This window comes from Euphorbia lathyris, chromosome 3, assembly GCF_963576675.1.
Source record: "Euphorbia lathyris chromosome 3, ddEupLath1.1, whole genome shotgun sequence".
In the NCBI taxonomy this organism is placed as follows: Eukaryota; Viridiplantae; Streptophyta; class Magnoliopsida; order Malpighiales; family Euphorbiaceae; genus Euphorbia; species Euphorbia lathyris.
In genome coordinates, this window is record NC_088912.1 from 98,931,688 (window position 1) to 99,075,866 (window position 144,179).

Consider the following 144,179-nt stretch of genomic DNA (forward strand, 5'->3'; position numbering starts at 1 on the left):
AACTGTCTATCGATCCAGGAGGTAAAGATTGGAACCAGTCATAAGCGGGACCTCCTAACGTGGTGATAAACATCTTGCATAGCACCGGTTCCGTTGCACGGTTAAGACGAAGCAGTATTCGATATTTTCTGGCATGGGCCTCTAGGTTGTCAGCACCTGTGTATATTGGGAGATTAGGTATTTTAAAATGCATATCCGTTTCCTCTGCTTCAAACCAAACCGTAAAGGGCGAATCACGATTGGCGAATGGATTATGCCTGACATTCTCCTCATTCATGCAGAGCACCGCAGCTCGAACTCTATCATCAAAATTCTCCGGACCCGCCCTTTGGCGTCCTCTTCGTGGAGATCTACTTGGAGAAGATGAAGAGCTGGATCCAGAAGATGGATCCGATGGTGAACGTTCGCCTCCGCTTCCACGTCCGCCTCCTCCTCCAACTCCACCTCCTCCTCCCTGTCCGCCCAGGGGAGCTTGATTGTTACCCCCTCCATGGCCTCTTGAAGGAAGGTGCCTATCATCTCCTTAGTGTGGTGGTGGTGGTGGCCTATTCAAACGTGGTGTCTCGACTGGCCTTTTGCTCTGTCTACGTCCAGTAGATGGGGGTGATCTACCCTTGCGGGAGGATCTCGGTTTTCGAGGCGAAGGTGATTCGGACCGCCTACCTCTTTTCTACGCTTTTTGTGCCTTCGCCCTTCTGATCCACCCAAGGAGAGAGTCGACCATGGCCGCCTTGGGATACTTGGTCCGCCAGGTTTATCCCCTGGCTTGCAGACCCGCCAGGAAGAGTTTGATCGTTCCTTTGACTTCCTCTTGTGCCAGCAGGGAATAATTCCCGATTGAGCGGTCGGTCCCCAAGCGCTGCCGTGGAAGTGACCAGGGATTCTGTATTATGTGCTTGGAGAAATGAAGAATTGAGGGCGTTTGATCCTATAGTCGCCTGGGGCCATGAAGATACTGTAGACGTGGGCATCATGCTCCAGAACGGAGGAATGATCATGAATGACCGTAGGCGATTACCCATCTCAGGGCCAAACTCCCTTTCTATTGCTTCTGCACACATGTTGATGAATGCGTCTGGTGGCACACTACCTTCAGCTTGTGTTGTGGGAGCACTTGAATCAGTGCGACCAGCACTAGTTATAGATTGGCTTGATGGTGTTACTAATGGCGTTTCTTCCCCCGATGTGGGGTTCGGTTCCCCATTTGCCATGTCCTTTTAAAGTGAACGAAAAACCCTTTATTTGATTAAGGATCTCCACGATCACCGCACTAATTGATGACTTGTGGAGAAATTCCGATCAGCTTCCGTCCTTGTGGGGGCGTTGTTGGGTTCGACGGGGGGAAGCTCTGATGCCAAAGTCAGTAAGGAAGAACAAGAGAGCAAACTGAATTGACAAAGGGTAAGTGAATGTGTACCTTGATAGCCTGAGACGTAGGCTATATATAGTCATGAAGTTGTAACCTTAAGTAACTAGAAAGTCTCCATTAATGTCCCATGAATGGCGGTTACAAGTTACCCTTAAGTTGGCGGTTAGCTAATTGATAGCTCATTAATGGTCTTTATTGCCTGATCGGCCCAGCCGTCCTAATGGCAGATTGAGAGCTTATGGAGATTCGCCTCACAGGTTCGCCCGCAGGTCTCTCTTGGCGAGTCCTAAGTGATCCGCCCGTCGGATCTCTTTACTTCGATACGCCGCGGAATTTCCGTATCAGGTGACCAACACGTGGCGTTCTTTAGGCGAATATCCCTTTTGATCCTTGAGATAATATCACAATGTTATCACCATATATTTAGAAAAGGAATAAAGTACAAAAATACCCCCTAATTTTTACAGTTAGGAGCAATTTTACCCGTAGTGTCTAAAATTGTGCAATTTTACTCCTAACGTTGGCAACCAAGAGCAATTTTACCCCTAACGTTGACAACTTGGGTCAATTTCAGACATTATTATAAAAAACAGATATTTTATTCATTATTCTGCACCAATTGCATATCAGTTCGTTTAAAAAAAATTCATATTTTTATATGATTTAATAATAGAATTGGAGATTAATATTTATAAATTCAGTGAAATTTTTTGAATTTTTTTTATCCAAATCGTACAGTAGACAGTATACTTTTTAATGTTTTTTTAATTTTTGTTCCACGTCTAATCATATGTTTATGATCTATTATTAATATTATTAATAAGTGATCAAATGACTCATACGTGTGAAGTGTAGATAACAAGATTCATTACCGAGAAGACAATTTGATGAATTATTTCTCAAATTAACAATGTTATAGGGGTAAAATTGCTCTTGACTGCCAATGTTAGGGACAAAATTGCATCATTGTAGACGTTAGAGGTAAAATTGATCCTGGCTGTAAACGTTAGGGGTAATTTTTGCACCTTATCCTTTTAGAAAAAGATCAAGGTATGGAAATACCCCTGCGAAACAGTAAAATTGGAATTCTAATATTAGCAAGCTAGACAAATTTCAGATGTCCTTAACAAAACTCTATCCTCGGTCATGAATCATGTTATTCCACTTCACTCGTATGTCGTGTTATCTCTTATCAATAACACATTAAAAATATATGTACATATGTAGCACCATGTGGGGTCATCTTATCGAGATTCTTATCACATTAGACTAAATTTCTATCGCACAAGCAAAATTGTGTTATTTTGTATGTTCGATTTTAAAATTCAATGGCAAAATCAGTCGCGGTTAATCGTATCCCTAAATTATGAATCTATTTAACCGTAAACAAATGTCGCAAATGTTATGTCTAAAATCTTTATAATATAGTTTTTGATTCTCCAGGATAATTAGAGCTATAATGATAATTCTTGGGTTGTATGCAATTTTATGGGCAAAGGAATACGAAAAAACTAAAAGGATTCAGAACCTCCAAAATGTGATCAAGCCATTGAGATTAATAATTACGCGCTAGTCAGGTGGACAAGGTCTTTGGAGACTGGGACAGATTCGGGGACAAATTACACGCTAGTTGATTTGTATGATTGGCCTCGTCAACTTTGAAATACCTTGATTTGCATAGATCCCCGTGGATTGCAATACTTTGTTTCTTTAATTACATATTTCCAACTTTGAAGGCTTTATACGTAAGAAGAAGAAAGATGAAGAGGTTTTATAGGTTTCGTTTATCCGGTTATGTTATACGGAGTTTGATGTTTATTCAACCGAGTTGGCCGACAGTAGTTCCGAAGCTACATCAACCGTCTGATGGCGATAATTTATCTAAACATACAGTCAAATTAAAAGTTTGTATAATACTATTTAAGTTTAGTTATTTTAATTGAGAGAAAGATATTTGATATGTAATGTTCGGCCAATTCAGACCGAAAAAGTCACCCAAAATATTGACATGAGAGCCACGTGCCAGTAAAAAAAATAAAAATTATATTTGTTATTTATTTTATGTAACAGTTTGAAACTGCCATATGACTATATAAAAAAATAAAATTATATGTGTTATTATAAAAATTAAATTTTTATTGCTATATTACTATTTAAGTGTGAATTTGTTGAATAAAAGGAAAATTAAAAAACGAAATGAAGTTCAGTGACCTTTGTAAACTAGATCTCAAATTGCAATGTCTATTAATTTGCGAGAGAACAAAGTAGCTCGGAAAATGGTAACTAGCCTGATCATGTTTCTCCCAACTATATTATCTTATATTTTTAAGTTAAAAACAACAACAACAACAACAAAGTTTTAGTCCCGAAATGATTCGGGGTCAGCTAACATGAACCATCATATAAAACCGTGAAATCAAGTCGTGTCAGCGACACAAATTCGCTCCCTCCACTCCGTCCTATCCATTATCATATTTTCCTCAATTCCCAGTAAACTCATATCACTCTCGATCACCCTCCTCCAAGTTTGCTTAGGTCTTCCCCTACTCCTCACCACTACATCCATTTGCCACTCTTCGGTTCTCCTAACCGGCGCATCAAGCGCTCTACGTCTCACATGGCCAAACCACCTTAATCGGTTTTCTCTCATTTTATTCTCAATAGATGTGACCCCTACTTTTGTCCTAATTATTTCATTACTCACCCGATCCTTTCTCGTATGACCACACATCCATCTCAACATACGCATCTCCGCCACCAACATCTTATGGATGTGGCAGTGTTTCACTGCCCAACACTCCGTACCATATAACAATGCTGGTCTAATTGCCGTCCGGTAGAATTTTCCCTTCAATATATTAGGCATGCCAGGGTCACAAAGGAAACCCGTAACACTCTTCCACTTCGACCAACCAGCTTTAATCCTATGAGCAACATCTCCATCTACTTCTCCATCCGTTTGGATAATAGATCCTAAATACCGGAAGCAATCCGAGGCCTGAACAACTCTCCCATCTAGGGTGATTGTCCCTGCCTCCCTACTCCTATGGCCGCTAAACTTACACTCCAAATATTCTGTCTTACTTCGGCTCAACTTAAAGCCTCTAGATTCTAGAGTTTGTCTCCATAGTTCCAACTTCCTCTCCACTCCTTCTTTCGTCTCATCAACCAACACAATATCATATGCAAACAGCATGCACCATGGTATACCATCTTGAAGTGAACTTGTTAGTTCATCCATAACGATGGCAAAAAGAAATGGGCTTAGTGCGAAACCTTGATGCACTCCAATCGTAATAGGGAACTCTTCAGTCTTCCCAACACTAGTACGTACACTCGTGCATGCTCCCTCATACATGTCCTTTATGATGTCAATTACATGAGCCAAAGAACTTTGCCGATGCTGAGCATGATGAATATTGGATCAATGCCATGCAAAAAGAGCTTGATCAATTAACAAGAAATGAGGTATGGGATTTAGTACCAAAACCTAGGAATCAAAAGACAATAGGAACTAAGTGGGTCTTTAGAAATAAACTAGATGAGCAAGTCAACGTAATTAGAAATAAAGCCCGACTTGTAGCCCAAGGCTATAGTCAGCAAGAGGGCATAGACTACGGAGAAACTTTTGCACCCGTCCCTATGTTAGAAGCTATACGTATACTGTGTGCATATGAATTTTAAGTTATATCAAATGGATGTTAAAAGTGCCTTTCTTAATGGCTTTATAAACGAAGAGGTATATGTTAGTCAGCCTCCAGGGTTTGAAGATCCAAAATTTCCAAACCACGTTTATAAACTCAAGAAGGGTTTATATGGTCTGAAGAAAGCTCCACGAGCTTGGTATGAGAGGTTGACCAACTTCCTGCTGACCAGGAATTATGTTAGAGGCAAAGTTGACACAACCTTGTTCATTAAGAAAAAGGGTAAACATACACTGCTCGCACAGATTTACGTAGACGATATAATCTTTGGTGCTACTGACGAATCTTTGTGCAAAGAGTTTAGTAAACAGATGCAAACTGAGTTCGAGATGTCCATGATGGGTGAACTCAACTTCTTCCTTGGACTTCAAATCAAGCAAGGTAAGAACGACATCTTCATTAGTCAGTCCAAATATGCCAAAGAAATGCTAAAGAAGTTTGATATGGAGGATTGTAAACCCATATCAACCCCAATGGGTACTGACACTGTCCTATGCAAAGATGAGAAAGGTAAATCTGTAGATAGCAAGCTATATCGAGGTATGATTGGCTCTCTACTTTACCTTACCGTTAGTAGACCTGATATTCAGTACTCAGTATGTTATTGTGCGAGATATCAAGCTGACCCCAGGGAATCTCACCTCATAGCTGTAAAAAGAATCTTTAGATATTTGCAGAGCTAAGTTAATGCAGGTTTATGGTATCCAACCTCAAATGACTTCACACTCATTGGATACGCTGATGCTGACTATGGACGAGATAAGCTTGAACGTAAAAGTACTTCGGGACGATGTCACTTCCTTAGAAGCTGTGTGGTATCTTGGTTCAGCAAAAAGCAGTCATCAGTTGCCCTGTCTACAACTGAAGCTGAGTACGTAGCTGCTGGAAGCTGTGTTGCACAAGTCCTATGGATTAAGCAACAGCTTGAGGATTATGGAGTTAAAACAGAAACAATTGAAGTCAAATGCGATAACAAAAGCGCCATTGACCTATCTAAAAATCCATTCCAACACAGCAGAATGAAGCATGTCAGCATAAGGCATCACTTCATTAGAGATCACGTACTTAAGGGTGAGATCAAGCTGACCTACGTTCCAACAGATGAACAGCTTGCAGATATCTTCATCAAGCCTTTGGCTCGTGAGCAATTCAACATACTAAGGGAAGCTATCGGTATGTCTAATCCTCTTCAATAGAACTATGTGCTTAATTTAATGTTGAGTGATTACCATGCTGAGTGATATGTGCTAAATTAGTAACTACTACATGCTGAGCTTGGTTCATCTTCGGCAGACTGAGTTGTCTTTCCTGCAGGGTCAGTTTCATCGAACTCTATATGGACAGACTCTTCAACAATTTGAATTCGTTTATTATATACTCTATATGCTTTGCTGTTAGTTGAGTACCCTGAAAAGATCGCTTTGTCAGCTTTGGCATCAAATTTTGCAAGGTTATCTTTTGTATTGAGTATAAAACATTTACACCCAAAGGCACGAAAGTAGCCAATGTTGGGCTTTCGTCCTTTCCAAAGTTCGTATGGGGTTTTCTTAAGAATAGGTCTAACTAAAGCCCTATTAAGTATGTAGCATGCTGTGTGGACAGCTTCACCCCAGAAATACTTTGGAAGCCTATTTTCACTCAGCATAGTCCTAGCAATTTCGACAATTGTTCTGTTCTTCCTTTCAACGACCCCATTTTGTTGAGGCGTTCTAGGAGCAGAGAAATTATGGTCAATACCACCAGTTTCACAAAATTCATCAAACTGTTGGTTTTTGAATTCTCCACCATTGTCGCTTCTAATATGAGCTACTTTTAGGTCTTTGTCATTTTCAAGCTTTTTAATCAATGTGGTGAACATCTCAAATGTTTCATCCTCGCTACTCAGCAAGATGATCCAAGTATACCGAGAGAAATCATCTACAATGACTAAGGAGAATTTCTTACCGCCCAAGCTGGGTGGCTGGACAGGTCCGAAAAGGTCCAAATGTAGTAATTCCAGTGGTCTCTTGGTTGAGACAATGTTTTTACTTTGAAAAGACTTTTTCGTTTGTTTACCTTGCTGACAAGCATTACACAATTGATCTTTTTCAAATCTTAATTTGGGCAATCCCTCAACTAATTACTTTTTAGCTAATTTGGCAAGGAGGTCCATGCTTACATGACCAAGTCTCCTATGTCATAGCCAGGAGTTATCCTCTTTAGACACTAAGCATATATTTTTGGAAAGTTGTTTTTCTAAACTCAACATATATACATTGTCAACACGAGGGGCAGTTAAAATCAATTTGTTTGTTTTACCCTCGAGTATCCGACACTGAGTAGCATCAAATATAACCTGTCTACCACTATCACAAAGCTGAGCTACGCTCAATATGTTATATTTGAGACCCTTAACTAAGGAGACTGACTCAATGGTGGGGTTACCTCCGATAGTACCTGATCCTACTATCTTACCTTTCTTATTGTCTCCAAAGCTTACATTTCCACCTCGTTTAAGTTCAAGTGTGATGAAATGAGTTTCATCACCAGTCATATGCCTCGAGCATGTGCTGTCAATATACCACAGTTTTGACTTCTCCACGCACCTTAGGCTCACCTGCATTTTTAATCATTCATATTTAGGTACCCAATTCTTTTTGGGTCCTCGTTTGTTAGCATAAACAGGTGCAAATTCATATTTTAACTTGTGACGACATACTTTTATTGTGTGTCCAGCTTTACCACAAAAGTCACAGAATGTTACCCTCTTGGGGTGACTTTGTTTTTTGTCAGCACCATTGTGCTGAGCATGCCAACATACCTTAGTGGTATGTCCTTTCTTTCCGCAGAAGTCACATTGGACAATCCGCTTGTTATACCAACACACATCTCTTGTGTGTCCCCTTTTCCCACAACAGTCACATTGAGTGAGCTGTCTATGCTGACTAGTACCTGAGTACTCAACATGGGATTTGTTTGAACCTTTCATTTGGTTCTGAAGGTTTGTGACATCCTTTCTCAGTTTCTTTGAATCTGATTAGACCTCCGAGACAAACTTATGCATAATTTCCATATTGCTATGCAAAGTTGAGTTGTCTTAGAGAAGATATCGGAGGTCACTTAGTTTGACCTCTTCAATCTCGTCACACCGCCTGCTGAGTGCCTTTATTTTCTTATTACACTTTTTAGTTAGTGTATATAAATCACTCAGTGCGTTAATCATTTCTTTTCTAAGCAAGTGTAAGGATGTTACCTCATTTGAATATTCCTCCTGTTCAGATTCTTCAGAGAGGTCAGCATGCTCAGATTGAGTGTGGTCAGCAGCGTCATCGGCCATGAAGCATATGTTTGCCGATTCAGTGGCTTCAACTTCTGACGATGTTGAGTCATCACTGTCACTCCATGTGGCCACCATCGCCTTTTTGCTTCCCTTCTTGTCTTTCTTTAGATTAGGGCAGCTTGACTTAATGTGCCCAGTTTGATGGCACTCAAAGCACGTGATAGGCTTGGAGCTGTCCTTTTTGTATTTGTCACTGGACTCAGCTTTGTACCTATCACCTCTTCTGAATGGCCTCTTGCTGTTCTTTTCATTCTTTCTAAACAACTTCTTCATCTTTCTCGTGAACATGGTCATTTCCTCATCATCTGATGAGTCAGCTTCAGTTGAGTCAGCTTTCATGACAAGTGATTTTTGTTTCTTGTCTTCTGACTTTTCTTTGGCTTCAAAATTTTTCATAAAGATCTCATGAGTCAGCAGAGATCCGATCAGCTCGTCATATTTATATGTGGTTAAGTCTTGAGCTTCCTCCACGGCAGTTTTCTTAGCTTGCCAACTCTTTGGTAAGCTTCTTAGGATTTTCTTCACCTGCTCTTCTTCGGTGAAGTTCTTGCCGAGCCTCTTTAGTTCATTTATGATGTTGGTGAATCTGGCATTCATTCCTGAGATGTCCTCATCGTCGTTCATCTCGAACAGCTCGTATAATCTCATATGTTGATTCACCTTTAACTCCTTGACCTTGCTTGTACCTTCGTAGGTTACTTCAAGCTTTTTCCAAATCTCCTGTGCTGACTCGCAACCTGAAATCTTATTGTATTCTGCAGCATCTAACGCACAGTGAAGCATATTGATAGCCGAAGCATTGTTTTGTAATTTTTTAAGGTCATCTTCTGACCACTCAGTTTCACTCTTAACAACTTTCTCATTGTTAATAGTTTTATATGGCACATATAGGCCTTGAACTATTGCAAGCCATGCACTCATGTTTGTGGCTTGAATAAAGTTCTTCATCCTATTCTTCCAGAATGTATAATTGGATCCAAAGAATAGGGGAGGCCGACTAATTGATAATCCCTCTAGGAGTATCTGTGTTGTTTGGTTCCCGAGAAGGAAACGAGTGCTGTTCTCAGCCATTTATCGGGATCAGCTCAAGATTGTTAAATCTTTGAATAGTGAGGTATTTAGCTCTGATACCACTTGTTGGTCCCGTGTGATTAGTTCCAAGGGGGGGGGGGGTTAGGAACTAATATAACTTTTTCGATTTTAATTAAGCTGACTTAATATATTTTCTTTGAGTTGAATAACTCAGCTTTGGTCAGCACGACCGATTGTAGCGTAAGATAGCTTTAGCCAGATATTGACTAGAGCTATTTAGCATATGAGTTGGGAATTGACACTTTTGTGGTCAGCTTCCAACTCAGCACTCTTATTTACTCAATATCAGTTTAGACAATTTGTATGCTGAGTAAATATAACAAGCAACACATACAGATATATATATATTGAGAGAGTTTGAGATTACTCAGTACGACTTATCCTGGTTCGGCCTCTCCGCCTACGTCTAGTCCCTAGAGTCCCTCCGGGCTTTTGAAATCCAATACTGAGCTCTTTAAAGGTAGAGCACAAACCGTTTACAAGGCAGTTGAATATGCAAGAGTACCTTCCTCTATTCGTCTACTCAACTCCTACTAAGTGCTATAACCGAACACTTAGGTTTCTCTACCACTGAGTATTTACAACCAAACACTCAGCACAACACTCTCAATTTACAATTGATACAAATTGTTCTTTTCGAATGAAGAACACTTTAGATGATTACAAGATCACTCTAGCTTTTACACAGAATAGAAAAGTTGGTGTAAGATCTCTTTTGTTTTGATGTGCTTTTTGCTTGTATTTTTCTCACTTGTATTTTCTGTAAATCGCCAATGATCCAAGAGGTTTACTTGTCTCTTTATATTTGTAATCTGAAGATCAAATCATTTGAATTTGTTTTGCCCGTTGAATCCAAAATGGCTCTTTTGGGAGACAAGACTCTGATCACCTTCAGGCTCGTAGGCCAATCCTATCATCTGATTTTCTCAGGTGCCAGGCTTGTCCTTTTCTTGCAGTTTTGTCTTCTTGTTCAGGTTTCGTCTTTTAGCTATCGGACGTTTGACCCATGCATCTCGAAATCATTTCTGTGCGTAATTCCGAGGTTCCTATTATTGGTTCAGACAGTTGTCAGGCTTGTCTTTTAGCTAACGGATCATTGGTACTGTCATGAAGATCACTCGGCATGACTTTGTTATTCGTTGTCTTTTGATTGTTGCTAATCCAGATACTGAGTTCTCTTTTACTCAGCTTCCATGGTCAGCTTCGTTCTGCAAGACTTAGTTCGAAGACTCTTCTATTCTTGATACTGAGTTTCGCTCCACTCAGCTTTTTGATCTCTAAGCTTATGTTCCGAAGATGACTTATCTTCAGTTATGCGGAGTTCCACTCTACTCAGCTTGTGCTGTGATCTTATGCTAGCTTTGTCCTGTCTTACTTTTTATTTCTATTTATATTTATATTTATACTCAATATTGAACAAACATATTAGTACAATTAAATCAAAGCACTTAAATTTAATTGTCCATTAATCATGGATTAACTTAAATGATTTTGTCAAATCAAAATCGCGTGGAAAGGTGTTTCAACACTTATATTAAGCAAAGGGTTTTCCATGTTACTCGGAAGACCTCCAATTTATATTTGGATATGTGTATTCTAACCCCACGTAATAATTAAAATAGTGCGACCTCTTATAAATATGTAGGTCCATATTACACGTGTCCAAATATGTATGGAAGGTTCTCCATTTGATATGGAGAACCAGGTCCTTCTAATAATTTGCCCAACTTTAGAGCCTATTTAAATTTTTAATTGAATTTTTTTTTGGGGTAGAAACAGGAAAGGGAAAAAAAACAACCAAACAAAAAAGAAAACCTATCCTGGGATCAGCCTAGGAAAGCTAACCCCAATCCTATCTTCTAAAAGAAGAGAATAGAGAAAAATAGGAGGATCAGAAAGGGTAGTGACGCCCAACGTCCCCTCATGACCAGCCGCCGCCAAGCGATCAGCAATCCGGTTCTGCTCTCTGAAAATGTGGCTGAACTTTATGAACTCAAAGGAAGAGCAGAGCCTTTTAATAGCTTTGATAAGGTTTCGGCTATTAAGACAAATAGCATGATTCTCAGAAATCATTTTAATGGCCTCCATGTTATCAGACTCAACAGATAACATCTTTAAACCCAGACTCTTGGCAAGCTTGATACCAGAGAGAATTCCCCAAAGCTCCGCTGAAAAGGAAGAGCCCAACCCCAGATTCTGGTTATTTGAAGAGGGCTTATATTACCAAAGGGTTAAATATATTGTTGGTAACTGAATTTACATGGTTATCTCAAAATGATCACTCAATTTTAATTTGTTTTAATAAATTCACTCAATTTTGAGTTTTGTTTCAATTAAGTCACTCCGACGATTTCAGAATGATGATATGGATGACACGTCAGCATTAATCAACTCCATTTCTGACCGAAACAACATATGACATCCATGTATATGCCACCTCACTGCCATGTTTCATTTATTTTTATGGAAAGAAAAACAAAATTTAGTTTTTTTTTTTATGAAAATAACCTACACGTGGGTGCCACATATCATTTCGGTCAAAGATCTGAATTGATTAATGCTGACGAGTCAGCCATAACATCATTACGATGCTTTTACCTAATTAAAACAAAACTCAATTAAATTTCTAATGATTTATTACCGTAATCCTCAATATTTTTCTAATGTCAACAAACATTTTTTTTTTTTAACCTTAGATGGGGTTTTACTTTAGTTTGAAGTTTAATTGAGTTAAGAAAATCATATTAATTAGGCTTAATACATAAAAAAACCCTCTAAATTTGTTAAAAAAAACTTGATTGGCTCTATGAACTTATATAATGTCTCGTTAGCCCCTTGAACTTGTTTAAAATAATTTATTGACCACCTGAATTTGTTTAAAGTGATCTATTAGCCTCCTGAACTTGCCTCCTAAATTTGTTCAAAGTGATGTAAATTGCAATTTATCTAAATTTGTAAAAAAATTCAAAACTTAAAAAATAAAGATTTAATTCGTGATTCTAAGTATTTAAAATAAATTAACTTTCTGTTTTGTGCATCTTAATGACGTTTTTATAAATTTAGGAACTTAATCATGATATTTTAATTTAAGCAAGTTTAGGTGGCTAGTGAGACACCATGTGAGATCAGAAGGCCAATCAACCATTTTGAATAAGTTCAGAGAACAACTAAGTATTAAGCCTATTAATTAATATAAGTATATAGAGCAAACATGAATTTAGTAGCTAAAATTAAGGGGTAAGGTGCAAAAATACTCCCAACGCTTACAGACAGAAGTAATTTTACCTCTAATGTTGGTAGCCAAGAGCAATTTTACCCCTAAGGTTACTAGTTCGATCAATTTCAGACATTATTGTAAAACATAGATGTTTTCTTCCTTATTCTGCACCAATTGTATATGAGTTCGTTTAAAAAAAAAATTCATATTTTCGGTGGTTTAATAATGAAATTGGATGTTAATATTTATTAATTCGATTAATATTTTGAATTTTTTTGTGCAACTCATAAAATAGTCAGTATAATTTTTATTTAAAAAAAAAAAAATTCACGTCTAATTGTATGTTTATGATCCGTCGCTAATGAGTAATAAAATGACTCACATGTGAAAGGTAAATGACAAGATTCATGAACGAGAAGACAATTTGACGACTTATTTCTAAAATTGACCCAGTTTGAGAACGTTAGAGGTAAAATTGCTATTGGCTGCTAACATTAGGGATAAAATTGCATCATTTTAAACGTTAAAGATAAAATTGCTTCTGGCTATAAACGTTAGGGATATTTTTACATCATATCCCTAAAATTAAACATGAATTCAGCATATTAATATGTTATTAAAAAAAAGGCAAAAAGCATATTTAAGCCCCTGAACTTTATCTGTTTTAAGGATCAAGCCCCTGATCAATTATTTTTCCACATTGAGCCCCTGAACATTGATTTTGTTATGGTCCAATAGTTACATTGAAAATTTTCAGTTTTCCTCCGATTTTATTCCTATCGAAATTGTTATTGCTTCGAGTAATGGTCTGTTACTATGCAGAAACGCATGCTTTTACTATGTTTGTAATCAGGTGACGAAGCAACGGGTTACCCTTCCTTTCCCACCAACTTGCAGCAAATTTGTTTTATCCGGAATTGTATCTGAATCTACAGATGGTTCGACTCAGGCTCAGTTTAAGGTGGTGAAGATTGTTAGCAATTCTCGAATTATAAATTCAAACGTTTTGAATATGGAGATATTTGATTCTGCAACTAACAAATGGAAGGTATTAACGACAACAATTGATGCTGAAGTTATATTTGACACAACTGTTGTTAAAACCGTTGAACATAGAGGAATTTTGTATTGGGCTAGTGATATAAGCCAATTGATCATCGCATTCGATCAAACTCGTGATCTCTGTCTTCAGATTCCATTACCCGGAAGCTTGGACAGTTTTCATACTGTTTTTGGAGCAAGCGGAGGTCATCTCTACAATGTACAGATAGAGTTTCTTCCATCGAATATTATATGTACCGTTTGGAGATGTGACGAGTTTGAAGGAGAATATTATTGGAAAGTTCATCTCTCGATTGATTTGGATTGGATAGATCAACACATGAATTGGCAACATTGTCTGAAATTTGATCTATTAGACATAGATCCTATGGATTGCAATGTCTTGTATCTTTCAACGGTTGATGGAATATCACAGATCAATCGCATTTACTCATTGAATATAGAAAGTAAAGAGACGAGGGGGATCTCTATTTTTCCACTGCATTTAGGTATCGTCAATGAGACTATTACATTTATTGAACCGATCTGGCCGGCATCAGGCCCTAGGTTGCCAAACTCCGTTTCAATAGTAAATCGGGTGCAATAGTGTTATTTGTTAACATAGTAGTCAATTCAACTAAATATGTACGTGTTCATAACCGCTTTCATCAATTCTATTAACTTATTTTGCTGATTTAAGAACAATGTTTTGTAGATTTTAATTTGTTGACTGTATGTTTATGTTAATTTGATATGGGAATTGTTTATTTGATAATATAATAAGTAAATTCCAATTTTTTTTAAAGCACATTGTAGCATTTAAGTCTGTTAAAGTCAAAACAAAAATTGAAAGCAATACATGAGAATTAATGAAAAGGAGCAAAATAATCCTCTTAAACTATGTTGATTACAAACTGCTTTCTGAATTTTGGAGCAGCTACAATTAATATGCTTTGATGAATCAACAAGAACTGAGTTCCTAAACCCCGGTGCTCAATGGTGGAACCGGTGGCTGGGGGCTCCTAGACCCCAGCTTTCTTGTAAGATATTGTTATATAGCTCTGCCTCGCTATGTGGCATGTAGAATAGCGTTGCCTTTGTCACACATCTGCGGCAATGCTCCTTTATGGGGCAGAACAACCTAGTATTTCTAGGACTTGAGATTCTATTGAAGAATGAACTGGATCAAAAACTTTGATGTCGCCTATCCAACTTAACTCTTTTTTCGTTAAGACCGCGACGCTCAGCTGAACTCTAGGAGTTTCCTACGATTCAATGCTGCCAATACCATATATTACTATCTGCATTTTCAACTCTGAGCCCAGAACCTTTTCAGCTGTCGATCCGATCAATCATTTTCCGTGTTGATTACATTTATCGTTCTTCTTTCCATTTTACCATCGTAATATGATCGCTTCAGTTTCTCTGTTGTCGGATCTACTAGATGATCAGAACCTGAAAAAATGTTGGTGCTCGGAGATGATGCTCCGTAAGTATGGTTCAACTTAGACGCGAATTTGAATGTCAGAAGCAACGAATTAGTCATAACTCCAACAGAACTGTGGAATAGAACAGTAAGTTTTTAGTTTCTTTTACATCAATTTTACACTAAAATGAGGACCAAAATCTATGACAAATCAGCTATATTGCATGGAAATTGATACGGAAATAGAAACAGATATCGGAAAATCATATTCGTTAAAAATATAGGGGTATAGACAAAGCAACTAGGTTACATGGAAGCCGATATGGATGGAAACAGACGCGGAAAACCATATTTGTTAAAAATGTAGGAGTATAGACAAAGCAGCTATGTTGCATGGAAGCTTATATGGAAATGGAAACGGAAACGGACACCGAAGAACCATATTTGTTAAAAATATAGAGGTACATATTTACAAATAAAAAGTACATGCAAGTTTATATAAAAATGGCCTAAACCATACGCAGTCCCCTGAACTTGTCACTTTTAGTCATTTTGCCCATGAACTTAAAGGACGACCTATTTGCCCCTTTAACTATTTAAAAGTGGTATTAGCAACCCCCTGTTTTCATTATAACGGAAATAATTATGACATTTCTCATTGTAATCACGAAGGTCATAATAATAAGGGTTGTTCACTACTAAAATAAGCTGCAAATGAGGTTAATATAGACAGTACACACGTTCTCTTGTAAAAATTGTATATATGGTTATGCACTATTAAAACAAGCTGCAAATGAGATTACATATATGCAGGTTGGTTCCAATACTTCCATTAACACTTATACTAATGTTGGAATTTCATTTTGTTTCCGTCATAATGAAAATAGGGGGTTGCTAATACCACTTTTAAATAGTTGATGGGGCAAATAGGTCGTCCCGTAAGTTCAGGGGGTTGCTTATGGTTTAAGCCTATAAAAATCTATGAACTTATAATGCATGTGATTGTTTGTTAGCCCATGGCTGCTGCTGCTGCTGCTGCTTTTCTGATGTCGCAGTTTTAGGAAAGTTTCTCCTCCGTTTTCCACGACGAGGTAAGACAACTGTCCATTCTCCATTACCTTCATGTTTGTCAATGGTGAGTATTTTAGCAGAAATAGCCATGACGGTATAATGTCCAGAATGATTTTATAACACAAAGATTCAAGCCGCGGTATATAAGAGTTGTTCGACACATTGTTCGCAGGTATTTGTTCATGCAATGAATGTTCAAATACCAGGCGCTCCAACCTATTTGAAACCACAATAGTTCTATCAGAAGGGATAAACATCACATGAGTATGTTTACTACTAAATAGAGAAGAAAAAGTATTGAATAAAAGGTGCACCATGAGATTTAATAGACCTAGATCCTACAGTAAAGTACTATATTCAATTGGTCATCAAAGTCAATGTCAACACTGATGTACTAATAAAATACAGTAGACGATATCATCACGAGTCATCATGAGTATGTTTCAAAAGCAGCAGACAATATCATCAGGAGTCATCTAAAAGAAAAATATATGATTGTTCAAATTCAGTTCTTATCAATTATAGAAACCACACTCATTCTCGCTATCGCGAGCGTCATGGATCCAGGATCCCTAGTGCCTTAGTGCGCCATGAGCCTTTAATAACTACAGTCCCAGCTTGAACAGAATCTATAACATGAGTTTAAATCTGCTTCTGGGAAAATAGAAAAGTAACAGAAACAATAACCAAAGCCCGATGTAGTATTACAAGCCAATTTTTCTACCTTGAACCGGATCAGAAATCCTGGGTGCTCTGAGTAAATTAACCCCCTAATTATCTAATTATCACAAATAAACGCGAATGAATTAGCGGTTTATTTGTGATAATTAGATGATTAGGGGTTTTTTGGATGACTCTGGATCTGGTATGTATTTCTGAACCTATGGTTGCTTTGGATAGGATTCACTCTTCTTTCTGGAATTCTATTGGCTTGCAGTTTGTCGCTGGGAATCCTTGTAATTCTATTTGGCTTTTTTGTAAAATTGGTACTCTTCAACTTTGCTCTCTGATTCTTTGCCATGATCAGCACCTCTCGATCAACTATGGTAGTGCCACGGATTATTCTCAGCTCTCTTTCATATATGGCAGTAATTTTTTTGGTAGAAGACGTATATTCTGGGATTCACTCAATGGTGTTGTGGACAATCGGAAAAAACTGGTTATCGGTGATTTCAATGCAGTCATCGGTGCTCACGAAAACAAGGGTCGTAGTCCTTCTGCCATTAGTTGTAGGGACTTTCGTGGCTTTATTAATAATAACAGTCTTGCGGAAATTATTAGTTCTGGTATGCAATTTACTTGGTCTAATGGTCGTATTGGTCCGGAACATGTTGAATGTAAGCTTGACAGCGCTCTTGTGTCTGATGATTTTGTGGATTACTGGGATTCAATCAGTTGTTCTGTCCTCCCTCATCATCAGTCTGATCACAGTCCGTTGCTTTTGGTATGCAAGAATGGCTTAGCTCGGCAGACCCGCTTCTGTTTCCTCTCTATGTGGACTACACATGAATCTCTAAGGGGTTTGATCACCGATCATTGGAGTAACATCCATGTTTCTCTTCCTCCGGCGCAGCTACTTTGTCATAAACTTAAATCTTTGAAGCCTAAATTGCGTTTATGGAATAGAGAAGTGTTTGGTAGGGTGGAAGTAAATATTGTTGCTGCTCAGTCCAGGTTAGCTGAAATTCAAAGAGACATCTCAGTGCAGGGTTTGAATGAGAACTGGCGTCTGATTGAGGCAAAAGATCAGAGCGAGCTTGATCTTCAGCTTCATCGGTAAGAATTGCTTCTCCGAGATAAAAGCAGAGAAAAATGGCTTGAGGCGGGGGATCGGAACTCCAATTTTTTTCACCGTTCGGCAAAAGGTCGAAAAATTCAATCATCAATGGATTCTCTTCTCATTAACGGAATTTTGGTTTGATGATGAGAATATCATTTCTCAGCATGTTGTAGAATACTTGACCACGCTATTTACTAGCAGCAGACTAACTATTGATCATGATTCTGTTTCTGCGGTTATACTGGATTTGGTCAATTTGGTGGAAAATGATATTCTCACACGGCGGCCATCGCCTGATGAGATCCGTGCTGCGGTTTTCAGTCTTAGCCATGATAGCTCCCCGGGTCCTGATGGATAGGGGGGTTTCTACCAGCACTTTTGGGATGTAATTGGTTCTGATGTCTGTAAGATGGTGCAAAGTTTCTTTGATACCGGTTGTATGCTTCCTGGTATGAATTCTAGTAGTATGACTCTTCTTCCCAAAGTTGATGAAGCCAATGAAATTCATCATTTTCGACCTATCGCCATAAGCAATTTTAACTATAAGATCATTTCAAAGATCCTTGCTGACAGGTTGGCGCCTATCGCCACGTGCATTGTTTCGGATAATCAATTCAGATTCATTGCTGGCAGAAGCATTCATCATTGCATTGCTGCAGCCTCGGAAGGGGTAAATATGTTAAACAAGAATTGCTTTGGCGGAAATATGGCTTTGAAGATTGATATCAGGAAAGCTTTTGACACCATTGACTGGAATTTTCTTCTAGCAGTTCTTGAATCTTTTGGTTTTTCTTTGCAATTTAAAAGTTGGATTTTGGAAATTCTTCGGTCTACTCGTATGTCAATTGGTTTTAGAGGAGGTAGTAAGGGCTACTTTAGCTGCTCATGTGGGGTTCGGCAAGGGGATCCGCTTTCTCAAATTCTATTTGGTATTGCAGAAGACTTCTTTAGTCGTTGGCTGGCCAAGTTGGTGGGTGAAGGCAAATTTCAACCCATGGTTTATCACAACACTACTCCTTTTCCTTCTCACCTCTTATATGCAGATGATATGTTAATTTTTGGCAGGGCTACTCTCAAAAATATGAAATATGTCAAGGATCTTTTCAACTTTTATGCAGCCACATCGAGTCAGATAGTTAACTGGGATAAATCTGCAATTTATTTTGGGAACAGTATCAGCAATCAGCGCAGGAATCGGCTCATTAATATTCTAAGTATTCGTGTTGCTCGGCTGCCGTTTAATTATCTTGGGGTACCAATTTTTCAGGGGGCGCCAAGGGCTCGTTATCTACGGCCGCTTATGGATCGTTTCCTTGCTAAATTTAGTTTCTGAAAGGGGCGGTCGCTCTCTTTAGCGGGAAGGCTAACTCTGATAAAATCTGCACTAACGGGTGCTCTTATTCACTCACTTATGATTTACAAATGGCCTTCCTCTCTCACCATAAAGATTGCTAAAGCGCTCAGAAACTTCCTTTAGACTGGGGACAAGGATCAGAGAAAGCTTCTTACTGTTAAATGGAAAAAGTGTTGTGAATTGTATGAATTCGGGGGGGGGGGGGGGGGGGGGGGGGGCTTAGTATCAAGGATATCAAATTATTCAACAACTCTCTTCTTGGCAAGTTCAGCTGGGATTTGATTAAAACGAATGGTTATATCCCTTCTTTGTTGCGAAATCGTTTCCTTTATCAATCTGGTATGCCTAAGCGCTATATTTCAAACTCATCGGTTTGGGCCTCTATTCGACCAATTTATGAGCAGATTAGTTTGGAAGTAATATGGTGGTTTGGAGGCAATTCTGATTTGAATTTCTGGACGGACTCTTGGATTGCACTGACGGTTGCAAATCAGCTCGGCATCCCGGCAAATATACAGCGCAAGCTTTATGATCCGCTTCACTCCTTTCGTGATGATGAATCCTGGACTAATTTGCATCGTCTACCTGATCTTGTCCAATTGAACATTCAGAGGGTTTCTGGCAGTCGGGACGGAACCGATACTTGTGTGTGGAAGTCGGCTATGTCAGGTATGTGTACTGCCAAAGGGTTTTATAGCTCATTCTGCAACAACACTCCAGTTGTGGAACAAATTCCTCTAGAATGCCTCCGTGCCGCCTAGGCGGTCTGTCACCTGCTGGTTAGTGATTCATAGGAAAATTGCGGTGCAAACCAATTTACAGTTATGTGGATTTTCTCTTGCTTCGAGATGTGAGCTGTGTAAATGTCATATTGAATCAATTGATCATCTTTTCGTCACGTGCCCAGTGTCGAATAGTCTTTGGAATGTTGTTTTCTCTATTTTCGGCATCCACCGTAGTAGTATGCTGACCTTTGGGAGTCTTTTCCGTGAGATTATAGCTGTTCGTTTACATATTTCTATGAGAAAATGGTGGAATTTTGCTGCTATAACTGTTGTTTGGTACATTTGGTACATCAAAAATATGGCTATTTTTGAAAATGAACTCCCTTCAATCCAATTCCTGCAGAATCGGCTTTACTTTTACATTCAGGAACCAAAATGGATTGTTAATTTGCCGAGCCGTGCTAGACCGCCGCCGGACCCTATCATTGTTCGTTGGTGCCCACCGCCGTCGAACTGCATAAAAGTTAAACCGACGGCGCGGCGGACGGTGCGCCGGGTCTCGCCGGAGCTGGTGGGATTTTCAGAAATTCTCGTGGGTTTGTTATTGGCTGCTATGCTATTAACCTCTCTAATTCCTATGCGCATATTGCCGAGCTGTCTGCCATTATTTTCACAGTAGAATCTGCCTGGGAATGGAGGTGGCACAATCTTTGGATTGAATCGGACTCTGCATATGCGGTGGATATGCTAAACGGAAAGGTTTCTATGGCCCCCCTGGAAAATTAGACAGGACTGATTTCAGTGTTTATCTAGAGTCTCGAATATGAATTGTAGAATCACTCATATTTATCGAGAGGGCAATCAGGCGGCGGATCAACTTGCTCGTTTTGGCAAAACAGCTTCGGTTATTACATGGTGGCATTCAGCTCCTCATTTTTGTCAATCATCTGTTTTTGACGACCTTTGCAATGTTGCTCATGTTCGATTTCCTTAATTTCTCTGTTTTGAACATTTTTTTTCTCTTTCTTTTTCTCCCTTTGTATTTTTCCTTTTTTTTATTAATAATATTTCGGGTTGATGTGGTGTGTTAGGGGTGCCAACCTAGTTGGGATGTTTAACCACTTAATCGCGTCCCAATCTTTCATGAAAAAAAAGTAAAAATGTACACAAAGCAAAAAAAAAAAATTGAAAGATAAGACAACTAAAAAAATACTTTTTACATTTTTTATTGTATTTTGTCATTTTTTCTATTATCATGTTTTTTCATATTTCACTATTTTTACGTTTTTCACATTTATGAATTTTTCATATTTTATTTCCGTTTTACGTTTTCTTTTTCTGTTTTTACTATCTTTTATATTTCCGGTTGTCACGCTTTCACTTTTTCTTTTTATGTTTTTTCACGTTTTCTGTTTTTCTTTTATTATAATATAAACTTTAGATGAAAATAAAAATTAAAAACTGTAAAATAATTTTTGATGTCGCAACTAAATACCGGAAAATATTTTATTTTTCAACAAAAAAAAAAAATTACCCTTACTTAATATTTTTATACAAATATATGAAACCTTAATTTAATTGAAATTAAACAAAAACTGAATATTATTCTTCCTAAATTAAGGTGAAGGGGGATTATAACATTTTGGGGCATAATAAACAAAATACTAACTAATAGATGCGAATGCAATCAAGTAATAATAACCATCATACCATTAAAAAAAAAGTTATCATCATCGTAATTGTTTAGTGATGAGAAAATATTTTCGTATGAGTTACCATAAGGTGTATATTTTTTGTATGTCGTATAGTTTTGGTGCAACGGTAAACGTTATTGTCGTGTAATTCAGAGGCAGGGGCGGATTGGGGGAGGGGTCAAAGGGGGCATTTGCCCCCCTTCATCCCCAAAAAAAAAAAATTAGTCCAAAAATAAGGGTTAATGTGCAAAAATACCCTAATGTTTTGGATCAGGAACAATTTTATCCCTAACATCTAAAATTGTGCAAGTTTATCCCTAATGTTGGAAGCCAATAGCGGTTTTACCTCTAACGTTGATGAATTGAGTCAATTTGACAAATAATTCATTAAACTGTCTTCTCGGTTATGAATCTTGTCATCTACAACATATGCGTTATTTTATCAGTAACAAATCACAAACATATGTTGGGATGTGAAAAAAATATTAAAAATATACTGTCTTTTGTACGAATTAGAAAAAAAAATTCCAAAAATTTTACCGAATTTATAAATATTAATCTCCAATTTTATTATTAAATTACAAAAAACATTATATCCTTTTTTAGAACAAATTGATATGCAATTGGTGCAAAATAAAGAAAAAACTGACTGTATTTTATAATAGTGTCTGAAATTGATCCAATTTATCAACGTTAGGGGTAAAATTGCTCTTGGCTACAAACATTAGGGGTAAAATTGCACCATTTTAGACGTTAGAGGTAAAATTGCTCCTGACCCAAAACGTTAGGAGTATTTTTGCACCTTAACCCTAAAAAGAAGCAGTATAGGTACAAGGAGCAGATCGTTTTCAAGCTATGACAGATCGTAGATATCAATTGTCACCTCGTAATCGTCGATTTACTTAGCATTAGAAGTTTTTTTTTAAGACATTTTGTATCGAATAGCAATTATGTATTAAAGTATATTTTTTTCAATTAATGCTATTTTGTCTAAAAAAATTTATATAGAGTTTTTCCCCCCTCCCTCAAATCCTGGATCCGCCACTGTTCAGAGGTCACGGGTTCGAATCATAGGAGCGGCTTCTTACCAAAAAAATTGGTGAAGAAGACGTGCCTCCAGTAGACTCTTATGGTAGGACATTTTCCCGAACCCTCACTTAAATAGGGACGCATAATGCACCAGGCCGCTCTTAAATTGAAATTATAATAAAACCCAAAATAATAAAAAAGGAATACTATGCTTGCGAAATTAAGGTGGAGGAGGAGTTACGAGCATTTGCTGCGTAACAAAACAAAATGTTTAATATATTTTTAGCCCCTTTGAATTTGTCTATAAAAGTCAATTGTCTCATTGTACTTTGAAAATGTTCAATTAACCAACTGAATTTGCTTAAATTGACCAATTAACTCTTTAAAATGTACATATTAGCCCCCTGAACTATCTTATAGTGAACCTCGATGTTTGTATGGCAGTGTTAGCCGAACTCTGGGGGCTTTATTTCGGACTTACATTGGCTTGGGATATAGGTTACAGAAAGGTCCAAGTGGAGCTTGACTCAGAGACTGTCCTCGTAATGATGAATGGGAAGACTGGTAGGCACCACCCACTGGTATGGCTGTTACTGAGATGTCAGGAGTACATGAGTCAAGATTAGGAGCTAAGCCTGGTTCATACATTTCGAGAAGGGAATCAGGCTACTGACTAGATGTCGAACTTCGCAGGGTCGTTTACTTTGGGTCATCACGAGTGCGATGTGCCCCTGTGGGACTCCAAGCTATTCTTCGTGAGGATCGGCTTGGCCGACACTCAAATAGAATAGGTCGTTAATTTGTTTTTCTTGTTTTGTTTGGGTTTCCACCCTCTTCCGATTACCAAAAAAAAATAATTGATTTAGTATGTGTTGAATCCGAAAATCGAATCGAACCAAACCAAACCAAACTAAATTAAATTATTTGGTTAAGTTTGTTAATATTATTCCATTAGGTTTGGTTCTCATTTTTGTGTTATTCAGTTTTTGGTTTTTTACTTTTCAGTTAGACGCGTTGAACACCCATACTTGAGAGATTAAAGACTTCAAGTACATTAAGATAAAGTTGTCGAATTATGCAGAAAACTTTAATTAAGAAATGATTCACATAACTTCCAACCGAGTTAATTAGATATAGGGGGCGTTTGATTACCTAATTTTCACCTCCTGTTTGCCTTTTCACTTTAAAAGGCAGAGTTTTAAAGAATTTGGGAATCCATACTTTTTGGAAAAATAGTTTTTCCAACAGCAAACAACAAACCGTAACAACAAATAGTAACAACAAACAGCAGGTAACCAAACGGGCCTACAATATAAAAAAAATCTTAAGCTAATACTTAACTTTGCCTTAAATTTTAAAGGCATAATACACATTTGGGTCTCCAAACTAAGGTTTCAAGGTCAATTAAATTCTTACACTATCAAAATCATGGGAAAATTACAAAACTGGGTCAAATGGGAGACCCATTTACTCATCCTACTACATATCTAGACTGATTTTGTGTGACTTTCCCATAATACCCTCAATATTTACGCACGTCTGTCTCCATCCCGTCTGACTTCGCATATTCGACCATATGCGAAGCTTGCGAAGCTAATGTTCGGATTTACTTAATGAATTTAGTTCGCATATGCGAAGCCTGCGAAGCTGAAGTTTATTTTGCTTGATGAATTTAGTTCGCATATGCGAATGCTGGATATGTTTTGAAGCTAATTCGCGAAGTGGTATATAACAAAAAATGGCAAACAACAACGGATTCTAACATTAAAATCATAACATTATCAAAATTTACAAGAAGATTGCCACAATAACAACATTCAAATCATAACATTATCAAAATTTACAACAAGATTGCCACAATAAACTCTACTAACGAATCATTTCAAAGTGAACCTAACTAATCCGGTACCAATCTTGAAACAGATGAGTAATCTTGGTGTGCACCATGTGACACATCCATCCCAAAAGGTCTGGACTTCCATTTCTCATCCCAGAAGGCCTGGACTTCCAGACCTTTTGGGATGGACGTGTCCCACGGTGCACACCAAGATTACTCATCCGATTTAAAATATGTACCGGATTAGTTAGGTTCACTTTGAAGATTGGCACCATGGGATGGACGTGTCCCATGGTGCACCCCAAGATTGACACAACCTCTCCTAACCAACCACTTTAGAAGTGAATGTGTCAATCTTGGGGAAGTTCATCCCGATACAGGAAGGAAAATCATCTCTCCTGCAGCCCAGTACGCCGCCTTCCAGAAAGGGATGTTACATATTCAACCATCTATAGAAAAAATTAATCGTGTTAGGCAGTGAAAAAGATGATTTTGGCTTCGCGAAATGAAGATTAGCGAAGCATGCGAATGTAAATGTGCAGGGAAAGAGATGATTTTGCGAAGTCTGCGAGGTTTGAAACGTGACTATCTATGTCGCATATCGATGCTTTCGCGAAGTCTGCGAGGTCTGAAACGTGAGGATCTATTCACAGACTTCGCGAACTAATCGATTCGCGAGGTAGATCCATACGTTTCAGACTCTTTCTCTTCGCAGATCTTCGCGAAATCATCGATTCACGAAGTAGATCATCACTTTTCCAGGCTCGTTCTCTTCACAAAGCTTCGCGAAACCATAGATTGCGAAGTGAATTCATGAAAAAACGCAGAAAAAAACAGATACTTACATTTTTCGCCCCTTTCACCCCCAAAAGCGACAATAACAATATGATAAATGGGAAGAACGAAGGAAATAACGTAGAAAAACCATTTCTTTGATGGTAACAAGAAGAAAGAAACCAAACAACAAACAGGAAGATGAAAAACCATGGCTTCGTTTTCTAGGGTTGGGAAGTTGCAGAATCAAGAGATGAAGAGAGGAAAAAGATAAATTCATTGTGATTTTGACTAAATGGTGCAGATTTCGTGTAATTTAAAGGAAGAAAGGAAGATCAAAAGTCTTGAAATCATTAATGTAGGAGCAACTTTTCGCATAACCAAGGAGATAGGGGGAGCGGCGGTTCGCGAGTGGTGGAAGTGGGAAGGTTAGGGGTATTATGGAAAAGTCACACAAAATCAGTCTAGATATGTAGTAGGATGAGTAAATGGGTTAAATATGTAAATGGCCTCCCATTTGACCCAGTTTTGTAATTTTCCCCAAAATCATTAATCATGTTCCTAAACTTACACTATCAAAATCATCAATCATGTTCCTAAACTAAGTAAAAATCATCAATTGAGTCCTAATTATCAACAAAAATCATTAATTGAGGCCTCATCGAAAATGATTCGGTTGAATAGTTTCAAACCCTCTACCTCAAACTCATTTTGAACCAACACAAAGATTATTACAGTTATATCCAATAATCACAGTTTCTGATTTTAGGATAAGATAAAAACTTAATAAATGATTTTTGCTTAGTTCCCCAACATGATTAATGATTTTGATATTTGAGGGTCCTAGTTGACTTTAAAACGTTAGTTTGGGGGAGCCAAATAGATCTAATGCCAATTTTAAACTTTACTGGATAAGAACACCCAAACAGAAATTTGAAAATTAGGTTGGAAATAGACGAAACTTAATTAGCAAATTTAAAAAAGAAATTGAAACGAAGATAAGAATTAAATTAGAAAAAGACTTTTTTTACTTTGCTCCTAAATCAGAGCTGCTGGGTTGAGAAAATTATCTTAAACTTACCCTTATATACCTGCGTCCATACCCCGTATTAGGGTTCTTTCGTATCTAACCTAACTTGGGTGCTACGTTTTTTTTTTCTGTCGAAAATTTGTTCTAAATCTACTACAGTTTCTACATCGATCTCTCGTTTGTAGACATCTCGATTACCTCTGTAATCAGAGTTTTCTTATCCCTCGATTTTACTATCCGAACTACCTCAGGGTTATGGAAAACCTAACGCAAGATTGCCTCCAACTATCTTTAGCAGATGAAGACGCCGCACCTGTTATAATTCCAGAGGAAGGGTCATTACCTGCGTTTGATCTCAGATGGAGTGGTATAGGAAGATTTATATCTGATAAATCTATCAATACAGAAGGCATGAAAGTTACACTATCACGACTTGGGAAACCAGCAGGAGGCATGGCAATAGTCGAACTAGAAGGTAGCCGTTATCTCTTCCAATTTAATCATGAGTTTGACATCAATGCAGTCTTGAATGGAGGCCCATGGTCGTTCGAAAACAAACTACTCATTATACGAAGAGTAAATAAACCAGAGGATGTACATGGTCTTGAACTCAACGAAGCAGCTTTTTGGATCCAACTACACGGTCTTCCTGTAGGCTACCGCACAGAAAAAATCGCCACGGCATGTGGTAAATTTGTAGGTACAGTTCTTCGTACAGTTTTGCACCTTAACCCAAATTAATACTATTATGAGATAATAATTTTCTTATTTTCAAGATAATGTAAATAAAACATTTTCTGTTAATAGATAACAGAAACAATTTGTCAGATAGATTTTAATTAGAATGTGATATATATAGATAGATTTTATTTAGAATTTGACTCAATAATCTAATTCCAATTAAAACTCCGATCAAAATAACAGAAACAATTTGTTTGTTTTTTTTTTTTATTCTTCAACATAATAATAATAATAATAATGTAAATAAAATATTTTCCGTGGTTTAATAATGGAATTGGATGTTAATATTTATTAATTCGATGAAATATTTTGAATTTTTTTTGTCCAACTCATAAAATAGTTAGTATAATTTTTATTTTAAAAAAAAAATTCCACGTGTAATTGTATGTTTATGATCCGTCACTAATGAGTAATAAAATGACTCACATGTGAAATGTAAATGACAAGATTCATGAACGATAAGCCAATTTGATGAATTATTTCTAAAATTGACCCAGCTTGAGAACGTTAGAGGTAAAATTGCTCTTGGCCGCTAGTGTTAAGGGTAAAATTGCACCATTTTGAACCTTATGGGTAAAATTGCTCCTGGTTACAAATGTTAGAAATATTTTTACACCTTATCCCTAAAATTAAACCCGAATTCAGCGTATTATATGTTATTAAATTTTTTTTGAAATGAAATTAATATGATATTAATTAATTAATTATTTTTGTCTCAATAAAATATTAAGTAGTTAAGCTGTAAAAGACTTCTTAATTAATTAGGAATTTCATTCTTTAAACACGATAAATAAATAAAATATTCCTAATCCTAATCTAATTAGGATTAGAAGAATTAATTCCTACATATAGAGTAAAGCTAATCAGCATTTGAATTACAATTTCTGAGCCTTCAGCTATCTACCTTTCTTCTTCTTTCTGTTCAACTTCTTCTTTCAAAAGTATCCGATGGCTTCCTTTTGTTTGACCAGAAACAGTGAAAACAAACCGTCGTCTACCATCAATGATCTTCCATCAGAAATACTGTTAGAAATACTTTACAAACTTACCGTTAAACAACTCCATAGGAATAAGATTGTTTCCAAGCTCTGGTTGTCACTCATCTCTCATCCTTCCTTTCCTTCCCAATTCGAGATTCGTAAAACTTCTTCTTCTTCTCCTCCAACCAGACAAACCCTAACTTTATATATAAAGTTCTATGATCTTATGTTTGATTCTTACAAGGGTGAATACCTAAGAAACGAGGGGGACTCATTGTTATGGTCCAATAGTTACATTGAAAATTTTCAGTTTTCCTCCGATTTTATTCCTATCGAAATTGTTCTTGCTTCGAGTAATGGTCTGTTACTATGCAGAAACGCATGCTTTTACTATGTTTGTAATCCGGTGATAAAGCAACGGGTTACCCTTCCTTTCCCACCAACTTGCAGCAAATTTGTTTTATCCGGAATTGTATCTGAATCTACAGATGGTTCGACTCAGGCTCAGATTAAGGTGGTGAAGATTGTTAGCAATTCTCGAATTATAAATTCAAACGTTTTGAATATGGAGATATTTGATTCTGCAACTAACAAATGGAAGGTATTAACGACAACAATTGATGCTGAAGTTATATTTGACACAACTGTTGTTAAAACCGTTGAACATAGAGGAATTTTGTATTGGGCTAGTGATATAAGCCAATTGATCATCGCATTCGATCAAACTCGTGATCTCTGTCTTCAGATTCCATTACCCGGAAGCTTGGACAGTTTTCATACTGTTTTTGGAGCAAGCGGAGGTCATCTCTACAATGTACAGATAGAGTTTCTTCCATCGAATATTATATGTACTGTTTGGAGATGTGACGAGTTTGAAGGAGAATATTATTGGAAAGTTCATCGCTCGATTGATTTGGCTCGATTGATTTGGATTGGATAGATCAACACATGAATTGGCAACATTGTCTGAAATTTGATCTATTAGACATAGATCCTATGGATTGCAATGTCTTGTATCTTTCAACGGTTGATGGAATATCACAGATCAATCGCATTTACTCATTGAATATAGAAAGTAAAGAGACGAGGGGGATCTCCATTTTTCCACTGCAATCGTCAATCAGACTATTACATTTATTGAACCGATCTGGCCGGCATCAGGCCCTAGGTTGCCAAACTCCGTTTCAATAGTAAATCGGGTGCAATAGTGTTATTTGTTAACATAGTAGTCAATTCAACTAAATATGTTCGTGTTTATAGCCGCTTTCATCAATTCTATTAACTTATTTTGCTGATTTAAGAACAATGTTTTGTAGATTTTAATTTGTTGACCGTATGTTTATGTTAATTTGATATAGGAATTGTTTATTTGATAATATAATAAGTAAATTCCAATTTTTTTTTAAAGCACATTGTAGCATTTAAGTCTGTTAAAGTCAAAACATAAATTGAAAGCAATATAATCCTCTGAAACTATGTTGATTACAAACTCCTTTGTGAATTTTGGAGCAGCTACAATTAATATGCTAATCAACAAGAACTGAGTTCCTAAACTCCGGTACTCAAGGGTGGAACCGGTGGCCAGGGCTCTAGACCCCTGCCGATACAATTTGGAAAGCAATACATGAGAATTAATGAAAAGGAGCAAAATAATCCTCTGAAACTATGTTGATTACAAACTCCTTTGTGAATTTTGGAGCAGCTACAATTAATATGCTAATCAACAAGAACTGAGTTCCTAAACTCCGGTACTCAAGGGTGGAACCGGTGGCCAGGGCTCTAGACCCCTGCCGATACAATTTGGTTCAACTGCTCTAGACCCCAACTTTCTTGTAAGATGTTGTTATATAGCTCTGCCTCGCAATGTGGCATGTAGAATAGTGTTGGCTTTGTCACACATCCGCGCCCATGCTCGTTTATGGGGCAGAACAGAACAACCTAGTATTTCCAGGACTTGAGATTCTATTGAAGAATGAACTGGATCAAAAACTTCGATGTCCCCTATCAAACTTAACACTTTTTTCGTTAAGACCGCGATGCTCAGCTGAACTCTAGGAGTTTCCTACGATTCAATGCTGCCAATACCATATATTACCATCAGCATTTTCAACTCTGAGCCCAGAACATTTTCAGCTGTCGATCCGATCAATCATTTTCGATGTTGAATACATTTATTGTGCTTCTTTCCATTTTACCATCGTAATATGATCGCTTCAGTTTCTCTGTTGTCGGATCTACTAGATGATCAGAACCTGAAAAGATGTTGGTGCTCGGAGATGATGCTCCGTAAGTATGGTTCAACTTAGACGTGAATTTGAATCTCAGAAGCAATGAATTAGTCATAACTCCAACAGAACTTAAACCCATGAGAGCTCCCGAGATTGAATCTCAGAAGCAATGAATTAGCAGTAACATGCCAGCTGCAATTGGAAATTCAAAGCTGGGTTAAGATCAAATGATAATGTGGAATAGAACAGTAAGTTTTTGGTTTCTTTTACATCAATTTTATACTAAAATGAGGACCAAAATCTATGACAAAGCAGCTATATTGCATGGAAATTGACACGGAAATAGAAACAGATATCGGAAAATCATATTTGTTAAAAATATAGGGGTATAGACAAAGCAACTAGGTTACATGGAAGCCGATATGGATGGAAACAGACACCGGAAAAACCATATTTGTTAAAAATGTAGGAGTATAGACAAAGCAGCTATGTTGCATGGAAGCTTATATGGAAATGGTAACCAACACCGGAGAACCATATTTGTTAAACATATACAGGTATATATTTACAAATAAAAAATACATGCAAGTTTATATAAAAATCTATGAACTTATAATGCATGTGATTGTTTGTTAGCCCATGGCTGCTGCTGCTGCTTTTCCGTTTTCCACGACGAGGTAAGACAACTGTCCATTCTCCCTTACCCTTATGTTTAGGGTGGGTATTTTAGCAGAAGCAGCCATGTTGGTGTAAGGTCCAGAATGATATTATAATGCAAAGATTCAAGCCGCGGTATACAAGAGTTATTCGACACATTGTTCGCAGGTATTTGTTGATGCAATGAATGTTCAAATACCGGGCGCTCCAACCTATTTGAAAACCACAATAGTTCTATCAGAAGGGATAAACATCACATGAGTATGTTTACTACTAAATAGAGAAGAAAAAGTATTGAATAAAAGGTGCACCATGAGATTTAATCAACCTAGATCTTACGGTACAACAACAAAACCTAGATCTCACTGTAAATGAATAAATTCATTTGGTCACTAAGGTCAATGTGAACACTGCTGTACTAATAAAATGCAGCGGACGACATCATCACGAGTCATCGTGAGTATGTTTCAAAAGCAGCAGACAATATCATCACGAGTCATCTAAAGAAAAATATATGAAACCACACTCATTCTCGCTATCACGAGCGCCATGGATCTAGGATCCCTAGCGCCTTAGTGCGCCATAAGCCTTTAATAACTAGGGTCCCAGCTTGAACAGAATCTATAACATGAGTTTAAATCTGCTTCTGGAAAAATAGAAAAGTAACCGAAACAAAAGCTGAATGTAGTATTATAAGCCAATTTCTCTAGACCAAAGAGAAGGAGCTTGAACCTGATGAGAAATCCTGGCTGCTCTGAGTTAATCTATGACAATTCAAAACAAAATTCAGTTTTACTCCATGGCCTTTTTTAAGAAATGTTTTAAGATTCCAGTTTTCTGGCACTTCACATGGCTCTTCTTTATAACCTTCAAAGCATACAAGCTTATTTCAGTCAAACTACCATGTAATTTGCACTTACTACTCACCCATGATTCCAGTTTTCTGGCAGTTCACATGCCTCTTCATTATAACCTTCAAAGCATACAAGCTTATTTCAGTCAAAACACCATGAAACTTACTACTCACCCATGATGCATGGAAACCGATACCGTAAAACATTATTTGTAAGAAAAATTAGCTAGGAAACGGTAATAGAAACCTAAAAGAAACCGAAAAGGATGTGAAACGCCAAAACGCTAATGAAAAAGAGTTTCTATGCAACATAGCTACTCACAGCTCCTAACTACTCACACGCATTATATACTGTATTGAAATCAGCTGAAGAAACAGCTAGACTAGTGTTGCTGCAGATATCATTAGCCAGCAGCAAAACAGTGAAGCTTCTCCATATGTTGAAAGCTTCAAACTACACAGAAAATAGAAATTTGGCATAGACAAACAGAAATCCAATGAACAATTTAATAGAGCCATTAGAGAAACTCTAGTGGTGGTATTAAAGGACCAATCTGAAATTTTACCGAGACTCCTAGCCACTAGAACTACCAAAAAATCAAGTCGCCAGAATCAAGCGAGTCGCTCGATCCAGCGACTTGCTTGCTCTAGATCCATGAGGAGCATACTATACGCGTCCCATGGAGGAAGAGATACACGCGCAGTGCAAGGAGACAGATGTGAGGCAGATGAGGCAGATGTAATCTTCAATCGCGCGTTGAACGATATTATTTTGAAAGTCTTGTAATTAAACATGGCCCACCACTAACCTTTGTCTTTGCGTAATTTATTTTTTAATCAATAATAAAACTAAATGTATCTTTAGTTCTTATTTATTGCTGTTTTTCTTAAATATTATTGGTGTGTGTTCAGGGTTTAAAAATAAAAAATAAATTTTGCTTAAAAAAATAAAAATAAAACATAAATTTCAATACATAAGTTTCTGGCCTTCTCCTTCAAAAAAAGTTTATGACCTTCTTCCTAATTTTTTTACCATTGTTCAAAAAAAGTTTCTGACCTTCCCCAAATTTAGACCTAATATTACAATTTAACTCTTAAACTTGTCCAATTGTAAAACATAACCTCTCAAACTTGTCCAATTATAAAACATAACCCAAAATTGCTGACATGGACTCCAATTGAAAAAACACGTGAAATACAAAAGTTGCAACACTCATGGAGTGTGATAATCAGATTTTTGGTGTGATATGAATCCAAGGAAACGTTTTTACGGCTTCTTCAAGTACAGGTTAAAAAAATTCTCAATTTAGGGTTATGTTTTACAATTGGACAAGTTCAATGGGTAAGTTGTTACAATTGAAAGTTGGAGGGGGTAGTTGTAGCATTAGGACAAGTTCATGGGGTTATTTGTGTATTAGGCCTTTTATTTATCATCGTTTCTATTTGGATTTTTTTTGTCAATCTCATAATTTTGATCAAAAACTGAAAATTCGCTCTCTAAAATCACAGATCCAAACAACAATAATTGAAATTATGAAAATAATTGCTGCGTGTCAACCTGAGAATCCCAGAAATGGATGATTACGAGTCGAAAACATTAAAATTTATATTTTTTTATCAAAGAAATCATGAAAATAATACATATTATTTATGACGACTTTATATTTTTCATCACAAAAAAATTGGACAATTTTATATTTTTCGTCACAAAAAATTTGTCGATTTTTCATAAAGTTTTTGTATGCTTATGCGGATGAATCTCCTGCCTGGTCTATGGGCAGGCGGGAGATTCATCCCACCTGACCATAGGCGAGACGGGAGATTGATCCGTCTAGGTATAAAACATGCTGATTCTCTAAAAAAAATAGTTTTGAATTTTTTTTATGAAAATGATAAAATTATCCAAATAAAAACATTAATAAATAATTTAGAGGCGGTAAATAATAACACTCAAAAAGTAAGGAATAAGCCTATATACATGATTTATATAGACAAGTAAAAATCTACAAAGTGCAGAAAAAACTTGAAAGATAAGAAAACGAAAAAAAAATATACTTTTTACGTTTTTTATTGTATTTTGTCCTTTCTTACCATTTTCATGTTTTTTCTATTATCATGTTTTTTCTGTTTCACTGTATTTTTATGTTTTTCATATTTTATTTCCGTTTTTACGTTTTCTTTTTCTGTTTTTACTGTATCTTTTATGTTTCCGGTTGTCACGTTTTCACTTTTCCTTTTTATGTTTTTTCACGTTTTCTGATTTTCTTTTTCTCTTTTATTATAATATAAACTTTAGATGAAAATAAAAATTAAAAACTATAAAATATTTTTTGATATCACAACCAAATAAAGGAAAATATTTTATTTTTCAACAAAAAAAAAATTACCCTTAATATTTTTCTACAAATATATATGAAACCTTAATTAAATTGAAATTAAACAAAAAATGAATATTATTCTTCCTAAATTAAGGTGAAGGGGCATTATAACATTTTGGGGCATAATAAACAAAATACCAACAAATAGAGTGCAATCAAGTAATAATAACCATCATACCATTAAAAAAAAAAGTTATCATCATTGTAATGGTTTAGTGATAGGAAAATATTTTCATATGAATTACCATAGGATATATTTTTTTTATGTCTTAGAGCCTTGACGCAATGGTAAACGTTGTTGTCGTGTGACTCAGAGGTCACGAGTTCGAGTCATAAGAGCGGCCTCTTACCAAAAAAATTGATAGGGAAGGCGTGCCCCCAGTACACCCTTATGGTGGGACCCCTCTTCGGACCATCGCTTAAGCGGGAACGTGTAGTGTACCGGGCCGCTCTTAAATTGAAATTATAACACAACTAGACCTGTTCATGGGCTGGCTTGGCCCGGGCCTAACCGGGCTTGTCACATACTTATTTTTTGCAAGCCCAACTAAGCCCGCACTATATTTACATCGGGCTCGGATCGGACTGGGCCAAGCTAAAAGAACTAATTCCCAAGCCCAACTCGGCCCGGCCCAACTAATATCTTTGTATTTTTTAAAAATTAAAATTAAACTAAAAAATTAGACTATAAATAAAAATAATAAAATACAATAAACTAAATTTTAGAGTATTATTTCAATAAAAATCAATTAACGCAATCCTAAATAAAAAAAATACTTTTTTGATAGTAATAAATAAAATAGTAACAAAAATATGTACATGTTTACCAATTCGAAAAAATATATGGTTTGGAAATTTTTATGTTGAAGAAATTTAAATTTTTTATTTTTGGAATATAAAGTTTATTAAACTATAAAAGTTATTAAATTAAAATTATTATCAAAATTTCGGGCTGGACTGGGTTGGGCCTGGATTTTGAGACAAATCCCAAGCCGAACGTACTTTATATGCAGGCCTAAGCGGGTTTGAACCGGGCCGGACCTATTACGAAATATATACGTCCAAGCCCAGTCTTTGAAGAACCGGTTTGGACGGACTGGACAGGCCAGTGGGCTTTTGAACACGTCTAAACACAACCCAAAATAAAAAAGGAATACTATGCTTGCGAAATTAAGGTGGAGGAGGAATTACGGGCATTTGCTCGTAACAAAACAAAATGTTTAATATATTTTTAGCCCCTTGAATTTGTCTATGAAAGTCAATTGCCTCACTGTTGTAGACACCGAGTCGGAGGACCTGTGACGAAAACCTGAAAACAAGACGGTTGAAGCGATTGATTCCGGAAGTTTTGAAAAATATATAAAGAATAATAAGCGAAGGAAAATTAGCGGCACGGCGCGGGTGCTTAGCGGCATCCGGCACGCGGACGACAATGGTCGAACGCCCGCTCGGCGGCGCGGGACGTGCGCTCGGCGTCCGTCGGACGCACCGCAAGTGGCACGCTCTCGACGTCCGAGCAATGCCCGGGTCCGGTGGCACGGGGCGCGCTCTCGTGGGCCGCTGAGCGCACGTGCCCGGTAGCGCGAAGCGCGCGTTCGGCGGCCGCGACGTGTGAGCGTCCGGCGGTGCGGGACGCGCGCTCGGCGGCCGCGGGGTGCGCACGCCCGATGGCTCGAGGCACGCCCCGAGGGTCGTCGGGCGGGCGCCCAACCACGTCGGGCGAACGCCCGACGGAGGTTGGGCGCGGGCGCCCAACCTAGCGTTGGGCGCTCGCCCAACGCCGTTGGGCGATCGCCCAACGATTGTTGGGCGGCCGCCCAACAAGGTTGGGCGGTAGCCCAACACTAGGTTGGGCGGCCGCCCAACCCCAATGGGCGACGCCCAATTTCTTTTGGGCGTCGCCCATTGGTCCGGGGACCCGTTTGCCTATAAAAGGCACGGATCCCCATGCAAAAAAAAGAGGAAAAAGGAGAGGGAGGAGGAATCCTTAGAGAGCTTCTCACACTAGATATTTTTCTAGAGAGAGGAAGTTGATTTTTTTAGGAAAAAACATTTTTTTCCCTAAAAATTGAAAATCTCTAAATTTCCTAAGTTCAATTTTTACTAAATTTTTTATAAAAAATGGGAGCTCGTGGTTCGTGGAATCAATCGGCTTCAACTATCAGATACCGAATTCAAGGTATTATCTGAGGACTAGACTCTTTATTTTATTTAATTTATTCTCTTCTTCTATTTTTATGCTATAGTTTTTATTCATTTAGTCATTTATTTATTTTGTCACATTTTATTTAATTAACGTATTTATTTAATTTTCGTTTCGTGTTAAATAAAATTCGGTTTTGTTTTAAAATAAAAAAACCTCGTTTTTGATGTCCCAATACGAACCGTGATCCGATAAAAGGTAGTTCGGGTATCGAAAACGTTGTAATTACAAGTTTTTAATTTAAAAGGAATTTCCCAAATAATGTTTTGAAATAAAAAACGTCGTTTAGGAATTTCCGTTTTCGACTATGATCCATCTTTGGTAGTTCGGAAACCCAAAACGATTGAATTAGATTTAATTTAAAGCTTTTGAATAAATCTGGAAACATTTAGGAGTGCTGCTGTAATTTACCTATTCTGTCACTAAATGCTGTTTACCGACGGATTTTCCGTCGGTAAATCTGTCAAAATGTAAAAAATGCCATTTCAGTCCCTTTTTCTTAACTTTTAAACTTTTAATCCTTAGTACATATATATAAATATGTAATATATGTTTTTCAAATTATTTTAGAACTTTAGCATATATAATCATTCTAGAATATTTGTATATTATTATTTATTCCATTTTACAATATAAGTATAAGTATATATATGTATTCCTTTTTATTAATTTGGATTATGTTTTAAATGTTAGTTATTTGGTATTTTGAGAAATAATTAATATATATTAGCATATGGTATTTTTGGTATTTAAAACTATAGTAGTTATGTATATGTATAGTTTTTGGAACATTTGGGTTATTTTAGTGATTATTGAATAAAATTATTTTGGGATAAGAATTATTTTCTTAGTTATAGGATCTACTTATTATTTTCACATTTTCAAAGTATGGATATATTGTACCTATTATTTTTATATATACATATAGCTTCTTTTGTATTAACTCTTATTTTATATTCTATTTTTGATTTAAATGTATATACGTATGTACAAATTATTTTCTTTACCCTTTGAGCCCATTCATGGGTCCATATTTCAAATGGGCTTTATTTAAGTGTAAATATTAGTTAAAATAAGTTTATTGTTGTAATTATAACAATTAGAGAGTCCATTAAATAAGTGGGGAAAATAAATCACAAAAAGAGAGTTTTCAATTGAATTATTTAAACTAATGAGTTTTTTTTTCTAATGTAAATAAATAGAGTCATTCTTGTTAATATTCCAAATCGTCTTCAAAACACCACGTTTTAAAACCTTAATCCGTTCCAAAGGCGGATTAAAGGATCATTGTAATTAAAATCGTTTTCTTTGCAAATAATAGATTTTTGAATCATTTTCTTAAAGGATTTGTACAAAATGAAATTGACTTGTATGTTTAACCACGTTTTCTTATTAAAAGGTTCTTTATCTCAAACGTTTTCAAATACTCGAGTCGTTCCAACGGCGATTCGTGTAAGCTTCATCAAACGAGGTTTTAAAACGCTCCTAAATCGTTCCAACGGCGATTAAGGTGCGAACCATGTAAATAAAACTCGTTTTGGGGAAATAAGTTAGTGTAGAATAAACACACAACATAACATTTAAATACGGTTGTAAATAAATCATTTCTTTCTTCCCTCTCTGTGTATGTATAAACATAAATGGGTGATTCTTTACCGAGGTGGCTTTTCAATATCATATGCTCAAAATGGTTTCTAAAAAGAGAAAGAAAAGGGTTTCAAATGAATTTTAAACTTAAAGAAGTATACGATTAGTCCGTTATCGCCTAACATGCTGAGTAGGAGGCCGGTGGTTCATAACCGAGCGATGTCGGGGTGCCTAGTAGCCTTTCTCTAGAAAGGAGCTAGCCTTCTCGGCTCGTACCTAAGTTTCCCGAACCCACACCGGTCTCCCACAAGGGATCGGTGTTCATTTTCCCATTCGTGGGTGACGACTCTTCCATATCTCCGAGCTCCGGTCCTGCCGAGCAGCTTGATTCCACGATTGGTTGCTTTCGGCGCCAATCACCGCTTACGTCGCCATGAGGTTGTCCACCCCCCGGTCTGCCCGGGAGATTAGGCCGCGGCACCTCGTCTAACAAGTGGCGACTCTGCTGGGGAAGCGAGAAATTTGATTCCGGAAGGCGTGTATTAAGCCCTTAATGGGGACGGATCGTTTTACTTCTTTTCGTATGCATTCATATGCATTATTGCAAACCCTTTGGGTAATTTCCGCGAAACCTCTAGCGAGAGTCCATTCGTCGCTCGAAAGAGGCTAGCGTAAGTTCCCCCTTACAGTAAGGCGCCAGAGGGTCCCCATCCATTCGTTAGGGGCGAATCTGTGCGGTCCTGTGAGGTCCCGCGGTCAGCCGTGTCAGCATATAGTAGCCTTAGAAGTTTCCATAGGATTATCCGTTACTATTTTTGATGTGATAAATGAATCAGTTCGTGTTTTCAAACCGCCATGATACGTGTCTAATCCTAAATTATGTAAAGAAAATGAGACGATGCGTTAATATATACTCATGAATCGACATACTAATTACCCTAAAACATCGAAACGATTTGAACTAAAGACGACTTAGTCATCTCATATGAATGAACATGTGCGACCCGTCTTGTCCTTTTCGGTGTCCCGATGAAGGCACATGTTCAGGAAATGTGTTATGACGTAAGCACGTATTAGTATGAATCGGTTCGCTGTTAAGGATAGTTACATCTCGATACAAAAGACTATATTAACAATAGCCGTTATTCACATTCTTTAAATAAGTTAGGATAAAACGAGATCATGACGAAACGAAAACGAAGAACATTTCTGTTTCGAACGACCCTATCGTAACGTGAAAAGTTTTGCACGAGTAGCTCGTCCCTTCCGAATGAAAGACGAGCTTTTACGTTATGCCTCGTGTCATTCTTAAGAGAAATGGATGTGTCCGCAAAGGTGACTAAGAAAATAAAAGAAAAGAAAAATGAACTAAACGACCAAAATCATTCCGAGTCTATGATATATGTCAATCTCAAGAGTAGTTAAAGAAAATAAACCAATGCCGTTGAATACGTGACTCGAACGAGTGTATACCCTGTTTAAAACTTTGAAACCGAATTAAGCCAAACCATATAATTGCGCCATATGGACGAGACTGCGGGTTTTGACTAACGACTCGATCATTTCGACCGTTACCAAAACTGTAAGAAATATGGCCCGATATACGTGTTTGCTTAAATTTGCGCCTAAAGGAAAGAAAACGGTGATATCCTCGCTTCGAACAAACACACGATTTAACGAAAGGTTGGTTTTCTATAACCACACTAAGATGATATATCCCGTAGGATTGGGAAGAACAACGAACTGTTGCTAGCCGAAAGGTTACCGTGCGCTCAAAATAAGACTCGCCGTCTTTTTCACGTAGCTAAAATGAGCAAACGGATCCTCGACGCTAAGAACAAACGCGTTACGCGATGAGTCCGTTCCCTAAAATAAAATCCAAAAGTGATTCCATCACTAAATAAACATGTGGTTACGTCTCTCGATAGATCCAAAAGATCCCGTTGTAATCCAAAATCGAGACACGAACCCACGCGAACAAAAGGGAACGAGTCATCGACAATAACGAATGATTGAACTAGAAGAATAACTCGAACCACGTCTAAAAACTGAGATGCGCTCAAAGGGAGTCAAAACCCGAATTAATGCGTCTCGCAAAAGGACAAAAGACGAGTTATTCTGAAAGGACAATCCAACTTGGTCAATTTCTTAGTCACCAAACGTAGATACGTCAAAACGAACTGTGTTGTCTGATGAATGATTTAATTTCCCGCAATAATCGGCGACATCACGCGTCCCCTGGACCGCAATATGAGCCAAAAACCAAAATCCTAGAAAAGAGACCTGGACCGACGAGTGTGTGGAGGAATAAGGGTGGAAGAGAGATGTTGTGATACATGTAAATAGAACTAACGTTTGTTCTTCTTATCTTATAATCGTAAATAAATAAACGCACACACCACGAATCATGCATATAAAAATCATGCATACATACTAATGGATACCGTTCGCGCAGATGTCATCATTAGGCGGTTGTGGTATCGCGAGAGTAATCGGCTTGTCAGACAGTTTGATCAGCTACGAGTAGACAGTTCGGAATCAGTAGTTGTGGCTTCTGAATCATCTTCGTCTGGGTATACTCAGTCTTCCTTCAGTATGTCTGCGACCGATGAGAAAGTGGCTGAATTGGAGAATTCTGTGAACAATATCAATGATCAGCTGGCCGCGATCTTGGCCCAGCTAGCTGAGTTAGCACTGAAGGACAACAAGAGTGGTAGTAAGCGTGCTGAGAATGAGGTGAACGATGGCCCTCGCTTTGGGAATAAGGAGGATTATCAGGATTATATCCGAAAACAGTTAGAGAAAGAGAAAGCTAAGGAAGAGGAGTGGAAGCAACACATCACACAGGAAGTGCAGGACTTGCGCGGAGGAAGTTCCGGGAGTCAGGACTTTTATAACTTGAAGAATTGTTTATCGGCAACAGCTTCGCCTTTGAAATTTCGGCTCCCCGACATGAAAAAGTTCGATGGAACTGGAGATCCCACCGCTCACATGAATCAGTATGTTGCTGTGATGAAGCACACGATCCTAACTAAGGATCAAGTCCTGGGGCTGTTTAACACCTATCTAGAGGGGGCTGCCCTCACATGGTTTCATGCATTGCTGATGGTAACAAAGAGGGATTGGAAGGAATTAGCGAAGTCATTCATCGCTCAGTATAGCTTCAATACCATGCTTGAGGTCACTTTCAAAGAGTTAGAGAGCACTAAGCAACAGGCTGGGGAATCCTTTTCCGATTTTGTGAAAAGATGGAGGGCTAAGGCCGCAGTGATGAAACAAAAGCTGCTCGAGCAGGATCATATCCGAATGGTGGTTGGCAACACGTTGCCGTATATCAAGAATGAGTTGCGGTATATGCCGTTTACGGATTTCAATCAGATGTATAGTTGTGCCTTGACTGTCGAAGGTGATGGGGAGCCGAAGAAAGCTTATACCAAGTGGACGAAGTCTGGATATAGTGCCGGAGGGCCTAGCGCGAGTACGGAATCTGCAGCAGTGAAAGTGGTTGATCTTAATGCTATTGAAAAGAGGCGGTTCGCCAAGTTCGATCAGACCTATGCTAAAGTTTTCAAGCGTCTGCAGAAAAAGGGATTGTTGAAAGCCCTTACCCCGTATAACAAAGCTCAACCTACTCCGCAGATTCAGGCTAGAGGGTACTGTGAGTTCCACAGCAGTTATGGACATACGATTGAGAATTGCGAGAGGCTGAAACACGAAATCCAAGATTTGATTGAGGAGAAGAAGATAGCTGATCCTTCGTCAGCAAACCCTTCCGTTAGGCGCAATCCATTGCCTAATCATAGGGTGAGCGTGATCGGAGCTGGTTTGATAGAAACTGTAGTGATGGAATCCTTTGAGGAAGATGTAGAGGAGTTGTTGGACTCCGTCGAAAAAAGCAATGTGGGAAAAGGTCTGTATGTGTCCTTCTTGGGTGAGGAACGAGAGGATGAACCGATGGAAGAAGGGTCAGATGGTGGAGCACCGTATGATGAGGATAGTGCTGAAGAGACCGGAGAAGGGTCGTCTCGGACTATTGTGCCAGATTTGAGTTTGTTTAGTGGAGGAAGAGATCCCGAGGTGCACTTGCGTGAATATATGCACAACATGTTTATTGAATCCTTCGGAGTAGATGAGATTGCTCAGTGGTTTCATCATTCGCTGGTAGGCGAGCCTTTGGAGTGGTTCCACTCATTACCCGACTCTTGCAAGCATGATTGGGATCAATTATCAGATTTATTCTTAGAAAAGTACCAAAGAGCCGAGGACAGGGCCGCAGAGCGCTTCGCAATGCGGATTGGACCTATCAAGCGTCCGCTACCGAGGGTTAGCAAGTATAATGGCAATAAGGATCCTATGGAACACCTTCATTTTTACTTGTTGGCTATGGCACCCTTGGGTTTTAAAGAAGAAGAGATCACTAGCTTGTTTTGTAATTCGTTGATGGGTGAACCGTTAATGTGGTACATGTCGCTGTCGATGTATGTTAAGACCGATTGGGCAGCAATGACGAAAAGATTTATCAAGGAGTATACAGTATGGATGCTGGCAGAGCAAACCCCTGACTCCCCGTCTTACCAAACACCTGATGCGGTGTTAGCAATGCCTAGGTATGGTGGATACCAGGATCCTGTGGAGCATGCGAGGATATTTCGCAATCATATGTATGACGCCGGATTTCCGCAGTGTGAGTTGCATGAACATTTTCCGGAAACCTTGATGGGTGAAGCCTTATTGTGGCATCAGGGTCTATCAAAGGAGGAGATGGGTCATTGGATACCGCTCCGAAGTGCCTTTATGGCAAGATATGAAATGTACATTCCATGGACGGGATCCCTGGATGATCTGGACAGGATTAGGCAATTCCCCGAGGAACATTTTGTGGATTATGCTAGAAGGTGGAGGCACCGTTATGAGCAGTGTAATGAGACAATGAGCGATAAGGTGCAGCTTATGTGCATACAACGAGGTGCTATTCCGTTGGCCGCAAGGAGGATGAGCCGGGTGTCCCTCCGTGACTATGATGAGTTGATAGGTTGGGCTTTGTACGGATCGGCGGATCCCTTTTTCCTGAATCCAAGTGTTCCTCACGTCATGGATTTAATGGTCGTGGACATTTGGGAGAGTTCCTCGGACGAGGAGGATGCCGATCGAAGGGTTCCTATTAACATTTGGGACGAATCGGATGATGAGCCGGAAATTGCGGTAATGACGAGATCAGGTCGTGTGGCCGAGGGAAAGGCACCAATGGTAGAGACTGAGATTGGAAAAGGGTCGGCTCCTAAGCCCGATGACCAAGTTCTTGAGCAGTTGAAGAAGACGCAAGCTAAGTCTACGGTCTGGGAAGTTTTATGCCATTCTAAGTACCATCGTGAGAACCTGATGAAGGAGTTGCAGAATTTGGTTATTTCCACCGATACTGAGCCGGCAGCGCTAGTAGGGGCAATTATGGCTCGAAAGAAGACTGAGATCACATTTACCGACGAGGATCTCCCAGAAGAGGGGAAGGCTCATAATAAGCCATTGTATATCTGAGCGGAAATTAACGGGAAGAAGACTAGCTGTGTGATGGTCGATGATGGATCGGCCATTAATGTTTGTCCGTTGAAACTCTTGTCGAAGTTGGGAGTGGAAAGAGGAGACTTGACGGCCTCTGAAACAGTGATTAGAGCATATGACGACAGCCGTAGGCACATTGAAGGAGTCTTCAAGGCCAAGTTGAAAGTGGGGCCGCACGAGGAAGAAACTGAGTTCACGGTGTTGGATATCCCGGTAACTTTTGCTGTGCTGTTGGGACGCCCTTGGTTCCATAAGTTAGGAGGTGTGCCCTCCACGCTCCACCAAATGATTAAGTTCCCCTTCGGGGAGGAGATAGTAACAATTAGAGCTAAGAAATTAAGCTCGGTGGCAGCATTGGGAATTGAGCCTCAACTTTTCTCCGGATTCCAAGTCTCCGGGATTTACGAGTCGAGCATGACCACCAATGTGGTGAAAATGATGAAGGGAGGTTTCATCCCGGGAATGGGTTTAGGAGCATACCATCAGGGGCTGCCAGAGTTTCCGGACTTTAAGAGTCAGAAAACCCGGAGAGGTTTGGGATATGAGTAGGGGAGTCCGTCCAATGCGAGTGCTGAAGGAAAAGTAGGCTTGAGGAAGTATTTTGTGAGCGAGGGGCATGGGAAGGCATATTCAGGAACCCCCGAGGCATGGACTAGCACGGAAGGGAAGATTCTTCCAGGGTTCGAAATCTTCAATGATGTTGCCGACTGGGGCAAAGGAAAGGCGAGCTGCTTTGTCGAGGAGATCATGATGCTGGATTTAAATGCCGAGGAGCAGGTCATCACCATCGAAGCGACTGCGGGAGCGGGAGATGAGCCTAGTACCTCCAAAATTCATGAGAAGTCCGAAGGCCCTAATGATGAAAATTATATTACTGCTTTGTTTGAGTCAGATGATGTAATCACCCATGCTATCAATGAAATGAATTCTGATTTTGCTTACTTGCTTGATGTCGATCATGATCATTCCATGCATTCTCATTCATATAACATGCCTGCATTTGAAATCAATACAATAGAAATGTCAACTTATACAAATTGCTCAAGCATTAACTATTGAAGAGAGAAAAGAATTTGAGAGAATAATTAAAAAATACGAAATTGTATTCGCTTGGACATACGAAGACATGCCTGGAATTGATCAATCAATCGTAACCCACCGCATTCCAACTTACCCCGAAGCGAAGCCCGTAAAGCAGAAGCTCCGACGTATGAGACCAGAATGGGCAGATAAGATCAGAGAGGAGGTGAAGAAACAGTTAGAAGCAGGATTCATCGAAGTAATCGACTATCCCCCTTGGGTCGCAAATGTGGTGCCCATCGCAAAGAAGGACGGCAAAGTGAGAATGTGCGTTGATTACAGAGATCTTAACAAGGCATGCCCCAAGGATGAGTTTGCATTACCTCATATCGACGTATTGATCGACAGCGCAGCGTCAAGTGTATTACACACGAATGCGGACGGTTTCATGGGCTACATGCAAGTTCAGATGGCCGAAAAGCACAAAGCGAAAACCTCGTTCACAACTGAGTGGGGGACATACTGTTACAGGGTAATGCCGTTTGGTTTGAAAAACGCCGGGGCAACTTACCAGAGAATGGCCACAGCACTGTTCCATGATATGATACACAAGGAGGTAGAAGTCTACGTGGATGATATGATGGTCAAATCAGAGATAAGAGAAGGGCATTTTGCCGCGCTCGAGAAGTTTTTGGCCCGAATCGCAGAATTCAAGCTAAGGTTAAACCCGAAGAAGTGCTTTTTCGGCGTTTCGTCGGGGAAAATCTTAGGCTATGTAATCGGAAATAAGGGAATCGAGGTGGATCCTGATAAAGTGAAGGCCATACAGGAGATGTCGGCGCCGAGAAATGAGAAGGAAGTGAGAGGGTTTCTGGGGCAGGTTCAGTATATCAGTCGGTTCATAGCAAGACTCACCGCAATCTGCGAGCCAATCTTTAAGTTGTTAAGGAAAGACCAACCCGCTGTTTGGAATGATAAGTGTCAGCAAGCTTTGGAGAGCGTCCGGAGCTATTTGTCTAATCCGCCAGTGCTGAGACCGCCTAAACTAGGAAAGCCGCTTCTCCTCTATGTAGCGATTGAGGAGCGATCTATTGGGGAAATGTTGGCTCAAGAGGGAGACACCGGTGTGGAGCACGCGGTGTATTATTTGAGTAAGAAGTTCCTGGAGTACGAGCTCAAGTACAACATGATCGAAAAGACATGTGTGTCAGTAGTATGGTTGACAAAGAAACTGCGACACTATTTCCAATCGTATAAAGTGATCATTATTTCTCGGATGGACCCCGTGAAGTATCTATACCGAACTCCATCCTTGACAGGGAAGTTAGCCAGATGGTTGTTACTTTTGTCCGAGTTTGACATTGAATATGTGACGAAGAAGGTTATCAAAGGGAGGGCCGTGGCAGAATTTCTGGCCAACCAGCCCCTGAATGCAGAGGAAGAAGTGATAAGCTATGATTTCCCCGATGAGCACTTGAACGCAATCGAAGTTATACCGTGGAAAATGTTCTTCGACGGAGCAGTTAATTCGAATGGAGCCGGAGTAGGAGTACTACTTACCTCACCGGAAGGAGAAAGGATCCCGATGGCCAAGAAGTTATCCTTCCCTCTCACCAATAATATGGCTGAGTATGAAGCGTGCATTTATGGCTTAGAGTCATTAGCGGCACTGGGAGCGTCATATGTCGAAATCTGGGGGGACTCAAAGTTGATCATTGAACAGGCACAAGGAAACTGGGAGGTAAGAGAAGAAAGACTACGTCCATATCTAGATCAGCTAGAAGGGTTGGCACAAAGATTCAAGGAATGTCGTTTCTATCATATTCCTCGAGCACAGAACCAGGCGGCGGATGCCTTGGCTACTTTGGTGTCAGTTTGGGACAACCCCCGGAACCTTGCTTCGAAGCCGTTGGTATTGAGAAGATCTTACAAACCATGTTACGAGGACGTAATGCTGTTAGGGACAGATGAAAAACTATGGTATTTCGATATCGTGAACTTCATGAAAGATGGGACATATCCGGCAGAGTCAGAACCTAGGGATCAAGCTGTGATTAGAAGGCTAGCTCGTCAGTTCGTCATCCACAACGACTTGTTTTACAAAAGGCACGTTGATGGATTACAACTCAGATGCTTGGATGCGGGAGAAGCCCGCGAGGCAATGGAATCAGTACATTCGGGAATTTGTGGAGCCCATATGGGAGGAGCAGTACTAGCTAAGAAAATTATCAGACAAGGCTTCTATTGGCTCACCATGGAAAGAGATTGTAACGAGTATGCAAAGAAATGTCACGATTGTCAAATCCATGGCGATTGCAGTCATCTTCCGGCCATGGAACTACATGTGCTAGCACCTATTTGGCCATTCGCTGCCTGGGGCATTGACATCATCGGCGAAGTAAGGCCTAATGCTTCAAATGGACATAAGTTTATTGCAGTCGCCATCGATTATTTCACCAAATGGGTAGAAGCAGAGTCGTTTAGCAAACTGGGATCCAAGCAGATGAGAAAGTTCATTGAAAAACACTTGATCACCAGGTTCGGAGTGCCTCATCACATGATCACGGATAACGGAGTCCAGTTTCAGGGGGAAGTAAGGAATCTTTTCCGAGAATATGGCATTGAACATCACAGGTCTTCTCCGTACCGTCCACAGGCTAATGGGGCAGTAGAAGCAGCTAATAAGAACCTTAAAAGGATTCTCGTAAAGACGGTGGAATCACATCGGAACTGGCATGAGCACCTCCCACTCGCGTTGTGGGCTTATCGCACGACAATCAGAACCTCGACTGGGGCAACGCCATTCTCCTTGGTATACGGAACAGAAGCAGTCCTGCCGATTAAGATCGGAAAGCGATCGTTGAGAATCGCAGTGGAAGCAGAAATTCCCGAAACGGAATGGGTGAAGAGGCGATATGAGCAGTTGGCTTTAGTTGATGAGAAAAGGATGGAAGCCCTTTACCATGTACAGTTATATCAAAGAAGGATGGCTCAGGCTTTCAATAAAAAATTCAAGACCAGCCCTATCAAAGAAGGAGATTTGGTGTTGAAACAGATCCGTGTGACGCACACCGACCCGAGGGGGAAGTACAGGCCTAACTGGGAAGGACCATTCGTCGTAAAGAAGATACTAAGCAAAGGAGCGGTGAAGTTAACCACAATGGACGGCATGGAATTCTCTGAACCTACCAACCTGGATAGGCTTAAGAAATACTTTTCATAAAAAAAAAAAGAAAAATAAAGAAAAATTCCCGATGGGTTGAAAACCCGCAAAGGGCGACCTATGCAACAATAAGGGAAATCCCAATGGGTGAAAACCCGAAAGGGCACTCATTTAAAAATTCCGGGATAGTAAAAGGGGAGGAGAAAAATCGCCGGGATCCGAAAACCGAAAGGCGGGTCCTGGTAACAATAGTTATAACTTGAGCAATTACAAAAACAATGTATAAGAGACTAAGTATTTCTGTTGTTTGTAAATAAATATAGGCATGAATATATTTGACGAGAATGATTGGAATCATTATAATCTACCGAATGCATGGTAATATGAATCACGGGTTATACATTTCTTGTCCTACTTTTCACAAAAAGCCTACCTACTATCCACCCCACTCCCTATACATCAGCTATACATCGGAGAAACCCTAATAAAAGCTGCAAAGCAACAATGAAAGCTACAAAGCAATAATGAAAGCTACAAAGCAATACATAACGAGCCTAATACGGAGGAAAGTCCCAATAGTTCTCAAAATCTCTCAGGTGTGATGCCCGCTCCGCAGATAGTGCCTCCTCGGCAGCACGCGCTCTCTCATCAGAAACTCGCGCTCTCTCATCAGAAACTCGTGCTCTCTCATCAGCAGCTCGTGCTCTCTCCTCTGCAGCAAGGCGTTTGATCGACTCATCACACGCCCTCTCCTCGACGGCAAGGCGACCCTCAGTCTCCCGTCGCATCATCCCCGACCAGTGGTCGTTCCTCTCTTGATACACATGACCAACTCGGGCATCAGCTTCCCGTACTAGCTCACTCTGTCTCCGCTCGTGGGCATGCAGATCACTCTACAGAAAAAGAAAAAAAAAGAACAGATAAAAGGCAGCATAGGCAAAAACATAAATCATACATACATGCATACATTTCACTACACTAAAGTACAGTAATGATACATACCAGGTGATCGGTGCAGCGCAAGCTGAGGCGGTCTCGGAGATAACCAGACAGCCCCACGTAATCCGTACAAGTCTCTCTCGTGGTCAGAGAAGTGTCCGAGGGATCAAACGGGACCCTCGAGGAGAAGATAGGAGGGGCCGCCTCAAATCCCGCGTAAGGTGCCCCGGACTCGTCATAGCAGATCGTAGCATAATCTCTCCCATAGTCTGGTATAGGCACGCCTAGGGAAGACCTCTCTGGTCGGGGAGCGCTGGAGGACTCGCCAATATAGTAGGGCTGCTCGCACACTGGCGTCTGAGCCCGAGTGCCGTCGAAGAAATCAGATAAGTGGGCACTCCTCCAGGATCCCTCCTGTAAACAAAACACACCATAAAACCTCTGAACATCTCATGAATAAAAGGGGTAAAATAAAAAGGGAATGGAATCACTTACCGGGACCTCCTCCTGACCAAAGACTGCCGCGACAGCCTCCCTCGAAAATACATCCGCCACCGGATCCACCTCCATCGCCGCCGCCGGGGCATCCCTCGCGCTCAGCAAAGTAGACAAGTAAGGCTCACGGCCCCCGGCGTGAATCCACACCGCTCTACCAACATACCGACGGGTCAGGTCCCGACGAATGACCGATAGTGGCAGGGTCCGCACCACGAACATAGAGACGGGGATCTCGCCCGGCGTCCAGTGAGCGTCCCTAACTCCGGTGATGCCTCGATCCCCTAAATACCACGCCCGCACGCAGGGGCCGGTGAGCACACACTGCTGCTCCTGGATCATCGATACATATGTATAACCAGGGCCGAAGTCGAGGTCGTCCCATCGGAACTTAATCTAAAAAAATGCACAAAGAGAAAGTCAGAAAGACTCAAACAAAAAACCAAGCATGATTAGGCAAAATCTACCTGTGTGAGGGTCAGCGAGTCGATCCGATCCAGAAGCCGCGACACTGTCCGACTCCTCTCGGTGCTCAAGTCAAAATCCATCCACTGAGTCATGAAAGGCGGCCTCAGTACTCTCGGTCGAGATCGAGACCGGCTGGGAAGAATGTGTCTCTCATACGCCCACACCTGCGGTAAAAACGAGGACTAGGAGTGTGAAAAGTGCGAAGAAGATAAGATGGATAAGTCAAGAAGGCGTCACGTACCAGCAGAGCAAAGGTATAACCACCGAAGTCCTTGCGCTTCCGGCAAGTCAGATCTAAAAACTTGTAAAGAAAGGCTAAGCCTGCCCCCGCCCAATCGTAGGAAGCCGCTGCAACCAAATCGCTGAGCGCCTGAATGAGGCCTGCATGTACCTTTCCGCCCTTCGTGCGGAAAATCATCTCACTCAGAGCATATACCAAGAAGCTACGAACCGCCAAGTCGGTATCGTCAGTCTCACAAAAATCTCGTCTACTCAAGAGGCTCGCGGTGGAAACAAGCTTCGCCAGAGTAGACTTGGCGCATAGACGAACTCCCGGTCCAATCAAGGCAGCAAGCCTAGCAAGGTCGACCCGCGGTCGCATCATACCAAAATGGAAAGGGACGGGAGTGTTGCTCCCTCGCAATCTGGTCAATAGCGAAAAATCTCGTGGCGAGATAGTCATCTCCCCAAAGGAAAGGTGGAAGGTGTGGGTCGAATCAACCCATCGCTCACACAAGGCCCGTAGGCCAAAAGGATCGCATACCCCGTTGGTGCGGGGCAGCGCTGCAATAAAGGGCTCGAAGCCCAACTCACGCACGCGGGCTCTCGCCGCGGCACCTAGTCTATCATACCACGAGTGAACCTCGGCGGTGGTCCCCGAAATCTCAATGAACTAAAAAGGAACAAGATAAGAAAATTTAAATACAGCTCCTAAAGCATGCAATTGATGAGAACGCGTTAAGACTATGTATTCTTTCATTTTCTAACCTAGAGACATCCGGTCAGTTAGGACCAATTTTCTGTAAAAATCTCTCCTGTAGGGTCATTCACGTAAGGTTTAGTCAATTCTTTAATCCACCCTCCTCTGCGGTGACGAGGAGCATAGATTAGGCTTTACTATTCACGTTCATTAGTTAAGTTTTTACTATTCATGTTTCACTATTCACGTTTTTACTATTCACGTGCACTATTCACGTTTTACTATTCACGTGCATTAGCTAAGTTTTTGCTATTCACGTGCACTATTCACGTTTTACTATTCACATGCACTATTCATGTTTTACTATTCATGTGTATTAGCTAAGTTTTTACTATTCACATTTTTACTATTCGCGTGGCACTATTCACGTTTTTACTATTCACGTTTTCACTATTCACGTGCACTATTCACGTTTTTTACTATTCACGTGCATTAGCTAAGTCTTTATTATTCACGTTTTTGCTATTCATTTGCACTATTCACATCTTCACTATTCACGTCGTTTTTACTGTTAGCATGCATAAATTCGTAGTGTCACTATTCACATGCATATAGCGCGCATTCTTACAAAAATAAACAGGTGTTACTTGTAAATAAAGGAATTCACGTTTTCTAGCTAAAGTCCTCTAAGGCAGTCTAAGGGTTAGCATGCAAATCATGTTCGTATAGGAATGCTAAAGCCTAGAGTTCAAATCGAATAAAAGTGAGAAATTACTTACCTCGTTGCAGCGTGTCCTGCTCAAATGCGTCGTAGGGTCGTGAAAGGTATCCACTCTATCCAGGTTTACGTAAACCTCGTCCATGCCTCTAGTGTCATCCCATTCATCTAAATCCATTCCGAGAATAATCCAAATTGAAGTCTAGTGAGAGAAAGAGGAGAGAGAAGGTGTGGGGTTGAAATGAAACCCCACCACCTTATATAGGAAAAGGGAATGGCATTCTCGTAAATAGTGAAAAAAAGTACGATTTGACATAAAGGTAAAAAGTAAATAATTAATTACTAGGTGCACAGACCTCCGATTTGCAGTCCGTTTCAGCCTGCATTTCTTCCAGACAGCGAACAACATTGTCAAGATATGAACTCCAGACCACAGTCATTTTTTTACAGAACAGCGACACCAGTCAAAATACAGACGACAGTCAACAGAAGAACAATCATTAGTCTATATCATTTCAGACTAAAACACGTTCCCATTGAACCTCCGAGATGAAAGCTCCAGTGAGAAAATACAGACAACAGTGTTGTAAGAAAATCCAGAAACAATCCCTGCTTTTGAGCCATCTGACTCACGGTCACAGACCGGAGTTGCTTTTGAGCCATCTGACTCGCGGTCGCAGACCGGAGTTGCTTTTGAGCCATCTGACTCGCGGTCGCAGACCGGAGTTGTTTTTGAGCCATCTGACTCCCGGTCGCAGACTGGAGTTGCTTTTGAGCCATCTGACTCACGGCCGCAGACCGGAGTTGCTTTTGAGCCATCTGACTCGCGGTCGCAGACTGGAGTTGCTTTTAAGCCATCTGACTCGTGGTCGCAGACCGGAGTTGCTTTTGAGCTATCTGACTCGCGGTCGCAGACCGGAGTTGCTTTTGAGCCATCTGACTCGCGGTCGCAGACCGGAGTTGCTTTTGAGCCATCTGACTCGCGGTCGCAGACCGGAGTTGCTTTTGAGCCATCTGACTCGCGGTCGCAGACCGGAGTTGCTTTTGAGCCATCTGACTCGCGGTCACAGACCGGAGTTTCTTTTGAGCCATCTGACTCGCGGTCGCAGACCGGAGTTGCTTTTGAGCCATATTTATCTAAGATCGTAGACTAGGGTAGCTATTGAGCCATCATCCTCGCAGTCGCAGACTAGGGTAGCTTTTGAGCCGTTTTTACCGAAGATTGTAGACTAAGGTAGCTATTGAGCCATCATCCTCGCAGTCGCAGACTAGGGTAGCTTTTGAGCCGTTGTTACCGAAGATTGTAGACTAGGGTAGCTATTGAGCCATCATCCCCACCGCCATAGACCAAATCGCTTTATAGCCGTTCTCATCGTAGTCAGCCAACGTAGGCCGGAGTCGAAAAGGGGGACATTCGCCAGCAGCCGATTCAGAGGCAGCACGGTGCAACCCAAAGCAGAGTCTGAAGAAATCAGAGAACAACGCCGGAGCGCGCAGCGCAAAGGTCAGGTATGCTCCCTCATACTCTTTACGTGTCTTTTACTTTTATATGTTTTACATTGCATGTGTTGCGTTAGCAAAAAAAACGTTTTCGAAACACACACATCACTGTCAAAATAGAAAAGTAGGGGCAACTGTAGACACCGAGTCGGAGGACCTGTGACGAAAACCTGAAAACAAGACGGTTGAAGCGATTGATTCCGGAAGTTTTGAAAAATATATAAAGAATAATAAGCGAAGGAAAATTAGCGGCACGGCGCGGGTGCTTAGCGGCATCCGACACGCGGACGACAATGGTCGAACGCCCGCTCGGCGGCACGGGACGTGCGCTCGGCGTCCATCGGACGCACCGCAAGTGGTACGCTCTCGACGTCCGAGCAATGCTCGGGTCCGGTGGCACGGGACGCGCTCTCGTGGGCCGCTGAGCGCACGTGCCCGGTAGCGCGAAGCGAGCGTTCGGCAGCCGCGACGTGTGAGCGTCCGGCGGCGCGAGACACGCGCTCGGCGGCCGCGGGGTGCGCACGCCCGATGGCTCGAGGCACGCCCCGAGGGTCGTCGGGCGAACGCCCGATGGAGGTTGGGCGCTCGCCCAACCCCAATGGGCGACGCCCAATTTCTTTTGGGTGTCGCCCATTGGTCCGGGGACCCGTTTGCCTATAAAAGGCACGGATCCCCATGCAAAAAAAGAGGAAAAGGAGAGGGAGGAGGAATCCTTAGAGAGCTTCTCACACTAGATATTTTTCTAGAGAGAGGAAGTTGATTTTTTTAGGAAAAAACATTTTTTTTCCTAAAAATTGAAAATCTCTAAATTTCCTAAGTTCAATTTTTACTAAATTTTTTATAAAAAACGGGAGCTCGTAGTTCGTGGAATCAATCGGCTTCAACTATCAGATACCGAATTCAAGGTATTATCCGAGGACTAGACTCTTTATTTTATTTAATTTATTCTCTTCTTCTATTTTTATGCTATAGTTTTTATTCATTTAGTCATTTATTTATTTTGTCACATTTTATTTAATTAACGTATTTATTTAATTTTCGTTTCGTGTTAAATAAAATTCGGTTTTGTTTTAAAATAAAAAACCTCGTTTTTGATGTCCCAATACGAACCGTGATCCGATAAAAGGTAGTTCGAGTATCGAAAACGTTGTAATTACAAGTTTTTAATTTAAAAGGAATTTCCCAAATAATGTTTTGAAATAAAAAACGTCGTTTAGGAATTTCCGTTTTCGACTATGATCCATCTTTGGTAGTTCGGAAACCCAAAACGATTGAATTAGATTTAATTTAAAGCTTTTGAATAAATCTGGAAACATTTAGGAGTGCTGCTGTAATTTACCTATTCTGTCACTAAATGCTGTTTACCGACGGATTTTCCGTCGGTAAATCTGCCAAAATGTAAAAAATGCCATTTCAGTCCCTTTTTCTTAACTTTTAAACTTTTAATCCTTAGTACATATATATAAATATTTAATATATGTTTTTCAAATTATTTTAGAACTTTAGCATATATAATCATTCTAGAATATTTGTATATTATTATTTATTCCATTTTACAATATAAGTATAAGTATATATAGGTATTCCTTTTTATTAATTTGGATTATGTTTTAAATGTTAGTTATTTGGTATTTTGAGAAATAATTAATATATATTAGCATATGGTATTTTTGGTATTTAAAACTATAGTAGTTATGTATATGTATAGTTTTTGGAACATTTGGGTTATTTTAGTGATTATTGAATAAAATTATTTTGGGATAAGAATTATTTTCTTAGTTATAGGATCTACTTATTATTTTCACATTTTCAAAGTATAGATATATTGTACCTATTATTTTTATATATACATATAGCTTCTTTTGTATTAACTCTTATTTTATATTCTATTTTTGATTTAAATGTATATACGTATGTACAAATTATTTTCTTTACCCTTTGAGCTCATTCATGGGTCCATATTTCAAATGAGCTTTATTTAAGTGTAAATATTAGTTAAAATAAGTTTATTGTTGTAATTATAACAATTAGAGAGTCCATTAAATAAGTGGGGAAAATAAATCACAAAAAGAGAGTTTTCAATTGAATTATTTAAACTAATGAGTTTTTTTTTTCTAATGTAAATAAATAGAGTCATTCTTGTTAATATTCCAAATCGTCTTCAAAACACCACGTTTTAAAACCTTAATCCGTTCCAAAGGCGGATTAAATGGTCATTGTAATTAAAATCGTTTTCCTTGCAAATAATAGATTTTTGAATCATTTTCTTAAAGGATTTGTACAAAATGAAATTGACTTGTATGTTTAACCACGTTTTCTTATTAAAAGGTTCTTTATCTCAAACGTTTTCAAATACTCGAGTCGTTCTAACGGCGATTCGGGTAAGCTTCATCAAACGAGGTTTTAAAACGCTCCTAAATCGTTCCAACGACGATTAAGGTGCGAACCATGTAAATAAAACTCGTTTTGGGGAAATAAGTTAGTGTAGAATAAACACACAACATAACATTTAAATATGGTTGTAAATAAATCATTTCTTTCTTCCCTCTCTGTGTATGTATAAACATAAATGGGTGATTCTTTACCGAGGTGGCTTTTCAATATCATATGCTCAAAATGGTTTCTAAAAAGAGAAAGAAAAGGGTTTCAAATGAATTTTAAACTTAAAGAAGTATACGATTAGTCCGTTATCGCCTAACATGCTGAGTAGGAGGCCGGTGGTTCATAACCGGGCGATGTCGGGTTGCCTAGTAGCCTTTCTCCGGAAAGGAGCTAGCCTTCTCGGCTCGTACCTAAGTTTCCCGAACCCACACCGGTCTCCCGCAAGGGATCGGTGTTCATTTTCCCATTCGTGGGTGGCGACTCTTCCATATCTCCGAGCTCCGGTCCTGCCGAGCAGCTTGATTCCACGATTGGTTGCTTTCGGCGCCAATCACCGCTTACGTCGCCATGAGGTTGTCCACCCCCCGGTCCGCCCGAGAGATTAGGCCGCGGCACCTCGTCTAACAACTGTACTTTGAAAAGATTCAATTAACCAACTGAATTTATTTAAATTGACCAATTAACTCTTTAAAAGGTACATATTAGCCTCCTGAACTATCTTAAAGTGAACCTCGGTATTTGTACGGCAGTGTTAGCTGAACTCTGAGGGCTTTATTTCGGGCTTACATTGGCTTGGGATATAGGTTACACACGGGTCCAAGTGGAGCTTGACTCCGAGACTGTCCTCGCAATGACGAATGGGAAGACCGGTAGGCACCACCCACTGGTATGGCTGTTACTAAGATGTCAGGAGTACATAAGTCGAGATTGGGAGCTAAGCCTGGTTTATACGTTTCGAGAAGGGAATCGGACTACTGACTGGATGACGAACTTCGTAGGATCGTTTTCTTTGGGTCATCATGAGTGCGATGTGCCCCTGTAGGACTCCAAGCTATTCTTCGTGAGGATCGGCTTGGTTGACACTCAAATAGAATAGGTCGTTAATTTGTTTTTCTTGTTTTGTTTGGGTTTCCACCCTCCTCCGATTACCAAAAAAAAATAAAAAAAAATATAATTGATTTAGTATGTGTTGAAACCGAAATCGAATCGAACCAAACCAAACCAAACTAAATTATTTGGTTAAGTTTGTTAATATTATTCTATTAGGTTCGGTTCTCATTTTAGGTGTTATTCGGTTTTTGGTTTTGTACTTTTCTGTTAGACGTGTTGAACACTCATACTTAAGAGGTTAAAGACTTCGAGTACATTAAGATAAAGTTATCGAATTCGATTCTTAGTGCATGCAGAAAACTTTAATCAAGAAATGATTCACATAAAAATAGTTGTCGAGCTTCCAACCGAGTTAATTAGATATAGTGGGCGTTTGATTACCTACTTTTCACCTCATATTTGCCTTTTCACTTTAAAAGGTGGAGTTTTAAAAAATCAGGAATCCCTGCTTTTTGAAAAAATAGTTTTTTCTAACAGGAAACGACAAACCGTAACAATAAATAGTAAGAACAAACAGAAGGTAACCAAACGGGCCCACAAAAAAAAGCTAATACTTAACTTTGCCTTAAATTTTAAAGGCATAATACACATTTGGGTCCCCAAACTAAGGCTTCAAAGTCAATTAAGTCCTTACACTATCAAAATCATTAATCATGTTTCTAAACTTACACTATCAAAATCATGAATCATGTTCCTAAACTAAGTAAAAATTATCAAGGGAAAATTATAAATCTGGGTCAAATGGGAAGCCCATTTACATATTAAACCCATTTACTAATTCTACTACATATCTAGACTGATTTTGTGTGACTTTCCAAAAATACCCTCAATATTTACGCGGAGCTCGCCCCATCCCGTCTGACTTCGCATATTCACCCATATGCGAAGCCTGCGAAGTTAATGTTTTGATTTACTTAATGAATTTAGTTCGCATATGCGAAGCCTGCGAAGCTGAAGTTTGTTTTGTTTGATGAATTTAGTTCGCATATGCGAATGCTGGATATGATTTGAAGCTAATACGCGAAGTGGTATATAACAAAAATTGGCAAACAACAACGGATTCGAATATTAAAATCATAACATTATCAAAATTTACAACAAGATTGCCACAATAACAACATTCAAATCATAACATTATCAAAATTTACAACAAGATTGCCACAATGAACTCTACTAACCAATCATTTTAAAGTGAAACTAACTAATCCGGTACCAAGATTACGCATCCGCTTCAAAATTGGCACCGGATTAAGTTAGGTCCACTTTGAAGATTGGCACTATGGGATGGACGTGTCCCATGGTGCACCCCGAGATTGACACAACCTCTCCTAACGAATCATTTCAGGAGTGAATGTGTCAATTTTGGGGAAGTTCATCCCTATACAAGAAGGAAAATCATCTTCCCTGCAGCCCAGTACGCCGCCTTTCAGAAAGGGATGTTATGTATTCAACCATCTACAGAAAAAATTAACCGTGTTAGTTATGAAAAAGGACGATTTTGGCTTCGCGAAATGAAAATTAGCGAAGCATGCGAATGTAAATGTGCAGGGGAAGAGGTGATTTTACTTCGCATATCTATTTTTTTGCGAAGTCTGCGAGGTCTGAAATGTGACTATCTACGTCGCATATCGATGCTTTCGAAAAGTCAGCGAGGTCTGAAACGTGAGGATCTATTCGCAGACTTCACGAACTAATCGATTCGCGAGGTAGATCCATAAGTTTCACTCTTTCTCTTCGCAGAACTTCGCGAAATCATCAATTCACGAAGTAGATCATCACTTTCCAGACTCGTTCTCTTCGCAAAGCTTAGCGAAACCATCGATTGCGAAGTGAATTCATGAAAAAACGCAGAAAAAAACAGATACTTATATTTTTCGCCCCTTTCAGCCCCAAAAGCGACAATAACAATATGATAACATGGGAAGAACGAAGGAAATAACGTAGAAAAACCATTTCTTTGATGGTAACAAGAAGAAAGAAACCAAGCAACGAATAGGAAGATGAAAAACCATTTACTCGTTTTCTAGGGTTGGGAAGTTGCAGAATCAAGAGATGAAGAGATGAAAAAGAGAAATTCATTATGATTTTGACTAAATGGTGCAGATTTCGTGCAATTTAAAGGAAGAAAGGAAGATCAAAAGTCTTGAAATCATTAATGCAGGAGCAACTTTTCGCATAACCACGGAGATAGGGGGGAGCGGTGATTCGCGAGTGGTGGAAGTGGGAAGTGTAGATACCGAGTCGGAGGACCTGTGACGAAAACCTGTAAACAAGACGGTTGAAACGGTTGATTCCGGAAGTTTTAAAAACAAAAAATATAATAAGGAAGGAGAAGTTACAGTGGGTCGCGGTCGTCGATTGGACGGCTCGCGAGTGCTCAGCGGCGCGGTGCGAGCGCCTAGCGGCAGTCGACACGCGTCCAACGACAGTCGGACGCCTGTCCGGCAGTACGAGGCGCGCGCTCGACGTCCGTTGGACGCACGCGTCTGACTGCGAGTGGCGCGCGCTCGACGTCCGTTGGACGCACGAGCCCGACGGCACGGAACGCGCGCTCGACGGCCCCGGGGCGTGTGCGCCCGACAGCGCGAGACGCGCCCCGGTTGGGCTATCGCCCAACAAATGTTGGGCGATCGCCCAACAATGTTGGGCGGCCGCCCAACTATTGTTGGGCGATCGCCCAACAATGTTGGGCGATAGCCCAACAGAGGTTGGGCGGCCGCCCAACGCTTTTGGGCGACGCCCGATCTTGCTCGGGCGTCGCCCATTTCTTCCGGGGATCCAGTGCCTATAAAAGGCACGGATCCCCATGCATGGGAGGGGATTCTTTGGAGCTTTCTCACTCTAAACATTTTTAGAGAGAGAAAGTCAATTTTTTGGAGAAAATATTTTTTTCCCAAAAAAATCCAAATTTTCCCAAAGTTAAATTTTTACTAAAAAACCGGAAAATCACGACTCGTGGAATCAATCGGCTTCGACTATCAGATACCGAACTTAAGGTATTATCCGAGGACTAGACTCGTTTTATTTTATTTAATTTATTTCTTTTCCTCTATTTATTTTTATGTTATAATTTTATTTATTTAGCTATTTATTTATTTACCACGTGTTATTTAATTTTGCGTATTTATTTAATTTTCGTCTCGTGTTGAATAAAATTTGGTTTTGTTTTAAAATAAAAACCTCGTTTTGATATCCCAATACGAACCGTGATCCGATAAAAAGGTAGTTCGGGTATTAAAAGACGTTGTAATTATAAGTTTCTTAAAAAAGAAATTTCCAAATAACGTTTTAAAATAAAAACGTCGTTTTAGGAACTTCCGTTATTGACTATGATCCATTTTTGGTAGTTCGGAAATCCAAAACGATTGAATTAGGCTTAATTTAAAGCTTTTGAATAAATCTGGAAATAATTGGAGTGCTGCTGTAATTTACCATTTCTGTCACTAATTGCTGTTTACCGACGGATTTTCCGTCGGTAAATCTGCTAGAATGTAAAAAATGCTGTTTTGGTCCCTCTTTCTCAACTTTTAAGCTTTTGGTCCTTGGTATATATATGTGTATTTATGTAATATATATTTTCAAACTATTTTTAGACATTTGATACATATAGTTATTTAGAATGTTTATATATCATTTTTTTATTTTATTTTAAATATAAGTATATATATCTTTTCTTTTCTTTTTTCTTTACTTAAATGGTAATGAATTTTATTTTAAAATGATATTTACTTGGGTGTTTTGGGAGTGATTAGTTAGTAGACATTTTGTGGATAAATGGATATTATTTTGACATTTAAATTACATTAGGTATGTATATATATATAGTTTTGGGCTATTTGGGCTATATTAGTTATTATTAGATAAAACTATTTAGGAGACAAATGATATTTTCTTATTTAGGGGTTTTATTTATTATTTTCACGTATTTAAAGTAAAAATGTATTATATTTAGTATTTTCATATATGTATTATATAGTATCTTTTCGTTAACCTTTATTTCATGTTTCTTTTTGGCTAAAATGTATATATATATATATGCCTATATTATTTTCTTTATTCTTTTGGTCATTCATGGGTCCATGTTTCAAATGGGCTTTATTTGGGAGTGAGTTTGGATTTAATATGTTTATTGTTGTAATTATGACAAGTAAAGAATCCATTAAGTAAAAAGGGGAAAATAAATCACAAAAAGCTTGAGTCGTTCCAATGGCGATTCGGGTGAACTTCATCAAACGGGGTTTTGAAACGTACCTAAATCGTTCCAACGGCGATTAAGGTACGAACCATGTAAATAAACTCGTTTTGGGGAAGTGAATTAGTATAGAATTAGTATGTAACACGAAGCATAAATCACGTTACAAATAAATCAATTCTTCCTTCTCCCCCTCTCTTTCCTATGTATATTGAACTGATGTAAATGGGTGATTCTTTACTAAAGTGGCTTTTCAATAATGTATGCTCAAAACGGTTTTCAAAACGAGAAAGAAAAGGTTTCAAATGAACTTTAAACTTAAAGAAATATACGATTAGTCCGTTATCGCCTAACATGCTGAGTAGGAGGCCGGTGGTTCATAACCGGGCGATGTCGGGGTGCTTAGTAGCCTTTCTCCGGAAAGGAGCTAGCCTTCTCGGCTCGTACCTAAGTTTTCCGACCCACACCGGTCTCCCGCAAGGGATCGGTGTTCATTTTCCCATTCGTGGGTGGCGACTCTTCCATATCTCCGAGCTCCGGTCCTGCCGAGCAGCTTGATTCCACGATTGGTTGCTTTCGGCGCTAATCACCGCTTATGTCGCCATGAGGTGTCCACCTCCCGGTCCGCACGGGAGATTAGGCCGCGGCACCTCGTCTAACAGGAAGGTCAGGGGTATTTTTGGAAAGTCACACAAAATCAATCTAGATATGTAGTAGAATTAGTAAATGGGTTTAATATGTAAATGGGCTTCCCATTTGACCCAGATTTGTAATTTTCCCAATTATCAATTGAGTACTAATTCTAAAAAAATTCATTAATTGAGGCATCATCGAAAATGATTCGGTTGAACAGTTTCAAACCCTCTACCCCAAACTCATTTTGAACCAACACAAAGATTATTACAGTTATATCCAATAATCACAGTTTCTGATTTTAGGATAGAATGGAAACTTAATAAATGATTTTTGCTTAGTTCCCGGACCTGATTGATGATTTTGATATTTGAGGGTCCTAATTGACTTTAAAATGTTAGTTTGGGAAGCCAAATGGATCTAATGCCAATTTTAAACTTTCCTGGATAAGAACACCCAGACAGAAATTTAAAAATTAGGTTGGAAATAGACGAAACTTAATTCGCAAACTTAAAAAAGAAATTGAAGCGAAGATAAGATAAGATAAGAATTAAATTAGAAAAAGACTTCTTAATTACCTAGTTAGATAAGAATTAATTACGATTTCATATAATCCATTAATTAGGGTAAACAAAACTTGTAATCCAATTAGGATTCAAATTCCTAATCCTGGCAGATTTTGTTTCATAAATATTATATTTATGGCTTCGTGTTTCACATATTTTCATATTTCTAATGGCTGGGTTTTGCTTGGGTAGACTCAGAAAAACAAATTCTTCGTGCTCTATATTTCCGATCAATGATCTTCCATTAGAAATACTGTTAGAAATTTTTTACAAACTTGCTGTTAAACAACTCCACAGGAACAAGATCGTCTGCAAGCTTTGCTCATCACTCATCTCTCACCATTCCTTTCGGTCCCAGTTTTTTTATCCAGAGAAACCCTTTTTCGTCTCCGAACACACCAGTTTTTACCTTATACCTAACATCTCATAATTGGCTTAGTTCGTTTCACACTCAACACCTAACCAACAATGGGAATTCATGGTTTACGGAACGAAAAAATTCCTTCAAGTTTCTTCCTCCAAATTCGCCAGGCCAGAGAGATAAAGTTCACTGTTTAGGTTCGAGTAATGGGTTGTTGTTATCAGGGACGAATCTAGGATTTTTAGACAGTGGGGGCAAACTATATTTACGGTGTAAAATTACTAAATAACTTAAGTTTACAGATTGAAGTTAGTTAACCTTAACTTAAGCATATCAAATATCAATTTAATGTTAAATTGGTTCAAATCAAAACCCTTTCTTAAATTGCTCAATTGGTTCAAACTCTTGCTAATTGGTTCAAACCCTTGGTAAATTCCTAATTGAGTCTACAATAAGGTAGATTTGTTAATTTATATCAAATGTTAATTTAATGTACATTTTTAAATGCTCCATGATCACTGGGCACATTACACCTGGAAACAGTTTTAATGTACAATTTAATTATCAAATGTTAATTTAATGTCAAACACTCCTCGTCAAAAGTGAAAGCCAATTCAAAAGTAAAAGCCAGCAATAGCAGGGTAGGATTAAGCAAACAAACAGGTTTTATACCCATTCAATAAATAAACATTTGACATTAAAACAACCTAACCCAATGGACAGTAAAAGAACTCAATATAGAACTCAGGTTTTATACACATTCAATAAAGCTGCTACATAAAATTTATTAAATCAATTTCAGTAAAAAAAAAACCCCAGTGGACATTAATCAAAGATAATAACTTAACGATTGCATTAATTGAAGATAACTTAACAATTGAATCAATCAGCAGCAGCAGAGATGGGAAAGAGAAAAGGGGACGAGACGATGACAGCGGCCGGACGGGAAAGAGAAGAACTGTAACAACAGAGAATTAGGGATTAGGAATTCAGTTTGAGGAAGGAGACATCGAGAGAGTTAGGGATTCTTTTTTGGGGAAGAAGCCAACTCATTTCGTTTGGGATTTTCATTTGACTCGACAGAATGAGAGGGTAAGTTTGAGGGATATAAAGGTAATTTTCTTGTTTTTCTTTTTTGACAGAAAACGATGTCGTTCCACTACATCGTTTTGTCTTACGGAAAGACAAAAGGAAAATAGGTTTTGAACCCTTCTCCTTCGTCCCCAAGTTCAGCAGCTTCTCAACCTCAAACATTCATCAATGGCGGCTTAGAGGGGCAAATTTGCAAAAATCACAAAAGATTAGCTGTGATTTTATTGCTTCTTAGATCTCAGTGGGGGCAAGTGCCCCCATTGCCCCCACTGTAGATTCGTCCCTGGTTGTTATGCAGCAGAACAAGCGATCTCTGCATCTGCCTTTACTATGTTTGCAATCCGGTGACTAAGCAATGGATTACTCTCCCTTCTCCATCTATTTGCATGAAATTTGTTTTATCAGGATTCGTTTGCAACCCGGATTCTAAAATCACCCAGTTCAAGGTGGTTAGGATGACCTTCAGTACTCTGAAACAAATTCTAACGACTTGGATTTGGAGATATTCGATTCTGCAACTAACCAATGGAATGTATATAAATATAAATCCAATTCGGCTATTATCTTCGACCTGAATAAAATTGCTATTGAACATAGAGGAATTTTACATTGGGAATGTAGAAGAAGCAACATGGTTGTTGCATTCGATCCAAAAGTGTATCGATTCCACACGATTAAATTACCCGGATTATGTAGTGTCCAGGTTCATCAAATGCTTGGAGTAAGCCAAAATCATCTCTATTGTGCAGAGATTGATTTTCGAAATAGATACATAAATCATATTTGTACCATTTGGAGATGCGTCGAGTTTGAAGGAGAACGCACTTGGAGTGTTCATCTCCGAGTTGATTTGTATGACTGGCCTCGTCAACAATTTAATATCGATCTATGGAAATATAGTGTGTATTGGCAAGTACTAGGCATAGATCCCCTGGATTGCAATACCTTGTTTCTTTACTTACATATTTCAAACTTTGAAGTCTGTATGCGTTCGATTTACTCGGTCGACATAAGAAGAAGAAAGATGAAGAGGCTCTATTGGTTTCGTTTATCCGGTTATGTTATACAGAGTTTGATTTTTGATCAACCGAGTTGGCCAACAGTAGTTCCTAAGCTACCAGCATTGTGTGACAGTGTTAACTTAGGTAAACATACTCACCCTTCTTTCTTCTCCGAATAATGTAATATTCACCACCAAAATTTAATTTTTGTGTATTAATATTGAAGTTTAGCTATTTTAATTGATTATAATATTCATAATTGTATTATTCTAATCACCGTAATTAGTTAGTATGATGACTTGATATTTAATTAGGACTCAATCATATGTATTATTCTAATCAATTAGCAATTTAGCATTAAATGATTCCTAATCCAATTCCAATTAAAATTCCGATTCCTAAGTCCAATCAAAATAACAGAAACAATTTGTTTGTTTTTTTTTATTTTCAACATAATCTAAATAAAATATTTTACTGTTAATAGATAATAATAATAATTCCGAATTGAGTCCATCATAGATATCAAGATGGTGTTTGTTTCAGCTTTTCAGATGAGTGTTTAGCGTTTCATTCCAAACTGCAGAAAATACAACGTTTGGATAGATTTATATAACCGCAGCGTTTAGTATTTTCTTAGGATACTGTAGCGTTTTTGAGCTTTTCACGAAAAGCTTGTTTTTAGAGCTTTTCATGAATAAGTTAACTGTTTGTAGTTATTTTTTTTTTTTGGTAGAAACAGGAAAGAAAACAAACCGACACCGAGACAAAAGCTAACCTGGGATCAGCCTAGGAAAGCTAACCCCAACTCTGTCCTCTAAAAGGAGAGAAGAAAGATAGATAGGAGGATCAGAAAAGGTGGAAACACCTAACATCCCCTCGTGCCCAGCCGCCGCCAAGCGATCCGCAATTCGATTTTGTTCTCTGTAGATGTGGCTGAACTCTAAGGACTCAAAGGAGGAGCCAAGACTTCTTATTGCTTTGATAAGGTTCTGGCTACTAAGACAAAAAGCATGATTATTAGAAATCATACTAATAGCCTCCATATTATCAGACTCCACAGCAAGCCTTTTAATACCCAGATTTCTGGCAAGCTTGACTCCAGAAAGAATACCCCAAAGTTCCGCTGAAAAAGATGAGCCCGAACCCAGGTTATGGGTGAATCCAGACAACCAGGCACCTCGCGCGTCCCTGAGCACGCCTCCAGCCGCGATCTTTCCATTGTTGAGACAGGAGCCATCCGTGTTCAACTTAACCACCCCATCCTTCGGCCTACACCACCCAACGAGTTGAACCTCATTATTCTGGGTAGAATTGGCAAGGGGGTCCCCTTTGAAGCTCCTCGTAATGGTAAGGAGCTTTTTAGAGAAGAACTCGGGTAAGTTCTGAATAAAAATAGTCTTCTCACCAAAGATCTCCTCGTTTCTCCACACCTCCTTACTCTTAGGGCAGTCCCTAAGGGCATGGCACAAAGATTCAACTTGGCCTCTGCATCTACTGCAAGCACCTGAATCCGCCAAGTGACGTCTATGTCTATCCGAATTAGTCAGTAACCTGTCCTTGACTCCAAGCCACAGGAAGCTCCTCATTCGGTAAGGGATTTTCAGAGCCCAAATGGATTTCCAAGTGTCCGAAAGAGGGTCGGATCTGTCAAGAGTAAAAGCTTCAAAGGCAGACTTGCAAGAGTAAGCTCCATTTTTGTCAGGGCCCAGCAATGTCTATCCTTGTCCTCCTCAAGGTTACTAATCTTCACTCCCCTGATTCTGAGGAGAGAATCAAGGCTCAAGAAGGAATCAAACATAGACCAAATCCAGTCCCCATCAGAGTCCACCACATCGGCAATCCTCCAGTTGCGGAAATTGCTAGGCGGGGGAGAGCAGCAAACCTCTATAAGAGGTTTATCTCCGATCCAGGTGTCATACCAGAAGCTTATGGACTTACCATTACCCACCTCCAAGCCAACCCCCGTGCAGAACTCAGCAAACACAGCACTGAGCCCTTTCCAAAGAAAAGAACAATTGCCAATCCTCTCTTTAGGGCCCCCAAAGATTTTGTCCTTTCGATACTTGCCACAAAGCAATCGAACCCAAAGAGAAGAAAGGTTTTGCCACATTCTCCAGAGGAGCTTCATCAACAAGACCTTATTGTTATCTTTAGCTTGTCTGATGCCAAGACCCCCCCTGCTTTTAGGCTGGCAGACCTCCTTCCAAGGGACTAGGTGAATCTTCCTACCCTCTCCAGACTCACCCCAAAGAAAACACCGGTTGATTTTATCAAGCTCATTGAGAACCGGGTCAGGCAACTTGCATGCTTGCATGATATGATTGGGAGCTGCGCAGTTGACAGACTGAATTAAGGTTAGACGGCCAGCCAAGGAAAGAGAATTGGCCTTCCAACTAGCACACAACCCATTAGTTTTGTCCAGAGTCTCCTTAAAGGAGGCTTTGGAAACTCTGTCACTATGAAGGGGGATCCCAAGATACTTTCCCAAGGATTGGGTAAGAGGGATACCCGAAAGATTGCTAAGCTTATTACAGAGGCTTCTATCCATGTTCTTAGAGCAAAGCATCCGGGACTGTTTGTAGTTATTAATTATTGACAAAATTGTCTTTCTTATTTTATAATTTATTTGTTAATTAATTTAAAACATGTCTATATTGGACATTTTAAATACTAATAGCAATCATTCAATATAATTTTACCAAACACTGATAATTAAACAGCTAACAACAAGCAAACAACTAACCACAACCGCAACAGCTGAACCAAACAGATCCTAAAATTGTCTTTTCTAACTGTTGAATAATTAATTAGTGTGGTAAAAGAGCTCCAAATCAATTACGATTCCATTAATGGATTAGGATAAATATATTTGTAAATCAAATAGGATTCCAATACAAAATATTTGTATTTCAAGCGGAAGTTAAACACCTTACCACTCGGACCAACCCTCATTGGCTTTTAAAATACTTCTTTAATTATCACAATAAAATAAAGGGTAAACTTCAAATAAAACCTCTGTGGTTTCACTAATTTTCAGATAAAGGACTGTGGTTTACTTTTTGTCAAAAGGGGATTGAGATTTTCAACTTTAGCAAAATAAGGACATTTTCGATTGATACTATTAAAATCACCATTGACGACTTCAAATATGACATATTTTAAGAACTACTAATATTCTAAACAACTTTAATTCTTCAACTTTTTTATTTTGAGATTGTTTAGATGATGTTTGGTAAAGAGAGAGAAAGTTAATGTTTAGAGAGAGAAAGTTCTGAAAAAGATGATTTTCGAAAATCGAAAATGTAGTTCCATAAAAAATATGACATTGAACAATTTTAATTCTTAAAAATTTTCATTTTCAGGTCGTTAAAGATGGTTTTAATAGCATTAATCCAAGTGTGAAACCTCAATCCTCGTTTTGACAAAAAGTAAACCACAGTCCTTTATCTGAAAATTAGTGAAACCACTGAGGTTTTATTTAAAATTTACTCTAAAATAAATAAATAAATTCCTAATGCGATTCCAATTACAAGTTAGAGTTCTAAATACTAGTATTAATCGTATTAAATTACATTTTCTTGTTCTTGTGTTAATTAATTGTTCTAAGTAAAAAGCTCATTATGTTGGAAAGTCACTCTTAAACTATAGTAGAAATAGTCGATATATAACTAACTCATCACAGTATCTCTCAAACCCAGCTCAAACAATTCATGACTCTCAAATCCTAGAGTTTCTTCTTATATTCTGTACCATTGACTACCATGTCATGTATAAATTCATAAATGGGGTTATTTCCAATGTGATTGTTTCGTCATTATTTCAACAATTTTTTCTTGTTGATATGGCTGAAATGACATTCATTGAACTTTAATTCTTAACAATATGGCCACCGAACTTTACACTTTTTAACACCGTTGGCCACTCAACACCTCAAAACGACAATTAACGGCCTCAAAATAAAAAATTCGAAGAGTTAATGATATTACACTGTTAAGTTCTGTCAATTGTACGTGGAGGGAGAAATCAGAACTTAACGGAGTAATAGGAATGATGTGTCCAATTTGTTCTCGAGGCCTAAATTGATACCTTTTTTAAATGTTAAATCTATACTGGTGTTATTTTATACATGGAGGCTAAATTGATTCTTCTCCAAAAACATAGACCTATTTTAGTACTTTATCCCTATTTTTAACTCAAGTATATAGTAAATTGTATTGCCGCTAAACATGGTGTCTTCGACAGTGTTGACAATGAGGTGGACTTGTTTCTAGCATATGTCTGTCTATCAATGATGCTCTTAACTAGCTGAAAGACCAAAACATGAACCACGTGGACATCCGATCAGATTGTTCAGGATCCACAGATTGGATTCTCTTACCTTTGTGATGTAATTGTAGATAGTGATTCATTGCTAATTGATTTAGATAATTCTTCTATCTCCTATTTTAAGTGGACAACAAATCCAGTAGCCCATAGTTTAACTAGCAGGTTAAACGAGCAGCAGCCGCTGCTGCCGCCGCTACCCTTTCCTCCGATCATGTCCTCCGTGATATCGATCGATGACTCGTGCAATCACTCACCTCTTCAGTCGATGACTCTCAAATCCTAAAGTTTCTTCTTATATTTTGTACCAACGACTACCATGTCATGTGTAAATTCGTAAATGTGGGTTATTTCCAATGTGATTGTTTCGTCATTATTTGAGCAATTTTTTCTTGTTGATATGGCTGAAATGACATTACTAATAAAATGGGTAAATTACACTCATGACCATTGAACTTTAATTCTTAACAATATGGCCACCGAACTTTACACTTTTTAACATCGTTGGCCACTCAACACCTCAAAACGACAATTAACGGCCTCAAAATAAAAAATTCGAAGAGTTAATGATATTACCCTGTTAAGTTCTGTCAATTCTACGTGGAGGGAGAAATCAAAACTTAACAGATTGGATTCTCTTACCTTTGTGATGTAATTGTAGATTGTCATTCATTGCTAATTGATTTAGATAATTCTTCTATCTCCTATTTTAAGTGGTCAACGAATCTAGTAGCCCATAGTTTAACTAGCAGGTTAAACGAGCAGCAGCCGCCGCGGCTACCCTTTCCTCCGATCATGTCCTCCGTGTGCAATCGCTCACCACTTCAGTCGATCGACCTTCGACAAATTCTCCCAGAAACGGTCATTCAAGGAAAACGCTAATCATTCTTCGGGGCAGGGAAGCTCTCCAGCAACTCCGCCAAAATCCTTTGCTGTTGCGGTGACTAATTCTATCCCTCTGATCCCTGCAGCGGCGAAGGTTTCAGATGAGGGAGGGTTCAAAGCGATCCGGATCCAACAATCCATCTACGAGGAACGCATTCAATCTTGTCAGCACTCTGTAATTGGACGTCTGTCTCTATCCAAAGGGGACTCGCCCTGGAAGCACTCGGACCTTAAGCTAAAGCTCAATCAAATTTGGAAAAGGCATATGGAATGGAAACTGATCTCCTTGGGCAAGGGGTTTTACCACATCATCATGCCAAACGCGAGTGCGTTACAGGACATTTGGGGCATTGGCGCTCTATCTCTCAAGCCAGGAATCATGTGCTTCTCGCCTTGGATGCCCGGATTCAATCTGGACTCTCACAAAACGACATCAGCTCAGGTATCTATAACTTACCTTGGGAATTCTGGGATTCCAGAATCATTGCTAGTATTGCTAGAGCAGTTGGGGTTCCTATTCGTTTTGATCAGAACACAATTAACGGGGAATTCGGACACTATGCCCGGGTATTAAGCCCATTAGTGTACTGTTAAGGATGAGAGTTTCTTTACGGTGGAAAAAGCTTCTCGAATCCACAGAAGTGGTATTAGAGTCGATGATTCAACTAGAGATGAGTATGATACAACGGGGTGATACTCACATGGTTGGTCCTCCCATGTGGAAAGAAGAGTTAATGGCGACTGGAGGATAAGTCCAAATTGTTACCTAGATATTCTTGTCTAGATGTAAGCTTTATGGAGTTTGGTAAATTTTGTCGAGAAACTACTGAACTAAAAGTATTATTATCTCTAACACATTTTCTCACGTGAATTTTTTGTGAGTTTGAAGCGTGTACAACAAAGGTCGATCTTACCATATATTGAAATTTCATTAATAAATAAGGTTGACAGAATTCCAACCCTTAACTATTAGATGATATTACAGGATAAGTAATTGGCAATGACGCATTAATTTCGCCCTCTTAAAGTTTTAGGTTGGAAGTGAACTTATAAATGAATTTCTTCACAAGGTTGTGAGTTTCTCCCCAATAGCAAAAGCTTCCCAAATCCAAATATTGTAACCCTTATCTTTATGTACTGTTCTAAAATTGTTCTCAACAAATTAAATGTCAAGCTAAATATATTAAGGGCCCTAAACTCGGTCTAAAAAATCAATTAGCTCCAAAAAATTTAAAGATATCTCATTAGTATTTTAAACTTAATATATTCTATTGATCCCTTAAACGTACTTAGACTGACCCATTAGCCCTCAGAACTTGCTTCTTATATTCCATTGGCTTCTTAACTTTGTTAAAGCAATACTCGCTTCAACTTGGCAAAAATTCCTCTTGCTGCCATGTAGCTAGGGATGTAAATGATGCAGGGCGGGGCGGGACGCACATTACCTTCCCCGTCCATGCTCCTCGACCTATCGAGATTTTCTGTCCTTGAAACCTAAACGGAAAATTTTTTGTACCCATTCCGGCCTCACCGGGATCCTCATTACCCGTTTCATTAAATGTAAACAAACACTTTATTCTATTTTTTTTTTCTCATCTTGGCTTTTTGGCATAGTATAACGCCAAATAATAAGATTAAATTTGAGTTAATGGTAGAAATAAATAATAAAATTGACCTAATTTAATAACTATAAAAGAATCACAAAAATCATATATACATACATAAAAAAAAGTACATATTAGACAAGGAATTAAATGGGAAATAAGTAGGGATCCCCATGGGGACGGACACATGGATCCCCACTAGGCAGAGATACATATCCTCTTCTCCACTTGCGCGAGACAAAACAATCTCCATCCCCATCCCGCGAGGATACCTATCCTCATTCCCACTTGCGTGGGACAAAACAATCTCCATCCCCGTCCCACGAGGATTCTAATCGGAGATTCTCCGTCCCGTCGGGGTGGATCCCCGGATTCCCCGACATGGATAGAAATTATCACCGCATTTGCATCCCTACATGTAATCATAGAGAGTTAATCATATCATTTTAATTAAATTCAAATACCTAACGACATATCTCCGAAATTCAGAGGATCAATCGGTTAACTAGTACATATATGTGATGCAGGCATCAACAATAAAGAACTATCCAGCTCCAATAACTCTTATTATCTTGGGTTACCTAAGGTGCAACCCCTAACATTTTGGGTGAGGAGCAATTTTACCCCTAACATTACTAGTCAAGAGCAATTTTACCCCTAACGTTGATAATTTGAGTTAATTTGAGAAAAAATTAATTAAACTGTTTTCTCGATCATGAATCTTGTCATCTACACTTCACACGTGCGTCATTTTATCACTAACAAATCACAAACATATGTTGGGATGTGAAAAAAATAAAATAAAAATATACGTCTATTAGACGAGGTGCCGCGGCCTAATCTCCCGGGCGGACTGGGGGGTGGACACCTCATGGCGACGTAAGCGGTGATTGGCGCCGAAAGCAACCAATCGTGGAATCAAGTTGCTCGGCAGGACCGGAGCTCGGAGATATGGAAGAGTCGCCACCCACGAATGGAAAAATGAACACCGATCCCTTGCGGGAGACCAGTGTGGGTTCGGGAAACTTAGGTACGAGCCGAGAAGGCTAGCTCCTTTTCAGAGAAAGGCTACTAGGCACCCCGACATCGCCCGGTTATGAACCACCGGCCTCCTACTCAGCATGTTAGGCGATAACGGACTAATCGTATACTTCTTTAAGTTTAAAATTCATTTGAAACCTTTTCTTTCTCTTTTCAGAAACCGTTTTGAGCATACATTATTGAAAAGCCACTTTAGTAAAGAATCACCCATTTATATTATACATACACAGAGAAAGGGGAAGAAAGAAGTGATTTATTTACAACTTTATTTAAATGTCATGCCGTGTGTTTATTCTATGCTAACTTATTTCCCCAAAACGAGTTTATTTACATGGTTCGCACCTTAATCGCCGTTGGAACGATTTAGGTACGCTTTTAAAAAAACCCCGTTTGATGAAGTTCACCCGAATCGCCGTTGGAACGACTCGAGTGTTTGAAAACATTGAGATAAAAAAACCTTTAATAAGAAAACGTGGTTAAACATACAAATCAATTTTATTTTTGTACAAATCCTTTAAGAAAATGATTCAAAACTCTATTATTCACAAAGAAAACGATTTTAATTACAATGTTCGCTTAATCCGTCGTTGGAACGAACTAAGGTTTTAAACGTGTTGTTTTGAGAAACGATTTGAAATGTCAAGAAAACTCTATTTATTTACATTAGGAACCTCTAAAAATTCATTAGTTTAAATAATTAAATTGAAAACTCTTTTTGTGATTATTTTTCCATTTTCCTTAATGGATTCTCCACTTGTCATAATTACAATAAATAATAAATTGAATCTCAAACTCAATCAATCAAAACATTTTCCCCAAATAATATATATATACATATAAGAATTTTGAGAAGAAAAGGAGAAAGATATATATATACATATACATATGTGACAAAATAAGTAATTAAAACAATATAGAGAAAATAATGAACTTTGATGAATGAAAATAGTGATGAAAGTATTTAATAAGTATAATAACTTGCCATTCTAATCAAAAGCCAAAAAAAGAAATAAGTTATAAATAAGAAATTAATATTTAGCTTAAATGAAATGAGAATAAAAGTCTATATATACACATATATTTTATTAAGTTAAATTAATTGAAAATAAACATTATACCCCCTAAAATAACTATCATAATAAGTATATAAGAAATAACCCTCCCAAATATACATTAATATCAAAATGACTCCTAATCATCCTCAACACACCTTCTAATTAATTACCCAAAATACCCAAATGAATAATCTTCTAAAATAATACCCAATATGGTTTAAATGAATTAAATAGAAAATATATGAAATATAGTTTATAAAACCAAATTGATGAAAGAAAAGACATATGAAGACAAAGTAAATATATTACATAACTATATATATGTATACCAAGGATCAAAAACTTAAAAGTTGAGAAAGAGGGACTAAAACAGCATTTTTTTACATTCTGGCAGATTTACGACGGAAAATCCGTCGGTAAACAGCAATTAGTGACAGAAACGGAAAATTACAGAACTACTCCAACTGTTTCCAGATTTATTCAAAAGCTTTAAATTAAGTCTAATTCAATCGTTTCGGATTTCCGAACTACCAAAAATGGATCATAGTCAATAACGGGAGTTCCTAAAACGACGTTTTTATTTTAAAACATTATTCGGAAATTCTTTTAAATTAAAACTTATAATTACAACGTTTTTAACACCCGAACTACCTTTTTATCGGATCACAGTTCGTATTGGGATATCAAAACGAGGTTTTTTATTTTAAAGCAAAACCGAATTTTATTCAACACGAGACGAAAATTAAATAAATATGCCAAATTAAATAAAACGCGATAAAATAAAAGAATAACTAAATAAATAAAAAACTATAACATAAAAATAAATAAAGGAAAGGAATAAATTAAATAAAATAAAAAAGTCTAGTCCTCGGATAATACTTTAAATTCGGTATCTGACAGTCGAAGCCGATTGATTCCACGAGTCGTGATTTTCCGGTTTTTTGTGTTTTTTTAGTAAAAATTTAACTTTGGAAAATTTGGATTTTTTTGGGAAAAAAATAGTTTCTCCAAAAAATTGACTTTCTCTCTCTAAAAATGTTTAGAGTGAGAAAGCTCCAAAAATTCCTCTTTTTAAAATGCATGGGGATCCGTGCCTTTTATAGGCAAACGGGTCCCCGGACCAATGGGCGACGCCCGAGTAAAATCGGGCGTCGCCGAAAGGGTTGGGCGGCCGCCCAACCTTGCGTTGGGCTACCGCCCAACCTCGCGTTGGGCTACCGCCCAACGATTGGTGGGCGGCCGCCCAACGATTGTTGGGCGATCGCCCAACGATTGTTGGGCGGTCGCCCAACGCGAGGTTGGGCGCGCGCGCCCAACCGTCGTTGGGCGTCCGCCCGACGCGGTTGGGCGCTCGCCCAACGGCCGCCGGGGCGTGCCTCGCACCGTCGGGCGTGCATGCCCCGCGGCCGTCGAGCTCATGTTCCGCGCCGTCGGGCGTCCACGTGTCGTGACCGCTGGGCTTGCGTTCCGCGCCGTCGGGCGCCCACGCGTTGTGACCGCCGAACGTGTGTTTCGCGCTGCCAGGCGCACACGCCCCATGGTCGACGAGCGCGCGCCCCGCGTTACCAAGCTCGTGCATTGCTCGGACATCAAGCGCGTGCTATTCGTGGTTGGACGCGTGTGTCCGACGAGCGTCGAGCGCGCGCTTTGCGTCGTCGAGCGGGTGTCCGACTGTCGTCGAACGCGCGTCGGCTGCCACTAAGCACTCGCACTACGCACATCACAACAGCGACCCACTGTAACTTATTTATTTTATTTTTTTCGAAACTTCCGGAATCAATCGCTTCAACCGTCTTGTTTTTAGGTTTTCGTCACAGGTCCTCCGACTCGGTGTCTACAGTTGCCCCTACTTTTCTATTTTGACAGTGATGTGTGTGTTTTGAAAACGTTTTTTGCTAACATAACACATGCAATGTAAAACATATAAAAGTAAAAGACACGTAAAGAGTAGGAGGGAGCATACCTGACCTTCGCGCTGCGCGTTCCGGTGTCGTTCTCTGATTCTTTCCATCCTCGCCTCTGAATCGGTCGTCGGTGGATGTTTTTCTCTCGGAATCTAGCGTACGTTGACTATGGGTAAGAATGGCTCAAAAGCAACCTCGGTCGTGGACCGTAGGTAAGATGGCTAAAAAGCTACCTCGGTCGTGAACCGTAGGTAAGATGGCTAAAAAGCTACCTCGGTCGTGAACCGTAGGTAAGATGGCTAAAGAGCTATCTCGGTCGTGAACCGTAGGTAAGATGGCTAAAAAGCTACCTCGGTCGTGAACCGTAGGTAAGATGGCTAAAAAGCTACCTCGGTCGTGAACCGTAGGTAAGATGGCTAAAAAGCTACCTCGGTCGTGAACCGTGGGTAAGGTGGCTCAAGGGCAAAAAGGTTCTTTCTAACGATTCTGAATTTTTTTAAAACACCATCGTCTGTATTTTCTCACTGGAGCTAGTGTCCTGGAGGTTTAATGGGAACGTGTTTTGGTCTGGACTGATATAGACTAATGATTGTTTTTCTGTTGACTGTCGTCTGTATTTTGACTGGTGTCACTGTTCTGTAAAAATTGACTGTTATCTGGAGTTCATATCTTGACAATATTGGCTGCTGTCTGGGAGAAATGCAGGCTGAAACGGACTGCGAATCGGAGGTCTGTGCGCCTAGTAATTAATTATTTACTTTTTACCTTTATGTCAAATCGTACCTTTTTCACTATTTATGGGAATGTCATTCCCTCTTACTATATAAGGTGGTGGGGTTTCATTTCAACCCCACACCTTCTCTCTCTTCTTTCTCTCTCTAGACTTTGATTTTGGATTATTCTCGGGATGGATTTAGATGAATGGGATGGCACTAGAGGCATGGACGAGGTTTACGTAAACCTAGATAGAGTGGATCCCTTCCACGACCCTACAACGCATCTGAGCCGAACACACTGCAACGAGGTAAGTAATTTCTCACTTTTATTTGATTCAAACTCTAGGCTTTAGCATTCCTATCCGAACATGATTTGCATGCTAACCTTTAAATTGCCTTAGAGGACTTTAGTTAGAAAACATGAATTTCTTCACTTACGAGTAACACTTGTTTACTTCTGCGTAAGAATGCGTGCTATATGCATGTGAATAGTAATCCTACGAATTTATGCATGCTAACAGTAAAAATAACGTGAATAGTAAAAAACATGAATAGTGCACGTGAATAATGTATGTGAATAGTAAAAACTTAACTAATGCACGTGAATAGTGAAAACTTAACTCATGCATGTGAATAGTAAAACTTAACTAATGCACGTGAATAGTGAATAGTGCACGTGAATAGTGAAAACTTAACTGATGCATGTGAATAGTAAAACGTGAATAGTGAAAAACTTAACTAACGCATGTGAATAGTAAAAACGTGAATAGTAAAAACTTAACTAATGCACGTGAATAGTAAAAAAACGTGAATAGTGCAAACTTAAATAATGCATGTGAGTGTAAGCCTAATCTATGCCCCTCGTCTATGCAGACAAGAGTGGGTTAAAGAATTGACTAAACCTTACATGGACGACCCTAAAGGAGAGATTTTTACAAAAAGTTGGTCCTAACTGACCGGATGTCTCTAGGTTAGATAATGAAAGAATGCCTAGTCTTAACGCGTCCTCATTAATTGCATGCTTTAGGAACTGTATTTAAATTTTCTTGTCTTGTTCTTTCTAGTTTATTGAGATTTCTGGGACCACCGCCGAGATTCACTCGTGGTACGCTAGGCTGGGCGCCGCGGCGAGAGCCCGCGTGCGCGAGTTGGGCTTCGAGCCTTTTATTGCAGCGTTGCCCCGCACCAACGGGGTATGCGACCGCTTTGGCTTACGCGCCTTATGTGAGCGGTGGGTTGACTCGACCCACACTTTCCACCTTTCTTTCGGGGAGATGACCATCTCGCCCAGAGATTTTTCACTGCTGACAGGGTTGCGAGGGAGCAGCACTCCCGTTCCCCTTCATTTCGACATGATGCGACCGCGGGTCGACCTCGCTAGGCTCGCTGCTTTGATTGGACCGGGAGTTCGCCCATGCGCCAAATCTACTCCGGCGAAGTTTATTTCCACCGCGAGCCTTTTGAGTCGGTGAGATTTTTGCGAGACTGACGATACCGACCTGGCGGTTCGTAGCTTCTTGGTATATACTCTGAGTGAGAAGATTTTCCGCACGAAGGGCGGGAAGGTACACGCGGGTCTCATTCAGGCACTCAGCGATCTGGATGCGGCGGCTTCCTATGATTGGGCGGGGGCAGGCTTAACCTTTCTCTACAAATATTTGGATCTGACTTGTCGGAAGCGCAAGGATTTCGGTGGTTACACCTTTGCTCTGCTGGTACGTGACACCTTCTTAACTTGCCCGGCTTATCTTCTTCGCGTTTTTCACACTCCTAGTCCTTGTTTTTACCGCAGGTGTGGACGTATGAGAGGCACATCCTTCCCAGTCGGTCTCGACCTCGACCGAGAGTACCGAGGCCGCCTCTCATGACCCGGTGGAGAGATTTCGACTTGGGTGCCGAGAGGACACGGACGGTGCCGCGGCTTCTAGATTGGATAGACTCGCTGACCCTCAGACAGGTAGATTTTGCCTAGTCGTGCTAGATTTTTGTTTGAGTCTTTCTGACTTTCTCTTTGTGCATTTTTTAGATTAAGTTCAGGTGGGACGACCTCGACTTCGGTCCCGATTATACGTATGTATCTATGATCTAGGAGCAACAGTGTGTGCTCACCGGCCCCTGCGTGCGGGCGTGGTATTTGGGGGACCGAGGCATCACCGGAGTTAGTGACGCACATTGGACACCGGGTGAGATCCCCATCTCTATGTTTGCGGTGCGGACCATGCCCCTATCGGTCGTTCGTCGGGACTTGTCTCGTCGGTTCGTTGGTAGAGCGGTGTGGGTTCACGCCGGGGGCCGTGAGCTTTACTTGTCTACTCTGCTGAGCGCGAGGGATGCCCCGGCGGCAGCGATGGAGGTGGATCCGGTGGCAGATGTATTTTCGAGGGAGGCTGTTGCGGCAGTCTTTGGTCAGGAGGAGGTCCCAGTGAGTGGTTCCGCTTTTTTACCCTTTATTCATGAGATGGTTAGCGGTATTTATTGTGTGTTTTTTTTTTTTGCAGGAGGGATCCTGGAGGAGTGCCCATTTATCTGATTTCTTTGACGGCACTCGAGCTCAGACACCCGTGTGCGAGCAGCCTTACTATGTCGGCGAGTCCTCCAGCGCTGCCCGACCAGAGAGCTCATCCCTAGGTGTGCCCCTACCAGACTACGGGCGAGATTTTGCCACGATTTGTTATGACGAGTCCGGGGCAGCTTATGCGGGATTTGAGACAGCTCCTCCTATCTTCACCTCGAGGGTCCCCTTTGATCCCTCAGATGCTTCTCTGACTACGAGGGAGACCTGCACGGATTACGTGGGGCTGTCTGGTTATCTCCGAGATCGCCTCAGCTTGCGCTGCACCGATCACCTGGTATGTATTATTATTTTACTTTAGTGTAGTGGAATGTATGCATGTATGTATGATTTATGTTCGTGCCTACGCTGCTTCTTATTTTTATCTGTTTTTCCTTTCTTTTGCTTTAGAGCGATCTGCATGCCCACGAGTGGAGGCAGAGCGAGTTGGTGCGGGAGGCCGATGCCCGGGTCGGTCAGGTGTATCAGGAGAGAAATGACCACTGGTCAGGGATGATGCGATGGGAGACTGAGGGTCGCCTTGCCGTCGAGGAGAGGGCGCGCGATGAGTCGATCAGACGCCTCGCTGCCGAGGAGAGGGTGCATATTGAGACCACCGGACGCCTCGCTGCCGAGGAGAGAGCACGAGTTGCTGAGGAGAGGCTCCGAGTTACCGAGGAGACCTTATCTGCGGAGCGGGCATCGCATTTGAGGGGGTTTGAGGCCTACTGGGACTTCCTTCCATATTAGGCTTATTATGTATTGCTTTGTAGTTTTCATTAGAGTTACCCCGATGTATAGCTGATGTATAGGGAGTGGGGTGGATAGTAGGTAGGCTTTTTGTGAAAATTAGGATAGGAAATGTATAACTCGTGATTCATATTATCATGCATTCAGTAGATTATGATGATTCCAATCATTCTCGTCAAATATATTCATGCCTTTATTTATTTACAAACAACAGAAATACTTAGTCTCTTATACATTGTTTTTGTAATTGCTCAAGTCATAACTATTGTTACCAGGACCCGCCTTTCGGTTTTCGGATCCCGGCGATTTTTCTCCTCTCCTTTTACTATCCCGGAATTTTTAAATGAGTGCCCTTTCGGGTTTTCACCCATTGGGATTTCCCTTATTGTTGCATAGGTCGCCCTTTGCGGGTTTTCAACCTATCGGGAATTTTTCTTTCTTTTTCTTTTTCTTTTTTTTTTTACGAAAAGTATTTCTTAAGCCTATCCAAGTTGGTAGGTTCGGAGAATTCCATGCCGTCCATTGTAGTTAACTTCACCGCTCCTTTGCTTAGTATCTTCTTCACGACGAATGGCCCTTCCCAGTTAGGCCTAAACTTCCCCCTTGGGTCGGCGTGCGTCACACGGATCTGTTTCAGTACCAAATCTCCTTCTTTGATAGGGCTGGTCTTGACTTTTTTATTGAAAGCCCGAGCCATCCTTCTTTGATATAACTGTACGTGGTAAAGGGCTTCCATCCTTTTCTCGTCAACTAGAGCCAACTGCTCATATCGCCTCTTCACCCATTCCGTCTTGGGGATTTCTGCTTCCACTGTGATTCTCAACGATCGCTTTTCGATCTCAATTGGCAGGACTGCTTCTGTTCCGTATACCAAGGAGAATGGCATTGCCCCAGTCGAGGTTCTAATTGTCGTGCGATAAGCCCACAACGTGAGTGGGAGGTGCTCATGCTAGTTTCGACGTGATTCCACCGTCTTTACGAGAATCCTCTTAAGGTTCTTATTAGCTGCTTCTACTGCCCCATTAGCTTGTGGATGGTACGGAGAAGATATGTGATGTTCAATGCCATATTCTCGGAAAAGATTCCTTACTTCCCCCTGAAACTGGACCCCGTTATCCGTAATCATGTGATGAGGCCCTCCAAACCTGGTGATCAAGTGTTTTTCAATGAACTTTCTCATCTGCTTGGATCCCAGTTTGCTAAACGACTCTGCTTCTACCCACTTGGTGAAATAATCGATGGCGACAGCAATAAACTTATGTCCATTTGAAGCGTTAGGCCTTACTTCGCCGATGATGTCGATGCCCCAGGCAGCGAATGGCCAAATAGGTGCTAACACATGTAATTCCATGGCCGGAAGATGATTGCAATCGCCGTGGATTTGACAATCGTGACATTTCTTTGCATACTCGTTACAATCTCTTTCCATGGTGAGCCAATAGAAGCCTTGCCTAATAATTTTCTTAGCTAGTACTGCTCCCCCCATATGGGCTCCACAAATTCCTGAATGTACTGATTTCATTGCCTCGCGGGCTTCTCCCGCATCCAGGCATCTTAATTGTAATCCGTCAATGTGCCTTTTGTAAAGCAAATTGTTATGGATGACGAACTGATGAGCTAACCTTCTAATCACAGCTTGATCCCTCGGTTCTGACTCTGCTGGATATGTTCCATTTTTCATGAAGTTCACGATATCAAAATACCACGGTTTTTCATCTGCCCCTAACAGCATTACGTCTTCGTAGCACGGTTTGTGAGATCTCCTTAATACCAACGGTTTCGAGGCAAGGTTCCGGGGGTTGTCCCAAACTGATACCAAAGTGGCCAAGGCATCCGCCGCCTGGTTCTGTGCTCGAGGAATATGATAGAAACGGCATTCTTTGAATCTTTGTGCCAACCCTTCTAGCTGATCGAGGTACGGACGTAGTCTTTCTTCTCTTACCTCCCAGTTTCCTTGTGCCTGTTCGATGATCAACTTTGAGTCACCCCAAATTTCGACATATGACGCTCCTAGTGCCGCTAATGACTCTAAACCATAAATGCACGCTTCATACTCGGCCATATTATTGGTGAGAGGGAAGGATAACTTCTTGGCCATCGGGATCCTTTCTCCTTCCGGTGAGGTAAGTAGTACCCCTACTCCGGCTCCATTCAAATTAACTGCTCCATCAAAGAACATTTTCCACGGTATAACTTCGATTGCGTTCAAGTGCTCATCGGGGAAATCATAGCTTATCTCTTCTTCCTCTGCATTTAGGGGTTGGTTGGCCAGAAATTCTGCCACGGCCCTCCCTTTGATAACCTTCTTCGTCACATATTCAATGTCAAACTCGGACAAAAACAACAACCATCTGGCTAACTTCCCCGTCAAGGATGGAGTTCGGTATAGATACTTCACGGGGTCCATCTGAGAAATAATGATCACTTTATACGATTGGAAATAGTGCCGCAGTTTCTTTGTCAACCATACTACTGCCACACATGTCTTTTCGATCATGTTGTACTTGAGCTTGTACTCCAGGAATTTCTTACTCAAATAATACACCGCGTGCTCCACACCGGTGTCTCCCTCTTGAGCCAACATTGCCCCAATAGATCGCTCCTCAATTGCTACATAGAGGAGAAGCGGCTTTCCCAGTTTAGGCGGTCTCAGCACTGGCGGATTAGACAAATAGTTCCGGATGCTCTCCAAAGCTTGCTGACACTTATCATTCCAAATAGTGGGTTGGTCTTTCCTCAATAACTTAAAGATTGGCTCGCAGATTGCGGTGAGTCTCGCTATGAACCGACTGATATACTGAACCTGCCCCAGAAACCTTCTCACTTCCTTCTCATTTCTCGGCGCCGGCATCTCCTGTATAGCCTTCACTTTATCAGGATCCACCTCGATTCCCTTATTTCCGATTACATAGTCTAAGATTTTCCCCGACGAAACGCCAAAAAAGCACTTCTTTGGGTTTAACCTTAGCTTGAATTCTGCAATTCGGGCCAAAAACTTCTCGAGCGCGGCAAAATGCCCTTCTCTTGTCTCTGATTTGACCATCATATCGTCCACGTAGACTTCTACCTCCTTGTGTATCATATCATGGAACAGTGCTGTGGCCATTCGCTGGTAAGTTGCCCCGGCATTTTTCAAACCAAACGGCATTACTCTGTAACAGTATGTCCCCCACTCGGTTGTGAACGAAGTTTTGGCTTTGTGCTTTTCGGCCATCTGAACTTGCATGTAGCCCATGAAACCATCCACATTCGTGTGTAAGACGCTTGACGCTGCACTGTCGATCAATACGTCAATATGAGGCAATGCGAACTCATCCTTGGGGCATGCCTTGTTAAGATCTCTGTAATCGACGCACATCCTCACTTTGCCGTCCTTCTTCGCAATTGGTACCACATTTGCGACCCAAGGGGGATAGTCGATTACTTCGATGAACCCTGCTTCTAACTGCTTTTTCACCTCCTCTCTGATCTTGTCTGTCCATTCTGGTCTCATACGTCGGAGCTTCTGCTTTACGGGCTTCGCTTCGGGGTAAGTTGGAATACGGTGAGTTACGATTGATTGATCAATTCAAGGCATGTCTTCGTATGTCCAAGCGAATACAATTTCGTATTTTTTAATTATTCTCTCAAATTCTTTTCTCTCTTCAATAGTTAATGCTTGAGCAATTTGTATAAGTTTAGGATTTTCATCCGTACCAAGATTGAAAGTTGACATTTCTATTGCATTGATTTCAAATGTAGGCATGTTATATGAATGAGAATGCATGGAATGATCATGATCGACATCAAGCAAGTAAGCAAAATCAGAGTTCATTTCATTGATAGCATGGGTGATTACATCATCTGATTCAAACAAAGCAGTAATACAATTTTCATCATCAAGGTTCTCAGGTTTCTCGTGAACTTTGGAGGTACTAGGCTCGTCCACCGCTCCCGCAGTTGCTTCAATGGTGATGACTTGCTCCTCGACATTCAAGTCTAGCACCATAATCTCCTCGACAAAGCAGCTCGCCTTTCCTTTGCCCCAGTCGGCAACATCATTGAAGATTTCGAACCCCGGTAGGATCTTCCCTTCTGTGCTAGTCCATGACTCGGGGGTTCCTGAATAAACTTTTCCATACCCCTCATTCACAAAGTACTTCCTCAGGCCCACTTTTCCCTCACTACTTGCATTGGACGGACCTCCCTGTTCATATCCCAAACCCCTCCGGGTTTTCTAACTCTTGTAGTCCGGAAATTCTGGCAGCCCTTGATGGTGTGCTCCTAAGCCCATTCCTGGGATGAAACCTCCCTTCATCATCTTCACCACATCGGTGGTCATGCTTGACTCGTAAATCCCGAAAAATTGGAACCCAGAGAAAAGTTGTGGCTCGATTCCCAATGCTGCCACCGAGCTCAACTTCTCAGCTCTGATTGTCACTATCTCTTCCCTGAAGGGGAATTTGATCATTTGATGGAGCGTGGAGGGCACACCTCCCAACTTATGGAACCATGGGCGTCCCAATAATACGGCAAAGGTTACCGGGATATCCAGCACTGTGAACTCAGTTTCTTCTTCATGCGGCCCCACTTTCAACTTGGCCTTGAAGACTCCTTCAATGTGCCTACGGCTATCGTCATATGCTCTAATCACAGTTTCAGAAGCTGTCAAATCTCCTCTCTCCACTCCCAACTTCGACAAGAGTTTCAACGGGCAAACATTAATGGCCGACCCATCATCGACCATCACACAGCTAGTCTTCTTTCCGTTGATTTCCGCTCGGATGTACAAAGGCTTATTGTGAGCCTTCCCTTCTTCTGGGAGATCCTCGTCAGTAAATGTGATTTCAGCCTTCTTTCGGGCCATAATTGCTCCCACTAGCGCTGCCGGCTCAGTATCGGTGGAAATAACCAGATTTTTCAACTCTTTCATCAGGTTCTCACGATGGTACTTGGAATGGCATAAAACTTCCCAGACCGTGGACTTAGCTTGTGTCTTCTTCAACTGCTCAAGAACTTGGTCGTCGGACTTAGGAGCCGACCCTTCCCCTATCTCAGTCTCAACCATAGGTGCCTTTCCCTCAGCCACTCGTCCTGATCTTGTCATGACGGCGATTTCCGGCTCATCATCAGATTCATCCCAAATGTTAATAGGAATCCTCCGATTAGCATCTTCCTCGTCCGAGAAACTTTCCCAAATATCCACAATCATTAAATCCATAATGTGAGGAACGTTTGGATTCAAATAAAAGGGATCTGCTGATCCATACAATGCCCAGCCTATCAAATCGTCGTAATCTCGGAGGGACACTCTGCTCATCCTTCTTGCTGCCAACGGAATAGCACCTCGTTGTATGCACATAAGCTGCACCTTATTGCTCATTGTTTCGTGACACTGCTCATACTGGTGCCTCCACCTCCTAGCATAGTCCACAAATGGTTCCTCGGGGAACTGCCTGATCCTATCCAGATCCTCCAGGGATCCCGTCCATGGAACATACATCTCATATCTTGCCACAAAGGCACTCCTGAGTGGTACCCAATGACCCATTTCCTCCTCTGATAGGCCTTGATGCCACAACAAGGCTTCTCCCATTAAGGTTTCCGGAAAATGTTCATGTAATTCACACTGCGGGAATCCGGCGTCATACATATGATTGCGGAATAACCTTGCATGCTCAACAGGATCCTGGTATCCACCATACCTAGGCATCGCTAACACCGCATCAGGTGTTTGGTAAGACGGGGAATCCGTGGTTTGCTCTGCCAGCATCCATACTGTATACTCCTTGATAAATCTTTTCATCATTGCCGCCCAATCGGTCTTACCATACATCGGCAACGACATGTACCACATTAACGGCTCACCCATCAACGAATTACAAAACAAGCTAGTGATCTCTTCTTCTTTAAAACCCAAGGGCGCCATGGCTAATAAGTAGAAGTGAAGGTGCTCCATGGGGTCCTTGTTGCCATTATATTTGCTAACCCTCGGTAGCGGACGCTTGATAGGTCCAATCTGCATTGCGAAGTGCTCTGCGGCCCTGTCCTCGGCTCTTTGGTACTTTTCTAAGAATAAATCTGATAATTGATCCCAATCATGCTTGCAAGAGTCGGGTAATGAGTGGAACCATTCCAAAGGCTCGCCTATCAGCGAATGGTGAAACCACTGAGCAATCTCATCCACCCCGAAGGATTCGACAAACATATCGCGCATATATTCACGCAAGTGCACCTCGGGGTTTTCTCCACCGCTAAACAGACCCAATTCTGGCACAATAGTCCGAGACGACCCTTCTCCGGTCTCTTCAGCACTATCCTCATCATACGGTGCTCCACCATCTGACCCTTCCCCCATCGGTTCATCCTCTTGTTCTTCACCCAGGAAGGACACATATAGACCATTTCCCACATTGTTCTTTTCGTCGGAGTCCAACAACTCCTCTACATTCTCCTCGAAGGATTCCATCACTACACGTTCTGTCAGACCCATTCCGATCATGCTTACCCTATGATTAGGCAATGGATTACGCCTAGTGGAAGGGTTCGCTGACCAAGGATCAGCTATCTTTTTCTCCTCAATTAAATCTTGGATTTCATGTTTCAGCCTCTCACAATTCTCAATTGTATGCCCATAACTGCTATGGAACTCGCAATATCCTCTAGCCTGTATCTGCGGAGTAGGTTGAGCTTTGTTATACGGGGTAAGGGCTTTCAACAATCCCTTTTTCTGCAGACGCTCGAAAACTTTCACGTAGGTCTGATCGAACTTGGCGAACCGCCTCTTTTCCATAGCATTAAGATCAACCACTTTCACTGCTGCAGATTCCGTACTCGCGCTAGGCCCTCCGGCACTATATCCAGACTTCGTCCACTTGGTATAAGCTTTCTTCGGCTCTCCATCTCCTTCAACAGTCAAGGCACAACTATACATCTGATTGAAATCCGTAAATGGCATATACCGCAACTCATTCTTAATATATGGCAATGTGTTGCCAACCACCATTCGGATCTGATCTTGCTCAAGCGGCTTCTGTTTCATGACCGCGGCCTTAGCCCTCCATCTTTTCACAAAATCGGAAAAAGATTCCCCAGCCTGCTGCTTAGTGCTCTCAAGTTCCTTCAAAGTGACCTCAAGCATGGTATTGAAGCTATACTGAGCAATGAATGACTTCGCTAATTCCTTCCAATCCCTCTTTGTTACCACCGGCAATGCATGAAACCATGTGAGGGCAGCCCCCTCTAGGTAAGTGTTAAACAGCCCCAGGACTTGATCCTCAGTCAGGATCGTGTGCTTCATTACAGCGACATACTGATTCATGTGGGCAGTGGGATCCCCAGTTCCATCGAACTTTTTCATGTCAGGGAGCCGGAATTTCAAAGGCAGAGCCGTTGCCGATAAACAATTCTTCAAGTTATAAAAGTCCTGACTCCCGGAACTTCCCCCACGTAGATCCTGCACCTCCTGAGTGATGTGTTGCTTCCACTCCTCTTCCTTAGCTTTCTCTTTCTCAAACTGCTTCCGGATATAATCCTGATAATCCTCCTCATTCCCAAAGCGAGGTCCATCGTTCACCTCATTCTCAGCGTGTTTACTGCCACTTTTGTCGTCTTTCATCGCCAACTTAGCTAACTGGGCCGCTATCACCGCTAACTCCTCATTAATGTTGTTCACAGAGTTTTCCAATCCGGCCACTTTCTCGTCGGTCGCAGACATACTGGCTGAAGACTGAGTATACTCAGACGAAGATGATTCCGAAGCCACAACTACTGATTCAGAACTGTCAATCTGTAACTGGTCAAACTGCCTAACTAGCCGACTGCTCTCTCGGTACCACAATCGCTTAATGATGACGTATGTGCGAATGGTATCCATTAGTATGTATGCATGATTTTATATGCATGATTCGTGGTGTGTGCGTTTATTTATTTACGGAGATATAAGATAAGAAGAACAAACGTTAGTCTAATTACACGTATCACAACATCTCTCTTCCACCCTTATTCCTCCACACACTCGTTGGTCCAGGTCTCTTTCCTAGGATTTTGGTTTTTGGCTCACATTGCGGTCCAAGGGACACGTGATGCCGTCGATTATTGCGGAAAAGTAAATCACCCATCAGACAATACAATTCGTTTTTTACGTATCCACGTTCAGTGACTAAGAAATCGACCAAGTTGGATCGTCCTTCCGGGATAACTCATCTTTTGTCATTTTGCGAGACGCATTAGTTTAGGTTTTGACTCCCTTTGAGTGCATCTCGGTTTTTCAGACGTGGTACGAGTTATCCTTTCAGTCCAATCGTTCGTTATTGACAATGACTCGTTCCCTTTTGTTCGCGTGGGTTCGTGTCTCGATTTTTGGATTACCACGGGATCTTTTGGATCTATCGAGAGACGTAACCACGTGTTTATTTAGTGATGAAATCACTTTTGGGATTTATTTTAGGGAACGGACTCATTGCGTAACGCGTTTGTTCTTAGCGTCGAGGATCCGTTTGCTCATTTTGGCTACGTGAAAAGACGGCGAGTCTTATTTCGAGCGTACGGTAACCTTTCGGCTAGCAACAGTTCGTTGTTCTTCCCAATCCACGGGATATATCATCTTAGTGTGGTTATAGAAAATCAACGTTTCGTTGAATCGCATGCTTATTCGAAACGAGGATATCACCGTTCTCTTTCCTTTAGGCACGAATTAAGCAAACACGTACATCGGGCCATATTTCTTGCAGTTTTGGTAACGGTCGAAATAATCGAGTCGTTAGTCAAAACCCGCAGTCTCGTCCATATGGCGCAATTATATGATTTGGCTTAATTCGGCTTCGAGATTTTAAACGGGGTATACACTCGTTCGAGGCACGTATTCAACGGCATTGGTTTATTTTCTTTAACTACGCTCGGGATTGACATATATCGTAAATTCGGAATGATTTTGGTCGTTTAGTTCATTTTTCGCTTTTCTTTTCTTAGTCACTTCTGCGGACACGTCCATTTCTCTTAAGAACGACACGGGGCATAACGTAAATGCTCATCTTTTATTCGGAAGGGACGGGCTACTTGTGCGAAACTTTTCACGTTACGACAGGGTCGTTCAAAACAGAAATGTTCTTCGTTTTCGTTTCGTTATGATCTCGTTTTATCCCAATTTATTTAAAGAATGTGAATAACGGCTACTGTTAATATAGGCTTTTGTATCGAAATGTAACTATCCTTAACACCAAATCGATTCATACTAATACGTGCTTACGTCATAACGCATTTCCTGAACGTGTGCCTTCGTCGGGACACCGAAAGGGACAAGGTGGGCCGCACATGTTCATTCATACGAGATGGCTAAGTCGTCTTTAGTTCAAATCGTTTCGATGTTTTAGGGTAATTAGTACGCCGATTCAAGAGTATATATTAACGCATCGTTTCATTTTCTTTACATACTTTAGGATTTAGACACGTATCATGGCGATTTGAAAACACGAACCGATTCATTTATCACACCAAAAATAATAACGGGTAATCCTATGGCAACTTCTAAGGCTACTATATGCTGACACGGCTGAGCGCGGGACCTCACAGGACCGCACAAATTCGCCCCTAACGAATGGATGGGGACCCTTTGGCGCCTTACTGTAAGGGGGAACTTACACTAGCCTCTTTCGAGCAACGAATGGACTCTCGCTAGAGGTTTCGCGGAAATTACCCAAAGGGTTTGCAATAATGCACATGAATGCATATGAAAAGAAGTAAAACGATCTGTCCCCGTTAAGGGCTTAATACACGCCTTCCGGAATCAAATTTCTCGCTTCCCCAGCAGAGTCGCCACTTGTTAGACGAGGTGCCGCGGCCTAATCTCCCGGGCGGACCGGGGGGTGGACACCTCATGGCGACGTAAGCGGTGATTGGCGCCGAAAGCAACCAATCGTGGAATCAAGCTGCTCGGCAGGACCGGAGCTCGGAGATATGGAAGAGTCGCCACCCACGAATGGGAAAATGAACACCGATCCCTTGCGGGAGACCGGTGTGGGTTCGGGAAACTTAGGTACGAGCCGAGAAGGCTAGCTCCTTTCCGGAGAAAGGCTACTAGGCACCCCGACATCGCCCGGTTATGAACCACCGGCCTCCTACTCAGCATGTTAGGCGATAACGGACTAATCGTATACTTCTTTAAGTTTAAAATTCATTTGAAACCTTTTCTTTCTCTTTTCAGAAACCGTTTTGAGCATACATTATTGAAAAGCCACTTTAGTAAAGAATCACCCATTTATATTATACATACACAGAGAAAGGGGAAGAAAGAAGTGATTTATTTACAACTTTATTTAAATGTCATGCCGTGTGTTTATTCTATGCTAACTTATTTCCCCAAAACGAGTTTATTTACATGGTTCGCACCTTAATCGCCGTTGGAACGATTTAGGTGCGCTTTAAAAAAACCCCGTTTGATGAAGTTCACCCGAATCGCCGTTGGAACGACTCGAGTGTTTGAAAACGTTGAGATAAAAAACCTTTAATAAGAAAACGTGGTTAAACATACAAGTCAATTTTATTTTTGTACAAATCCTTTAAGAAAATGATTCAAAACTCTATTATTCATAAAGAAAATGATTTTAATTAAAATGTTCGCTTAATCCGTCGTTGGAACGGACTAAGGTTTTAAAACGTGTTGTTTTGAGAAACGATTTGAAATGTCAAGAAAACTCTATTTATTTACATTAGGAACCTCTAAAAATTCATTAATTTAAATAATTAAATTGAAAACGTGTCGTTGGGCGTCCGCCCGACGCGGTTGGACGCTCGCCCAACGGCCGCCGGGGCGCGCCTCGCACCGTCGGGCGTGCATGCCCCGCGGCCGTCGAGCTCATGTTCCGCGCCGTCGGGCGTCCACGTGTCGTGACCGCCGTGCTTGCGTTCCGCGCCGTCAGGCGCCCACGCGTTGTGACCGCCGAACGTGTGTTTCGCGCTGCCGGGCGCACACGCCCCGTGGTCGACGAGCGCGCGCCCCGCGTTACCAAGCTCGTGCATTGCTCGGACGTCAACCGCGTGCTATTCGTGGTTGGACGCGTGCGTCCGACGAGCGTCGAGCGCGCGCTTTGCGTCGTCGAGCGGGTGTCCGACTGTCGTCGAACGCGCGTCGGCTGCTGCTAAGCACTCGCACTACGCACATCACAACAGCGACCCACTGTAACTTATTTATTTTATTTTTTTCGAAACTTCCGGAATCAATCGCTTCAACCGTCTTGTTTTCAGGTTTTCGTCACAGGTCCTCCGACTCGGTGTCTACAACGTCTTTTGTACAAATTGGACAAAAAAATTCAAAACATTTACCAAATTTATAAATATTAATATTTAATTCTATTATTAAATTATAAAAAACATGAAATCATTTTTTTTTAGAACGAATTGATATAAGATGCAAAAAGTATACTCATTGGTGTAATGGGACTGGTACGAGTAATTAAAAAAAACGGGTAAGGGTTTGGGATCGACACTATCCACATGTACTAGGTTGCCATCCTTATTTCTAATTAGTTAATTACGAGAATTAAAAAAACAAAATAAAGAGCAGAATTAAATTGGAAAAAGACTTCTTAATAACCTACGATTACATATCATCCATTAATTAGGTTAGACAAAACTTGTAATCCAATTAGGATTCAAATTCCTAATCCTGGCAGATTTTGTTTCAAAAATATTATATTTATGGCTTCGTGTTTCACATATTTTCATATTTCTAATGGCTGGGTTTTGCTTGGGTAGACTCAGAAAAACAAATTCTTCGTCCTCTATATTTCCGATCAATGATCTTCCATTAGAAATACTGTTAGAAATTTTTTACAAACTTGCTGTTAAACAACTCCACAGGAACAAGATCGTCTGCAAGCTTTGCTCATCACTCATCTCTCACCATTCTTTTCGGTCCCAGTTTTTTTATCCAGAGAAACCCTTTTTCGTCTCCGAACACACCAGTTTTTACCTTATACCTAACATCTCATAATTGGCTTAGTTCGTTTCACACTCAACACCTAACCAACAATGGGAATTCATGGTTTACGGAACGAAAAAATTCCTTCAAGTTTCTTCCTCCGAATTCGCCAGGCCCGAGAGATAAAGTTCACTGTTTAGGTTCGAGTAATGGGTGTTAGAGATAATGTTCCTATTATCTCTGTAAATAGATTCTTATCTAGTTAGAGTTTCAATTTGTCTATAACCCTAGCTAGGTAGAGTTCTAATACGATTATACTTGTGTATTGTATTCCTATACAAACTACTATTGGCTCACTATAAATACAAGGCCTCTGATCCATAATCACTAAGGTGATTCAAACCATTAATTGTGTTATTACTTATCTCTCTCTCTCTCCATAATCCTCTCTATATCAAACTATATATTTAACATGGTATCAGTAGTATCAACTTCCGCATCTTCCGAATCCTCTGATCATCCTCAATCACCAACCTATTCTCAATACAAAACTGCAGTTGCCGCCACCACCGCCGCAAATGCTGCCGCCGCCGCCACCGCCGCCAGTGTCGCTTCCGTAACCATCGCACCTACCGCCGCTACAACATCAGCGGCCGCTCAGAACACGGACGACGCCCTCGGAGGCTCGTTTGCATCTTCGGGATGGCGGTTCACGTCACCTTTTGTCACCGGAGAATCCGACTTCCTAGACGCACCCACCGCCAAAGCCACCGCGATAGTTCCACTGCCATAGCAAATGGTGGGCGATTACTTCCCTCAGGAAGTCCGCGACGCACTTCAAGCCTACCTGGCGGCCAGCGCCCGCGCGCCCACTATGGTTGCCCCAACGACAGCGGCTCCTGCGTCGTCTGCGCAGATTGCGCAAATCACAACTGCGGCAGCCGCTGCGAACTCACTGCCTCCGGAGGTACAAGCTGCGCTCCTCGCATATCAGACGGCCAGCGCCCGTGCGCCCACCATCGTTCCTCCAACGACCACAACTGTTGCCCCATCTGCGCAGATCGCACAAAATCCCACCATGGCAGCCGATGTGGATTCGCTTTCTCCGGAGGTCCAAGCTGCACTCTTGGCGTTTCAAGTGGCCAGCGCCCGCGCGCCGACTATGCTCCCAACGACAGCCGCGGCTCCTGTCCAACCCGCGAGCCATCTCCCTTCCGCGGCTCCTGTCCAACCCGCGCGTGATCAGCGGTTTGTGCAAACCGCAATGCTACCAACACCGACAACGTCCGCCGCTAACGCTGTGGTGCTAGCCGCAATTGCGGCATATCAGGCGGCTGTTCCGCCTTCACGGAATCAACAACTTCCGGTTCAGCAGCCATCTATTCAACCGCAACAATCCTCGACTCCTCCAACTCTATTTTCTCCATCAGTTCTTGCTGCCCTAGCAGCATATCAGGCAGCTGAAGCCAGTAACACACATCAGGTTATTTCTGAATCTCATACTTCACCGTTTTGTTACAATACTCAATTATCCCATGATCCCTCACCATCTTTCTTCTCAAATTCGTTTCACAATACTGTTGATGCACCGTCAAACAATGTTAGACACAATTTTATTTCCTCATCCATCCCTCATACTACAAACAATCCTGTCCATCCAGAACCTATCTCCACTCATGTTGAACAACCAAGAAAACCACCCACAAATATCAACATTAACATCAAATTAACCCCGAACAACTACAAAGCATGGAGAATGTCCATGGAATCTACCCTTCAAACCTATCATCTTCTTTCTCACATTCTTAGTTCAACACCACCTCCACCCAAATTTATTCCTAGAACAGGTTTTGTGACATCAGCTGCGGATTTAATCATAAATCCATCTTTTATTCAATGGGATGATGTAGAAAATGTGGTTAGGACTTTGCTCCTAAATTCAATCACCGAAGAGGTGTTTTCTGAGATTGCATATCTCAAATACTCACATGATATTTGGCTAGCCTTAGAGGATGCCTACGGGCTTATTACAGGCAGCAAGCAGTTTCAGATGGGAGTCGAACTGCATGAGCTTGAGCAAGGGGGAATGTCTGTCACTGCGTATATGCAAAGAGTGAAGTCCATCCTTGATGATCTGGCTGCCTCAGGGAATCCTTACCCTCGACATCTACTACCGTCCGTTCTTTACAAGGGTTTAGCAGAAGAGTATCGCTCCACTGTCCAGAATCTTGTAACTCAGCGCGGTACAAACATCAACTATCAAGAGATTTTGCACAGCTTGAAGACAGTTGAGGGCATGATTCAATCAACCAGAAAGAAAACTCTGCTTCAGCCCAATGGTGTATCAGCACATCGGGAGGCCAATGTATCCACCATGGAAACAAATCAATCAAAGAAGTAGAATCCAAAGAAGAGAAGAAGTGGCAAGTGCTACAATTGTGGTGATCCAAGCCACTGGGTTGACAAGTGCAAAAGACCAAAGAACAATTCAAGAGCACACTACAATCCTGGACCACAAGCGCACATGGCATGGCAACAACCACCAAATCCATTCATGGGTCCTAATCAGCCGTGGTATCCAGACACAGGAGCAACCAATCACATGACGGTAAATCCGACTCAACTTCATCAAATGCAGCCATATCCAGGATATGATACAGTTCAGTTTGGCAATGGTCAAGGTTTGCAAATTTCTCACTTTGGAAATTCAAATATCAATAATTTGAAAATTAATGATGCCCTACTTGTTCCCAAGCTTACCAAATCTTTATTATCTGTTCAAAAATTTACCCGTGACAACTCATGTTTCTTTGAATTTTGGCCTAACCATTTTCTTGTGAAGGACCAAACAACTGGGGAAATCCTGTTACGGGGCCCGAGTAAAGATGGGCTTTATGTGCTTACACCCACCCTGAAGGAGGCGCTAGTTGGAGAGAAGGTGTCTTTTGAAAGGTGGCATGCACGGCTTGGACATTGTCAGAATCAGACAGTCAGCTCAGTTCTCAAAGGAAACAATCTATCCTCTTCAAAACCAGTTAGCAATTGTTCTTTTTGTCCATTAGGCAAGCTTGCTAGAAGCCCTTTACCCTCTATTAGTCGCTCTAGCACATTTATTTTTAAGAACTTACATCTGGATGTTTGGGGGTCAGCTCCAGTTGTTTCTTGTCTTGGCCACCGTTATTTTTTAATAATCATTGATGAATTCACTAGATTTGGAAGGGTTTTCTGTTTAAAGAATAAGAGTGATGTTTTTTCAACCTTCTGTGATTTTTATGCCATGATCTCTAATCAGTATAGTGCAAGGGTTAAGAATATTTACTCTGATCTTGGGGGAGAGTTTCAAAAACTACAACCTTTTTAAAAAAACGACATGGCATTATACACAAAATTGCATGCCCTCACACTCATGCATAAAACGGTATAGCTGAGAGAAAAATTAGACATGTCATTGACACCTGCCTTACTTTGCTAGCCAATGCATCTTTACCTCTAAAATTCTGGAACTATGCCATGATACACAGCATTAGGCTAATCAACTACTTACCCACCAAAATCCTAAACAACAATTCACCCTATTTCTTGTTCTACAAGAAACAGCCTGCCTATAAGGCCTTATGCATTTTTGGCAGTGGTATCTATCCTCTTCTTCGTCCATACAATCAGCAAAAATTTGATTTTCGCTCCAAGCTATGTGTCTACCTTGGTCCATCAGAAAATCATTCTGGGGATATATGTCTTGAGTATGCCACTGGACGCATATACATCTGCAAATTTGTGCAGCACAATGAAGAAGTATTTCCTGCATCAGCAGTCACTGCATCATCACCTTCATCTAGCAACTCGGGGGTAAGCACATCGTGTCAACTACCATCTTTACTCGGCCCGTATCCAGGTAATTTCTCTAATCCCAATCCTATATTATCTACTTCTAACTTAGTTCCATGCTCCCAACCCATCACACCTGTCCACTCTGGACCTCATCCTGGAACCCTAATTACTCCCCCTGACTCCGAAGCCACAAACACTGCTCCTTTAGCTCCACGTCAATGATTGTCACCAGTGGTCACTGCTGCATCAACACCTGTTCCTCAGAATGATCCTAGCACACCAGTTGATGCTGTGAACATCACCACACTGGAAATACAGAATACAGTACCTCATGAAGAGAACATCATGCCACAAACAGATTCTCCTCCTCCTGAAACTGCACCACCTGCTCCTATTCCAACTGAAAGGCCCAGACCTCGCAATGCACCGCTGATTGGTCCATGACAACATTATATGCAACTTCGACAGTCGTCTCTTCAGTCAAGAGGAAGGTTTGAGGGACTTTTAGCTACACATCCAAATGGCACAGTGGATCCCACATGCTTCAGTAAAGCCAACAAACAACCCGAATGGCGTACATCAATGTCTGAAGAGATTCAAGCTCTTCTGGACAATGGCACATGGCAACTTGTACTGAGACCATATGATCAGCATGTCATCACCTCCAGGTGGCTCTTTCATACAAAGAAGAAGTCTGATGGAACCATTGATCGTCACAAAGCCCGCTTGGTAGCACGGGGATTCACTCAAAAAGCTGGGATTGACTACAAAGAAACATTCAGTCCAGTAATCAAAGCTACAACCATTAGGTCTGTATTTGCCATTGCAGCAGTAAACAACTGGTTCATCAATCAGCTGGATGTCTCTAATGCATTTCTTCATGGAAACTTATCAGAGACAATATACATGGAACAACCGTAGGGTTTTCGGGACAGTGACCAACCAGATCATGTCTGTCTTCTCAAAAAGAGTCTTTATGGATTAAAGCAAGCACTGCGAGAATGGTTCACACGCCTTCGAACATTCCTCCTCTCCTTTGGGTACAAAATGTCACAGGCTGACAACTCTCTGTTCATCAGACGCACCGACACTGAAAAGACTTACATTCTATGCTATGTTGATGATATACTCATAACAGGTAACCACCCTGCACACATCACCAACACTATTGCAACCATCGAACATGAGTTTCCCATTCGCAATCTTGGCAAGGCAGCATACTTTCTCGGAATTGAGATCAGATATGAGAAGGATGGCATTCACATGTGTCAGGCCAAGTATGGGGCTGACATCCTAGACAGAGTGAAGATTATTGACTCCAAGCCCACACTAACGCCCATGGCCACCACGCCAACACTTTCAAATGAGCTAGGCACCAGCTTAACCTTTGGAGATGAATATCGAAGCATTGTGGGAGCACTTCAATACTTAACATTTACTCGTCCTGACATTGCATTTACAGTTAATAAATTATGTCAGTTTCTGCACTGTCCGACTGATGAGCACTGGAAAGGAGTTAAGAGGGTCTTACGCTATATTCAGGGCACATCAGACTTTGGCATAGTCATGTCCATCAAACCAATACAGCACATCCATTGTTACTCAGATAGTGATTGGGGAGGGTGTCCTGATGATCGACGATCCACGGGAGCCTTTTGTGTTTACCTTGGATCCAGCATTGTATCGTGGCAGACCCGCAAGCAACCCACAATAGCCAGATCCTCAATAGAAAGTGAATACAAGGCAGTGGCAAATGCCACAGTAGAACTCCTATGGTTCAAATCTCTTCTCTCAGATCTTGGATTTCCCTTACCCACCCCGGTTCAGCTGTGGTGTGATAATGTTGGAGCAATTTATCTCACCTCAAATCCAGTGTTCCATGCCCGTACGAAGCATATTGAGCTAGATTATCATTTTGTTAGTGAACAAGTTCACAGAGGTTTTCTCAGTGTCAAATTTATTCCCACCGATGATCAGGTGGCAGACATACTCACCAAGTCGCTAGCTCCAGCTCGCTTCACGATGCTACGCTCTCGACTCTTTGTTCGTGCCCGCCATCGGCTTGAGGGGGGATGTTAGAGATAATGTTCCTATTATCTCTGTAAATAGATTCTTATCTAGTTAGAGTTTCAATTTGTCTATAACCCTAGCTAGGTAGAGTTCTAATACGATTATACTTGTGTATTGTATTCCTATACAAACTACTATTGGCTCACTATAAATACAAGGCCTCTGAGCCATAATCACTAAGGTGATTCAAACCATTAATTGTGTTATTACTTATCTCTCTCTATCTCCATAATCCTCTCTATATCAAACTATATATTTAACAATGGGTTGTTGTTATGCAGCAGATCAAGCTATCTCTGCAGCTGCCTTTACTATGTTTGCAATCCGGTGACCAAGCAATGGATTACTCTCCCTTCTCCATCTATTTGCACGAAATTTGTTTTATCAGGATTCGTTTGCAACCCAAATTCTAAAATCACCCATTCAAGGTGGTTAGGATCACCTTGAGAACTCCTGAAACAAATTCTAACGACTTGGATTTGGAGATATTCGACTCTACAACTAACCAATGGAATGTATATAAATATAAATCCAATTCGGCTATTATCTTCGACATGAAGAAAATTGCTATTGAACATAGAGGAATTTTACATTGGGAATGTAGAAGAAGCGACCTGGTTGTTGCATTCGATCCAAAAGTTTATCGATTCCACACGATTAAATTACCCGGAATATGTAGTGTCCAGGTTCATCAAATGCTCGGAGTAAGCCAAGATCATCTCTATTATGCAGAGATTGATTTTCGACTTAGATACATAAATCATATTTGTACCATTTGGAGATGCGTCGAGTTTGAAGGAGAACACACTTGGAGTGTTCATATCCGCGTTGATTTGTATGACTGGCCTCATCAATAATTTAATATCGATCTATGGAATTACACAGTGCATTGGCAAGTACTGGGCATAGATCCCGTGGATTGCAATACCTTGTTTCTTTACTTACATATTTCAAACTTTGAAGTCTGTATGCGTTCGATTTACTCGGTCGACATAAGAAGAAGAAAGATGAAGAGGCTCTATTGGTTTCGTTTATCCGGTTATGTTATACAGAGTTTGATGTTTGTTCAACCGAGTTGGCCAACAGTAGTTCCTGAGCTTCGACCACCGTCTGCCAGTGATGATTTAGGTAGACATACTCACCCTTCTTTCTTTTACTAGTATTGTAATATTCAACACTAAATTTTAATTATTTGTGTAATACTATTTAAGTTTAGCTATTTTAATTGAGAGAAACATATTAATTTTAGAGTATTTGATTTTGTAATTTTCTTTTCGTTATTGCATTAGGATAAAAAAACATCATTGAGACTGTCGTAGATTGTTTTCAGAATTTGATTGTGAAATTTTTTTAGTTTTAATTTTAAATAAAACTACGTGGTTTCACTTTTTTTGTACCGATTAGTAAAATTCTCATTTTTTCAAATTACGTTGATAATGATCTTAAAATGAAAATTTTCAAGAATTAAATAATATTTTAAATAATTTTAATTTTTCAACTTTTTAGATTTTAGGTCATTTGGTGTTGTTTTTTTATAAAAGAGAAAGTTAATGTTTAGAGAGAGAAAACTCTAAAAATGATGACTTTGAAAAATAAAAAATATGGTTCCATAATAAATATAATAATAAACAACTTTAATTTTTGAAAATTTTCATTTTGAAATTGTTATCGATCAAATATGGCAAAATGAAAATTTTGCCAACCATACATATTGATCTATAAAAAAACGTGAGACCACGATATTTTATTTAAAATTAACCCTTTTTCATGTTAATGACTAGCTAAACTTTCATCAATTAATATTACTATGAGATTTTTTATGTTTTAGTTGTTTTTTTTTTTAATTTCTTTTATTGTTTATGTGAGAAATCTTAATGGAAACCTCTTGAGTTGTATTTTTGGTTATGATTGCTTAAATAAGACAGAGAAAAATAGTGAAAGGAGAGATCGGATCCCACAACCTAACATAACTTTGAAAGAATGAAGATGTAGAATAAGAGATTCTACTTCTCTAACCAGCATTAATTTGATTATGGGTGTAAACGAGCTGAACCCTAGGTAGGTTCGGTATTGGCTCGTTAATATCTCGAGTCGAGCCCTCCCGGGCCGATCTTTGACGAGCTTTGACCGAGTCAAGCTTTGACCGAGTCGGACTTTTATCGAGCTTATAACGAGCTTTAACCAAATTCATCATACATGTATAAAATAAGTAGCGTAGAAAAAAGCTTTGTAACATACTTCATGTGAGTTTAAAATATTTATAACGAAAAACAATAAAGGATTTAATGTAACTTGAGTTGTAAATTACGATGAAAACTAATGTAATAAAATGACAATACATGTGGAGCAAGGAAGAATACAAGTAAAGATTCATAAATTTCCTGCTAAATATTATTAATTTATAAACATGGACTCAATAGATTTTAATTCGAATAAAAAAAAGTCTTAATTGATTTCTTTGCTCTTAACGTATCTAATGGCTTCCTTTTGCTTGGATAGAAAGAAAATAAAAATCATCATCATCTACAATCAATGATCTTCGTTAGAAATACTACTAGAAATCCTTTACAAACTTCTTGTTTAACAACTCTAAAGAAACAAGGTCGTCTCCAAACTCTGTTATCACTCATATCTAATCCTTCTTTCCTTTCTCAATTATTGCTTCCAAGAAAATCTTCTTCTTCTCCTGTAATTATATCATCTCTTACTTTGTCCAAACGTTCTATGATTATTTTTCTCGTTCCATCAATGTTGAACATCTAGCCAATGACTCTGATTCAATGTCATGGTCGAAAGATAGTTCGAGATTTTCTTTAAAATTTCTTCCTAAAACTGAAGGGAAAAAATCCAATCACAATATCCCTCTAGCTTTGAATAACAGATTGTTATTATGCAGCAATACATGCAATTATTGTCGGGGCCTTTACTATGTCTGCAATCCAATGATGAAGCAATGGTTTACCCTCCATTCCCCACCCACTCATGGCCAATTTGATATGTGGGGAATTGTTTGCTACCCAAGTTATGAATCTGCAAATGGTTCGACTTAGACTCAGTTCAAGGTGGTGAGGATTGTTCGCCGCGACTACATCATAGAATCAAACATTTTGAACATGGAGATATTCGAGTCTGCAACTAATTATGTTTATTGTAGAATTTATTTTTATTGTTGAAATTTTGAATTCATGTTTATTGTATTTCTTTTTATTTTTCCTTTTCTTTTTTCCATACATGTTTGATTTCTACGTGATTCATACTGCGAGTAGAAGGCATTCAACTGGTACTGCTCTACATGCCATATTAAGGCAATACGCTAGTTAGACTCGAGTTTAAGAAGATAGTGGAGCCTCTAGGTCCAATATTGACACACTCGTTGTTAGGCCACCCATAGATTTCAGTCCAGCAGACTTTATGCTTCAGAGATTTGCAGACCTATGAGAGGTGTGTGTTAAGTATCCCATATTGATTAGCTATGGGTTGGATTGGATAGGACTCGGACTAGCCCTAACCAGATTTGACATGTAAATATTTTGTCTAAGCAACGAATGTTCTATCAGAAGTAGACCTGTCCACGGGTCCGAATACCCGTCCGGTCCGTCCAAGCTCATGCCCCTTCGGTCGGGCTTGGACAGTATAAATGAAGCTTAGGTCCATTCCGGCCTAGGACAGCTAAAGCTCGTCTATTTTTTTGACGGGTTTGGGATTGATTAACATAGCACGGGCCGATCCAGCCTGTCTTGCCTATTAATATTAACTAATTAATTTATATATTTATATATTAAATATTCACTTTTAAATATAAATTTTATTTTTTATAATTAAAAATCATGTATATATATTTAGGTGTGTTTATATGGGCTGGACTTGGGATTTGATTTTTAAGCCCGAGCCCAGCCCGATCCGAGCCGGCCTAAATTTATAGCGAACTGAACTAGGCTTGGACGGAGTACTTTTACATAAAAACCTGATAAATCCGACCCAAGCCCGGCCCAACCCGTCCCATGGCCTGGTCTCAGAAGGGATAATATTGCCCTAACTACTCACAGCTCCTAACCACTTCATCAGGCTGCACAAAAAATTTGACATAGACATATAGCAATCGAAATCAACAATTTAATATAGCCATTACCAAAAAGAAAAACAAGGAGTTCAAATAAACTAGGTCTAATGCTCCTCCAGCTCCCTTAACTTATTTAAATTAGTCATTTTACCCCTCCAACTCATTGAATGTCCTATTTACTCACTTAACTTCATAAAAATGGTATTTCCCACCCCCTTAACTTGTCCAAATTAGTCATTTTACCCCTCCTCAACTCATCGAATGTCCTATTTACCACTTTAACTCCATAAAAGTGGTATTTCTCACCCCTTATGATCATATTTACCCTCTTAACTCCATAAAAGTGGTATTTCTTACCCCTTTATAGTGCAAAATTAATAGCACAATTTAGGTTCCACGTACAAAATAACACCAATATAGGTTTAACGTTTAAAAAATGTATCAATTTAGGCTTCGATGACGGATTGAAGAAATACCACTTTTATAGAGTTAAGGGGGTAAATAGGACATTCTATGAGTTGGGGAGGGGGTAAATGGACAAGTTGAGGGAGTAAGAAATACCACTTTTATGGAGTTAAGGGGGTAAATAGGATATTCTATAAGTTGGGGGGATAAATGGATAAGTTGAGGGGGTGAGAAATACGATTTTTATGGAGTTAAGGGGGTAAATAGGACATTCGATAAGTTGAAGCGGTAAAATGACAAATTTAGACAAGTTAAGGGGGCTAGAGGAGTATTAGGCCAATAAACTACAACAATTCCAGGAGGATTAATTAAATTTTACAAATTTTAATTTTATAAGTTATGATTAAATTCGTATTCCACATTTATCAAAAAAAAAAAAAGAGTATTCCACTTAAAACATTAGGGTTAAATTTAGGCCCTATTTGGGAATTAGATGTTAGCTGTTAGCTGATTACATTAGCTGATTTGATTAGCTGTTTGTGTAGACCTGTTTGGTAAAAATTAGCTGATTGATAATAGCGGTTTGTGCAAAAAGACGAATAAGGGCATTAATTTTGGCGTAGGAGAAGAGGGAGTCTATCTATTAGGGTTAAAGAAGTCCATTAATTTTAATATTCCAAAACGCTAATTGAAAAAGCTCCTTTTAAGAGCTTTTTCTAAATTAGTGTTTTCATCCCAAAGTTCTCTTCCAAACCTCTCTCCACCAAACACTTCAATCAGCGGTTTCAGTGGTCAAACCTCTAAAATTGGTCAAAACCGCTCTTTTTATCCCAAAACGCTCTTTACCAAACAGGGCTTTAGTGTTTATCAATTAATTAAAATATAAAAAGTATTAATTAAAAGACTTGTTAATTAATTGGGATTTCTCATTCCTTTTATTTTTTTTAATTACGATAAAGAAAATTTCTAATCCAATTTCCATTAGAAGGCTTTATACATTCCATTTACACAATATACATAAGAAGAAGAAAGATGCAGAGGCTTTATAGGTTTTGTTTATCCGGTTATGTTATACGGAGTTTGATGTTTGTTTAATCGAGTTGGCCGACAGTAGTTCCGAAGCTACATCAACCGTCTGACGGCGATAATTTATCTAAACATACTCACCCTTCTTTCTTCTTCCACGAATATAATTAATATTCAACCATCAAATTAAAGCTTTGTGTAATACTTTTAAGTTTAGCTATTTTAATTGAGAGAAAGATATTTGATACGTAATTTTCGGCCAATTCATACCGAAAAAGTTACCAAAATATCGACATGAGAGCCACGTGCCAGTAAAAAAATAATAATTATATTTGTTATTTATTTCACCTAACCGTTTGAAACTGCCATGTGACTATATAAAAAAATAAAATTATATTTGTTATTATAAAAATTAAATCTTTATTGATGTGTTACTATTTCAGCTAACAGCTAATTCCCAAACTGGACATTTATCTGTTTGGATTGACTTAAATGAATTTGTTGAATAAAAGGAAAGTTAAATAACTTTATTTAAAAAAAAAAATGAAATTCGGTGATCTTTGCAAACTAGACCTCAATTCCAATGTCTATTAATTTGTTTACCCTGTAATCCAGTCTTTACTTAAAAAGTTAAAAAATTATCAGATAATTCGATACGGATTAATTGATTCTGACTGTCAACTTTAGAGTCTATTTAAATTTTTAATTGAATCTATTAGTGACTATGTTTTTGCAAAATCTGGTTATTTGAAGAGGCCTCGTATTACCAAAGGGTTAAATGTATTGTTGGTCACTGAACTTACATGATTATCCTAAAATGATCACTCAATTTTAATTTGTTTTAATAAACTTACTCAACTTTAAGTTTTGTCTCAATTAGGTCACCTCGACGATTTCAAAATGATGATATGGATGACATCTCAACATTAGTCAACTCGGTTTCTGACCGGAACGGCATATGACATCTACGTATGTACCACCAGACGGTCATGTTTCATTTATTTTTATGGAAAGGAAAACAAAATTTAGTTTTTTTTCATGAAAATAACCTATACGCGGCTGCCACGTATCAGCCATAGCATCATTACAATGCTTTTTAATCACTGAAATGACTTAATTAAAACAAAACTCAATTAAAATATTAAATTCCTGATGATTTATTATAGTAATCCTCAATGTTTTTCCAATGTTAACAAACATTTTTTTACCTTAGATGGGGTTTTACTTTAGTTTGAAGTTTTAATTGAGTTAAGAAAATCATATTAATTAGGCTTAATGCATCAAAAACCTTTGAATTTGTTCAAAATTGGCTCTATAAATTTATATAGTGTCTCGTTAGCCTCTTGAATTTGCTTAAAATAATTTATTGACCACCTGAATTTGTTTAAAGTGATCTATTGGCCTCTAAAAGTTGCTTTCAGTGATCCATTTGCCTCATAAATTTGTTTAAAGTGATATAAATTGCAACTTATCTAAATTTATAAAAAAATTCAACACTTAAAAAATAAAGACTTAATTCGTGATTCTAAGTCTTTAAAACAAATTAACATTTTGTTTTGTGCATCGTAATGACGTTTTTATAAATTTAGAAACTTAATCAAGATATTTTAAGCAAGTTTAGGTGGCTAGTGAGACACCATGTGAGATCGGGAGGCCAATCAACCTTTTTGAATAAGTTCAGAAAACAACTAAGTATTAAGCCTATTAATTAATAGGCCTAATACACAAATAACCCCCTGAACTTGTCCAAGCAATTTTACCCCTAACGTTTAAAATTGTGCAATTTTACCCCCTAATGTTGGTAACCAAGAGTAATTTTACCCCTAACGTTGACAAGTTGGGTTAATTTCAGACATTATTGTAAAACACAGATATTTTGTTCCTTATTCTGCACCAATTGTATATCAGTTCGTTTAAAAAAAATCATATTTTCCGTGGTTTAATAATAGAATTGGATGTTAATATTTATTAATTTGATGAAATATTTTGATTTTTTTTTGTCCAACTCATAAAATAGACAGTATTTTTTTTATTAAAGATTGGATAGCGAGGAAGGGTATACGGCGAACATCCCAGCTATGCTGGCACCCCCATTTTTCATTGATGATAAATAGACAATATAATTTTTATTTTTATTTTCACGTCTAATTGTATGTTTATGATCTGTCACTAATGAGTAATAAAATGACTCACATGTGAAATTTAAATGACAAGATTCATGAACGAGAAGACAATTTGATGAATTATTTCTAAAATTGACCCAGCTTGAGAATGTTATGGGTAAAATTGCTCTTGGCCGCCAACGTTAAGGGTAAAATTGCACCATTTTAGACGTTAGAGGTAAAATTGCTCCTAGCTATAAACGTTATCGGGTCATTTGGTATTCTATTGGGATATGGATAAAGATAAAGGTTGAGATAGGGATAAAGATAAATGGTTGGGATAAAGATAAAATATGATAGTCGAGAATTATTATTCAATGTTTGGTATGTGTGATAGGGATAAGGATAAAAATAATACATTTTACTATTTTAACCTTATTTAAACTACATAACGTTAATTTGAGAAATACGATAGACTTTTCCATCTTATTAAAATCGCAGGAGCTTATCCCACCTTCTTATACCACCTCCCTCCTGGGTATAGGATTTGAGGGATAAGACTCGTATCTCTCTTATCTCTCTAATCTATCTCTAAAACAAACATGGGATAACTCATTTCAGTTTTTTTATCCTTATCTTTGTGTTTTTATCCACTCTAACAAACACCCCATATGGGTATTTTACCTTATCCCTAAAATTACACATGAATTTAGCATATTAATATGTTATTATTATTTTTTTAACCGAAATTAATATGTTATTAATTAATTAATTATTTTTGTCTAAGTAGTTATACGGTAAAAGACTTCTTAATTAATTAGGAATTTCATTCTTTAATTACGAATAAATAAAATAATCCTAATCTAAAAAGGATTAGAAGAATTGATTCCTCTATATATAGTAACGCTAATCAGCCTCTTAAGCACAATTCCGATTTCTCAGCCTTCATCTATCTGTCTTTCTTCTTCTTTCAAAAGTATCTAATGGCTTCCTTTTGTTTGACTCGAAACAGCGAAAACAAACCCTCCTCTTCAATCAACGATCTTCCATTAGAAATACTATAAGAAATCTTTTACAAACTTACCGTTAAACAACTCTATAGGAACAAAATCGTTTGCAAGCTCTGGTCGTCACTCATCTCTCATCCTTCCTTTCCTTCCCAATTCGAGATTCGTAAAACTTCTTCTTCTCCTCCAACCAGACAAACTCTAACTTTATATATAAAGTTCTATGATTATACGTTTGATTCTTACAACGGTGAATACCTAAGCAACGAGGGGGACTCATTGTTATGGTCGAATAGTTACATTGAAAAATTTCAATTTTCCTGCGATTTTATTCCTATCGAAATTGTTCTTGCTTCGAGTAATGGTCTGATACTATGCAGAAACGCATACTTTTACTATGTTTGTAATCCGGTGACGAAGCAACGGGTTACCCTTCCTTTCCCACCAACTTGCAGCAAATTTGTTTTATCCGGAATTGTCTGTGAATCTACGGATCGTTCGACTCAGGCTCAGTTTAAGGTGGTGAATATTGTTAGCAATTCTCGAATTATAAATTCAAACGTTTTGAATATGGAGATATTTGATTCTGCAACTAACAAATGGAGGGTATTAACAATAACAATTGGTGCTGAAGTTATATTTCACACGGCTGTTGTTAAAGCCGTTGAACATAGAGGAATTTTGTATTGGGATAGTGATGTGAGCCAATCGGTCATCGCATTCGATCAAACTCGTGATCTCTGTCTTCAGATTCCATTACCTGGAAGCTTGGACTGTTTTCATTTTCATTGTGCTTTTGGAGCAAGCCGAGGTCTTCTCTACTATGTACAAATAGAGCTTTTTCCATCGATAGATTTTCTTCCATCGAATATTCTATGTACTATTTGGAGATCTGACGAGTTTGAAGGAGAATATCATTGGAAAGTTCATCGCTCGATTGATTTGGATTAGATAGATCAACACATGAATTGGCAACATTGTCTGCAATTTGATCTATTAGACATAGATCCTATGGATTGCAATGTCTTGTATCTTTCAACGGTTGATAGAATATTGCAGGTCAATCGCATCTACTCATTGAATATAGAAAGTAAAGAGACGAGAGGGATCTCTGTTTTTCCACTGCATTTAGGTATCGTCAGTCAGACTATTGCATTTATTGAACCGATCTGGCCGGCATCAGGCCCTAGGTTGCCAAACTCCGTTTCAATAGTAAATCGGGTGCAATAGTGATATTTGTTAACATAGTAGGAAATTCAATTCAATTCAACTAAATATGTTCCTGTTTTTAGCCACTTTTATCAATTCTATTAACTTATTTTGCTGATTTAAGAACAATGTTTTGTAGATTTTAATTTGTTGACCGTATGTTTATGTTAATTTGATATTTGAATTGTTTATTTGATAATATAATAAATAAATTCCAATTTTTTTAATACATGAGAATTAATGAAAAGGAGCAAAATAATCCTCTGAAACTGTCTTGATTACAAACTCCTTTCTGAATTTTGGAGCAGCTACAATTAATATGCTTTGATGAATCAACAAGAACTGAGTTCCTAAACCCTGGTACTCAAGGGTGGAACCGGTGGCACATCGGCGCCCATGCTCGTTTATGGGGCAGAACAGAACAACCTAGTATTTCCAGGACTTGAGATTCTATTGAAGAATGAACTGGATCAAAAACTTTGATGTCGCCTATCCAACTTAACTCTTTTTTCGTTAAGACCGCGATGCTCAGCTGAACTCTAGGAGTTTCATACGATTCGATGCTGCCAATACCATATATTACCATCTGCATTTTCAACTATGAGCCCGGAACCTGGTGAAAATAATCTACCGATTCTGGAGTTGGGATTTGTTCCAAAACATTCTGATAGAACTGTGAGTTCTCTACCCGCTTCATACAGTTCTGCATCTTTTCCATCATTCTGGAAAGTTTCTCCTCCGTTTTCCACGACAAGGTAAGAACAACTGTCCATTCTCCATTACCTTCATGTTTGTCAAGGGTGAGTATTTTAGCAGAAACAGCCATGACCGTGTAATGTCCAGAATGCAATTATAATGCAAAGATTCAATCCGCGGTATATAAGAGTTATTCGACACATTGTTCGCAGGTATTTGTTGATGCAATGAATGTTCAAATACCAGGCGCTCCAACCTATTTGAAAACCACAATAGTTCTATCAGAAGGGATAAATTGCATTTGTACCACACAAACTGCTTTATTATAAACATCACATGAGATTTAATAAACCTAGATCGTAAATGACTAAATTCATTTGGTCATTAAGGACACTGTGAACACTGCTATACTAATAAAATGCAGCAAACGATATCATCACGAGTCATCATTAGTATGTTTACTACTACTAAATAGAGAAGAAAAGGTATTGAATTAAAGGTGCACCATGAGATAGATACTAATAAAATGCATTCTTGCTTTTACAAAAGCAACAGACGATATCATCACGAGTCATCTAAAGAAAAATAATTGTTTAGTTCTTATCATCACGAGTCATCTATGTCAAAGCACACAGTGAGTTCACGGACACCCCTTGGAGTTGGAGCTGGGGGGATGCCGGAAAGCTCGAATTTTCCGAGTAAATTGTTGTGTTTTGTTCTTGTTCTCCCGCCCTCATATACCTGTATCAAGGGAGCCGGCTGGTCAATGAAGTAAGTGGAGAACACCTGCTCTTTCTTTGTAGGAATTATAGTGTTACTTGGTATCAGAACATTCATAACACCTCCAGCGGTTTCAAGTCCAAGTGACAGAGGTGTAACATCCAAGAGCAGAACATCCTTCACCTTCTCATTTCCTTCACCACTCAACATGGCAGCCTGAAAAGCTACACCATATGCAACAGCTTCATCCCGGTTTATACTCTTGCATAGTTCCTTCCCATTGAAGAAGTCTTGCAGCATTTGTTGTACCTTTGGAATTCTGGTAGAACCAACGACAAGAACAACATCCTCTACACTGCTCTTGTCCATTTTAGCATCTCTCGAACACTTCTCAACAGGCTCCATACATTTTCTGAAAAGATCCATGTTCAACTCCTCGAATCTTGCACGGGTAATGTTTGTGTAGAAATTAATACCCTCAAAGAAAGAATCAATCTCAATAGTTGTCTGAGCATTGAATGAGAGAGTCCTCTTAGCCTTCTCACAAGCTCTCCTCAATTTCCAAAGAGCTCTAGGATTTCCGGAGACGTCCTTTTGATGCTCCTCCTAAACTCTTCAATGAAGTGGTTCACCATTCTGTTGTCAAAATCCTCACCTCCAAGGTGGGTGTCACCAGCTGTAGACTTCACTTGAAATATACCCTCCGTAATTGTGAGACATCAAAAGTACCACCACCTAAATCGAACATCAACACATTCTTCTCCCCAAAACAATAACCAAAGACAATTTCTCTAGACCAAAGCGAAGGACCTTGAACCTGATCAGAAATCCTGGCTTCTCTGACTGAACCTATGATAATTCGAAACAAAATTCAGTTTTTCTCCATGGCCTTTTTTAATAAATGTTTTAAGATTCCAGTTTTCTGGCACTTCACATGCCTCTTCATTATAACCTTCAAAGCATACAACCTTATTTCAGTCAAACTACCGTGTGAAACGCTGAAACGCTAACGAAAGAGAGTTTCAGTGCAACATAGCTACTCACAGCTCCTAACTACTTCATATTCGACAGAACTGCTATGTGTGTGTCTACATGAATTTGTCAATCTAGTTTCTGTATTGAAATAGTGAAATTAGCTACTCATTATCAATCTAGTTTAAAGGCTTTACACATTATATATTGTATTGAAATCAGCCGAAGAAAGTGCTAGACTAGTGTTGCTGCAGATAGCATTAGCGAGCAGCAAAATAGTGTTGCTACACATTATCAATCTAGTTTCTACAAATGTATGAATGATTGTAGGAGGAATAATTGAATTCTAGAAATGTATGAATGATGTTTCAGATACGACATTGTAAAGAAATTGAAAAGCCAATTAGACATGACAAGTACCAAAGTTTGAGAGATAATTACCATTTCAAAAGCAAAACCCCAAATTGCAAAAAGGAGTGGTGAGAATCCACATCATCGGAAAGAAAGAAAATAGGGACTGGGCGATGACGGAGAAAGAAAGCGGAGAGAGAGAGAAGAAAGGAGAATAGAAATCGGGTTAATTGGTTAGGGTCGGTTCCAACCGGTAAAAGAAGACTGTTAAACATGAAAATAGAAAAATACAAAAAAAATAAAAAAAATAAAAAATAAAAAAAAATGTGGATCGTTAAATACCATCTACATCTCATTTATCACATCCCTCATTTAGAATTTTTTTTTTTTTTGCCATTCTTATATAATTTTGATCAAAAACTGAAATTTCTATCTCCAAAATTATAAATCCGCACAGCAATAATTGAAATTTTAAAAATAATTGATGCGTAACCACTAAAGAACCCGAAAAATAGATGATTACGAGTCGGAAACATTAAAATTTATGTTTTTTTTATCAAAGAAATCATAAAAATAATACATATTTTTTGTGATGATTTTGCATTTTTTTCATCACAAAAAATTTGACGATGACAAGGACAAACCCTTTGAGCTCATTGTTTCGGCAACCGATGCAACGCAAGGCTTTACGGATTTGAGTTTGGTGGGTCGTTTCCTATTAGAGACACCGATTAACTTCCCGAGCATGAGGAAGCAGCTGCAGTCATGTGGCACCCTTCGAAGGGCATTTGCATCAAAGAGGTTGAAGATCAACGTTTCGTCTTTTCAGCTCTTCTGTGAAACAGATTTGATGAGAGTTTTTGACGCAGGACCTTGGTCGTTCAAGAACAAGTTGATGGTTCTCCACCGTATCTCTTGTGGTGACGTCCCCTCTCAGATTCCACTGAACCACGTCCTCCTCTGGGTTCACATCTATGAACTACTTGTACGCTTTATGTCTGAATCTGTTGGGAAGCTGCTAGGTAATTTTATTGAGGAATTTGATATCTATTAAGGGAATCGCAACAGCACGATAAGCTAAAAAAAATAAATAAGTAATCCGATATTTATTACTATATCCATTTCTTTATATAAGTCATTCTAGGGTATTTCATACAAATTAAAAAATATATTGATTAATTAAAAAAATTTTCTCTCATGTCACTATTAGGGAATAAGCATTGGAATATTAAAAAAACATATACCAATACAAAAAAAATTAATAATCGGACAAAAAAAAAACTAAACTAAAAGTTCTTGGAATCCTAGGAGAAAAAACTAATTTACTAAAATGACTTATATAAAGAAATTGAGGGAATAGTTAATTAGGTTGCAAATTAAATTAAAGGTAAATTATAAAAATTGGTCAAATGGGAGGCTCATTTACATATTTAACACATTTACTCAACCTACTACATATCTAGACTGATTTTGTGTGACTTTCCCATAATACCCTCAATATTTACGCGCGTCTCCCTCCCTCCCGTCTGACTTCGCAGATTCGACATTATGTGAAGCCTACGAAGCTAATGTTTGGGTTTACTTGATGAATTTAATTAGTATATGCGAAGTCTGTAAAGCTAATGTTTGGGTTTACTTGATGAATTTAATTAGCATATGCGAAGTCTGGATGTGTTTTGAAGCTAATTCGCAAAGTGGTATATAAGAAAAAAATGTCAAACAACATCGGATTCTAACATTAAAATCATAACATTATCAAAATTTACAACAAGATTGCCACAATAAACTCCTAACAAATCACTTCAAAGTGAACCTAACTAATCCGGTACCAATTTTGAAGCGGATGAGTAATTTCTCTCTACAGGAAGTCCATACCTTTTGGGATGAGAAATGGAAGTCCAAACCTTTTGGGATGGACGTGTCCCATGGTGCACACCAAGATTGAGACAATCTCTCCTAACCAACCATTTTAAAGTGAATGTGTCAATTTTGAGGAAAATTTCTCACTATACAGGAAGGAAAGTTATCTCCCCTGCATCCGAGGACGCCGCCTTTTAAAAAGGGATGTTATGTAATCAACTACCTTCAGAAAAAAATTAATCGTGTTAGGCAGGGAAAAAGACGATTTTGGCTTCACGAAATGAGAATTAGTGAAGCATGCGAATGTAAATGTGCAGGGAAAGAGGTGATTTTACTTCGCTAATCGATGTTTTCGCGAGGTATGCGAGATCTAAAATGTGACGATCTACGTCGCATATCGATGCTTTCGCGAAGTCTGCGAGGGAAATCATGAACTTTTCTACTCGTAGACTTCGCGAACTAATCGATTTACGAAGTAGATGTCACGTTTCAGGCTCTTTCTCTTCGCAAATCTTTGCAAAATCATCGACTACGCGAAGTGTATTCATGAAAAAACAGCAGATACTTGCATTTTTCGCGTCTTTCACCCTTAAAAGCGACAATAACAATATGATAAAAAAAAAATTGGAAAAAAAACGATGGAAATAACGTAAAATAACCATTTCTTTGATGGTAACAAGAAGAAAGAAACCAAGTAACGAGCAGGAACAGAAAGATGAAGAACCATGGCTTCGTTTTCTAGGATTAGGAAGTTGCAGAATCAAGAGATGAAGAGAGGAAAAAGAGAAATTCACTGTGATTTGACGAAATTGTGCAGATTTCGTGCAATTTAAAGGAAGATATGAAGATCAAAAGTTTTGAAATCATTAATGGAGGAGCCATCTTTTTACATAACCAAGGAAAAGGGGGAAACGGCCGTTCGCATTGTGGGATGTGGGAATGTTATGGGTATTATGGGAGAGTCACACAAAATCAATCTAGATATATAATAGGTTGAATAAATGGATTAAATATATAAATAGACCTTCCATTTCAGCCGGTTTTGTCATTTTCTCTTAAATTAATTAGTAATATGATGTATATTAGTTAATTAGGTGTTAAATAATTATTGATTGGGACCAGTAGTTAATGTGGTGGTCCCGACGATGTAACTTGTTTCCATCCCTTAAACCAAATTTCTTTTTCTCTTTAGTTTAATATTTTCAGCTTTAGCTTCAGCATTTTGTCACCACCTTTAACAAATTTCCTTTTTCCAGGACATTCTCCTGTAAGGGTAAATTTACAGTCATGACTGCTGAACTTTACCCATTTTAACATTATAGCTTTAAACTTTAATTCTTAATAATATGATCACTGAACTTACATCTTTTAATACCGATAACCACTCACTTTAACAAACTCCTCAAAATAACTGTTAACGACCTCAAAAAAATATTCAAAAATTAATGAAACCACATTTTTTATTTTTCAAAATAACCTTTATTGGGCCTTTCTCTCTCTAAAAATTCAATTTCTCTCTCCTAACCAAACAATACCTAAATGACCTCAAAATGAAAATTTTCACGAATTAAAGTTTCTTAGAATATCATTAACTCTTCTATTTTTTTATTTTGAGGCCATCAAAGGTCATTTTGAGACGTTGAGTGGCCACCAGTGTTAAAAAAAATGTAAAGTTCAGTGGTCATACCGTTAAGAATTGAAGTTAAGTGGCTACAATGTTAAAACGAGTAAATTTTAGTGGTCATGGGTGTAATTTACCCAAAAAAAAAATCTTATCTTTTGTATTTTGTCTTTTCAAATCATTGTTAGCTACACATTTCTCAATGACTTCACTCCTTATGCATTTAGAACACAAAAATTTAGATAAGACATGCATCCTGAGAAAGAAGAGAATCTTATGGAGAGGTTGAAACCATATATATATTCTATATCAATTGTTCTATGTCTTGGAGGATTCAACATTGTCTCTAAAGTCTCACTAGACAGAGGCATGAATCAGTATGTTCTTGTGGCTTATGGATTCGCTTTCGCCACACTAACTTCAGTCGTTCTTGCACTTCTCTTCGAAAGGTTAGTTATTGTTATTCAATCTCAATCTCGGCTTAAAAGTATTATTTGGCGTTTGATCTATCAAAAAATGTTTGTGTTTATGACGTATAGTAATCAATCACATTTGATCCAATTTAGAATGAAATTAACGCGTATGTAAGGAGATGAGTTAAATCGTGCATACCATGATTGCTAATTGGACGGAGGACTAATGTTCTTCAAAGTTATAACTAAGTAGATTGACGAAATATTATATCGGTTGTGCGAATATTTAACAGATCTCCTTAAATACTTGTTAATTTCCGTCAAAATTGGACCAAAATAGATAAGACAAACGCTAACATTTTCCGAACTATTTACTGCAGGAAAAATCAAAGTAAACTGAGTCTACCAATTTGTCTATATATCTTCTTCCTGGGTTTTTTAGGGTGAGTACACTATCTAATCAATGGCTCAATAGGTGCTTTGTTTAACTCATAAGCATAAGAAGCACGGGAAAATTACGTCCATGGACACTGAATTTTACCTCAACTAACTTTACGACCACTAAACTTCAAAACATAACATAAAAGTCACCTAACTTTATACTTTCTAATATTATGGCTACTAAATTTCATTTAGCGTCCCAAACCATGGATGCAAGCAATTTACCCTAAGAAGCACTCAGCTTGAAAGGGATCCTGGAGTCTAGACAAATAGTTCTAGAGCCTAGGTGCAATAAGTAAGCGGTGCGCCTCAGCGACACAAAATGTACTAAAAAAAAATAATATATGAAATCACAAATAACAACAATTAACATTTCTAAAATGCAATAAATAGTCTTAATCATAAAATGCATGAAATCGCAGCTGCTGGTTAGCTCCGGCAAGACACTAGGCTCAGAAAGGTGCACTCAAGCACACACCTCTTGAATAGAGCGTGCCTTTTGGCTTTTCAAGCGACATCCTAGAGCCTAGTGCCTTTGGAACCCGAGACGCACTTTGATAACTATGGTTTAAATGACCTATAACAGAGACTTGAGCTAAATTTCTAATATCATCAATCAGTGTTTTTGCTAGAATATTGTTATATGCAGGAATCCAATACACTTCACCAACTTTTGCAGCTGCCATGAACAACCTCAATCCATCAGTCACCTTTGTTTTGGCACTTCTCTGCAGGTACTTACTTTTACGGAAAATTTATATAATGCTCGAGGACCAAACTGGTCCTGGACTATTGAGATGGTGACACATCATCACTACTACTGATGTGTCATCATATGAGTGAAAAAACTTCTCGCTTTTATGGGTTTACAGCACAGATAGTCACGACCACAATTTTAATTCGTATCACTATTACCACTGTACTTCGATTGAATTCCATTAAAATCATTGCAACAGAACTCGCTAAAACCCTCACCATAATGATGATGTGTACTCTGCATAACCTATTAATTGGACATGTCATGTACACCTGGCATCCGTGTGGCCACCTCATGTGGTTATATCGAGCCTATGTCATCGCTCCAATAAGGTTTTAGTGAATTCTACTAGCAATAGTTTGAATAAAATTTAATCGAAGTACATGGGTTAGTGAGACGAATTAAATTTTGTTGATCATGCGGAAATTAAAGGTGGCAATTATCGGGTTCGTGTCAAAATGAGAACCCTAACCCAACCCAAATACTTTCGGGTTCATGTAAAATTACTATGTATTTATATTAATGGTGACTTTTAAAAATATAGGACGATATGATACTACCTAAAAGTCCACTAATATTAAGTCGGGCATAATGTAATGTGTTTATAACAATATAGGAGGTTCTAAGTCGTGTTTTCAAGTAATAATTGTAATTTTATTACCTTGATTAGTAAAAGATGAGATGCAAAAAAAGATAAAATATAATAACAATTTTAAAAATTCTTGTCATTTTCGGGTTAGCATTACAACTCCTAACCCAACCCAAAAATTTGCGTGTCACTTTCGTGTCAACCCAAAAATGACACATTACCTACTACTGAGCAAAACCCAATAACTAAAATTGCTAGTCGTGTGTACTTATGCCACCTCTAGCTAAAACTAACCCCAAGTTTGGGGATTATCCGTGCGTGCATTTACCTTGGTTTGATAGAGCGAAAACACTAAGCTCAGAAGCCAAGTTTGGTCTTCACTTGACCAATAAAAGTTCTGTTTTTTCTATGTCAAGGATGGAGAAATTAGATGTTACTAAGCTCAATGGTCAAGCAATGATCGGAGGAACTATAATATCATTTGTTGGTGCAACACTCATGACTCTATACAAGGGCATCACTTTGATTTCAATGCATACTACTACTCACAATCATCGGCACGCTACATCGAAAGTATCCTTGTACAGGAACTTGATGAAGGGCTCTGTCCTTCTTCTTGTTCAATCCCTTTCAATATCAGCATACTTTATATTACAGGTAATTAGAACCAGAAAAGAGAACTTGTAATCTTACCTTGAAAGTATCTGACAGAAATGATTATGCAGACAATAACAATCAAAAAGTACCCCGCTCCTTTAACTCTCACAACGTTGATGAGCCTAGCAGGAACACTAATTGCAATAGCTGCAACAGCAATTCTGGATCACAGAACTTCATCATGGAGATTGTCCTGGGATATCACTCTTCTTGCTCCTCTTTATAGTGTAAGTACAAAACCTCAATCACAGTATCGGGGTTAGTATACTCGAAATTATTAATCCTAATCAAAACATAACCTCTTTGATTCCTAAGCATAGTTGGAATATTGTTTCAGGGAATTTTGTTATTTGGGATTTCAACATACGTTCAAGCTCTAGTAGTAAGAAAGCGAGGTCCAGTTTTCCTGACAGCATTCGTGCCACTATCAACTGTAGTTGTAGCTATTATGTCACTACTCATATTAGGCGAGGCGTTGCATCTCGGAGGGTCAGTCAGTTTTGTTCATTCAATCCAACATTTAATTTGGAAAAACAACTTTTACTAGTTTTCAATCTTTATTACAGGATAGTGGGAGGCACCTTGATAATTATTGGCTTGTATGTAATCCTATGGGGAAAGGAAGTTGAAAAGAGGCAAAAGACGTTGGAGCCTGCACTATGCGAAGAACAAGACATAGAGGCAAAAGTAGAAAAGTAAAAAATAAGCGGTCCAGGGTTTGAGCCTCCATTTGTTGAGTTAATTGCAGGACATGGTAATATGGGACTGTATTGTGCACGCTTCAAGCCCAGTGGGCATTCGCGTGTGGGGATGTGTTAGATATTAATATGAAGTGTACATTTAACTCATTCCAATCATAAAAACTCATTCCACAATTTGTGTTGCTGCGATTTTCGCAGCATTTTCTAGTTTTTCAGCACTGTTAATAATGGTCTAACTCACACTAAAAAGTACCTCAAACAAAGAGAATTGCCTAACATATATGTTAGACAGCAATAGTTAGATGTAGTTAGTAGTTGGCATTTAAGGAAGTAGTTGGGAATAAAGTAGTTGGGAATTAAATGCTAAGTTTGTATATAAATACTTGTAATACTTGTGAGTTAATACATAAGAATATATTCTCTCAAATAACTCTTGTGTGGTATCAATATAACTCTCTAATTAAGCAATGTAGATATCTCATCCCGTCCAGAACCATCTGGAGTGTGAAGCAAATATCAATGGGTTATCGAACATTGCATACAAGGCTTTGATAAGCAATGATGCAAGTTCTTTTTTCTCTTTAGTAACAATAATTTTCAGCTTTAGATTCAGCATTTTTATCACGACCTTTAACAAAATTCCTTTTTTCGAGGACAATGTCCTTTAACACAAATCTTGTCTTTTGTCCTTTGTCTTTTTTTGTTTGATATCATTATTTCTCAAATCTAATTTACTTGCATCATTCTCCAATCACTCTCCTTGAGTTAGAATTCTGATATATCTTATGCATTTAGAACACAAAAAAAAATAGACAAGAAATGCATCCTGACAAAGAAGCTGAAAGAAATGAGATTTTAATGGAAAGGTTGAAACCATATATATATTCTATATTCATTTTTCTATGTTTTGGAGGATTCAACATTGTGTCTAAGGTCTCACTAGACAGAGGCATGAATCAGTATGTTCTTGTGGCTTATGGGTTCGCTTTCGGGACACTAACTTCAACCGTTCTTGCACTTCTCTTCGAAAGGTTCGTATTGTTATTCAATCTTGGCTTTAAGTATTATTTGGCATCTGATCTATCAAAAATGTGTGTTTCTGACGTATAACTACCAATCACATTTGGTTCAATTTAAACTGAAATTACAGCGTATGTAAGGAGACCCGTTAAATTGTATATGAGATCATTGCTAATTGAATGAAGGACTGATGTTCTCCAAAGTTATAAAAGCTAAGAAATTAAGTGGTTTTCAAGTGTGAAATACTATATAAAAATGGGTAAATAATTTATTAGCTTTTTACCTAACACATTGTTTAGTCCTCTATTTTGAAAAACATATTAAAAGGTTCCTATCTTTTGTCAATATTAAATTTTTGGTTATTGTGTCTATTTTTTTAGATTTTTAACCAAACATATATTAACTTTCAGGACAGTCATAGTACGATACAAAATGAACATGTTACTCTTGTTATTTTCTGTCAGTCTATTTATGCCAAATATAATAGTTAAAGATCTAAAAACGATAGACAAAATTACCAAAAGGTTAATATTGACAAATGACAGAGACATTATAATGTGTTTTTCAAAACAGAGGATTAAACAGTGTGTTAGGTAAAAAGGTGTGGACTAATAAATTATTTACCCTATAAAAATTGAGGCAACCAAACAGATTGACGAAATATTAATGAATGATAATCGAACACAAATATTTAACCGGTCTCTTTAAATACCCACTAATTTTCATCAAAATTGGACCAAATTAGATTAGTTAATATGCATTAAGGGGTCAATGTCACAAAATAAAAAGGAAAAAGACAAACACAAACATTTTTTAATAGATCAGAAGCTAAAGAGTGATTTAAGCCTTCAATATTTCTGAATGAATCCAACCTCCTATTTACTGCAGGAAAAATCAAAGTAAACTGAATCTACCAATTTGTCTATATATCTTCTTCCTGGGTTTTTTAGGGTGAGTACACTATCTAATCCATGGCTAGACATGAATTCGTCAATAGTCAAGTTGAAGGGGATCCTGGAGTCTAGACACAAAGGGTTCTGGAGCCTAGGTGCAAAACATAAGCGTGCCGCACGCCTAAGTGACACAAAATATACTACAGAAAAATAATATACGAAATCACAAATAAAATGCAATAAATAGTCAAGTACTACAACACATCCAATTATCAATAATCTTAATTATAAAATGCATGAAATCGCAGCTGTTGGTTGGTGTCATGGAAATTAAAGAGGTTGCCGGGACTCTAACCCTCGCGGTTTGGTCCAAGAGGCTCTGATACCATATCATGGAACCAATTAATCTCTGATAGTTAATTTCCAATCATAGATCTTATATTAATCTCTGACACACCCCACATGCAAATTGGTCTTCAAAATGGGACAGTGTTTTTTCTTGTGTTGTTTTTCGCAATATTTCTACCGTCTAAATCCTATATAAGATCTGGACGGGCTGATATTAAAAAATCTTAGTTTAACTTGTGTTACAATATTAATTAGATATAGTTAGTAGCTAGCATTTAAGTAAGTAGTTGGGTATTAATGGTTGTTTGTATATATATATATACTTGTAATACCTTTAGACTTAATAAGAAAACACTTTCAAATAACCCTTGTGTGATTACATGGTATCAGAGCCAGTGTGACCAAGTGGTCCTGGGTTCGATTCCTGGCAGCCCCATTTGTTGAGTTATTTGCAGGACATGGTAATATGGGCCTGTGTTGTCACGCTTCAAGCCCAAGTGTGCTTTCGCGTGTGGGGGGGTGTCAGCTATTAATATGAAGTGGACCTTTAACTATCAGCTTGAACGGTAAAGGTCGGTCCGGGTTGGAAGTCATTTTTTCAAACACCTCCGTTCATCTCACCGCCCCCTCCATTGGATTTCTCTGCCGCCGATCTGTCGGGTCGCTCAACTCCGGCAACCAGAAAGGCCGCGCGTAGGCCTCACGCGCCGATCTTAAGTCCGACGCGCCGCCCACTCGCCGGCGCGTGGCTGCTCCGTTCGCCGCCATCTTTCTTCTCCCGGCCTCGCCTCTGTATCTCCGACCCGTCTGTGTGGTCAGTTTCTCATTTTGGTAACTCCGGTCAGTCCCCTTCTTTGTGGCTACCCCGGCTTGTGTTCGGTTTGTCCCATTTTTTCTGATCTGATTTTTTTCTGTTCAATTGAGGCTGCTATATTTGCTCTACTTTATCTTGGTCTTGTTAGAATTATTAGTAGCGCCTTTAGTGTTCTTTGATTTTTTGGTGGTAATTGTCATTTGCTTGGATTGACAATGAGTGAGGAAAGGGATAAGAAAGTCATGACTGAAATTACTGTTGGTACCACTCGAATTACGGACAGAAAATTGACTGGAGTTAAGGATTACACTCAGTGGAAACGTACTATTACTCGGTACATTAATAGTGTTGATTTGGGAGATCATTTGAGTAATAATCCTCCACCTAGAGATGACCAGGGAAGTAGGAAGAAATGGATGATGGTAGACTATAAACTGTTTAATCTGATTCAGAATACTTTGGACTCTACTATTGATGACATTGTGATACTGTCAAAGAAATGTGGGAATAGTTAGAGTCTATGAATGCTAGTAAACAAGACTTGACTCATATTCATAACTTGTTGTCTTCATATTATCGTCCGCAGAGAAAGGGTCGCACCTTCTTTCAGTATTATAATGAATGTAAGCAGATTTGTGAGGAGAAGCGGACTCGATTTCCTATGACAGCCGATGTTAAGCAGATGCAAGAGGATGATGATCGTGTATTTGTTCTTGGATTTCTAGAGGGTCTTGGTCCTGAATTTGAAATAGCACGCAGCCAGATATTGACCAGTGGGACACTTCCCTCCTTTGCTGACCTCTATGACACATGGAGTTCAAAGTGGTCCTCAGAATTCCACTACTCACCGTATCTCTCAAAGTGGTCCTCAGGTATGCCATCATTGCGGTAAAGAATGACATATTAAGAAGAACTGTTGGAAGCTACATGGTCGGCCGCAGAAAAGTAACAATCGGAAGTTTACTCACATTGCTGCTGGTGATGGTATCCTACCGTCCCCTCAATCTTCGTCTTCTACTCCTACTGTCACTATCTCTGTTGATGAATATGCTCGACTTCAGCAACTGTCTCTTGATCATGGTGCCTCCCAGTCCGCTACTACTGCTTTGGCTAATACAGGTAATCGGGCTGCTTGTCTCTCCACCTCATCCCGTAGTTGGGTTATTGATTCTAGTGCTACCGATCACATGACTGGTAACACATGTATTCTTTCTTCTTTTGATTCTAATACCAATCTGCCATCTGTTACTTTAGCTAATGGAGCCACTGCTCCTGTAAATGGTCATGGAACTGCTCATCCTACCTCCAAAATCTCTTTATCCTCTGTTTTATGTCTTTCTCAATTTCCTTTTAATCTGTTATCTGTTAGTCAACTCACCAAAGCCCTTAATTGTTGTGTTGTTTTCTTCCCAAATTATTGCCTTTTTCAGGATCTTAGGACGAAACAGAATATTGGTAGAGGGAAACTGGTGAATGGGTTGTATGTTCTTGACTCCACTGAAGCGGTGCCAAGACCAATTGCCTGTACAAGCTCCTCTCTGTTGCAGCTTCATTGTCAGTTTGGTCATCCATCTCTTCCAGTCTTGCAGAAAATGTGTCCGAGTCTTCCAAGGAACTCTATTTTGGAGTGTGAAGCATGTCAGTTTGCTAAGCACCATCGAGTCCCATATTCTCCTCGAATAAATAAACGTGTTGAGTCTGTCTTTGATTTAGTTCACACTGATGTGTGGGGTCCTTGTCCTATTGTTTCTAAACTTGGTTATCGTTATTTTGTGACTTTTATGGATGATTTTTCTCGAGTTACATGGCTTTATCATTTGAAGCACCGTTCAGATTTATTTACTGTTTTTTGTGCTTTTCATGCTGAGATTAAAACTCAATTTAATAGAAATATCTGTATTTTGCGAAGTGACAATGCCAAAGAATACTTATCCAGTACTTTTCAGTCATACCTTCTAAAACATGGTATTATTCATCAAACGTCATGTGTTGTTACACCACAACAGAATGGTGTAGCTGAAAGGAAGAATCGCCATTTACTTGAAGTCACTCGGGCGATCATGTTCCAAATGCAAGTCCCGAAAGTGTTTTGGGCAGATGCTGTTTCCACTGCCTGTTACCTCATCAATCGTATGTCGTCCGCTGTTCTTCAGGGTCAGATTCCATACTCTATCTTGTTTCCTTCTCAATCTTTATTTTCTCTTGCCCCTCGTATTTTTGGGTGTACTTGTTTTGTACACGATATTCGTCCTCAAGTCTCCAAACTTGACCCCAAATCTCTCAAGTGTGTCTTTTTGGGATATTCTCGAAGTCAAAAAGGGTACCGTTGTTACTCTCCATCCTTGGGGCGCTATCTTGTGTCGGCCGATGTCACGTTCTTTGAGAATACGTCTTTCTTCCGTCCATCTTCCCTTTCACCCTCTTTTCCTGCTGATACTTCTGATGATGATTTTTTGATCTATACTGTAAGTGAATAGGTTGTCCCTCGTCCTCCTATTCGTCACGTTTATTCTAGACGTGTGCAGCCTGCGGTTACGGCACCTGCTCCAGGACCAGTCACCAATGATACCTCATCTGTTTCGGCTCCAGATCCTACACCTTCCTCTGAACCAAGTCTTGATCTCCCTATTGCTCTTCGGAAAGGTACAAGGTCTTGCACTTACCCTATCTCCTCCTTTGTTTCTTATGATGCCTTATCACCCCATTCCAAGTGTTTTGTAGCTACCTTAGATTCCATTGCAGTTCCAAAATTCAGAGGCTATGAATCATCCTGATTGGCTAGAGGCAATGAAAGAAGAACTGAAGGCACTCGAACAAAATCACACTTGGGACATTGTGGACTTACCAAAAGATCGGAAGAAAATTGGTGCTCGGTGGATTTGGACTGTTAAGATGAATCCTGATGGTGCCTGGTTGCTAAAGGCTATGCTCAGACTTATGGTCTTGATTATTTCGATACATTCTCTCCTGTTGCTAAACTCACTTCTGTCCGTCTGTTCATTTCTTTAGCTGCCACTTACAATTGGGAGCTTCATCAACTGGACGTTAAAAATGCTTTCTTGCACGGTGACCTGAATGAAGAGGTTTATATGGAGCAACCTCCTGGCTTTGTTGCTCAGGGGGAGTCTGGAAAGGTGTGCAGATTAAGAAAGTCTATGTATGGTTTGAAGCAATCTCCTCGTGCATGGTTTGGTAAATTCAGTGCCGCAGTAATGGAATTCGGCTTACACAGAAGTGCATATGATCCCTCTGTTTTCTACTTCAGTTCTAGCTCTGGATGCATTCTTCTGGTTGTGTATGTTGATGATATCATAATTACAGGAAATGTTGTTGATCGGATTAAGGAGTTGAAAAAGTTCCTTGGTACTTGCTTCCAGACAAAGGATCTTGGTCCTTTGAAATACTTCTTAGGAATAGAGGTATCTCGCAGTAGGAAAGGAATTTGTTTAAATCAGAGAAAATACTGTTTAGATATGTTGAAAGATGCAGGTCTAATTGAGGGAAAGACTTGTGATGCTCCGATGGTGCCCAATGTGAAGAAGTCTGATGATGGTGACTTACTCAAAGAACCTGAGAAATACAGAAGAATTGTGGGCAAACTGAATTATCTCACAATTACTCGTCCTGACATCTCATTTCCTGTGAGTGTGGTAAGTCAATTCATGTCTTCACCTAGGACAACGCATTGGGATGCTGTTACTCACATCCTGAGGTATCTAAAGGGAGCTCCTGGACGAGGCTTGTTATATCAAAATCATGGACATCACATCGCAGAAGGCTTCACCGATGCAGACTATGCTGGAGATTTGTCAGACAGACGCTCTACTATTGGGTACTGTGTATTTGTTGGGGGAAATCTAGTTTCATGGAAGAGTAAGAAGCAAAGTGTAGTTTCTAGATCCAGTGCAGAATCTGAATACCGAGCTATGGCACAGGCTACGTGTGAACTTGTGTGGTTACGTCGTCTACTTGGCGAAATTGGGTTTGACCAGATAAAACCAATGAAGTTATATTGTGATAATAAAGCAGCTATCTATATTGCAAAGAACTATGTGTTTAATGAAAGAACAAAGCATATAGAAGTTCACTGTCATTTTACTCGAGAGAAGTTGGAGGATGGTACAATCACAACTCCACATGTCAGAACCGGAAGTCAATTAGCAGATGTGTTCACCAAGGCTTTACCAGGAACTCGAGTCAATTATATTTGTAACAAGCTGGGCATGATAAATATCTATGCTCCAGCTTGAGGGGGAGTGTTACAATATTAATTAGATATAGTTAGTAGCTAGCATTTAAGTGAGTAGTTGGGAAGTAAGTAGTTGGGTATTAATGGTTGTTTGTATATATATATATACTTGTAATACCTTTAGACTTAATAAGAAAACACTTTCAAATAACCCTTGTGTGGTTACAACTTGGAATCCTAAGAAACACTGTGTAGCTTCTAAATTTGCACCTAGGCACAGCTCCGGCAAGACGCTAGGCTCAGAAAGGCGCACTCAAGCAAACACCTCTTGAATAGAGCGTGCCTTTTGGCTTTTCAAGCGACATCCTAGAGCCTAGTGCCTTTGGAACCCGAAATGCACTTCGATAACTATGGTTTAAATTGGACTTGAGCTAAATTTCTAATACTCTCATGCAACTGCATTGCATCAGTGTTATTGCTAGAATATTGTACTATGCAGGAATCCAATACACTTCACCAGCTTTTGCAGCTGCCATGAACAACCTCAATCCATCAGTCACCTTTGTTTTGGCACTTCTCTGCAGGTACTTACTTTTATGGAAAATTTATATAATGCTCGAGGACCAAACTGACCCTGAACCATTGAGATGGTGACACGTCACTACTACTGATGCATGTCATCATCTGAGTGGTAAATTTTCTCACTTTTATGTGTTTAAAGCACATATAGTCACGACCACAATTTTAATTCGCATCACTATAACGGCTGTACTTCGAATGAATTTCATTAAAATCATTTCAACAGAACTCACTAAAACCCTCAACATAGTGCTGATGTGCACTCTGTATCATGTACACATGTCATCCGGCGTCGCCACGGTGGCCAACTTATGTGGCCATATAGAGTCTATGTCATCACTCCGGTAAGCTTTTTAGTGAATTCCACTAGAAATGGTATGAATAAAGTTTAATCAGAGTACAGGGGTTAGTGAGACGAATTAAAATTTTGTGATCATGCTGAAACTAGCCCTATGTTCAGGGACTGTGCGTTCATTTACCTTGGTTTGATAGAGTGAAAACACTAAGCTGAGAACCCAAGTTTGGTCTTCACTTGACCAACAAAAGTTCTGTTTTTTCTGTGTCAGGATTGGAGAAATTAGATGTTACTAAGCTCAATGGTCAAGCAATTATTGGAGGAACTATAATTTCGTTTGTTGGTGCAGCACTCATGACTCTATACAAGGGTATCACTTTGATTTCAATGCATTCTACTCACAATCATCGGCACGCTACATCGAAAGTATCCTTGTACAGGAACTTGATGAAGGGCTCTGTCATTCTTCTTGTTCAATCCCTTTCAATATCAGCATACTTTATATTACAGGTAATTAGAACCAGAAAAGAGAGCTTGTAATCTTACCTTGAAAGTATCTGATAGAAATGATCATGCAGACAATAACAATCAAAAAGTACCCCGCTCCTTTAACTCTCACATCATTGATGAGCCTAGCAGGGACGCTGATTGCAACAGTTGCAGCAGCAATTCTAAATCACAGAGCTTCATCATGGAAATTGTCCTGGGATATCACTCTTCTTGCTGCTCTTTATAGCGTAAGTACAAAACCTCAATCACAATATCGGGGTTAGCATATCGAACTTACTACAATGATAACAGAAAAGTATCTTCTGTTAGTTTGAGTTGCTAACATTTTTTTTAGCTGTACCAATTCCTGATTGTAATCCTAATCAAAACATAACTTCTTTGATTCCTAATCGTAGCGGGAATCTTGTTTCAGGGAATTTTGTTACTTGGGATTTCAACATATATTCAAGCTCTAGTAGTAAGAAAACGAGGTCCAGTTTTCATGACAGCATTCACGCCACTCTCAACTTTAGTTACAGCTATTATGTCACTACTCATATTAGGTGAGGCATTGCATCTCGGAGGGTCAGTCAGTTTTGTCCATTCAATCCAACTTCTATTTGGAAAAACAAAATCAAAAAAGAACTTTTACTAGTTTTTCAATCTTTTCCAGGGTTGTGGGAGGCACCTTGATAATTATTGGCTTGTATGTAATTCTATGGGGAAAGGAAGATCAAAAGAGGCAAAAGACGTTTGAGCCTGCAGTATGTGAAGAACAAGACATCGAGGCAAAAGCAGAAAAGTAAAAAAGCAACATTTTTTTATCATTAGGCAATGAGATTAAAAATAAGAGTTTTCTCTCTTCCAATCATAAAAACTCATCCCATAATTTATGTTGCTGCAATTTTCGCAGCATTTTCTAGTTTTTCAGCAATGTGAATAAAGGTCTAACCAATGAAGCACCGATACTAGTTATTATGAGTGTTATTTATGATTTTATAATGACTTGTGCATGTGATTTATGGTTATATATATACATATATATATATATATGGTGTATCTCCGCCATACCCATGTCTCATATTTTTCAAAAATGTCATTTTCCATACCTGTACCCGTATGCATGCCTGTATCGGTGCTTCATTGGGTCTAACTCACTCCAAAAATTACCTCAAAGGAGGAGAATTGCAAAAAAACTATTCAATATGAACCAATAGAACCTAAAAGAAATTCGCTACTATAACCATTTTGGCCTAAAGTATACTCCGAAGTGAGGGCATAGCACCCAATATCATATGGTGGACACTCCGGTGTCTGATTCCAGCCAAACTGGTTGTATTGTAGCATTAGTGGCTATCAAAATAAATTTCGGGGTTTTACTAGCTCAAATTGAAACTTTTTGACAAATCAGAAAATTTAGGGACCATAATTGGATTTTAACTGCTCAAATTGCATAGGACCCCATTTTTACATAAATAAATATTGGTTCTTGAGGAAACAAAATTATCCTGTGGTGAACTAATAAAACAAGAAATGATGTCTGGATTTACATCGCATTTAAAAGATGCAACATAAGAAGAAGAACCTAGTTTTGAAGTTCAGATTTATAGAGCTGCACGCCAGAGGTGGCTGCTGTTATTGGACAGAACCTTATAGCAAAGGAGTGTGGCACGGCAGGAACTAGATAGTTATCGTGGACGCAGGCTGACCAGCTATCGTCTCCGGCTAAACCCATATGCTTGTGATCAAGATGAACCTGCAATCCAGAAACAGAAACTGTATAATCCAAGTGAAATGATCATGACGTATAATTACACTTTGTCTAATTGTGTAGGTGTGCGAGCGTCCTTGAACTTTAGTTGATCTCAAAATAACCATAAAACTTCAGTTTGTATCATAATTAACCTAAAAGTTTGACTTCATTACACTCAACATACTTTTGATCAAAATCAAATAACTTTTTGCCAGATGCGGAAGCATTGTGTGAAAGTCTCTATTTCGGCCCAACAATCTACTATTCCTCTTTTAATTTTTCTATTATGACTCATTAACATTCTGACTGAAATAAAAATTTGAGCAAAAATAAAAGCTTTCAAGTAATAATTCCGACGGAAAAGTGAGTATTCCGGCTAAAAAGACTAAGTTTCAAAGTTTTTTGACACAGTAAGTACAGTTTTATAACAATTTTGAAATTAGTTAGGAAGTTTAGGGATATATAGGTACAAGCATAATACATCTTACAACCTCAAAGACATTTTGGATATGTTGAGAGTAATTTGTTCAAGAGAAAATTACCTCAATGTCATTTCCTTGCACAAGCTCTTCATTATGTGTTGCTCGATCAAGTTCTTCTGTGGAGTAGTAACTAGCACTCATTTGCATAGGTGGAGAGCTGCCGTAAATTGACGCAAAAATCCCTGTACCATCCTTTTTCTGAAATGTAACCCATCTAACATCTGCCCTTCCAGAACATTCCCCAGGAACAATATACGGAACATGCATGTCTGCCACATTCTTCTTATAGACACCAACTTGGGCTGCTGCTTTCCTATCTGGATAACATTCAAATGGCCCCCTTCCATACCATTTAATCCGGTCCGCTGACTTTTCTAACTGAAACTCAACTCCCACACGTGGCAAAGGTGGAAGATCAGAGCTAGGAACCACATTGCACTCATAGATCAAGTCCCCAGAACCAAAGATTGTGTAGATAATATCTACTTTGAATAAAATATTTTTATTTTTGGATTGAGAAGAGGAACCATCATCAACCCTTGGCACACCAACACCTTCATAAGTTGCCTCAATTTTCACAAGATGATTACTTGTATTATCTATGGAACAGTTTTTTGCATGAAATTCAAGGTTATCAATATGAGCTGCCTTCCATTTAGAGTAATAACTATTTCCCTCTCCTCCTTTATCATTATCCGTAGGTGCTCGCCAGAAGCATGGTAATATGCCTTTTTTCAAAACAGGAACTCCTCCTACCTATCATTGCCACAAATAAAGAGCACACAATTTTATTACAGTTAAAAGGCTTCTGTAAGAAAGGAGAACTCCTTTCCGATATCTGCTCTTAAAAGATTGACTAATAAAGTAATAACATGCTTCAATATATTTCCTCGAGCTTCTCTTAAGAGCCTAAAACTTAAAAAATATAATTGATTAAGTTTTTGTTGCTTCGTTTCCTTATATTTGTAGGGACACTATAAAAGAGCAGAATAAAGAAAGAACGAAAATAGGCAAATAATTCAATTTACAGCTCAGAGAACCAAACTCTCAAACCAGCTTCTGCATAACTTTTAATCTTCGTTCAGAACAGGATTAAAACTTCCTTCTTTCAAAGTGAAATTCGACTATACCAGTGTATTAAAATTGAAAGCTAAATATCCAAAAGCAAGTTTATATATCACAGAATTTTGAAATGAGCCAATTTTTAAATGCTTTAGAGGCAAGTCAAAATTATCTCCAGACAAGGTAGAATGTCATGTTCTATCCACAAGTATCCATCTATTGAAACAATCATTTACCTACTTCTAGGCTTCAACAGAAGTAGGAAAGAAGTTTCTAACACTCTAATATGTAGCCTATTTTGACAAGCTAAAGCAAATTAATAAATGCAGTTTCTTACCTTCCAGCTTTCAAGAGTTCCAGTTATACCACTAAATGTCATTTCCCAAGACTTCTGCTGGCTCACTATAACTTTGTCCCCTAGAGTTTCACATAACAAAGTTGCTTCTGTAGCTTTGACAACCTGGAAGTCAATGTCATTTGTAAACCAGAAAGCAATATAGTAAAATATTAACACATAAAGCACAAAACCAATGTAGGTAAAAGGGAAGAGAAATTACATAAGGGATTATCTCTTTCCTTGAAGGCAACTGCACTTGTGTTGAGGAGATAACGTGGCCAGCTTCAACCCAGGGCGTTGAATGCAAAAGCTTAGAAGTGACTGTTAGAAAAATTTCTTCTGCAGAAGACGAAGCAAATGAAGGATGCCATGGACCCGACTCCAAGTCTATATCATAAGTGCTCTGGGGTTTCAAAAAGGGAAGTGACAAAATTCCAGAATCAAGCTTGCATCCATCACCATGGACAGCCCAGGAAAACTCCAACCCTTCTGTTGTTCCAAAAAAGTAAGCATTGATTATCTGCCAATCAAATGTTAAATGAATATGAGTTACAGTCAAAATAAATAGGAAATAAGCACAAACTGATTCAAACATGCAAGTACCTTAAGAGTGCTTCCACTGAGCGAAACCTTGATCGGCTGATACACATACTTGACTTCTGAAAACAACCAAATTTTCTCATCAATCAGGACTAAACCTATTTAGGCAGAAAAGACTTTTTAGATGAGAAGCAATAGTCAATATGCCAAGAAATATAGTTACCATGCATTGCAGGATGTGCAGTTCGGTCAGGCCATGTAATACCATTCAGACAAAAGTTCAAGTCATTAGGGGTATCCCCAAAATCACCTCCATATGCCCAATGCTTACCTCCATCTGTGCTTTCTTTCAACAACCCCTGAAGAAAAATTCACAACTTAAACTAAACCAGCATTCAAACACCAACATGAGACAAGCCCACAATCAAAGAATAAGTTGAATTGAAAGCCACATTGTGTAGAAAGGAGAAGTTCTTCCGAAAACAATAAAAAAAAACTTCTATAAACAAAGCATGTTATTTGCTATATTGTTAAAGGGCTTAAGAGGATTCTAAACCTGGTCAACCCAATCCCAGATAAAGCCTCCTTGGAGGCCGAAGGTGCTTTCAATTGCCTCCCAATATTCATCTATATTGCCATTGCTGTTGCCCATTGCATGTGAATACCTGACAATAGGGCATCATGATGAAACTTTATTCAAATGAGCATAAGAATTACTGAATTAGCAACAAGAAAAGAAAGAATAGAAAACATACTCGCACAATATCAAAGGGCGTAATTCGCTAGGATCTTTGGCAATTTTCACAATGTCCCAAACACGCATATACATGGGACATACAATGTCTGTGGATGAAGTTCTGGATCCACCTCCTTCATAGTGCAATAACCTAGATGTGTCCTTTCCACGTATCCAACCTAAACAAAAGAGACAAGAACAGTAAATGAAAGAAGATTAAACGATAGAGTGAAAGAAGAGAGACACAAAAAGGTAGAGAAAATTTACCTCCTATTTTCCTTTTAAAGTAACATAAAAAAAAATAATACAAATGCATCCAATTTTTATTAAGAAATGCAACCCACAAGCTCACTTCTTTTAGCAAATATACAATATGTATACCAATTTTATATGTAACCTACAGCATTGTGAGTTTCATGGGTATTAAACAAATCTTTTCCATAGTTAACCTCATAGATCTTAGAAAAGAACATATATTTTCCTCCCAAATGTTTGTAGTTAAAAACAAACAATTTGAATAATCTAAATACTGTAGCAAAGAAAAGAATTGCATTCACATATCATGATATCTAATTTTTCTCAGTGATTCAACAAAGGAATAGTGAGCTCCTAACCATAGTTGAAACTTCAGTTTGTCGGTTTCATTTCAAACAATAAATTAGCATTCAATGCCTAACATCAGTGCATCAACAACTACTTCCAGAAACTAGTATAAACAGCTTAAGCATCTTAACGGCAAAGCATAATATTTATGTGCACATAAAGAACTCATTTTCTAACCCTAAATACTGATGAATTTTGTTATTTACGCATAACTATAATGGAATGAAAAAAAATCAAAAAAGATAAAAAGAACACATAGAAGAAAACTAAAAAAGAAAACATAGAAGAAAACTACATATCTGATAGAGTTCTCTAAATTTAGGATTTAAGTAATTCATAATGTGATACCAGCGGCACTAGAATGATTGGGTCCATAAGAGGCCTCATTTCCTAAGGACCAAGAAATTATGCATGCATGATTTTTATCCCTCTCCACCATTCCAATCACACGATCCACCATTGCGGCAGCCCAACTTTCTTCTGAGGCAGGGTGCTTTAGATGTCCAGAAAGATGAAAACCATGTGTCTCAATGTTGGCTTCATCAATCATATACATGCCGAAAAGATCACACAACTCATACCAACGAGGATGTTGCGGGTAATGACTGTTTCTCACAGCATTGATGTTGTTTTCCTTCATCAGAACCAGATCCTGTAAAAGAAGCAAGAATATGAAGTATCTTCTTCACAACAAAAATCCAAACTCACAAGTACAGATAACAACAGAAAGCAAGGAAGGGCAAGAACGGAAAGTAACCTTAACCATGCAGGACTCTATGTTTGTCTTCCCAACACGTGGATGATGTTCATGTCGATTGACGCCTCTTATTACAACTGGTTGACCATTAACAAGTAGCTGCTTAGGTGCCTTTGATACTTGTCTTATGCCTACTACGCATGATTCACAGTCAACTACATGTCCGGATAGATCTTTCAGGATGACAACAAGAACGTAAAGGTTTGGCTGTGGATGAACAGAAGAAAACATCAAAACTCAAGAGGGACAATAAAATATTACATATATATGGATAATAATAAAAAGCAAGATGTATTAACAAATTTCTGCCAATTAAGACCAAAGTATGTGAGTTAAATCAACTATGAAACTTAGACACGTAAAAGTAAGATCCCTATGAATCACTTTTGAGAGCTACGAAGGAAAAGGGATACTACAAGTAAATAAGAATCTCTATACGAGTACCAAAAACGATTTAATAAAAGAAAAATTAGGGATTCCTACAAGTAAAAAGTCTCATCTAGAAAATGGAGACATCCAACTTGAACGCAAAGAAACAGTCCCTGATTTTTAGTTGGCAAGAGGAACTTAGTTTTGACTTTTAAATATGCCTTCTACAAGTTCTCAGGGATAGTCAAATCTGAAATCCCAACACAAAAGAAGTTCTGAAGAATTTGAAAGTACACAAATATAATAGAACTTAAACTTTATGAAAGAATGAATACTATGGTAGGATGGAGCCAGTCTATGTTAAGTCACCAACAAACTTGGGAAAAAATCAAATGGAATGGAGTTGCTTACTTGCTCTGCCGACCAAAGCCTTGGTTTTTCTATTTTTCCTTCCAGCACATAACCAAGAAATCCCAGAATTGGATCAAAGGAGGGAATAAGCTTTAAATCAGCCACCTTTGAGGGAATCAATTTAGCATATTCATCACTACTGTACCAGCTTCCCGTGTCATATATTGCAGCTTCTATGATGAAGTTGGCCAATATTTTATCTCTAGGTATTTCTTGAGAGCTATCTATCTTTACTTCTACCTGATTGGTACAGTAAAGAAAACAAAACAATCAAGTGAAATTGTAAAATGCCTTTCGAGTTGCATCATTATAATTTATAAGAACATTAAACATAAGATTCAGCCATTGCCCGAACATTAATCCTAAGAATTTAGTGAAATAAAATAAAATTCAAAGTATTGAGCCACCAGTATATATCAATTAGGTTAACTTACAGCTAGTCAAGCAAAAACAAAACACAACAATTCGCAAACATTTCCACCATGATCTTCCTTCTCCACCTTGTGTCAATAATAAATTTCAAAAAGCATACAATAAACCAGATAAGTTCGATATTAAGCTTCCGAAATTCTGCCCACCTAATCCCAACAAGTTATGAAAAAAAAAAAACCGGCACTGTGAGATTAGAGGTATATAATGAACATATTCGCTCATAAGTAAGATGTTTCATATGAAAACGATTTGACATCATGTGACCTCATAATCACTTGAAACTAGCAAGTGCTATCATTTCCTAGATTTCTTACTAACATAGTATTGTTCTCAGATCGATTGATACTAACCTGTATATCTGCAGAAGCGAAATTCTCAGCCATGTTTGACTTGAAAAAGTAGTCTGCAATAAATACCTGCATATTGATATCTTTTATTAAAAACACTATTAATAGTCATTTATTATTGTCAAGGAACCAATTGAACTAAAAGCTTAATCCCATAGTTAAGGCCCTATAATAGCTTTTATATTAATCTATGACACACCCCGGCACACAAATGCCCCATCGGCTTGAAGAGTGTACAACGTAGGCCCATCTTACCATGTGTTAAAATTCCACCAACAAATGGGGTTGGCATGATTTCAACCACTTGGTCTAAGAGACTCTGATACCATGTCAAGGAACCAATTGAACTAAAAGCTTAAGCCGATAGTTAAGGCCCTATAATAGCTTTTATATTAATCTATGACAATTATTATCTGTTTTATGTGACTGGCATATTTAATTATATGAATGAATTATTGAATAAAGAATGTGCACTTCTATTACCATTTTTGGAACAGCAAAACAGAAGTTACATATGAAAGAAAGAAAGAAGCGCAGTAGTAAATGCTATAAAAATTAATAGAGCAAGTCCTGGCTCAGCCATAACTTCAACCCAGATAAACAAAGCCATCAATCTAAGAAGGCACTTAAGTTTTGAAGCTAGAAGATGGAAGTTGATTTAACCATGCATATGTAACACAGAACAAACATATCACCGATGTCCACGTTACATGATGTAGACAGGCAGGCCAAATATTAAATAGAAGCTCATAAACTACCAAACCAACAAAGCTCATATAGTGTTACAAAAAATTCGCTAAGCCATACATATGGTGTTTTCAGCATTTATGCACTAAATGAAAAAATCACAGGCAGAGGCAGTAATTGGCCCCTATACAGTTTGAAAACAATACAGCGTTTTCCAATAATGAAGAGAATAAATACCTGGGGCTTGGCAAGAAGAAGCACATCACGGTGTATACCAGATAACCACCAATGATCTTGATCTTCAAGGTAAGATCCATCACTCCATCTAATAACTTGAACAGCCAGAACATTCTTTTTCCCCGAATCCCAAGGATAACAGTAGTCTGTGATTTCAAACTCAGCTGGTAGCCTGCTATCCTGACTGAACTAACAAATGATACAGTGTTTGTTAGCGGACCTAAGACAGGCTAATACTAAATTGAGAACGAACATTACATTTACAGACGCCAATAATAGCTTTCATGAAAGAGAATGGCACCAAACCGCTACATGATATAATTGTATGAAATTCTGCAATTACTTATATCAAGAAATTAATCTCTGGCAAACTGAAGAACAAACAGCTCTTAGCCTTCTAAATACAAATCCCTACACACATATTTTAGTTCATTCTATTTTTCCTCTTTAGATGAATTATTCCCTATGCTTCTCAAATAAAATATTTACCCATAAATAGGTCACAGAAACAAATTAATTTATGATACATATTAATGGCTATAATTTTTTTGTGGAATAAAAGTTGCAACAGAAAATAACCACGGAGTCGCTCAAGCACAATCTTGAGTGCTAATAGGCCTTTCCTACCAATTATATCAGGCCCCAAATTACTAATTGAGAACTCTGGAGTTCCTAAATAAACACATGTTTACAGCACATAACTTCATACAAGTGATGACACATAAAGTTCACTATGAATACTACAAGAATGTAAATACCTATATCCCACAGGGACCCCATTGATCCATGCACAGAATGCAGAATCAACCCCTTCAAAGTGCAGCAGAATCCTACGACCTGTCAATCAGCAATTCATGAAACAAGAACATATAAGCTAGGAAAGCATTGCTAAATAAGACATAAATAAGAAGCAAGAATACGTAATATATGGCACATAAATGAAAACAAAATCACTGTTACAGAAAATTTAAGTAATAGCTATAGTAGTAGGACAGAGTTAAAACATTTCATCATCTCTTATCTCTATAATAACCATTAAAATTAGAAACACATGAGCAGAAAAGGAATGGCAATTTTCATCTAAGTAATGGAAGAAAAGTAGCATTAAAAAGAAAGACAAAAAAAAATATCTGAACATAGAGGATGAAGAAGCATTACTAGACAATATAAATTAATCAAATAGGCTAAAACACCAAGATAGATCATACGCTGCCATTCTTTAGGAATCTGGAAGTATGTTCTATAGCAACCAGTAGGATTATCTTCAGGAACATAAGGAGGATCAAGTGGAAATGGATACACCACATTTGTATAAATTGGCCGATCAAATCCATGCATCTGCCAGTTTGAAGGAACTGTTGCAATGAGAGAAATTAAAAGATAATGTTCAAAAAGAAGCAAATTCCGAGAACATAATTGATGACTCTAAAGCTCAAAATTCTACAAGGATGAAGAAACTATTAAAGCTTGAAATCATGTATATCCTTCAATTGTTAATTACTAGAAAGAGAAACAAGACCATACACAGAGAGAGAGCGCGAGAGATAATACCTGGCAAAGATTTCCACTCAGAATCCTGAAATGCAGGGTCATAAAATTTTGAAGGAACTGTAGTAGGGCTGGGAGCCAAGAAAAAATTCCAGAAACCAGACAAAGACTTAACAAAGGGTAAGTCCTTAGCCCAGAAGGCAGCAGAATCAAGAGCTTTTTGAACTGCATCATCATCCCAAACAGCATTCTTGGATACCGAAAAATCCACTTGATTGCGCTGATACCAGTATCTTAGAGATCCTATCCGCACAAAAAGACAATAAAGGATTCCCAGATAAGCGAGAGAATTTGGATAAGACACTAAAACGCATAAATTCTTTACAAGAACAAAATAACAGAAACATAACCAGATTCAAAGATACAAATCAATATAAATAACGCACGAAGTGTCAAATTCCGCATAAAAGAATCCGCGAATCATTTTTAACAAAAATTAAACAACAGATAAAGTCTCAAATTCCAAAATGGCAATCATAAGTAATTAGAGTTTAGTAATTAAAATTAAAATCAATGGAAATCGTACCTTCAACGGATTCATGGCAGCGCAAATTGACATGAGGATCCCTCTTTCTCCACTTTATAAATGACGGATCCTCCCATACCCTGTGACCACTTTCAAATGGAGATACAAGTTGTGAAACTAAAGAGGCCATCGAACCATAAACACTGCGATAATACCAGAATCAGAAATCAAACAACAAAACAAAAACAAAAACTAGGAATCAAACATGAAAAATGTTCATATACCAGTGAACTGAAACCTGGCGCAGTGGCAGTGAACAGTGAAAATGGTGTACAGTTACAAATGCAAAGCGTCAAACTTTATAGAATATGCTTTTTCTTTTTTTTGGATTATATATGGATATGAAAGCCACGTGGATTATATATGAATATGAGAAATATAGGATTTTATTTTGTAAATTAAAATTAATTAAGGAGGAGATGAATTTGATTTAAAACTCTTCCTATTTTAATTGTGGATTACTAAACCTAGCCACCATTTTCCACCCCTAGCCCCATGAAAAGACGAAATTGCCCTTTCAACAAATTTACTCATCTTCCTAAATTTTCAAATCCTCTCAAAAACACAAAAAACACAAAACTCTCCAAAATCTAATCCGGACTAATTTGGTAAAGAAAAAACATGGAAAATGACTAATGCTACATAATTTTGTTCAAAAATATGTTTTATTTACGATTGTTATAAGTAAAATCGAATGATTTTTTAAAAATCAAATTTTCGGTGCCGGGCATGTGAAGAATATGCCTCCACCACAGGTGGGGCGTATGAACATCACGCCCCACCATAGGTGGAGGCATATTGGTGGAGGCATATGAACAATATGCCTCCACCTATGGTGGGGCGTGATGTTCATACGCCCCACCTGTGGTGGAGGCATATTGTTCATATGCCTCCACCTATGGTGGGGCGTGATGTTCATACGCCCCACCTGTGGTGGAGGCATATTGTTCACATGCCTACGTGAGAATTTTTTTTTTTCTAATTTTACATTTTAATTATTATTATTCTAAACAATTATAAATACTATAATTATTCTAACAAATTGTAAATATTATTTTGAGATTAATATTTATAAATTCGGTGAATTTTTTAAATTTTTTACTCTAATTCGTACAAAAGACAGTATATTTTTAATATTTTTTTCTTATTTCTTTCACATCCCAACATATGTTTGTGATTTGTTACTGATAAAATAACGCATGTGTGAAGTGTAGATGACAAGATTCATGACCGAGAAAATAGTTTGATGAATTATTTCTCAAATTGATCCAATTTATCAACGTTATGGGTAAAATTGCTCTTGGCTTCCAACATTAGGGATACTTTTTTTTTCTAATTTTACATTTTAATTATTATTATTCTAAACAATTATAAATACTATAATTATTCTAACAAATTGTAAATATTATTTGAAGATTAATATTTATAAATTCGGTGAATTTTTTAAATTTTTTACTTTAATTCGTACAAAAGACAGTATATTTTTAATATTTTTTTCTTTTATTTTTTCACATCCCAACATATGTTTGTGATTTGTTACTGATATAATAACGCATGTGTGAAGTGTAGATGACAAGATTCATGACTGAGAAAATAGTTTGATGAATTATTTCTCAAATTGACCCAATTTATCAATATTAGGGGTAAAATTGCTCTTGGCTTCCAACATTAGGGATAAAATTGTACCATTTTAGACGTTAGGAGTAAAATTGCTCCTGACCCAAAACGTTAAGGGTATTTTTGCACCTTAACCCTAAAAACAATAAGTTCTAAACAATTCTAAATATTAAAAAATTACAACAAGTCAATTCGTCCGGTTCCATGGAATAATAATAATTAAAATATAAAATTGGAAAAATAAATTCACACGTGAGCATGTGAACAGTCTTTCTTAAATCTATCACACATCGATTCATTGAGGAATGAAACCGGACGAATTGGCTTGTTGTAATTTGTTAATATTTAGAATTCTTCAGAACTTATTGTTTTTAACACATTTTAACACATGTTTGATACTTAATGTATATTATTTAATTATAATGTTAATAAATATAATTCAAATTATAATGTTAATAATTATAATATTTAGAATTTTTTAGAATAATTATAATAATTATAATTGTTTAGAATAATAATAATTAAAATGTAAAATTGGAAAAAAAAAATTCACACGTGGGAATGTGAACACCACGCCTCACATTATTTAATTATAATGTTAATAATTATAATTCAAATTATAATGTTAATAATTATAATATTTAGAATTTTTTAGAATAATTATAATTTTTTAGAATAATAATAATTAAAATCTAAAATTGAAAAAAAAATACTACATGGTGGGGCATGTGAACATCACGCCTCACCACATGGTGAGGCATGTGACTATCACGCCTCACCACGTGGTGAGGCATGTGATAGCCACACGCCCGTGTTTCGTAGAGAGAAAATTTTTTTTTTCCAAAGACCAAAACTAATAAGGGTAGTTTGGTCATTTCATGGGGCTAGGGGTGGGAAATTGGGGCTGGGTTTAACAACACCCTTTAATTTTAACTCATTAGGAATGTTTTAATTAGATTAAAACTTTTTCAATACATGAGAATGAATCTAGTCATTGAATGTAAGTGTAAAACATTAATCTCATGGATTAATTTTGAGAAAGAAAATAAAAAAAGGAAGGTACAAAAATACCCATAACCATAACATTTACTATCACGAACAATTTTATTACTAATGTCTAAAATGATAAAAAATTTACCCCAAACGTTGGTAATTAAGAATAATTTTATCTCTAACGTTGTCAAGTTTGATCAATTCGAGAAATAATTTATCAAATTGTTTTCTCGATCATGAATCTTGTCATCTACATTCACATGTGAGCCATTTTATCAATCATTAGTAACGGATCATAAACATATGATTAGACGTGAAAAAAATTAAAAAATAATTGTTTATTGTACGAGTTGGACAAAAAAAATTCAAAATATTTCACCGAATTTATAAATATTAGGGTCAAGTACAAAAAAAATGCCCATGGTTTGCCTTATTTACAAATAGAGGTTCGTGGTTTAAAAGTTTGCAGATAGAGGTATGTGGTATGTTTTTTTTTTTGTTACAAAATAAAATATTTAAAATTAAACTTTTAAGTAATTGATGACAATAAAATCTTTTTTTTTCAATTACATTTATATATTAACAAAATACATATTCAAAAATCAAATTGCAACCGTATAAAATGAAGTTAAATATCAATTTAGTCATAAATTTTCAGATTGGTGAAAAGCGTAAAATTCCACCATATTTTTTAAATGAAAGATTGGGACGCGATTAAGAGGTTAGACATCCCAACTAGGTTGGCACCCCTAACGCATTTAACCAACCCTGAATATTATTAATAAAAAATAGAAAATTACAAAAGAGGGAGAAAATTAAAGGAAACGAATATGAGCAACGTTACAAAGGTCATCGAAAACATGAGATTGGCAAAAATAAGGCGCAGAATGCCACCAGTGGAGCGCTGATGCAGATTTGCCAAAACAGGCAAGACGATCCGCAGCTTGATTACCTTCCATGTAGATATGAGTGATTCTGCCGTTCATAGACGAGCAACGTGATAAGCAACTTAACCATTCTTGCTTAATCCTTCATGGAACTGCATTAGATTTTTCACTTAGCAACTTAACCACATATGTCGAGTCAGATTCAATCCACAAATTGTGCCAACCTCTTTCCCATGCAGCTTCAATAGCAAAGACGATCGCCATCAGCTCAGTCGTATGAGCATAAGATTCAGCAATGTGAAAGGCGAAACAGCCCGTTACAAAACCTCTTCCATTTGTGAAAATCCCGCCAGCGCCAGTGATGTTAGGATCACCCTCCGTAGCCCCGTCGGTGTTTACCTTAATCCAGCCTGTCGAGGGCAGAATCCAGCGCACCGTAATGAAGTCCGGTTCCGAAGGTGGCCTGGCCCGAGACGTTGAAGAGGAGTTCCATTTAGGCTCGTGGAAGAGGAAGAAGAGACGGTCCAGAAGAACTTAGATTGAACGGAGTTCGTTTTCAAATACAGCCAGGTTCCTGATATGCCAAATATACCAAACCGTAGTAACCATCGCCAAGTTCCACAGGCTGCGGTTCTTCGATCGGAAACGAACCGCTCTAATTATATTAAATAAAGCCTCAAATGTAGTCACAAAGCAGAGAGTAACAGCAAAATAATTAAAGACCATCGCCTAAAGACATCTCGCAATCCAACACGTAACAAAAAGGTGATCCAAAGTCTCGATATTGCAATTACACAAGGCACATCTCGAAGCAAGAGAGAAGCCTCGTACCTGAAGATTAACCTGAACAGATATTTTCTCATGAATTACCAGCCAGCAGGCAAATGAATGACAAGGAGGGACAAATGCATTCCAGATGAAGCTATTACAGGGCACCGCTGACGAAACAGAGCGGAGCGAGCTGTACAGGGATTTTGTCGTAAGTTCTCCCGACATGGAATGTTTCCAAATACAGGTGTCGGTTCCATCCCGATTACCCTGAACCCGAAGAATACGAGTCTAGACGTGTTTGGGAAGCCGATCCAAGTTATTCCACGAGTTATCCAGCCTGTAATTTTGCACCGGCTCAAATAGAGTGCACTGATTCTTAGGCGGAATGCCGAGCTTATTCTGCAAAATTCATTTTAATTGCATGTTATAAATCCCAACAAGCTTCTCATGCCATATGTGAGGCGACTACTTCAAACCATATGAGGACTTACATAATTTATAGATAAGAGAAGGATTCACAAGGTCCACAAATTCAGAGGGTTGGACCATACACACATCTTCCTTTAAATCACCATGTAAGAATGTATTTGAAACATCGAGCTGATTTACTGATCAGCCATATGATACTGTTAGAGACAGGATAAAGATAATCGATGTTAGCTTAACCACCTGGCTAAAGGTGTCCGTAAAATCAATTCATGAACGATGATGATAACCTTTTATTACTAAATATGCCTTATACATGTCAACCTCCCCATTGACTTTGTTTTTGCTTTAAAAATCTAGTGATAGTCAATCAAATTTGCACCAGGAGAAAGATGCATTAAGACTCTGTTCTTTGTCACTTAATTTTAGTATCAGTAATTTCAATTCAGTTTAATTCAATAGTTTATCATTATTTATTATAATTATAATTATTTATATATAATTTATTATTATTTATTATAATTTAGGGAAAAGTACGGGAAAAAATGTTTGTGGTTTGCCCAATTCTCAAAAAGATGCATGTGGTTTAAAAGTTAACAAATAAAGGTATGCGGTATGTTTTAGTTACAAAACAAAGTATTACAATTACACAATTAAGTTCTGATTAGAACAAAAAAACATTTTTATTTTAAAAAAATTATCCTTACATATCAGCAAAAACACAACACCCGAAAGAAACAACTTCCTAAATCGAAACAATAAATAATATGGTGGAATTTTACGTTTTTTACTAATCTGACAGTTTATGACTAAATTGATATTTAATTTCATTTTATACAGTTGCAATTTGATTTTAGAATCTGTATTTTGTTAATATATAAATATAATTGAAAAAAAATGCTTTTATTTTCATCAACTACTTAAAAGTTTAATTTTAAATATTTTATTTTGTAAAAAAAACATACCACGTACCTCTATTTGCAAACCTTTAAACCACGAACCTCTATTTGCAAATAAGGCAAACCCCGAATATTTTTTTTGTGCTTTTTCCTATAATTTATAATTTGAGATTATTTATATATAATTCATCATTATTTATTATAATTATAATTATTTATATATAATTTATTATTCATATTTTTTTTATATATTATTTATAATTTAGCATTCTTTATATATAATTCATCATTATTTATTATAATTTATCTTCAAATGTATATATAATTTATTATTATTTATATATAATTTAACAATATTTATATATAATTCGTCATTATTTATTATAATTATAATTATTTATATATTATTTATAATTTAACATTCTATATATGGTAGAGGCGAGAAGCGATCTAGTGTGACAGATTTCTTATGGTGAGACAAGTCTTATGGTGTGACAATGGTCAATTTTATAATTAGATAGAGGAATGTGGCACATTTGTAAATAAAATGAAAGAGAAATTTTTTTTATTTCTTTTCTTTGTTGGAACAATTGATACACTGATTTATTCTGTTGGAACAATATAAGTATTATGTTGGAATAAATGGTACACTGATTTGGAACAATTTCGTACACTGTCGGAACAATACAAGTATTATGTTGGAATAATTTAAGAATTCTGTTGGAACAATATAATTATTTTGTTGGAACAATTGATACATTGATTTGAAACAATTGGTACACTAATTAGAACAATTTGTACACTGATTTAGAACAACGTGCTGGCGTCCAGCAGTATATGCTGGTTTTTCCAACACATGGTGCTGAAAGGTAAGATTAAAAATATGCCCTGAAAATTATCAAAAAATTTCAAAACATGTAAAATGTTATTTTAAGAAACTTTAATTCTAGTTCAAAGCGATATTCCTTACGGTTTTGATCCAATAAATAGTTGAAGCATGTAAAATTGATAAAATTAAGGAAAAAGTTTTATTAGTACTAAACCGTACGAAATCACGCTTTGACCCAAGAATTAAAGTTTCTCAGAATAATGTTTTATATTTTCTGAAATGTTTTGAGAATTTTCTAGGCACTTTTGTTTTCTCGCCAGAAAATACCCACCTAATCGTCGGATTCCGTTCACCGGAATTTTTTTACATGTGACCGTATAATTTAGACAAGTCTAACAATATAAATTTTTTTTGAAAAATGAGGTCAAGAAGGTCGGAAAAATGTATTTTAAAGAAAAAAAATAAAACAATTTTCTCTCTCATGTGTTTCCTTTTATTTACAAATTTATCACATTGCCCTTTTCAATTATCATCAAAATTATGTAGCTTTATTCTGTCATGCCATAAGCTCATTGCCACACCACAACCCTTTATCTCACTGGATCTCACCCCTAGTAAAGGTTATGCTTACTTTGTTTTTGACAAAATAAGTCTTACTTTGTATGTTTAATCTCAAAAAAAAAAAGTCTTACTTTATGTGTTTTCACCGTTGGATGAATTTTATATATCATTCATCATTATTTATTATAATTATAATTATTCATGTATAATTTATAATTTATTATATATATAATTTATCATATATCATATATTATATATTATTTATAATTTAACATTCTTTATATATAATTAATCATTCTTTATATTATACTTATAATTATTTATATATAATTTATCATTATTTATTATAATTATAATTATTTATATATAATTTATTATTTATCAATATATATATTTGGTACAAATTGTTTGCAAATTTTACGAGAAATAAATAAATATTATATCAATATATTTACACTACAATGCTCTAAAAAATTAAATGTCCCAACTATATTTTAATTGTTTTTAATCATCTTCGTTAACTTCATCATCATCGTCGTTTCATTCTCTGCTTCCACTTCATTCCCCGCTCCCACTTCGTTCTCCGCTAGACGTGATTAAATGGAAATTTGTATTCATATGGAAATTTGTATTTGTATTTAATTTCATAGGCTTTAAATTGTATGCAAATTTGTGTTTGTATGTAATTTGTATTTTTAGTTTAAATTAGACTCATTTTTATTTAATTTCATACGCTTTTATCAAGCCGAACTTTTATTTGATATTCAATTTAATTTTATCTTTAATAATATATTTATGTATTATTGTTGTTATTATTATTATTATTATTATTACTACTATTATTATTGTTAGAACAATTATTATTATTATTATAAGCTTATTAATGTCTAATATTATCATTAAAATTATTTTAAAGTCTAATATCATTATTATTGTTAAGTTCGGTTAAATAACATTCAGTTAAGTTCATTAGCATTCAATTAAATATAGTTACAAAAAACAAACAAAAAAATTATGAAATTGCTTCAATTTATCAACTTGTTTGGAATGTCCGACGTAACAATTAAATACCAATTTTTCCAAATTTTCGGTGATGTAAGACTAAAATTAATTTTGCTTGGAAATGTTAGGACTAAATTTGCACAATTTCATATATTAGAGGTAAATTTGCAAGTCTTCAAAAAGGTTAGAATCAAATTTAATCTTTATCTTTTTATATTTTAAAGGGTTAATTATAAAAAACTACCATGTGGTTTCGCCGATTTGCGATGTGGTACCTGTGGTATTTTTTTTTTGCAAACACCTCCCTATGGTTGTTACCGTTAGCA

General features: G+C 38.6%; 3 protein-coding genes and 2 pseudogenes across 4 annotated transcripts; 2 read left to right on the forward strand and 3 right to left on the reverse strand.

Moving 5' to 3' along the window:
• Window positions 1–29,814: 29,814 nt before the first annotated feature.
• Window positions 29,815–109,600, reverse strand: LOC136221770 (protein SENSITIVITY TO RED LIGHT REDUCED 1-like; annotated as a pseudogene).
• Window positions 107,600–110,032, reverse strand: LOC136222816 (heat shock 70 kDa protein 4-like; annotated as a pseudogene).
• Window positions 110,033–113,063: 3,031 nt separating this feature from the next.
• LOC136221851 (WAT1-related protein At5g07050-like) lies at window positions 113,064–116,588 on the forward strand. Of its 2 annotated transcripts, none has more exons than XM_066009305.1 (7): window positions 113,064–113,305; window positions 113,650–113,712; window positions 114,331–114,444; window positions 115,473–115,713; window positions 115,782–115,940; window positions 116,051–116,202; window positions 116,280–116,588. In XM_066009305.1, exons 1-7 carry the CDS (start codon window positions 113,106–113,108, stop codon window positions 116,410–116,412), a joined length of 1,062 nt encoding a protein of 353 aa, XP_065865377.1. In that variant the 5' UTR covers window positions 113,064–113,105; the 3' UTR covers window positions 116,413–116,588. The 2 variants fall into 2 exon arrangements, with proteins under 2 accessions (XP_065865377.1, XP_065865378.1); XM_066009306.1 differs by having other exon boundaries at window positions 114,343–114,444.
• Window positions 116,589–117,233: 645 nt separating this feature from the next.
• On the forward strand, window positions 117,234–125,847 carry LOC136222818 (WAT1-related protein At5g07050-like). The gene is made up of 7 exons (XM_066010527.1): window positions 117,234–117,445; window positions 118,323–118,385; window positions 124,149–124,261; window positions 124,824–125,062; window positions 125,131–125,289; window positions 125,475–125,626; window positions 125,715–125,847. The coding sequence occupies exons 1-7, from the start codon at window positions 117,234–117,236 to the stop codon at window positions 125,845–125,847; spliced, it is 1,071 nt and encodes a 356-aa protein (XP_065866599.1).
• Window positions 125,848–126,425: 578 nt separating this feature from the next.
• Window positions 126,426–136,186, reverse strand: LOC136223892 (uncharacterized). The gene is made up of 18 exons (XM_066012060.1): window positions 136,093–136,186; window positions 135,869–136,011; window positions 135,346–135,585; window positions 135,003–135,149; window positions 134,553–134,631; window positions 133,795–133,978; window positions 132,874–132,939; window positions 132,092–132,331; window positions 131,312–131,518; window positions 130,903–131,206; window positions 129,971–130,130; window positions 129,772–129,880; window positions 129,439–129,574; window positions 129,279–129,334; window positions 128,896–129,195; window positions 128,676–128,798; window positions 127,337–128,032; window positions 126,426–126,797 (listed from the first exon to the last, which is right to left on the reverse strand). Exons 2-18 carry the CDS (start codon window positions 135,996–135,998, stop codon window positions 126,627–126,629), a joined length of 3,348 nt encoding a protein of 1,115 aa, XP_065868132.1. The 5' UTR covers window positions 135,999–136,011; window positions 136,093–136,186; the 3' UTR covers window positions 126,426–126,626.
• Between the last annotated feature and the right edge of the window lie 7,993 nt (window positions 136,187–144,179).

Bases quoted from the DNA above. Each gene is read 5' to 3' on its own strand.
- LOC136221851 (XM_066009305.1), top strand. From the start codon at position 113,106: ATGCATCCTGAGAAAGAAGAGAATCTTATGGAGAGGTTGAAACCATAT. The intron at 113,713-114,330 runs GTGAGTACACTA...ATCATCAATCAG, and splicing joins TTCTTCCTGGGTTTTTTAGG to TGTTTTTGCTAGAATATTGT. The intron at 116,203-116,279 runs GTCAGTCAGTTT...TCTTTATTACAG, and splicing joins GAGGCGTTGCATCTCGGAGG to GATAGTGGGAGGCACCTTGA.
- LOC136222818 (XM_066010527.1), top strand. From the start codon at position 117,234: ATGCATCCTGACAAAGAAGCTGAAAGAAATGAGATTTTAATGGAAAGG. The intron at 125,063-125,130 runs GTAATTAGAACC...ATGATCATGCAG, and splicing joins CAGCATACTTTATATTACAG to ACAATAACAATCAAAAAGTA. The intron at 125,290-125,474 runs GTAAGTACAAAA...ATCTTGTTTCAG, and splicing joins TTCTTGCTGCTCTTTATAGC to GGAATTTTGTTACTTGGGAT.
- LOC136223892 (XM_066012060.1), bottom strand. From the start codon at position 135,998: ATGGCCTCTTTAGTTTCACAACTTGTATCTCCATTTGAAAGTGGTCAC. The intron at 134,632-135,002 runs GTATGATCTATC...GCTGATTGACAG, and splicing joins GATTCCTAAAGAATGGCAGC to GTCGTAGGATTCTGCTGCAC. The intron at 131,207-131,311 runs GTTACTTTCCGT...CTTCTTTTACAG, and splicing joins TAGAGTCCTGCATGGTTAAG to GATCTGGTTCTGATGAAGGA.